We start from the raw sequence: 144,179 nt of genomic DNA, 5'->3' as shown, positions 1-144,179 counted from the left end.
AATTATATACCAAACCAAACCAAACCAAAACAAATTACATATGGAAAATTATATTATATAAAAAATAACATTACAAAATATATAATAGCAATTGGAAAAAAAAAAACCCCAATAATAACAAATATTTTCAAAAATATATAATACTGCATGAAACCAACGTCAAAGAACAATTACCGGAAACATAAAACTAGATGCAAAATGCATTGAACTAATCTCAAATAATATTTAATAGAAAATCGAAATTGGATGCACATGCAAACATTAAACTAATAAACTAATCTTAAAAATTAATTAATGGACAATCAGAATATTGATACAACTGCATTAAACTAACCTCAAAAAATAATTAACGGAAAATCAAAACTTAGATGCAAATACATCAAACTAACACTAACAAATAATTGTCGGGAAATCGGAAACTGGATCCAAATGCATTTAACTAACCCTCAGAGATTAAATTACCGGGAAATCGGAAATTGGATGCAACTGTATTGAACTAACCTAAAAAAAAATAACTAAATTGCAAAAAACAATATTTTCAACCAAAAACGATTTTCCTAAAACCCTTACGCCACAAAGAATAGTTTTCACACTAATCTCAGGTGAAGTTTAACATAACAAAGTTTCTTTCTAGAAAATGATAATAAAACTACGAAAGAACAAATGAAAAAAATGAATTGAGTTGCTTGAACATTTACTTTATGCATTTGTTAACCACACATGTGACTGGGAAAAAAAAAAAAAAAATAAACTAATCATAAAATAAGTAATAGTGTACACCAAAAACAAATAAAATTGTATTGTATGCACTATATATATGGGTTTAACAAATAAAGTTGAATCAATTTGAGGTGTAAAATTTAGTCATAGTTAAGGATTTCAAAAACCACATGCCACAATAATTACGACATATTCTAATTAAATTTATGAATTTTATAATTTCCAATTTTAGCGGAATAACAAGATTCAGTTAAAACGGATGTTGGCTTAAATAAATTATATAACTATTGATTTAGTTAAAGTAGACATTGGGCTTAAATAAATTATATACCAAACCAAACCAAAACAAATTACATATGGAAAATTAAATTATTCAAAAAAGAACATCACAAAATATATAATAGCAGCTTGAAAAAAAACCCCCAATAATAACAAATATTTTCAAATATATATAATACTGCATGAAACTAACGTCAAAGAATAATTAATGAGAAATAGAAAACTAGATACAAATACATCGAACTAACCTCAAATAATATTTAACAGGAAATCGGAAATTGGATGCACATGCAAGCATTAAACTAATCTTAAAAATTAATTAATGGACAATTAGAATATTGATATAACTGTATTAAACTAACCTCAAAGAATAAATAACGAGAAATCAAAAATTGAATGCACATACATCAAACTAACACCAACAAATAATTATCGGGAAATCGGAAACTGGATGCAAATGCATTGAACTAACCCTCAAAGATTAAATTACCGAGAAATCGAAAATTGGATGCAACTGTATTGAACTAACCTAAAAAAATAACTATAAATTGGAAACATAATGCAAATGCGTGAAACTAATTAATCTTTACAAATAATTAACGGGAAATCGGAAATTGGATGCAACTACACTAAACTAATTTCAAAAAATAAATTTGATGCAAATGCATTGAACTAACCTCAAGAAATAATTAACGGAAAATCAGGAATTGGATGCAAATTCATTGAACTAACCTCAAACAATAATTAATGGGAAATCATAAACTATATGCAAATACAACCTCATCGAATAATAAACGAGAAATCGGAAACTGGCCGGATGCAAATGTATTAAACTAATCTAAAAAAATGATTAACGGAAAATCGGAAACTAGATGCAAATGCATTTAACTGAGCTCGAAGAATAATTAGCAGTAAATTAGAAATTGGATGCAAATGCATTAAATTACAGCAAAGAATAATTAACAAGAAATTGGAAACTAGATGCAACTACATTGAATTAACCTCAAAAAATAAATAACAGAAAATCAGAAATTAGATGCAAATGCATTGAACTAACCTCAAAATATAGTTGTGTTATAAGTTGTGGGAATGTCTCGATAAGTATAGTTTTGCATTTAAAACGGAGTTTATCTAATCTTTTTTTGTATAATTGGGAACACCTTAATTGCTATTCAAGTAGCTTCAATATGAACTTTATCTTATTAAACAATTTCATAAAACTTCAATCAAACTTCTATTATTAAACAACAAATGAAGTTGAAGGGTTTTATCAATGGCGAGTTATTTTTTTAATAGAGAGTACGTGAGGTTTTCATGTTATAAGAAATTTGGATGAGTGAGCAATATAATATCTGTATATAATAGTTATGCATATATAGTTGAATATATTTTTCAGAATAATTAATATGACAGGACTCATTCGTAGATAATCTTTGAAGATCCCACATAGTGAGTCAGGTATATAATTTAAATAATAATTAACGGAAAATCAGAAACTGGATAATGTTTGATGATCCAATATAGTAAATCAAGCATAATTTATTTTTATGTCATGTTTGCAAGGACACTACATATGGATAAGTATAAAGTTGGTATTACACACCACATTAGATAATTAAAAGGAAATCGAAAACTGGATTCAAATACATTGAACTGGGCTGAAAGAGTAATTAACAAGAAATTAAAAACTTTATGCAAATGCAATAAACTAAAGTCAAAAAGTAATTAATTAGAAATCGGAAACTGGATGCAACTGTATTAAACTAACGTCAGAGAATAACTAATGGGAAATTAGAAATTGGATGCAAATACTTGAAAAATATTTAACATTAAATCGGAAACGGTATGCAAAAATGCATCAAACAAACCTCAAATAATAATTAACGATGAATCAGAAACTGGATGCAAATGCATTGAACTAACCTCAAAATATAATTAACAAGAAATCAAAAACCAAATGCAACTGCATTGAACTAACCTCATAGAATAATTGACGGAAAATCAGAAACTACATGCAAATACATTAAAATAACCTCAAATAATAGTTAACGGGAAATCAGAAACCGGATGAAATTACATCGAACTAATTAAAATCTCAAAGCATAAATAATCATAAATCATAAACTAGATGCAGATGTATTGAACTAACCTTAAAGAGTTATTAATAAAAAATCGAAAATTGTATGCAAATATAATTAACTAATCTAAAGACTAATTAACGAATATAGAAACATACAAAAATGGATGCAAATGCACTGAACTAACCTCAATGAATAATTAACGGGAAATCATAAATTTGATGCAACTGCATTAAACAAACCTCAAAAAATAATTAACGGGAAATCGAAAACTTACTGCAAATTCATTAAACTAACCTCGAAAAATAATTAATGGAAAATCAGAAATTGGATGCAACTGTATTGAACTAACCTCAAAGAATAATTAACGGAAAATAGAAAACTCGATGTAACTGCATTAAATTAAAATCATATATTAACTAACAGGTCGGGAAATCAGAAATTGGATGCAATATCCTTGATGAATATTTAACGGAAAATCAGAAACTGGATGCAAATGCATTAAAATAACCTTAAAGAATAGTTAACTAGAAATCAAAAATCGGATGTAACTACATCGAACTACCCTCAAAGCATAAATAACCGGAAATTGATTGGAAACTAGATGCTTAACTAACTTCAAAAAGTAATTAACGGAAATCGAATCGGATGCGATGTATTAAACTAACATCAAAGAGTAATTAATGAAAAATTAGAACCTTAATGCAAATGCAATTAACTAATCTCAAAGAGTCATTAACGAAACATTGAAAACTAGATGGAACCGACCAATTAATTTTAATGAATAACTAACGGAAAATCAGAAATTTGGTGCAACTGCACTAAACTAACTTCAAATAATAATTAACGGGAAATCAAAAACTTGATACAACTACATTGAATTAACCTCAAAGAATAATTAATGGAAAATCGGAAACTAGATCCAACTACATACATTGAACTAGCCTCAAAGAATAATTAACATAAAATTAGAAATTTGATGCAAATGCATTGAAATAACCTCGAAATATAGTTGTATTATATATAGGGAGAATATAATATCTCGACAAGTATAGTTTTGCATTTTAAGTAGTGCTTATTATAATTGTTTTATTATGATTGAGAATATCTTGCTATTTAAGTAGCTTCAATATCATCTTCGCCACATTGAGCATTCTCACAAAATTTCAATCAAACTTTTATTATTAAACATAACAACCAAAATAAATCGACGGGTTTTACTAAGATTTAGTGCTTTCGTTTGATAGAGAGTGGTGCAAAAAATTTAAACAAGTGATTAATATAATTTTCATATCTCATAGCTATAAATAGTTGCTAATATTTTTTAGAATAATTTAATATAACGACACCCGTTCGTAGGACGGGTTCGAAAGCTAGTAAAATGATATATATCAATAGAGGTGTTACCGTTTTGGCGGTGATACTTAGACTGATATAATACAAGTACCAAATCAGATAAGGAAAAGTATTTGGTCAACGCGGTGAGAAACAAAAGCTGATCTAGAGGATTTCAAACGGCTACGTTGGTGGCTGAGATTATTTCAAGAGAAAGTTAACGTGGTTCAGATTGAATCCGCACGGAAAGCAGCCTTTCCTTTCCATGGGCAAACAAACAACAAAAAAACTATGGAAAAGGTGGACCACACCTCTTTTCCTTTCCTTTCCCTAGCATTTCCTCCAGAACAAACAGACCCTAAATGTTCAAGCAACTCAATTCATTTTTTCTTTTGTTCTTTCATTGTTTCATTATCATTTTCTAGAAAGAAACTTTGTTATGTTAAACTTCGTCTGAGATTAGTGTGGAAACTATTATTTGTGGCGTAAGGATTTTATGAAAATCGTTTTTGGTTGAAAATATTATTTTTTGCAATTTAGTTTTTTTTTCCCGTAATTAGCTATATGTTTTAGAAAAAGTTGGACATTTTGTGAAACTTTAGATGAGATTGTTTATTTATTTATATTATACTTTTTTATAATTAGTAATAGAGTTTAAAAAAAAATGGAGTCTCTAAAGTGCTCCAAAAAATAGATTTTGTTTTTTTTTTTTTTTTTTTTTTCCGTAATTAGTATTAGAGTTTAGAAAAAGTTGGAGACTCTGTAAAGCCTTGAAAAATAGAATATATCGTAATTATTGTGGCATGTGGTTTTTGAAATCCTTAACTATGACTAAATTTTACACCTCAAATTGATTCAATTTTATTTGTTATGCCCATATATATATTGCATACAATACAATTTTATTTGTTTTGGTGTACATTATTACTTATTTTATGATTAGTTTATTTTTTTCCTTTTTTCCGCTTACATGTGTGGTTAACAAATGCATAAAGTAAATGTTCAAGCAACTCAATTCATTTTTTTCCTTTTGTTCTTTCATTGTTTCATTATCATTTTCTAGAAAGAAACTTTGTTATGTTAAACTTAAATGCGAGATTAGTGTGGAAACTATTATTTGTATGCAGGATTTTATGAAAATCGTTTTTGGTTGAAAATATTATTTTTTGCAATTTAGTTTCTTTTTCCCGTAATTAGCTATATGTTTTAGAAAAAGTTGGACAATCTGTGAAACTTTAGATGAGATTGTTTATTTATTTATATTATACTTTTTTATAATTAGTAATAGAGTTTAGAAAAAATTGGAGCCTCTAAAGTGCTCCAAAAAATAGATTTGGATTTTGTTTTTTGTTTTTTTTTTTTTTTTCCGTAATTAGTATTAGAGTTTAGAAAAAGTTGGAGACTCTGTAAAGCCTTGAAAAATAGAGCCAAGAGGGTATAGCTATAATATATATCTAAGGATTTCTAAATATATAGTAATTTCCGATGGTAAAAAATAACAAGTGTTTGGGATACAGCCAGCAATGTCATGGTTCTGGGCATTGTCACCAAATACGGCGTTTTTTTGAAAAAAACGCGTTTAAAACCCGAGATATTAGCTAGGCGTCTGGTTCCAGTTTAAAACCCGAGTTTTTCAAAAAAACGCGTTTTAAACGTTGAAACCCGCTTTTAAACTTAAAAACGTTTAAAACCCGAGATTTTGAAAATCTCGGTGTAAAAAAACTTTTTTTTTTTTCCTAAAAGAAAACGTTAGAAAAGAAAAAAAAGGTTTTGGAGTTTACCTTTTTTTGAAGAGTGGGCGTTAGATTGACTTATTGAGACAGTTCTATTTTGTTTTGGACTATTAATAATTAATTGAAAATTTTAAAGTTATTAACTTATTTGTGGTACTTAATTATGTCATTATGGTTGGTAATTAGTAGTATCTTATTTTGAGTCGTGTTTTGGCACTGAATCTAAAACTTATAGTATTTGGATGAGTAATGATAATTTGATACTTTCATGTATTTGAATTTTCTTTCATTTGTATTATTATTATTTTTATTTTATGTGTCTATTCTTTTTTCCACTCTTATAAAAAATCAAACTCCTTATATATTATATTATTTATCATCGGTTTTTACCGCTTATTTTACATATTATAATTATTATGCTTTTAAACCCGTTTTACCGTTTTAAACCCATTTTTTATGCCCCACGTTTTTTTACGCTTTTTTTTTTCCGTTTTTTTCCCGAGACATTCCATTTAAAATACGAACTAAGTTTTTTTCAAATACACCGTTTTAAACCCGTACCGTACTTGGTGACAATGGTTTTGGTAATTCGGTAAGCATGAGCACATTAAATCTCTACCAGGACTTGGAACAAATCCACAGCAATGCTTCCAAGAGTTGGTAACTTTTATGGATTGGGGCCTAAGGCATTATGATCTTTGGGCTTTTTCCTTAACAACTAGCCTGCCATTAACCTCCTAAGGATGTTCCATCAAGCCTAACCTGGAAGCTTGTTAGCAAAAGGTTTGTCTTTGTTCCAATATAGATGCACTCAGAGCTAATTCATCCAACAACGGACATGTGGAACACCAAATGAGATCGGAATCTGTTAAAGCATCCATTCCGCGAGCCATGTGGTTAATATGCGTAGAAGAATAGCTCCACTTCCACCCTTGTTCAATCCATTTTCTGGAAATCTCAGTTTGTACGATGGCAGCATAAAAAATGGAAAGCACCCCAGAATTGCATTGCTTGGTTGGTCAGTTGCAGGAAGCATTTAAGAAGATTGACAGTGACTATGTTAGATAACTTCAAGCTGATGATGGTCTTCCAATGGTTTACAAGTCTTTCATAGAGGTGAACGAACAATATGCGAATGGCAAACTGGAACGTTTCACGTTTACTAGTTAGTGCAAGTTTCCTTAATTTTGTTAGTGGATACTAAATGTGGCAATTGAGTAGAAGCATGGGCATCCTTGGTTGTGAAAGACATGGCTAGATTTGAATGTGAGCCTGTATTTTATATATAATTTTAGAAATTTCCTCCATGCGTTGTGTAGGACTGTAGGCTCATGGCAGTACAAGGCTTCTAAGGCTATAAATTACTTTTCATTTATCATGTGCATACAGAAATGAATAACAGGATGTATACCTTGATCACTTTTCAACCTCAACTGTTCTAAAGTGATATTCTGTTTTCAATGGCAAACTTGATTCTGCTAACAAAGTCGTCTATGCTCATGGTTCCAAGTTCGCCACCGAATCTTGATCTAACTGTAACAGAATGGGTATCCACTTCTTTGGGCCCAACGACTGCCATCAATGGAATCTTCAGCTTCTCAGCATTTCTTATGAGCTTTGGTAAGCGCTCTACATGAGAAACTTCTGCTCGAATACCATTATCTTTTAATGTTCTTGTGACTTGGTTGCAGTATTCAAGCTGAAAATGCATAAAGAGAATTGAGTGTCAAGATAAACAAAGGAACTTCAGCGTGAACTCATAAAATCGCAAATCAGAGTGAAATCCAACAAACCTGGGTGTCTGTGACCGGTAAAACACGGGTTTGGATTGGAGAAAGCCACAAGGGAAAGTCACCGGCATAGTGCTCTATGAGGACTCCAAAAAAGCGCTCCAAGGATCCAAGTATCGCTCTATGAATCATAATAGGCCGCTTCTTCTCTGAGTTCGAGTCAATGTACGTAATGTCGAAGCGTTGTGGCAAATTAAAATCAACCTAGTCACATCATGAATTGACATTTGTTAGGCCAATAATCCATACATGATCCTCTTGCAATCAACATAACAAAAGACGAAGACCACAATCCTTGATCAAATCCAATACCCGACTCTTGGCACACCCAAACTTTAGATTCTGAATGGGAGGAAGACCAAACACAGGAAGGAAGGACATGATTGAAAGACTCACTTGCCCTCCCAAACAAGTGAGAAAGTTACCACAATCACTCTTCTCCCCCTGTGGTAATATTTGGCTAGGATATGCTCTGAGGACCCTCACCAGGCAAAGAAAGCAATCTCGGGACTTGTGGGAGGCTTTGCTTTTAGATTGTTCTTGTAGTAGGACTTCTCAGTCCACTGTGATTTATTAATGAAAATTCATCACATTACTTGCTCACTAGCAATAGAGATTTCTGCGCCACGCTTGACTAGAATAGCATACCTGCACAGTTGAGCATTGCCACTTTCTTCCAAGGGCATCCTCTATCTTAAGATCAATCTTGGGACCATAGAAAGCACCCCCACCTTCATCAATTTGGTAGTCCCAACCTTTGTCTTCCAAGGCATCTCTAAGGGCCCTTGTCGCTTTTTCCCATATATCATTACCTCCAACAGATTTCTCTGGTCTTGTGGAAAGGTTGACTTCATACTTGTTGAAACCAAATTGTAGCAAGATTTCTTCTGTTAGATCCAACACACCTCTAATTTCATCTTTGATCTGATCCTCTAAGCAGAATATGTGTGCATCGTCCTGCAATGAGTAAAAGGTGCAAATATGTTTAATTACGTAGCAGTAGCATAAGCCTCTGCTTCTTATCGGTAGCGACTAGCATTATCATATACCAGAAGCAAAACTAATACATGCGTTAGAGAATAATATAGACGATGCACAAGAAAGGATGGGGGAATTACTGAAGCTTCAGTCTAGGGTTCTACGCCTCTGCAGGATGTTACTCACTGATATTTTTGACATTATAGAGAATATATTTACTCAATTTGGCTCTTCAGTCTCCTTAGTGAGACCAGATAAATACTGAGGAGCCTAGACTTAATCACAACCCCTTGCATCTTGTATAGTGGCACTCTAATGATGGAAAATATATTGTTCCAGCATAGCATATCATATGATATCTCTTATGATATGATATGGTATCATATCATATCTTGTCTGCTTTCCTTATTAGTATTATGTCATGAGTTGTAAACAGTATTATAAATACAAGGTGATGGGAGAATGAACACTCAAGTTCTCTCCATCTTTCTCCATCTTCTTCCTCATTTGTCCATAATCTTTTTATTATTCTATTATTAAATAGTGGTGACAAGTTAAGAATTACAACATGGTATCGGAGCAGGGTTGCTCGTCAATCAAAAAGGTTTAGGGTGGGTCATCAAGCCCTATAACCACCACATAAATCTGTCTAGATCTAATGGAAGTCTTGTCAAAGATCTAAAGAAGTCTTATTCAAAGTCGGGTGATTTTTATTTCTTTAAGCAATGCCATCCACTGAGGATTTATCTTTTTCTTCTCCTAATCCACCAACAGACGAGGGTTTGTTGTCACATGGTACCCAAGCAGACCATAACCCACAACTATGTATCACTACGGTGAAGCTTGATGGGTCAACTACCTAGAGTGGAAGACGTCTGCCGAGATGTATATTGGCGGAAGGGGATTTGATGATTACCTCACTGGTGTTCTTTCTAAGCCAGCTCCAACAGATAAGTCATACAAGAAGTGGCACCGAGAAAATCTCATGGTGAGTTCCTGGCTGATCCACTCTATGCAACCTTCAATTAACAAAGGTTTCATGTTTTTGAAATCTGAAAAGGAGATCTGGGATGCATTGAAACAAACTTATTCCCAGGAGGGGAATCGCAAAACTCTATGATTTGGAGCAGGAGTTACTGGATATTCGGCAGGGGGATTTGTCGATAATAGCTTATTATAAGCCTTACGAAGCAAGTGGCAAGAAATAGATCATTATGACGACTATAACCCAGTATGTGCAGAAGATGTAGCCTCTCTACATTCTCAAACTGAGCGGAGTCACATATTCAGATTTATTGCTGGACTTAACTCTCACTTTGAGCATGCAAGAGTGCAGATTTTAGAGAGGCAGCCAAAAACTTTGGCAGAAGTATATTCCTATATACAGGGGAGGATAGTCGACGTTCAGCTATGCGTGTCCGAGAAGAGACTCATGATCGATCTGCTTTTTCCTCCAGCACTACTCAAAAGACACCTTCAGGTTCAAAGAGATTTGGTGATGATAAACAGCCATACAAGAGTCAACGACCTAAATGTGATCATTGTGGTCGAATGGCCACACTCGTGAGGGTTGTTGGGGACCTACATCCTCATCTTTGAGGAACAATTTCCAAACACGGTTCAACCCTAAACGAGGTTCTTCTACACAGTTTGCAAATCCTACATCAAATGTTGGATCACAAGAAATCACAACTCCTCGCCAGATTCCAAGTTTTCTGTTTCAGACTTGGACCGACTTTGTCGAATGATGGCCCAACTTTCTGGACAGTCTTCTACACCCACTTCCACTTCTACATTTGCTCAAATAGGTATACCATCCGCATATAATGTCGCATCCACCTCATCCAACTCCTCCTGGATCATTGATTCAGGGCGCTCTAATCACACGACGGGTATGTCTTATGTGTTTTCTAGTTGCAATATCCTTTCTGGTCGTGGTACAGTAAGGATAGCGGATGGAACTTATTCCTCCATATCTGGGAAAGGCAATGTTAGGGCTTCTCCATCCTTGACCTTGGCCTCAGTCTTGCGTGTTCCAAAATTTGCCACTAATCTCTTGTCTGTTCCCAGTTCTGCAACTCGAATTGGAAAATCTCTGTAAGAATGCTGCTTCCGTTTGTAGATAAGAATATGGTAAGGGCAATTCATAGGCCGAAGTTGATAGAGCTCATCCTCAATCTTCATTTGCTCAAACATATTCTCTCTGTAAAAGTCCAGGTGACCACTGATCTTCCACAGATCCGCCTTTGCCACATGTGGAGTATACAGCAGGCCATAACCATGTTGAGTATGCATTCTTTTCCATGTATCTTCTATAATGTGTCTAACAATCGCCCTTTGGGATGCCAAAATACTAATCCACCACCTGCTTCATCCTGCAAAAGGACATATTCCAATGCCTTGATATCTTGATAAAAGAGATGTTGTTGTTCAGTAGAGATTGCAAATAACTATTGAGAATACTTGGACTGTAGTATTTTTTTTTTTTTGTGAAATATTTAAGGCAGACCCACACCAGTTACATTGAAGGACCCTAGCCCGAAGGCTCATCAACCCCGAAGGCTCTTGCCGATGTGCCATTTTGAGTAGACCAACCATACTGTAGAACTCCAAAGAATCAAATTACCATTACACCAACCATACTGTATTAATACAGGGAAACAAGTAATAAGCCACAATTGCAACAAGAGAACAAGTGCAACTACCTGTATAGAGAACAGATCAAGATCAAGACCAATACGCCTATGATCACGGCTTTTGCCTCCTCTTTAAAGTGAAGGTATGCTCTCAGCTGTTCTTCTGTCTCCCAAGCTGTGCCATATATCCTCTGCAGCATTTGGTTGTTTTCATCCCCTCTCCAGTAGGCCCCAGCAATGGATTCAAGTTCAATAGCTTTCTTGTTTATTTTCCCCGTTGAATCAACATGGGGACCAGCACAAAGATCCCACCATTCATTTCCTAGAAACGCCAAATAGGATAATAAGAGACATGCAGAAAGAATATAAAGGTAACAAAATGGATCGAATAACACGCTTTGATCGCCTGCTTACATAACAATTGTCCAAAACCCAAATCTAATAAAAATCAATTACCTAGCACTTTACAATTATTAAAACACGATAGCAAGAACCCCACACAAATTTAGTATAAGACAACAGAGAAACTGATCCAATCACAATTACAAGAATGCTAAAAACTTGACCTAATAATGTACTCAAACTCAAATCAATTCGGCCCCCAAACTAATTTGGTGAAAGGCTTACAACTCTTTAAATAAAAAGCAACTTCTAAATTGGACTTCTAACTAGACTGAAAACTCTCTAAATCTGATATGAAAAATCCCTAAATCACATCAGAAGCTTCTGACGAATTTTGAAAGAACATAAATTCTATAAGTTATATGTAACAAACAGGATTAGGAATTAGAGTTGTACGACCACAATATCAATATAAGGGGGATGTATGTACCACTGTACTTGTACCCCTACGAACGACAATCATTGGGTACCACTATAAGAGCCGGCCACTAATGAGGCGGGCTTGCTAGCCCGCTACTGTGGCAGCCCCGCTTGTCTACTAATGTGGCATTCGGGCATGCCCTCTATTGAAGCAATGACACTGCCCACTAATATGACACCCAAGTTATATATAGCAGGTCCGGAGATATGTCAAGGGATTTTTTCCATATGAAGCTTTAGGAAAGATTTCATACAAAGAGGGAAATATCTCGTCAAATAAGGAAAGGGTATTTTTAGCAATAAGATTCCTATAAATACCCAACAATCATTTCAAACAAAGAACTACGTGCATTTTTGAGACTTGATTCCAGAGAACAATTTGGATACGTAGGCAGCCATTGGTGGTACAGTCTCTCTCACTCCATATCAACCTCTCCAACAAGATCATTAGTGTGTTTGCGTGAGTTCTCACCCAAACAGGGGACACAACAAATCCCAGTAAAAAAAATTATCAGGTAAAAAATTTGCCTTGAAAAACGAAGTGTGAGCAGAACATAGAATTGTGTCATTTTGACTTTCCCATAGAACTACACAAATCTTTCTGAATTCTCAGAACTTTGCGATGATTCTTGGAGAGCCTCTCTATATTCCTTCTTTTATCTCTCTCTATCTCTTCTCTGTTTCAGAAGTCTAGAAGTCTATCTTCTCTTTCTCTGTCTCTAGAAGTCCAAACATTGAACGGTAGATTTCTATGAAAATTTTACTTCTAAGAAGAATTAATTTCCTTTGCTTTCACTGTTGCCCCCTATAATCCAATCACTGTATGAAAGATCATTCTGACAGCACATTTGATCCTACAATACGATAAGCCTTTGGCAGCCCTTGTGACCAAAAAGATGAACGCTGTTGGCTACCAGTGGTCTTACGCCTATTGTTATCCATGTAAAACTGTCCCACCGTGCTCCAGCTTTTCATAGGTTAAATCTGGCGGCATTCAATATGTTCCGTGACTTCCATAGATTGTTCTTCTTAGTTTCCAAGGGTCCAAGGGGAAGACGACCAAAAGTTCAATTTTAGTGAAGAAACAAATAAAGTGGCTACAGTGTTGAAGTTCACTCGGTTTTATTCACTACCATCATGTTAAGTGATTTTTTTATTATTACTTTATTTTATTTTTTGACCTCTCTCCATTCTACTGTGTTAAATAAGAAACTGAAACTATACAAAACTACTTAACCGGCGAACAGTATAAGAAATAAAATGTTGTTACAAACACACCAAACAAAATGGGATTGCATGAAATTGTGTTAGATCACATACACAGCAATAAACTGAGAGAGAGAGAGAGAGAGAGAGAGAGCTGACCTATATGATAAATGGTAATGGGGTCTTGGTTGATACGATCCAAAATCTCCATTTTGTAAGGTTCATTAATAGCAGATATTCTCTTCTCAGCTTCATCTCTAGAAATTTCTTCTCTAACTAGTGGTAAATTGCGGTTTATAATCCGATCCTACATATTGATGTAAGAAATAAATTCTCTGTACCCTGAAACAATAAGCTAATAAATATACTTCCTCATCAACTTCTTCTATATAATAAAAAAAAAAAAAATAGAAATGAATATAAAATTACTATCTCTTTCTTAATCTTTTTCAAGTCTTTATCCGACAAAGGTTCCATATCAAAATCATAATAAAACCCATTATCTATCCATGGTCCAATAGTCACTTTAGCCTCTGGAAAAAGCTTTTGCACTGCCATAGCCATCACATATGCACACTGCACTCACTCACATCATTAAAAAAACAAACTTTGGGTCACCATATATACATTACACCAACTCATTATAAAACAGTAACTAGTGCCCCATCCCCATAAGTAACAAATATACATTGACAGCTTAAACTTAGTATATACATGAACAAATAAAAGAAAGTGCTTACTGTATGTCGAATACGAAGTAACTCCTCAGAAGAATCATTAGTTGGAAGTACAACTGGTGAGTCATCTGAAGAGTTGTTTTTTCCCACTTGTTTAGTTTCAACTGAAGTTGGGACTGCTACTGAAAGTCCAAGTTTCTTCTTGGTTTGGTTCCTTCTTGAAAAGGGTATGAAGAGAGGGAGAAATGAGAGAGCTTTTTGAGGAAAGCGCTGCCATGAGGATATAATCTTGTTGAAATTTCGTGTTATATTTATTTCGGTGCTTTCTTTTCGGCTTTTCTCGCAATATTGACCAAAATCGAAATTTCAAGTGGCCATTACAAGTTCAAATAGGAAACGGAGACGTACATAATTCTTTTATTTATAGAAACACCAAGTGTCACCAACACAAAACAAAAAACGTTAACTTGGAGCGCAAGGAGAAGGTAGATAGTACCGCAGTTGAGCTCGTATATAGAAATTTGGGGATAGGATTCACGATCAGGGTGAGGAAAAAAAACACATATAGTTTTGAGAGATGGAAGAATTAGAATGGACGAGGGGAAAGAAACTGGGGAGTGGTGGTTTTGCCAGCGTTTACATGGCGACCACCAATCCAAACCAAACAAGTTTCATGCCACCTGTAATGGCTGTGAAGTCAGTTGTACTCACAAAGGCGCGTTCTCTTGAGCGAGAGAGTGACATATACTATCATCTTCAAGGCTCCTGTCCATATATACTTGGCTTTTTTGGCGATGATGTTACTATCGATAACGGGAAGGCATATTTTAATGTGTTTCTTGAGTATGGGCCGTTTGGATCCTTAGGTGATCGAATCCGACAGCAATATGGTAATTATCGTATTGGCTTACATGAATTTGAAGTTAATCGTTATAGTAAGGGGATACTTGAAGGGATTAAGTATGTTCATCAGAAGAACTATGTGCATTGCGACATAAAACCTGACAACATCCTGCTTGTCCCTACTCCATCAGATTCTGCTAGGGTTAACGTTGTGCCAAAGATTGCCGATTTTGGTCTCGCGAAGAGGGTTGGGAAGAAGGTTGAGAATAAGAACGAGGATGGCAGAATTAGCATAAGGGGAACTCCAATTTATATGGCGCCAGAATCAATTCGTTATAATGAGTATGAGCCTCCTTCTGATATATGGGCTTTTGGACTTGTTGTTCTAGAGATGCTAACTGGACAAAAACCGTGGAATTCTGATTGCGACACTCCAGTAAATAGTCTCTTGCAGCGTATTGGTTATAGTGATGAACTGCCGTCAATACCAAGCTATCTTTCAAGTGAAGCGCAAGATTTTCTGAAGAAGTGTTTAGTGAAAGACGTGGCGTTACGGTGGAGTGTTGATAAGTTACTCAGTCATCCATTCGTGACTCGTTGCTGGTGACTACAACAAGGAGGTGGTTAAAAAAAAGAGAAAAAAGGGAAGCATCCGCAACAGAGGTTGTTCTGCCTCCAAGGTATCTTCTGCTTCCTACTTGCCTTTGCCAAAATGGCATTCCTATATTAGTATTCACTGCAGTAGCAGCATACAATGGCACAAAGAGGAGAAGGATAACAGATGAAGTTGAGGTGGTGCTAGTCAGTAGTCATCCATTCCCTGGCTCTGACAACAACAAGGAGGTGCTTAAAGAACAAAGGAAATAGGAATCAACATTGTGGAATGTTGAGTATCCAAGGAGATGAGATGATATGATATGAGTGGAAGAGAGTTGAAATTGAGGAGATGATATGATTTTTTTTTTTTTTTTTGGCATGTAAACGTTCTTTTAAATACGTCAATGCTCAATTGTACTAATTCAACAATTCATTGTAATTTTAACATTAATACAATCAATTGGTCCTCTGTTATTTTTATTACAGGACCTTTTTGTTGCTAACTACTTGTTTTTCCATATTGTTCTTTATATTTAAAATTATGGATGTGTTGTCTGATCGATATTTTTAAAACTTTTCCATATTCAGTTAATAAACTTTTCAGTTTATAGTGAGTAGTGTTGTAGTACCCCTGCTTGATTTACTAGTCATCATCATAGATAACTGAAGTGTTTGAGGGGAGCTTAATACTTTCAGAATACTATCCATTGGCCAAGTCCCAAGAGTGTCTGCTGTGTTCACAGTAGAAACAAAGTTGTTCAGTGTGTTACAACTATTTGGAATTTCCTTTATGCATCTTAATAAGATTAGGATGTTGATGTGCCCACTACATGATATAAGATTCTGAAATATATTCAGAACACTCCCACCCATTCACACCATTTTATGGAATACCACTATGTAGGGTTGCTCTAGACGGAAATAAATTCAGCAGTCACTGAAAGTGGCAAAGTGACTAGATTTCATTCTCTTTATAATGTTGGAATTGAGACATCTAAATTTCATTTTCAATAACATCCCTTGACAGCTTTAATTACATACTCCACAATCAGACTAACTGTTTACGGATCTCCAGTGCAATTAGTAGATAGTCATTTTGTCCAGAGTGGTAATCCAATTATTCTTTAACATAATCCATCAAGTAAATCAAACAGTTTGATTGTATTGTATTTCCATTCACCTTGAACTAATATTTTTGAGGTTGTAGATTGTGGAAATCATGATACATTTCAGGTTCCTGCTGCAATCCCGCTTTTGATGAGTTCATTGCAGTGTTTATTCTCAAAAGGATGTGCTGCAAAATGAGGCTGCAGAGGTACAGAGGCAGAGATCCCGGTAATTCTGTATCTCTTGAGATGGCAAAACTTTCTTGTAGTTGAAGATTAGACTGAGCAACTTTAGGACTATACGTATGCTGCTGAGTTTAAGGAAAATGTAAAGTCATGTTGTTACTTGAATTTACCCCCATGGTTGTTAAAATGGTGGGATGAAGAAATTTAACATCAAATGCTGGAATGATAGTATTTATCAGGTAAAATTCGTGTCTCAGACCATCTTAAGCTCATGCTCTACCAAGAAGAATGTGTTTAGTTATTGTTGGTTCTTATACTTCCATATGAGTCGTCATAATGTCTTAAAGCCATACTTAGCTAGTTAGCTATCGTGAAATTCCTGTTAAGTTGTGGCTAGTATTTTTTTTTATCCCAGTTGGATGAGTTGAAGAGTGTGGTCTCGTTCGTAAATTCAGTTCTGATTTTTGAGATACATTTATAAGTTCAGGATTAAAAAAAAAGGGAGAAAGAATAAACTACTGGCCTTTCTAGTATATTTATCTGATTTGCGTTTTTTTTTTCTTTTGTGAATGACATTCACTGAATGTTAAGTTGTACTTGGTCTCCAGATTTGCTTTGAATTTGAAGTAAGAAAACTAAGATAGCTAATGGAGGGATGCATTAAGAATTTAGTTAAGCTGAAGCCACATGCCACAGTTCATATCTGTTTCCTCCTTAATTATTCGTCTTTTTCCCCTTCATAGCTGTCTTTGATCCATCTTGATCTCCTGTCAATCTCTCCCTCCTCCCTTCTTCTTGCTAAGAGGCCAGCCATACTCCCCATTGGCAAAGTCTCTTGACCCAAACAAATATCTCTACTAAGAGTTGATCAAAACCGCACGACGGGTCATTTTAGTCCGAGGAAACTCTTCAAAGGACTGCTTCTTAGCATTTCACCAGAAAGACAAGTAGAGGATAAAACTGTATCACACATTCACACTATGACACTAGTAAATTCTTTGATCTTAATGTAATAGCCCTGGAAATATCATCTTTGAAATTTTTAGGTGTACCATGAGTTATGGCTCCACAACATCCTACAGCAATTCAGATTCTGCAGGTCCACACATCCACACACAACAACAGCACAACGACGCTAGTAGACTCGAACACACACTTCTTCTCACTAGGGGTGGCCGCATATCTTGATGTTTATTTGTATTATAGGACTGATTGACAAGCATAACAGATATCAAACAGTAGGATTCCCTCCTCGCACAAAGTATGCAATTAATGGCATACAAAGGCACACACGCAAGCGCAATTACTAGTTTCCTAAAACTAAAATTAGGACTTCTCTAAGACTCTACATACAAAATCAGTCTAGCGACCACGTCAACAAAGTAATACACTGTGCCATACTCAAGGTACCTCGAATTGCAAATCAGCTTTACCGTGTGTCAAGCACTCAAGCCTGGTATATTCACAAATTTGTTTGGAAACAACAAGGTTCCAGCCTTGACCTAAAATATTAAAACCCACTTGCCAAGAAAACCAGTTGCCAACTTGGACCCAGAATACCAGCAGCCCGGGAAAACCTATTAATAATAATGTAAAAAAAATAAACATGCAGGCAATATTAAATTTACCGTTAGTTTTCGAAACCAAAAAAAAAAAAAAAAAAAAAAATCTATAATTGGAAGTTTCACGCCAAAGCAAAAGAAAACCAAAATTGCATTCTTGACACAAAGAAAACCTCAATATTCTCTTCTTCAAAATCCCATATCCTCAAATTCATCAAAATATCCATTCTTTCAATCTTTACTTGAACAATGGAAGGTGGGAAAACTTGGGTAAGAATTAAAACCATTGGTAAAGGTAGTTACAGTACTGTTTCTTTGGCAAAATCAAGAACAAGAAAAAAAAACAAGAACTAGTACTACTAATACTAATACTAGTTTCTTTCCTTCTGTAATGGCTGTGAAGTCTGTAGAGATATCTGACTCGTGTACATTACAGAAAGAAAGAGAGATACTTAGAGAACTTGAACAACGCCCGTACATTCTACGTTGCTACGGCGAAGAATTTACGGATGAGAAGAATGGTGATATGGTTTATAATCTTTTATTAGAATATGCTTCTGGAGGAACCTTAGCAGAAGTTGTCAAGAATTCGAACAATGCGGCGTTGTCTGAATTGGAGATTAGGCGTTACACGAAGTCGATTCTACGTGGACTAAATTATATTCATGAGAATGGGTATGTTCATCTTGTCTTGATATAAAACCTCTAGTACCTTGTTTGAATAATAAAAAGAGGAAGAGGAATAGGGGTTTGTGTTTCGATGCGAAGATAGGAGATTTTGGATGTGCTAAGAGGTTGGAGAGGAGTTGGAAGGAAGGGTGGAAAGAGAATGCTTGTTTAATAGGTACTCGCAGTATATGTCGCCAGAGGCTATTACGCTGCCATCTTCCAAGGTGAAGATTCCTACGTCATAAGGCTCATTTGGATGGAGTTCATGTTCTAGAAAAGCATATGCTTCATAATAATCGTCTGTGAAGTATATGGAGTTCGGCTTGCAACCTGGGAATTCTGATGAGGATAGACATATTGGAGAATTTTCACCCAAAAACAATGATCGCCCGCAAAAGCTCTTCACTTCAACCCATTGAGATGCAACCAGATCTAGTTTGAAGTTTCAAACACAGTGGTGAAGTAAACAGATTCGGAATAACCGTCATCTAATATCCTTCTGATTAGCAACAAATCCCCGGATGATTCCACAAGATATGTCTTATTCACAGAGACTGCAGGAATAAGAGAAACAGGTCTTGGCGCTACATAGGATACATGGTATGGTGGGTGATTCACGTCAATGGTGTAAAGCTCTTCGTATTTGTTGACAGCATATAGTCTACCATTATAGTATGTAACATTATGATAGCCGTTCACCTCTACACTGGAAGCCCATCTGTCGTCTCCAGGCTTGAAGATGGCCAATCTACTTAAAGCAAACATTACCACAACTACATAATTGGGGTTAGACAGCGGGTTCGCAGTCAAAACTGCTTTGCATATGAAAAATTCGTCTCTGGTGCATTCATAATCCTCCTCATCCATCTCGATAGAACTCAAAGGTGGGAGCATAATCATATTATTGTCCGGCAAGAAGGGATTGAACAGTACAAGATCGGTACACTTCTTGTCAACCATCATTAGCCATCCATGGCTAGAACCACGGCATATCATATTTTTGGGCAATAATGCAGCTCGGAATTTGCACACTCTATTCTCTAAAACACTGTAAAAGCTTCTAGCGTAAATGTCATTGTGATGCTGACCTTCTTTTTGGTCACGTTCAGTAGTAATCATTAATAATGGAACTTGACTACTGGATGGAAAATAGCGACGCAGATTCTCAATGTAAATTGATTTCCAAGAAGAACAAACAGCACCAAAACGTACATAATCTTGAATGTGGGTCAACTTATTTGCAAACAGACTAGTCACATGGTCCGGAAGGTCCAACCAATTGGTAACCGTCTTTCTCCTTTTGGGAACAGACCCGTCCATGTTTCTTTCTTATATATGCTATAAAGAATTTGGGGTTTTGAGTTTGTTACTAAAATGTCAAGAAAATAGGGTCTAGAAAAGAAGAATTAAATGGGGATAGAAAGAAACGAGTCCGAATTTGTTCACCAGCAGTTATGCTGGTAGATTCTACCAGCACCGTAATTGGTCCACGTGTTACTACTACATCTGCTTTTTGAAGCAATTTAGCTACTTTTTATTAAAATTACTTTTTAATTAATTTTACCGAAAAGGAATATGCTCTGGTTTTCTTTACGAGTATCCTACCAGACCTTTGAGCGACCTCTCTCACTCCTTGTCTTCTTCTCCACCAAAACCCATTGAAATAAAAAAAACAGAAAAAGAAAACAGAGATTGCTATTAAAGATAACCAATCTTTCTGCATATCTCTTGTTGATGTTGGTTTGGACAATTGGACGCTATAGCGGTTCGTGAAGCTGTCCTCAAAGTCATGGAACTCTAACTCGATATATTGATTCTTTATTGATGTAGGATATAGAGAATATAAACTTTAACTTGGATGTTCAGGTTCTATTGCAACCCTTTAAAAAACAAACAGTGGAAATAGCAATAATCAAATATTGTAAAATTTTCTCTTTGGCGGTAAAATTTCTGCTCAAGGGCTGTTGTTTACTCCTTTCTCACTTAGGATTTGAAGATGGCACTTGAACGTGTGGAATTCTCATCCTAAGACCTACGGTCCCGGTTCTCGCAGTTGCTGAGTTTGTGGAAACCACCATGGGTTGATCCGCAAGTATGGTCTCATGTGCTGGTTTTGTCGAGAAGAAGATGGAGGGAGTGACATTTCCTTTTGGGTACCCTCTATTAATTAAATTAGAAAATAATAAAAATGCTTTAATAACCAGCTGTAGTGTTGAACACGTGGACCAATTACGGTGCTGGTAGAATCTACCAGCATAACTGCTGGTGAACAAATTCGGACTCGAAAGAAACATACATTGAGCCATCGGGAAGGCCTTTTTAGTGTCTGAAGAAGAAGCGAGTATCACGCGGACTAGTAGACTACTGAATTCAGGTTGCGACCAGGTGGAATAAACATTGCAATTACTGCCCGTTTGTCTGAAACTGAAAATGACGCCAGACGATAGGGTTTTATAACCCTCTGCTTTAGCCCAGCCCACGTTTTTAACTTTTTCAACACGGCATAATTATACCTGGTGGTGTCAAATGGGCTGGCCCGGCCGGGTCTTGCCAATACTTAAATCTTGAAGTCACTACCCGCCCCTCAACCCTCTCGAGAGGACTTGAAGGGTCCGACTTGAAGGCCAAACGTGAGAGCCGGGTACTATATTATATATTTGATTTAGAAAGATTAGTTAATTGTGAATGCACTTCACAATTAAACTTTCAAACTACTAAAAAAAACTTATTAAAATTGTATTAGTCAATTAAAATCAACTAAATTCATTTCATAAAATATTATAATGAAATTACAAGGTTGACAAACTTAAGATATAAATATTTTTTTAAGTGATTTTTAGCGTATTAATGCTAAAATGAAATATATTATATGAAATTGGGAACCTTCCCTCACGTTTTAGATGTGAAATATTCTGCAACCTCTACTCAGGGTTATCCCAGCCAATTAAATTTTTTTTAATGCCCGCTCTAGAAATGTTGTTAATAATTATCTTATTTTACATTTTTACTATCGATTAGTAGATAACATTATTTGAATTGATCAGTACTAAACCAGTAAACCTTAGTTTGGGAAATTGAGGCGGACAAGATTTTGGGCAGGGGATTACTTTATCATAGACTCATAGCCCCTGTGTTTTGGGCGTGATTAAGATGAATGCCCTCGTACAAAAATTAAGATAATGAGTATTTTATTAGTCTATGACTGTGTAACAACAGTGTTTACAAAAGTGGCTGAGCCACACATTTTTGCAGAAGCATACAGCCAGATTCATGACTATTCCAGTGATCTTAGCTTTCGCGCTGTTCTTCTGTTTCTGGTGAAATTGATCTATGAAGATAATTTACTCATTAAAAGTTCATGCTTTTGAACTCATTTAAAGCTCTTCCAGTTGCACAATTAGAACTATGACGCAAATGGGACGACTGTGGTTGAATTTAAATGAACAAGTTCATAAATGGCAGATAATCATTGCCTGGTTGGGCTTCATATCCATGCCAAGAAACAAGGAACAGTACAATACCTCATCAAAAAGATAAGTTCAAGCATGAATACACACTCCATTAGACATTTGTTTACTGCTAATAGTCCATTAAACCATGCGAGTTAAGGAGTTAATCACTTTTAGTAGATTTTAATGTATATTTCTGGATGTCTGCCAAGTTACCATCATCAAAAAGTAAATTGGTTCCTATATTTTTGGAATTGAAGTCATTGAAATACAGAAATTAGATTCATACAAACAACAGGGAGAAACAAAAAAAACTTACTCGGAACACTTATGGTCAACTGTAATCAGCACCAATGCATGAAAAGACAATTCAATTGCAGTGTTGGCTCGATCCAGATGGGGGGCGCAAACTTCATCTTGTACTGCATTGGGTAATTTCTCTCAACCCTTCCATCTTCCCAGGTGAAGATTCCTATGTCATGAAGTTCAAATGGTTTACTTGCTTCAAATGTTTAACCTTCATGATTATCATCTGTGAAGTATATGGAGTTCGGCTTGCATTCAGGCCTCCAGGGAACTCTGATGAGGGTAGACATATTGAAGAATTTTCACCCAAAAACAACGATTGTCCGCAAAGGCTCTTCACTTCAAGCCATTTAAAGTCGATTAGCTGGATTTAGTTTGTGATTAGCAACAAATCCCCCGATGATTCCAAGAGATACTTCTTCCTCGCGAATATGGAATTTGGATGCTGTGCGACTCTGGACGAGAGATTAATAATTTCGCCATAAGTCCCCTTCAATTTTAATTTCGCCACAAGTATGCACGGTTCGCATACTTGTCTTTTCAAATATTTAAATCTGTCGCTCTCACATCTATCTAACATCTATAGGATACTATGATTTTTTGAATTTTAGTTCTAATCTAAAAAATAATATAAAAACATTTGGAAGGATTGAAAGAGGTTTTCTAATTTATTATAAATAATATGGAGCTAATTCTAATTTCTGTAAAGTGATGGAGTTTTTTGTAAATTGTTTAAAAATGAGAGAGCTGATTAGAATAATTAAAAGAGGTAGTTCTAAAATATTAAAATAGAGAGATTATAAATATACTGTTCCGTTGAAAAGTGTGCCTCCAAAAGACCCGGCTATCATATAGTGTAGAGATAAGTCCAAAACTGGGCAAGCAGTTTTCTTTACTTATGTAAATTATAATTTTCACTATTTACATTATACTTTTATACTTTTACATATATAAAATTACATAGTGAAAATTTAAACTTACATGTTTTCAAACCAATCAAGTTATTTCTCTTGATTCGTTTCTCTCAGTCGACTAGATTCCAGTTCAATTAAGTTATTCTTTTGGTTCGTCTCTCTCAAAAAACTTCACAGGGTTTTGATCGAATTTGTTTATTAAGGTATTTTTCATTTGATGTGATTCATTGATTGTTGTAGATTCGTGGTAATTTAATTTTAACTTGTTAAGAGTATTATTTAAGTTCATTAATTGTTTTTTAATATGAAGAACAATGAGTATTTGTGCAAATATTTTTTTATGTGTTTTTCGATACTATTGAAACTGTGTTTGTGAAAATGTAGGTTTTTATAGAAATAGAAGTAATTTGTTTACTGTAGTAATTTGTTTTCGATAGATTTAGATGGGTTCGAGCAGTGCTCTTTTGGAATTGGAACTTTTTGAGGTAGCTAAATAAGTTGAAGCCGAATGGAACTTATAGCAAGATGGCTACTTTATTGAGTTGTTGAAGGAAAATGTGATTATACCCGGTGTTAAAAGAGTTAATGGTAAGTTCACGAAGAATTAATGGCTCAACTTGAGAAAGAAGTATTATTTAAGATTTGGACTTAAATATTTACCAAAAGCATACAAGAACAAACTCCAAAACATGGAAGACAGGTTTCGAGAATTCAAAGCGCTTGTTGAAATGACTAGTGGGACAGGATTTAATTAAGTATTTGGTACTTTTATTGCGAGTGATTCATGGTGGGATGATTATATAAATGTGATAAACAGTTATCATTTATTAGTATTCATTTTCTTTTAACTATGTTTTTTGAAACTATGTTAATTGTTTTATTAAAAAAAATAGACTCACAAAAAGGCCAAGCATTTAAAGAGGTTGAGAGTTCGAGGTTGCCCCGAGTACAAAGACTTGCAAATAATTTTTGAAGACACAATAGCGACTAGATCTAACAAAGCATCTATGAGCCATAACTTCGACTCAACAGATGAAGAGAACGGTGAGAAAGAAGCAACTACTGAATCTCCTATGCCTCCTCAAGTTCAAATTTCAAATGGTGGCAATAATCGTGAAAATAGTGACTATGGCACTCAAATCACTCAAACCAAAAGTCAAAGCCATTCTCGCAAGCGAGAAAAAAGTAAACATAAAAGACCCAAGCTTACGGAAGCTGTCAAGATGCTAGCTAAAGCATCACAAGCTAGAGTCGAAAAGATGGGCAAATTCAGTATAACATAATGTGTTGACATCATTGAAGCTATGGGTATTGAAATTGGAAGGCAGACTTATGTTAAAGCCATATCCCTATTTCATGACAAATGATGGAGATAAGCTTTTCTACACATGTCAGATGCACATAGAAGAGATGTGTTGTTAAGCATTGAAGAAGGAGATTTGTAGATGATTTAGAAGTGCTACTAAAAGATTAAGAACATCCGCACTTGGTTTTTAATCTTGAGTTATAGGTTACGTTATTTTGTTAGGGTGTAAACGGATTTTCAATAAGGGCAAACAACACCAAAATCTTTACTATCTTTACTACGTATATAATGCGATTTAGAGGAGCTAGCTGGATAAGTAGTCATGGTGTCCGACGCATTTTTCCCCCCTCATGTGGACCTCACCAAATTAAATAAATATTTAAAAAAAAATAAAAAAAACTCTCTGTCTTGACCACACCAAAATCGTATTATGGAATAAAAAACCCATAATTTTTTTTTGGTTATCCAAAGGCCCCACACATCTAGTAAAAACGTGCGTAGCACGTGGTCAATACTAGTATGTATAATGCGGTTTTGTCGCGCAAGCTGTGAAGTTGTCATGGTTATCTTTACTACGTATATAATGCGATTTAGAGGAGCTAGCTGGATAAGTAGTCATGGTGTCCGACGCATTTTTCCCCCCTCACGTGGACCTCACCAAATTAAATAAATATTAAAAAAAAAATAAAAAAAAAACTCTCTGTCTTGACCACACCAAAATCGTATTATGGAATAAAAAACCCATAATTTTTTTTTGGTTATCCAAAGGCCCCACACATCTAGTAAAAACGTGCGTAGCACGTGGTCAATACTAGTATGTATAATGCGGTTTTGTCGCGCAAGCTGTGAAGTTGTCATGGTGTCCGCAACAATTTGTCATTTTTAAAAAATGTTATGTGGGCCCCACCAGTTAAACGAATTTTACAAATAGATAAATTAATAATAATAATAATAAAGTTGATTAGTGGCAACGCCACGTGCTCAGAGCTAGTGTATATAATGTCTAATGTCTTCATCAAGTTAATAATAATAAAAACAGAATAAATTTGTGGACAAGCAACTGTTTGTCATTCCACGGGACCTCGATTTTTGGTTGAGGAGGTTGCCCAAAAAAACTGTGTTAATGCCCAAAAACACTGTGTAACTGACCGAAAATGGATTTAACCAATAGAAATGTGCTGTTTGTGGACAAGTCTGTCCACAAATTCGGACTCTAATAAAAAAATCACATTGTCTCCCCGGATCCGTGTGCTTCTCCAACAAAATCGTGTTGGATCCATTTTCTGCCACAGATAGCATGAGTGCAACTTTTTAAAATTTCAACCAACTTGGGTACCCGTACGTACTAAAATGAGTGAACTTATTCGCAAACGGATAAACAATATCTTCTGGAAGTTCCGACCATATAATCTATAACGTCGGTCAACTTATTTGTAAACAGATAAACAATATCTTCTAGAAGTTTTGACCAATTAGTAACCAACTTTTTTCTTTTTGGCATAAGATTGCTTCCATGTTTTTTTCTTATGGGTTTAAAGATTTGGGGTTTTGAGTTTGTTCCTAGAACGTCAATAAAATATATTCCAACTCACTACTTAGATATATAACACCGTAATTCGAAATTATTGTCTCTAGATATTTCACTAGAACAACATCTATAACATTCAGTACTTTATTTTTAAATGACGTGGTTTCGTCCACTTTATTTGTAACTACTAATTTCCCAAATATTCCATAAAGCATATAATCCCTCCAAAATTCCATTCAATAAATTGGTCCTAAGGCTCATTTTCGAGTGAAAATCATTTTTAAAACCAGTGATCTTTTTTAATCACGCTCAATGACAAATTTCAAATGAAAATAACCCTTGAGGACAAATGACAAATATTTTCTGATTTTACCATTTATGTCATTTTGCTATAAACAATGAGTGTTCATATCTTATGCTAATGTATGAACAATGATTGTTCGTACCCAAATAGGTGAACGTACCCCTCATACAATATATTGATATATAAACAATGATTGTTCGTAGTTCATGTTGAGGTATAAACAATGATTGTTCATACTCCAATAAGTTTTCTTATTGATCATACATAATGTTGAGGTATGGACAATAATTATTTATACCCATACCCCAAATAAGTACGAACAATGAGTGTTCATAGCTCATGTTAAGGTATGATTGTTCATACTATATGCATTGGGTCATTTTAGTTGGGCCGGATCGTTTATTATTTCGTACCAGAGGTATACTTGACCTTTCATCTACCCGAGCCGTTTTTAATTTCGCGTCAAGAGATATTATACTTGATATTTCATCTACTCTCGTGAGTGATTAAAAAAAAAGGTATATCCTCTAAAATTACTTTTTTCCTTGATCTGTCCTAGAGATGGAGAGTAGGAGCTCATAATCTATAGAGAAGAAGTAGAAGTCTGCCGGGCCTTATGTCCATTAATCACTAATTGAACCTAGGCCTTATTACATTACAGCTCATCAGTACCCATTTAGTTGGCCCTTGCTATATAAAAAAAAAAAGGCCTACCTAGAGAACCCGTTTCCCCAACCGCTTTACAGCACACGGTGTAAAACGCCCTAAAAAATATCTAGCCCTCGGTGTATAAAATCTCAACCCTAAACCCCTTTCCTCTTTCTCTTTCTCTCTCTTCCTGCTACTGAGAAACAAAACTAAAACTGCCGCATTCCTTCCTCTTTAGCAGGAGAGAGATCTTATAACTCCTAACCCATATTTATTTTCTCCATCCTTATTATGCCTTCACTTGCTGCTCTCCAAGAAGAAGACATCATTAACAAAAAGATGATTACGAATAATGATACCATAGAAACACCAACTTCAACTGATAAGAAAAAGTCAAAAGAAAAGAAAAACAAGAAAACACCCAAAGCCGCCTCCACTGAAGACCAAATGAACATAGATGACACGTCATCTAAAAAAAAGGAAAAAAAGAAGAAGAGAAAAATTGAGGTGGAAGATGAAAATGAGACCAGTACTGAATCAGAACACCCACTTGTTATTTCTAATAAGAAACAAAAGAAGGAGAAAATAATTAGTGATAACGAAGAAGGAGAAGAAAATGGGGAAGTTGAGGAGAAAGTTGTTGAAGATCCTAATGCGGTATCCAAGTTTAGAATATCGGCACCGTTAAGGGAGATGTTGAAATCAAAGGGTATTGAAGCTTTGTTTCCTATACAGGCTATGACTTTTGATACTGTTCTCGATGGGTCTGATTTGGTCGGTCGGGCTCGTACTGGTCAGGTATATTTTTGGAGGAATTTATGTGTATAGTAATGTTAATTGCTTTATTGTTGAGTTGGAATGTTGCTTATATTATGATATTGAATGATGGGTGTAGTCTAGTTTGTTCATATTTAAGGTGCTAGTTTTTAGTTATTTGTGGAGAAGTTGAATTGGTATATGGTGAATTACACGAATTGGTATGTGGAGAAGTTAAATATGGAATATATGAGCTTCCATATGGTTGAAGGCCACTATGTTGTATTGCCTTTATGCATATAAAATGTGCGGGGAAGCTGTGCGGAATATGTAATGCTTTTGTTTAATGTGTAATTATGAGCTTGGTTGCCCTGTGATTCAGCATTTAGTCTTGAAAAAAGGATAAATTTTTGTCTGTATGATGGAAGTGTTTGGCCAAACTTTTGGAACCTGCTATACGTTGACTTTCATATGGTCCATAAAACTGCTCATATTGTTTTAACTGGGTCCAATAAGTTGAGAACTTTAGGTGGTTGTATAGTTTTAATGTCAGTCTGCAATAAGGGCTGGAGTGATTACAAGGTCCTTTCCATCATGATTGAACTGCTTACCCCCCCAAAGCTATTTTAATGTTGTTTTATACTGAAAAGTTTGTCTTCTAGTTCAAGAGTTGCCTGAAATTCATACCCTGTTTATTTGAACTCCCATTGATATGTTTGCAGGCTTAGGATTTAGAATGGGCTAGTAGCAATTAGAACAAATTAAGAACTTATATATTATCGTGGGAGCATTGATTATGGCCTGGATCCTAAGAGTCGATTATAGATATGATGTTCTTTTTCATGTACTCGGTTCTATCACTGAGATGCCAGTTCCTGGACATAATCTACTCAGAACATCGATCCAATCCTATGCAAGAATTAGAAATGGAGTTACATGTTTAAATTGCGTCATAAATCCTCTAGAATCCTCTAAAATACATGTTTAAGTTACATGTTTTTTTTTTTTTCTATATGCATGTAATGGAGGATATCTCATCCGTATGTACCTATCTTTAATTATATTAATAAAGTTATACTTTACCGATAAAAAAAAAAATCCTCTAGAATTTGTATTTAGCATTTACTGGTAGTATTAAGGAAACTTAGTAGTTTGCAGTACATCCTGTAGACAAATGCCAGGAGGCCTTAAATGCCTTAAGTAAGTGTTCTTGTTTGTATACTTCGTATATCACATTTTGGACTTCACACCCATAGAACATTGTCTCTATTCATTCACTTTTGGCATCACTGTATCTTCTTGCTGTTACACCTGAGTTTTGTTTTTCTACTGTATTCATTTTCGACCAGTTGTTCGGTGTGTGAACATTACTGGCACAGGCGTCTAGCATCATGCATTTCTTTTTTACATGTTTTTCATAGGTATTAGAGTAAAGCTGTGCTGTCACTAATTTTTCTGATCCCTCGCCACCTTCACAGGGTAAAACCTTGGCCTTTGTCTTGCCTATTTTGGAGTCTTTGATCAATGGTCCTGCAAAGGCATCACGAAAAACTGGTTATGGAAGGGCACCAACTGTCCTTGTACTTCTACCAACAAGGGAACTGGCCAACCAGGTATAGTGACTTTATTTTTGCATTCACCAATAGGAGAGAAAAAAAAAACTTATATTTGGAGCTTGTGGAGGTTGTTGTTTCAAGCTCTCTTTTTAACTTCAGGTACATGATGACTTTAAAGTTTATGGTGGGGCAGTGGGATTAAATGCATGTTGCTTATATGGGGGATCTCCATATAATCCCCAGGAGTCCGCTTTGAAAAGGGGTGTTGACGTAGTCATTGGAACCCCTGGGAGGATCAAGGTAAACTTCTTCTTATGCTTGAATTTACCCCGGTGTGAAAGATAGATGTGAACACCTTGTTTTTGTTTTTACATGTATGCTGACTTATTTCGTGTCCTTGTTTTAGGATCACCTTGAAAGAGGCAATCTTGACTTGAGCTCATTAAAATTCAGAGTCCTTGATGAGGCTGATGAAATGTTGAGGATGGGTTTCGTGGACGATGTTGAACTTATTTTAGGTACGTGTAGACCACTATGTTACTGCATTGCGAATTCATTGAAGAGGGAAACCTATTTTGAATAGTTGAGTTGAAAATTTCTATTTGTTTGTAACTGTGTTGTAATTTGGACTTTTAGAGGGATAAACTGTTTTGTTCTCCTTCTTGTAGGTAAGGTTAAAGATCTAACAAAAGTCCAGACACTCCTCTTCAGTGCAACCTTGCCTTCCTGGGTACAGAATGTATGTTTCCCAAATCTTAGCTATTTCTATACCTATTTATACCTAGTCTTTTGTGTCCTCTTTTTATTGGTAAATTATTGTTAGTATTATTATAGTGAGTTATTTTTTTGACAAATCTTTTTATGCATTTCCAGATCTCTAAAAGGTTTCTTAAACCAAACAAAAAAACTGCAGATCTTGTGGGTAATGAGAAAATGAAGGCTAGTACTAATGTTAGGCATATCATTCTTCCCTGCTCTAGTAATGCCATTTCTCAGCTTATTCCGGACATTATTCGCTGTTATAGCAGGTTGGGTTTTCCACTATGTTGTTCATTTGTTCCTTATTTTTGGTGTTATCTGCTGTGTCACTCCTTCATTTTGGGTTTTATCCTCAATGTCATTTTCTGATTTTTATAATGGACATTTTAATTCAGCGGTGGTCGTACCATTATTTTCACGGAGAAGAAGGATTCTGCTTCTGAGCTTTCTGGTTTATTGCCTGATGCACGTGCTTTTCATGGAGATATACAGCAGTCCACACGCGAAGTAAGTTTACCAGCAACATGAGATCACCTGTTTTTATTATTATTTTTGCCTTTTCTTGTTATGATAATGGAAGTTATGGTAGCTTATTACTAAGACTGGTTTGGTCACCAGTATTGGTTGCATCAAGTTTTCTGCTACCGCTGAACTGTGGTATCCCATTTCACTGCATGGCTGCAACATATTTATGTTGTACCTGTGATTGATATTTTCACTTGATAATACCAGTCTGGGTAACGACACTCACGTTGGTAGTGTTATTCAACTTTTAAAATGTGATTTCTTGCAGGTCACGCTTAAAGGATTTAGGTCGGGCAAATTCATGACATTGGTGGCAACAAATGTGGCTGCACGTGGTTTGGACATCAATGATGTGCAGTTGATCATTCAGGTTTGGACACATTCTTTGCACTTTGTGTAATATGTTCGTAGGGATTTGTTACTGGTATTCAATCTTCTTGTTTACATGTTTTAGTGTGAGCCGCCTCGTGATGTGGAAGCGTATATCCATCGATCTGGGAGAACAGGGAGAGCAGGTAATATTTTTTTTCTTTGTAAAGCCATAGCAGTATAAGTTTGCTGGTACGTCATCTTATTATAAGTATTCAATCTGTGACATGTCTGTAGGGAATACTGGGATTGCTGTGATGCTTTATGATCCAAGGAGTTCAAATGTTTCTAGAATAGAAAAGGAGTCAGGAGTAAAATTTGAGCATGTATCTGCTCCTCAGCCGGCTGATGTCGCGAAAGCCGTTGGTTTTGATGCAGCTGAAACAATTACTAATGTCTCAGATAGGTAAAATTTATGGTTTCCTTAGGTCATGGGCATTATTGTTTTTGGCATACTTGCTCATACCAAGTTGTTTTGAAATGCAGTTTAATTCCTATATTCAAATCAGCAGCCGAGGATCTATTGAGTTCATCTAGTTTATCAGCAGTTGAACTACTTGCCAAGGCACTTGCTAAGACAGCTGTAAGTCCCAGTTTAATGTTAGTGCAAGGCAAACGAAGTATATTCATCTGGCATGAACTTACCATCGTTTATGCAGGGGTATACTGAAATAAAGAATAGGTCGCTTTTAACTTCCATGGAGAATTATGTCTCTGTACAACTTGAGGCTGGAAAACCTGTTTTCACGCCATCGTAAGTATTTTAAAGAATTTTCTTATTCTCTTGTACATAGTATGAAAATCATATTGTCCACACATTACTTCGGTCAAGGCATAACCATACTTATAGAAGATGGTACATTTGCGATGGTAACATTTGTATAAAGAGTAGGGGAATGATTAGAGCTGTTATTTGTTGTGTAGTTGAATAGTATGCTTGAAAAATAGGGATTCTAAGAAACCTCCCCCCTCCCCCGCTTCCGGACACATGTAAAAAAAAATCTGTTTACAAATTAGTCTATTCATAATATAAGGTATAGGTGTATAGTTGCGATATGATTGTTCCCAGTCTTAACATGAGATTTCCCTTTTTCACAAGGCATAGAACTATAGACGGTATGTCTTAAGTTTGATTTCCCATTTTCATACTGTGTATCGGTGTATGTCTGAAATTGGTTGCCTGTGTCTGATTTCTTCTTTTGAATTCCAAATTTATTTGCTTAGGTTCGCTTTTAGCATCATGAGGAGATTTTTACCCGAAGAGAAGGTAAACTCTGTGAAGGGTCTCACGCTTACAGCTGATGGAATGGGTGCTGTATTTGACGTGCCAAGTGGAGATGTAGACTCATTTCTTGCAGGTATTCTGCATGTACATTTGTATTTATGTCAAAGTAAAATACATATTTTATGCTTTTGTAGGCAGTAGAAAACTCTTGGTGGTCTTAATTTTTATAGGTTTTGTGAGCAGTATAAGGCCTGGTAAATACTCTAACTAAATAGTTTTTGGCTGAGTCATTGTTCCCGGTGATATGTAGTCGATGATGGGACCTTAGACAACAGTTATGATTTGGTTTATGGCTGGACAAGAATGCACTATTTAGTACTGGGGGTTAATAAAATTTCTACTTCTGTTTCTTCTCGGGATAAACTTTTACACCAGAACTCCCTCGTCTATGGGAAATGTCGCCTATTTGTTTTTCTTTGATGAATAGGATTATCACACTAGATCCCGTTACGCATTGATCTCAGTTCTATCTAGGGTTTTGTGTATGACTAATCTGTTAAAGTTTCTTCATTGATATTCTCTTTTTGTCCCTACAGGTCAGGAAAATGCTGCTGATGTAAGCATGGAGGTGTTGAAAACTTTGCCACCCTTGCAAGAGAGAGCTGACTCGAGAGGTGGAAGATTTGGCGGCGGTGGTGGCTTTGGTGGTAGATTTAGCGGAGGGGGTAGCAGATTTGGTGGAAGAGGTGGTGGTGGTGGTGGTGGTGGCAGATTTGGTGGAAGAGGTGGTGGGAGAGGTCGTGGCAGATGGGGACGGTAAACTCCTTCGTATGATTCTCTCTGAATGGGAGGAAATAATGAACGCATTAAACAATATATGAAAGTGTTTAGAGATGAAATAGGCAAATAGCCATAGGTTAATGTCCTTTGGTAGGGAATATTGTCTGTAAAAAGGCAAAGTTGTCTGTTAGAAGAAAGCATGGTACGTATTTGACAGACTTAACTTTCATTACCTCTGAGTGAAAGTGGCGTCATAGTTTTGATCGTCGTGGCCTTGTTGAGATGCACTAGTGTTATCCTACTGCTACAGAACTTTAACCGGGTTTTGTCCCTTCCGGTAGTGAATTCTCCAAATATTTATTTGTTTGAAATGATATATTATTGTTACAATAATTTAATTTTCTACTGAATCAAAAGAAGTGCATGTTCAAATTAAACTGTGATGGAGGTTTATTGAAGTAATTCGTTGGTTAAAATTATGGCTAAATCTACCGTGCGCGAGATGTATGGTGCGCCATTACATCTCGGCCACTCATCAAGGGGGTGCGTGTGTATTTCGAGGCAGAAGTACTGAATCCAAAGGAGCTGACGACCTGCGCACCTTACGACCTGCGCACTGAAGAAGTGCTCTAAAATTATAATAACTCTATCACACTGTAATATCTAGTGGATTGACTGTCAATCTGATTGTTGAAGTATATTTTGATTTTTCGGAATCTGTGTTATTTGTAAATCTGTTCTAAAAATTGCTGTTAAGAGGCTGGTGGCTAGTTAGTCATCTTCGAAAGCCGTAAATCTTTTTACTAGATTAGTGCCATCAGTTTCGGTACGCTAGTTGCCATGTATGCACAGTTGCACATCCAAAAATCAATAAAATTCTTGTATTCTTCTCCAGAAGAACATGACTTCCTCTAAAATCACATGACAAATCTTTCTAGTTTTATCGCCGGTCTCCAAATTGTGGTCTGCAAGTACAACGCCAAAAGATATTATGGCAGTTGGTAACATAAAAACTCCAAAATCAAAGTATCTTTACTCGCACAAAAAAAGAAAAAAGGCAATGAAAACCCAAACCTTCTTCCTTGAAGAATGGCTAAAAAGTAGCAGTAATAATACTAGTAGTAAAGCAGCTTCTTCATCAGCTAGAGCTATAATTCAAGCATGGGCTGAACTAAGAGACTCTCTGCACCACCAATCTTTCAATTTTCAATCCCTCCAAACACTTTTAAACTCACAAACTTCTCTCCATGTTGCTGACCCTCAAGCCAAACTCCTCCTCTCCATTCTCTCTTCTCCTTCCCTTCCTCCTCCTCCTCCTCAATCCTATCCTCTTTTCTTTAAACTTCTTTACATATGGCTTAGAAAATCCTCCAAACCCTTTGTTTCTCTTGTCGAAACTGCGCTTTCCGTTGTTTCTCGCCTTCTTTCGACTGAGACTGGTTGTTTGTTGGCTTTTTGTGAAGGTCTACTTCTTCTTGGTGCTATTTCTTCAGTGCCCACTTTGTCTGAAAGCTCTAAAAGAGCTTGTGTTGAGCTTATATGTAAGTTGATGGAAGAACAGCGCGATTTCATCGTTTCTCGCGGAGAATCTGTTCTTCCCGAGGTTCTTGCTGGAATTGGGTATGTTTTATCTTCTTCACAACTTGTTTATTTTGGTAGACTTTTGAATTCTCTGTTTGGGATATGGAGTAAAGAAGGTGGGGTTTGTGGTGTTTTGAGTCATGGACTTATGGTTTTGCGTTTGTTCGAATGGGTTGTATCCGGTTTTGTTAATTCTCGTGCTTTTAAAAGCATTGAGTGTGTTTGCCATGAGATTTTAAGAGTTTGTAAGTTGAGTAGTGTACCATTTGCTGTAGTCATGGCTGCAGCTGGATGCTTGAGAGCTTTGAACAGAATTTCGTTTAATAATATCAGACCCGAAAGTAATTTCCAATTAACTACTCCTTTAGAAGACTGTATTGAGAATGTTGCTAAAGGCTTGATTACTAAGTCTGGAAACTTTTGTAATTTAAGTGATGATCGGAATGACCGTCTTGTTCTACAATGCATTGCTATGGGTGTTACTAGGAGTGGTTTGGCATCCTGCCGTGCTCCATTGCTCTTATGCCTTGTTTCGGCATTATTAGTTGAAATTTTCCCTCTAAGGTCCTTATATGTGAGAATTGTTGAACACACAAATGGAAAATTTGTGGGATCAGTACTTCAAGAGGTTAAAGCGCATACTGATAGCATCCTTTTCAAGGAAGCAGGTGCAGTAACCCGGACTTTCTGCAACCAGTATATCTCAGCAGATGAAGAAAACAAGACGATAGTAGAGAATCTTATATGGGGGTACTGCCAAGATCTCTACTCTGGGCATCAACGGATTTCATTGGTGCTTCAAAGTGGTGGGAAGGAGTTGCTCGATGAATTGGAGAAAATTGCTGAAGCGTGTTTCCTTATGATTGTTATATTTGCGTCAGTGGTAACAAAGCACCGGTTAAACTCAAAATGCTCCCCTGAAATGAAATTGGAGATATCAGTTAGGATCTTGATTTCATTCTCATGTGTTGAGTATTTCAGACGTGTAAGGTTACCAGAATATACAGATACGATACGTGGCGTTGTTGTAAGTGTTCAGGAGAATGAATCTTCTTGTGTATCTTTTATTGAGTCAATGCCTTCATATGCTGACTTGACGAAAAACCCAGGTATGAACTTAAATTAAGTTGTGTTTAGTCTTCATTGAATTTGAATTTCTCATAGTTGGTTCTAGGTAACTTGGTATATTGACATTATTCATGGAGTAAGCTCTGAGCGGTCTTCTTGTTCAGTGACAGTGAGGATGAAGTATGTCTGGTCGAAAGATGATGTACAGACTGCACGGATCTTATTTTACCTGCGGGTTGTGCCGACTTGCATTGAACGAGTTCCTAGTCCTGTTTTTAGGAAACTGGTTGCCCCAACCATGTTCTTGTATCCTCACAAAATGATCATGCTTTGGTTTATATACTTTTTATTTTCCTTATAGATCAATGATCAGTCCCCTCTTCAGATCCTGGTTATGTTTGTCGTTCTTTAATTCATATTCGTTCAGATATATGGGACATCCAAATGGGAAAGTAGCACGAGCCTCTCATTCGGTATTTGTGGCTTTTGTAGCCTCTGGAAAGGATTCTAATATGGATGACAGAGTGTTGCTAAAGGAACAATTAGTTTATTACTACATGCAAAGAGCTTTAGAGGTGTCTAAAAATACTGAAACTTCTCTTACTGAAATTGAGCCTGGATGATTTATTATTTATACGATGAAGTCCTGGTTGTGAGTGTAGGGATATCCGGGAATTACCCCTTTTGAAGGTACGGCTTCAGGAGTGGCATCCTTGGTTCGGCATCTTCCTGCAGGAAGCCCAGCCACTTTGTACTGTATCAGCAGTCTTGTAGAAAAAGCTAACATTCTTTGCAGTAGAGCAATGGAAGAAGATGCTGATATGTGGAAAAATTGGCAAGGAGACTCTGAGCCCTGTAAAAAATTGGTCGAGTTGCTTTTGCGGCTGCTTTCACTTGTGGATATTCAGGTACACAGTGATTTCATTATCCCTATTTATCCAATGTTCTTCTGCTATTTGCTGCATGTGTTGTAGAATGTCAAGTCACTGTGTATAATATTGAATTAGAATAAGAAATTGGGAAGATATGTCCTAAACAGTATAAGCTAGAGTGAAGTTTGAAATAACAAAAGACTTGCATTGCATAACAAAATGCTTTTGCACTCCTTCGTGTAGGTACTACCAAACTTGATGAAGTTGTTAGCCCAATTTACTCTTCAATTGCCAAAAGATGGTCAAAACATGGTGCTTGATGAGATTCATACTCTGGTTGCCGAGTCCGATGATGTTACAAGGAAACCCACTTTAGTTTCATGGGTGCAATCACTTTCCTTCCTTTGTTCCCAAACTACTTCGTCTACAATGGCAAGGAAATTTAAAAGGGACGATGTATCTGTAGGGAGTACGGACAACTTAAGCTTAAACAGAATTAGTGCCCGTCTTTAATCTTAAAGGTGCAATATCCAGAATTTTTTTCAAGAATGCAGCTTTTGTATCCTGAGCTATGCGACTGCTAATAAAGAGGTTATTGAAAAGATGGACCGGCACAACTTGGTATAAAGTCTGATGTGTTGCCTATTTTTTGCCAATCCAAGTGCACAAGCAATAAGAAATAATGGATACAATTTGTCAGTAAGGAGATAATGAGAAAGTCATTTGATTCTTAATGTGTTGGTGACTTGGTGGAATAAATGATTGACCTGCTCATATGCAGTCAGGAATGAGTGCCACGAGATCAATATGGGTTGGCACTGTCGCAACTCTTGAGCAATGATTTTTGCTATCTACAGAAAAATGTATGTTTGCAGTACACACTTGCAGGAGTTACAAATGACATAAACATGTAAGGCCACATCTTCTCTCTACTGACGAATTTCTTGTTGCAAATGGGATCCTCGTAAATGTTCTTCAACAGTTGATTGTTGTACGATGAATTTTCCCCTTGATCCTCCTTGTAGGATGTTGTTTTTTTGTCTTTTAATAAGTTATGGGGTTAAGGCAGACCCCTACATGTTGATTAAACTTCAAAGAGTTACAAACCTCCTTAAGAGTATCTTGTGGTTATTTAGCTAATCAGTGGGCCTTGTGCAACTTTTAACATTTGGGTCATATATTCCTTTCCATTAAAAAGTACAGCAACGCTATAGGAAATCAGCAAGCAAATGAAATTTTATGAGCAGCAAGCAGATCAGTTGGTTTTAGTAGTATCTTACAATGAAATTTACAACAAATTTCATTTATTGCTTTCAACAACGCTATAGGAAATTTCGTTTATTCCTTAGTAACGATTTTACGATTGATTCGTTGTAAATTCCATAGTTGCTTGCAAATTTCATTGTAAGACCAGTGATAACTGATAACCTTGCAATTCCTTAGTAACAATTTGTCGGTTAGAAGCATTATATGAAATAGGACTTAGAAAAGTAGGCAGTCCAACACATTTTCAATGCATGCACTGCAGTCCAACACACCGATCGGAATGAAGGTTTAAATCTCAATCTCTTGCTCATCTTACCCTCTACTAGAGAGCATCAGCTTTTGTCGACTTGGCATCACCAGGCCTCTTCCCCGTCTCAAATAAAATTTGCGTGCTGCTAACTTTAGTGAACGGATAAAACGAGCAAAAACCCAACCATACAGTTATATGGTTAAGATCCCACTCAAATGATATTCATTTCATAACAAGTAAGCTACAACTCGGTGGAACTGGTGATAATGCCCTTTATATTGTTACGAGAACTGCTCAGTAGAAATCACTCCGTACGTGTTGTTTTAAAAAACCTAAGGTAAGAACTGAAAATTGCACACATTAGCTGCAAAGCTGTGCAACGTAATTGGCATGCCTTCGAAACTTGGAATAATCCTAATTACAGGTACCATTGGGGTCTGCATTCTGGACAATCCAAGGATGCTCCAGGATCTTTTGAAGGGAGAGCCTCTTTGAAGAATCCTTCACCAGAAGCTGCATTTCATTTTACAACAATGTCAAATTGTTGGCCTCACTGTAATTTGAAAGGAAAGCATGTTAGTCAACTTACTAGACGGATGAGATTTTTGGCTTCCACAGACACAGGGGGAGTAGAAGGGAAGCTCAAATCCACCGCAACGATCCTGTTTGTCAAAAAGATTGTGCTCAACATATAACCATAACCCTGTCAAATGCCTATATCAAGGATATGTAGTATTGAAACCTTCCCTTTACCTCTTAAAGGTATCTATCTGGTTTTCAGCCTCAAATGGCGGAGCCCCATAAAGGAACTCATAACACAGAACACCCAGAGTCCAGTTATCAACAGCGTAGTCATGAGCCCTGTTCTCCACCATTTCGGGTGCTAGGTAATCAAGAGTCCCACACATGGTTTTTCTTTTGCTTGTTGATTGGACTGACCATCCAAAATCAGCAATTTTTAGTCGACCCTGAAAAAATAGAAATGAAGCTCAACTGAGATTTTAGTTGCAACTAAAGCATCTTAAGTCTTAACACGAAACATCTCACGCAACACACTGGCAACAATAATCTTAATATCTTATTCAACAATTGCTTTCTGGCTGGCTGCAGAAATAACAACACCAGTACCTTAGTGAAAAGGAAGCTATGCAAGTACTTTCTTTCATGACCGGGATTACAAATTATAGAATGACAGTATAGAGAACCATAATACTATATAGTGCAGTCGGGATAAGCTATAGAAATGCAAAGAAAACAAAAGAAAATGTAAAAACAATACAAATAAAAATGGTCATCATATACCAAAGATGGATGCCTAATTGCATGCAAGAGTCTCAAACACTCTTTACAGAGTTCTCTCCCCTGCTTACAGCACAGTAACATGAGCCACCTACTGGTGCAAATTAAGTTCTGACACTATCCTCATTTCCTTCAATTGCTTTAATTTCACTTAGAACAAGAGGCACACATCAATGATTCACTTCAGAAGAAAAAAGATACTAAATGCAATGAAGAAACCACATGCAGGAAACATAATTCACTCCCTTGATAAACAAACTCTCCAAATGTTTTTCGTTCACTTTTTTCCTAAGGAATATCAATTGTTTGACAGACAAAACAATGCCATGAAGATCCTTTGCAATTACTTGAAAGTGATACCTAGTAAGCTTGACCTACATGCCTCAAACGAACAAAAGAAAATAGCAGGTGACTCTAGATCCTATTGTCTTAAATGCACCTTTGCATCTACTTTATGCAGTCGAAGGCGCAGGCGCTAACTACGCGCTGGAGGTGAGCCTAGGGGCTAGGCGGTGGGCCTGGCACCAATAGGCACGAGGAGCTAGAGGTTAGTCTAGAGCCTAGATGATGGGCTTACGCGAGCCTTTCATTGCATAACATCTACTTGAAAACAATTCCAGTGTGCTTCAACCAAATGTCTCAAAAAGAAAAAACACATCGCAGGTGACTCTCTAGATCATCTCACTTAAAATAAGTAAAGAACAGTGCAGGGATGGTCAGGAGCTAATAAAAAGATTTATTTTTATGTAAGAACACACCGTAACCTGGAAATGTGAAGGAACAGTCTCATACAATGTGGCCATTACCACAGAAGGCCAGAAGGGTAAGGCATGATTAGAAGACATACACTTAGAGCCATTACTGCCTTCAAATTATCAATATCATAGATACTCTTGGGCAGTGCAAACCAAGCAAAAAAAAAAAAGGTTAAAAGAGGCATTCTTTGAAGCCAAAATCTCAAGCTATGTTCAAGAAGTAAAAAATTCATCAAGTACCTCAAAATCGAGCAATAAGTTTTCAGGCTTAATATCTCTGTGAATCACATTCTTCTGATGACAGTATGCCAAAGCCTTTGTAAGACTTGCTATATACTGCATTATTAACCAAAAATAAAACATCAATATCCAATGTAGTCCATTTAAAAAAACCATTCTAATATCAACATATTTACCGTGGCGGCTTGGTGTTCAGACAAGTGGCCAATCTTGCTAAGCAACTTATAAAGCTCACCACCATGGCAGTATTCAAGAATCAAATAAATATGATGAGCATCATGAAACCATCCGAATAGTCGTAGAACATTCGGGTGATTAAGTTTGCTTTGTATTTCCATTTCTCTACCCAGTTGATTATTCAATTTGTATTTCTCAATCTGGTCCTTGAATATCACCTTCAGTGCAACAATGTACTGGCTCTAAAACCAACACAAAAAATGTTAATGCTAAAAAGAGTTGAGATGAGAAAATGAGTACGTGTAAAATTTATCTTACCTTTTTTTCTCTGGCGAGATAAACTCTTCCGAATTTTCCTTTTCCAAGTGGTTTGCCGATTTCGAAATCGTCTAGTGACCATGGTTTGTCTCGTGGGTATTTTTGTTGGTTTTCTTTATTTCGAGAAGAAGCCATTAATTATTATTGTTATTCTGTGAAAATTGGCCAAAAAACACTTTCATTTCCCCCCCTTCAACTTTCAAACTTAAAAGGCCCATATGAACTTTGAGGCCCAACAAGCTAGTCGTGGCCCATCCACGATATCAAGTCACGCTTCGACACATGTAGCTGCTTAACTCTAGACCTCTTCCACTCGGGCGGGTTGGGTTGGGTTGAGATATAGCTCGAACCCAATCCATGTTTCAAATGTTTTAACCCAAGCCCGGAACCAAATTCTAGTTAGTCCTTAAATTTTCAGCCCAAGTCCTCGCCCGATCAATTCTGGTTGGGTCGAGTTATGTCGGGTTGGTCAAACTTTTCGAATTGTTTTTGGAATTATGAGGTACAAAACACCAAAATTGAAATCTTCAAATGAAATAAAAGAGATTTGATTGTTTAATAGTAAATTAACTTTGTTGATTACATTATCTATATAACAAAATAGGGTGGTGTCGGACCAACCACACCTCCCCCTAACCTTTGGATTAATTTTATGACATGGAGGATCTAAAAGATGATGGGGTGTGTGCAACTTTGTTAAGTCACTCCATAACCATTTGGTCAACAAAGGCTACATGGGCTGGGCTTTTAACATTGGGCCCTTTACACTTTGTGAATGGACACTATAACTATTTGGGATGGGCCTTTTATGTTAGGCCTTTTACACTTTTGGGCTTTTAAGTTGGTGGACTTGGGCTGGGTTTTTTGCCACAGATGCCGTCGGGAAACGGGGCAAAGCGCCGCGATATTTGTGCTTCACGAGGGTGGATGCGCCGGAGGCACCAAAGCGCTAGCGTATCTCATCTGTATTGACCAAGCACGGCAAATACTAGTTCTTTATAAAATAGAGATTCTCAACTTTATTTTTTACAAAAATAGAAGGAATGAAATATATACGTACATATATGTATACGAGCTCGAGTATTTCGGTTTTTTGATATTCTAACTCGAGCCCAACTCAAAACTGAGTCGGGTTTTGATTTTACAAAACCAAGTCCAGACCACGGATTTGATATGTTAGTCCAAGACCAACAAAAATCGGATTTTAGTCCATCGGGCTTGGACTTGGGCTAACCAACCCGACCCAAGTTCCACAGTGTGCCCTGTGGAACCGTGGAGTTGTGGACAGTAAAATTTAATTCAAATTGCCCAAACTACCAAAGCTCTTTCTAGACACTCTTTTCCCCCAAGAAATCTGCACAAAAAAACCTCAGCTCATTTCTCTCTTATATATATTTTATTTTGGTACGAACATAACATTATCATAAAAAAATCATGAGTTGGTACAGAAAATCAAAACTGGCCCTCAACTCCTTGACAAGCCTCACTTCAAAATTCATCACCTCACGTGCTCCAAATCATCAATTCAAACCCAGAACATCCCCCTATACAATTTCCTCATTAATTAAAAAACCTATTTATGAGATTCCCGGATTTAAAAGAAGTTACTATGTTGACCGAAACCAAGTGCACCATTTCAGACCAAGAGGCCCACGACGTTGGTTTCAAAATCCAAGAAAGGTATTAATACTTGTACTTGTTGGTGGTGGTGTTATAATTACTCTAGTGTATGGTAATATAGAAACTGTACCTTACACGAAACGAAAACATTTCGTTCTTTTATCTAGATCATTAGAGAAAGAATTGGGACAAAGGGAATTTGAAAGGTTGAAAAAATCTATGAAAGGGAAAATATTACCTGCTATACATCCAATGAGTATTCGAGTTAGGCTAATTGCCAAAGATCTTATTGAGGCTTTACAAAGAGGGATTAAACAAGAAAATATGTGGAGTGATCCTAGTTACGCGTCCGAGACTAGTGGGTTGTATGATGAGGTTGGTGGGCATACTTGGAGGGCATTGGATGAGGATGTGGATGAATCCATGGAAGGCGGGTGGCGTAGTGACGATGAAGTTCTTGATGATAGATGGGTTCAAAAGAGTCGGAAGAAGGCTGAGGCTCGGGGTGAAGAAGCTGCGACTAAGCATTTAGAGGGGTTGAATTGGGAGGTGTTGGTGGTTGATGAACCTGTTGTTAATGCTTTTTGTCTACCTGCTGGGAAGATTGTGGTTTTTACTGGGTTGCTTCAACATTTCAAGACAGATGCTGAGATCGCGACGATTATCGGACATGAGGTATATTTGGCTACTTTGACTTTTTATACTGGTTGAAACTTGAAAGTTCAAAATAAATGAATATCAATATGAACTGAAATCGTAGGAAATACATTTAGTTCTTAAGCTGGTGGGAAATGATCTGATTTGATGCATACATGTTTGTACCCTTGTGCGAATGTCTCAACCAATGTCAAGCCCTAGCTCCCCATTTAGAAGAATTTGTTTTCACTTAGAAAATATGATTTATTAATTAACAACAAATTCAACTTTATACATTGGGAGGTTGCTGTAATAGGATTGTAGGGGTAGGCAGTTAATGTTTTTAGACTAGGATAATGATCAGTGTTTGTTTCTTCGGGTCAAATTCCATGGACATTTTCTATGGTGTTGTCCTGCTGTGTAATTCGTTTGTGTGATTTTCATTAGGATTGAGTAGTGGTCTTCCTTGACAGTTCATCATATGATTCTATCCTGTTAAAGGCTTCCACACGACAAAGACCATTATATTAATTTTTAGTTGTAGCCAAAGTTAAAATGTCAAATTGGTGATTGTATTGGGTCTATTCATACAAATAGAAAATATTACAATTTTATTTATTATTTCATCTATTTATCAGGTTGCACATGCTGTAGCTCGACATTCGGCCGAAGGGCTAACGAAGAACATGTGGGTTGCTATTGCTCAGTTGGTTCTTCTTCAGTTTGTTTCCATGCCAGATCTCGTGAATGCAATGTCAAATCTTCTTTTAAGGCTTCCTTTCTCACGAAGGTATGTTAGGTGCTTCAAGCATCAAAGTAGTCTTCTGCTTCCGATGTCATCCCTTTTTGTTTCGTAAGAACTCTTTTACTAAAATCATTAATAACTGAAATCTAGTATAATTTTTTTCTGGATACTATTGTCATGTATTGTGTCTTACTCAAGCTTTTGTAGTTAAATTATAATATTAAGCCCATTCCACCTGGGCTATATAGGGTGCCGAGCTATTTTGTTGTTTACTCTTGTTTTTGGTTTCCATGTCAATATTCATTAAACTCTATTTGACACTAAGGTAATTGAGCGAACAACAGATTCAACCATGTAAAATGTCTTGAAAGTTGAAACTATCAATTAGACACTCAACACCCTTATAATCAGTTATATCAGAAAGAGTGAAAGACCTTGTTCCTGTTGAGAGGTCCTGTTAATAATCTGAATAATGATTGACCACATATGGCAGCATTTACTGTCATTTGGGCAAATGGCCGGTTCTTATTAAATTGAATCTGATGATGAAAGACCTGCGAAGCCCTACAGCGTTACAATTCATCGTAATTGCTCATAAGAGCTTGCTCGAATAGTTTTGCTAGTAAAGTTGGAGGATACTCTAAGGGCTCTTCTTCTTACAGTCCTTCCATCAAACTATTTGTATCTCTAAGAAGTTCACTTTCAGAAGTTCCAAATTTTGGTTTCTTTTTCATTATAAATTTTTGGTCAACTGAGTACCATTTTTCTTCTTCTGACCAAACTCTGTTTGGCAGAAGAGATATCTAGTCATAACATATTTTGAAAATAACGAAAATAGGATTAGATCCTCTTTGGACTTGAACATACATAATTTACTCTATAGAACTGCCAAACTTTTATAATTGATACTCTTATTGCCGTGCTTTAAAACACATATCCCATGATTTTTAAGAGCTAACAAGGATTAGTTCTCACGTTAAATTTGGACCATCCCCTGTTATTTAAAACGTTGAGGAGTTAGTTTGGTCGAATCTTGATATGCTTCTATAAGGAGCTCTAAACTACGTGCTAATTACAAAGGTTGTGGAGACACTGCTTTATTATGAACTCCTTTTGCTATTTGTTTGGATTGTGAGACCGTACATCTTCTCTTGTTAGCCCATTATAAACCCCTTTTGCTAATCAATTATTTTGCACAATCTCCTCACCAGGATGGAAATGGAAGCAGATTACATTGGTCTACTGTTGCTTGCTTCGGCAGGGTATGATCCTCAGATTGCACCAAAAGTATATGAGAAGCTGGGGCAGATCACTGGTGGGGACTCTGCCTTGAGAGATTATCTCTCGACCCATCCATCTGGAAAGAAAAGGGCACAGTTGCTGGCTCGAGCTCAAGTCATGGAAGAAGCGCTACGCATATACAACGAAGTTAGAGCAGGTCGTCAGGTACAAGACTTCTTGTACTAAAGTTGTAAAGGTATAATCGTTCTCTGTATCTCTTCATCTGTGCAATGCCTGGCTATTAGACTAGATTTGTTACAATATACCTGACTATGAGATTTTGTTATCTGCATAGAGTTGAGGTACTATTTGTGTGGATATGAAGTCCTGGGGTTGATAATGTTGTAACCATACTGTTTCTCCAACCAACGAGTTCCTTTTTTATAAGAGATTAACCTCTACTAGAGATGTGTGATCCCATGTACAAGACGTCAATATTTTCCTGCTATGACCAGTTTTCTCGATCAGATTTCAATTTTGACCATGGTTTAGTTTCCAACGTTGGGCACTTCTCTGCCTCATGGGTTTAATTATGTGTTTTATAGTTCATAACTAGATTGTGGCAATTTTCTTTTCTGTAATAGTTTGAGTGGATCTCTTTCGCTCTTGCTTGATTTGATAAGTAAATTTTGTCGGTTAAACCACTCCCCGAATTTCCTCCTTTTATGTTGGATGTGGGAAAATATTTGGCTGTCAAGATTTTGGATGTGAAATTCAAGTCTAACTGGAGCCAGACTCTTCGTTCCTTATTTCCAGTTCGCCAGAGGCTTGGTTTCCTGTGGACATGGTCTAATGAGCCAAGCTCGCCTGGCATTTATGGGGACAGTGGCTATACAGTCTGGGGTTGTAGTTGGGCTGTGCTCAGGTAGTCTTGCCGATGTACACAGTACACTCTTAGTGAGCTGCTGGTAATCTCCATAGTTCGCTTAAAACTTATTGTTCATATCAAAAGCATAGCATGAAATGTGAATCCACGTTGGGATTAGCTTGAGAAAAGCGAGAACCTAAGGTAGCTTGACTGGTAAGGAGAGGAACCAATCCCAGCAGTTAGTGATCAGGTCTCCCGACTCCCTGGAACGATCTGTTCATGAGGCGGTATGAATGATATTTCGACACATCTGCAGCTGAGGATGCTAATCGAGTAATCAATATGCGAGTCCATTTGAAGTGAAAATGAAGAGAGGAGAGCTAAGAGTACCGTCAGCTTGGATTTGAGGCCGATAAGATCTATGAGAGGGACCAGCCAGCTGGGTTGGTTCCTTTCTATTAAAAAGCCTAGATACCACTGAAAATTCTTCTAACAACTTGACGTACATCTGGGTAGAAAGGATTGTGCTCCAAGTCTCTCGAGACATATAGAACAACAGATTCGACATCACCGACAAAACCAAATTATGGCCTCCTAAGATGATCAACAACAGAATCAGGTGTTCCCACAAGGCACAATCACGGGCCGATGTAGTCTATCTTCTGGAATGGTGTAGGATCACCTCATCACCCTCACAAGTGAATTTTATGAACCCCATGGAAGCACACATCAAATGCTGTTTTCACATATTGAGCAAGTAGTTTGTTTGAAATTAAAACCAAGGGCAGTGGGGTATGCAATGTAAAAGCACTTTACGTATTAAAATATGTAGGTAAACAATGACCAATTACAACAAATTAATTTCAAATTAAAAATTATGCGCCCTTAGCTTGTAGAGTTGACTCAATCCAAATGGGGGGGGGGGGGGGGATTCCTCTTTGAACTAATTGGGTAGTGCCTCTCAATGCTCCCATCTTCCAAATTGAAGACTCCGGAGTCGTACGGTTCATCCTGGCCCCATGATGTATAACAACCTTGCTTGCCAATCAAAAAGAAATATTCAGAGCTCGTAATCAGATTCATTAGAGGGAGACTTCAATTCTGTCCTAGAATTATGGAAACGAATAAGACAGATGGTTGTTGACGAAATGTGTTTCTGTCTCAGACAACTCTCAAAGATCACATTCACTTTACTAATTCTTTAATGGGATTTTGGAATTTATTGAAATTGAAATCGTTATAAAATTGACTAGCAATATATAAAAGTTTCTTCTATATTTGTTGGTGATTGTTCTGAATTTAAATTATTCTATGTACTAAGAAAATAGATTATAGAAAACCTAGAAAATTTAAGAAATTTGGGGATATCAAAGAAAGTAGAGTCTAAAATTCTAATTCCAAATCCCTTCTCAAAGCAGAAGAACTAATCTCAAAACATATGCAGTAGTACTATTTTCAAAATAATCTATAACAATACAATTTTGCTAATGAAAAAGTAAAGGGGTCAGTCACTACTAGATGAGGGTGAAGTCGGTCCACTTATATCATCCTCATCTAGTGGGGCAGCAGGAGGTGGAGGTTGCACTGGGTCTTCAGCCACGGAAGGTCCAGTGCAACAAAAGAGCCAAACTCCTAGGACAACGGCCACGCAGAGAAGAAAACCGCTGACTGCACCAAACACCGGAATCCAGGGAAAAGGCTTTCCTGGGTGGATGTCCTCGTGCTCTCCAACCACAAACTCAGAGTCTAACCTGGTAACAAATTCAAAAAACAATATATGAGAATTATTCTAATGTGGGAATTTGGTCCTAGTTGACAATATATGAATTAGACATTGAGGACAAAATAATGTGTAATTACCGATATAATCGATATATACAATATATATTATTTGACTTTTTGACTATTTTTTAATATAAATCCGATATTTTCAATATATTTATGATATTTCCAATATATCCAATATTTATGATATTTTAAATAGTTTGGACAAGGGGTGTAATACTGGTGGTCAACCCAAGAGGTCAAATAGTGATGGAAGGCCGAGCGGGTGGTCTAAAGGATACAAATCCAGTGGTCCCCGACGCGCGCGCGGGTAAAAGTTGTCATGTTTAAGATTATCACCCGACTTGTTGGGTCGGCTTATGGGGGGGGTTTTAGGCGGTCATCCGAAGTCGGTGGAAATGATCATTTTAACCCAATTTCACCCAAAAAAACTTTATAATTCTCAAGTAAATATATTTCCAATTCACAACATAGAAAAAAATGGAATCAATCAATAAAAATAAACAAATATAAAAAAACTTGAACTTGAACCCAAAACCATATCTCAAATTTGAAACTTAACTGCCGTGACCATCTGGAATTAAATTATTTTTTTCCATAGCGTGATAAAATAAAGATGGGAACGAGGTTCTATGATACAAAACAATAAAATATAAACTAAAAGAATTCAAAATTAATACAATGATAAATGATTCATCTGCTCCAAAATTCGAAAGTTGAATTTGAACTTTTGATATTTGCCAAATGTTCAAACTTGAATATTTGAAATTAATGTTGAACTCATAAGTTTGTGTTCATATCTCTCAAATTCCTACAAAAGTTAAAACAAAATATAAACAAAATACAAAAATATTAGAGTTAGAGTCTTGAAATTGTACTGGTCAACGGGGTTGAGTCAATGGCTTTTGACATGGTGCGGGTCGGGCGGCTTGACGGGTCGAATTTGAGCACAGAACCTACACCAATAGCCCGACCGCGTAAAAACGGTGGCGGGGCGGGGCGGGTCTATTTTCGGGTCGGTGCGGGTTTGGATGGCGGGTGAAGACCAGGTACCCTACCGGATGATGGGTCAACGGTTTTTTTTTACACTCCTAGTTTGGACTGGTCACAAAAAAAAAAGATATATCTGATATATTCACCGATATGGTCACAAAAAAATAGATTTTTCGGTACACCAATATATTCACCGATATCGATATTTTGGTCCTTATATCAAAGTTCCTTAGCTCGTACGCTGCGCATCGTCGTCATCATATTATCAAGCATTCAAACATAAAAACCCATAAAAACTCAAACAGACTAATAGGAATAAAATCTCTTGAACCACAAATTCGGAATCTCCTTCCCCTCAATCCTCAACCCCAAAAACAAAATAGAGAAAGAGTAGAAGACATACATTGCTCTCCTCAGGCCTTCGTCAGTGTATGTCTGTACATCAGTGGCATAATGCTTCCAAAAGCCCGAGTTCAAGGAGTCAGGTGTGTGAGTGGTATGTAGTTGGAACTTTGTTTCCAGCGTTGCTGATCCGTCCTTCTTTTCCATGCTCTTCAATTCCTCCTCAGTTAACTTCACCGCAAATCCGCTAATCGCATTGTCATACTCATCTGAGCTCGCTATAGTAAGAGGCAAGAATGATCTGTAATACTCATCGTGATTCTCCTTCGTCCAAAAAACAGTGGATTCGTGAACAATGTATGTCTGTGCATCACCCTTAGCGCTCTCACTGCTTAAAGGTGTAATCTTGTGTACTATGGGATCGTAGTGATGTCTAGGGGCAATTGAAGGTGTGAAATTGTACATGGAAATGAGTGTGAAAAGAAAGAAAACTGCCATAGTGTGTAGTAAACCACACTTCTTCGACTCCATGATGAAGGAAAATGCTATGTGTTTGCTGTGAGATGTTTTTCACTGAGAGATCAGTAGGGACTAGGGAGACTTTGTGTTTGTGTTCTGGGCTAGGCAGTTTTGTGTTCTGGGCTAGGCAGTAAGACTTGAATTTTGGTAAGTTTGAAATGACAGTTAACGCAATTTAGAAATGACAACTGTGAGAAATGCCGACCCACCCTTAAAATAAACAGTTTTCTAGCTTTATCTCCCCAGAACTTAAGCCAATTAGCTTTACCCCCTCCAAGTTTTTTCATCTAGAGGTTTACCCTCCAAAATCACACCACATCCAAGTCAATTGTTATCTTTTTAGTCAAAATGCATGTAAAAAGATTTCATTGCCATTTGCCCTTTTAATAGGTCAAGCTTACTATGTATCACTTTCAAGTAGTTGCAAAGGATCTTCATGGCATTGTTTTCTCTGTCAAACAATTGATATTCCTTAGGAAAAAAGTGAACGAAAAACATTTGGAGAGTTTGTTTATCAAGGGAGTGAATTATGTTTCCTGCATGTGGTTTCTTCATTGCATTTAGTATCTTTTTTCTTCTGAAGTGAATCATTGATGTGTGCCTCTTGTTCTGAGTGAAATTAAAGCATTTGAAGGAAATGAGGATAGTGTCAGAACTTAATTTGCACCAGTAGGTGGCTCATGTTACTGTGCTGTAAGCAGGGGAGAGAACTCCGTAAAGAGTGTTTGAGGCTCTTGCATGCAATTAGGCATCCATCTTTGGTATATGATGACCATTTTTATTTGTATTGTTTTTACATTTTCTTTTCTTTTCTTTGCATTTCTATAGCTTATCCCGACTGCACTATATAGTATTATGGTTCTCTATACTGTCATTCTATAATTTGTAATCCCGGTCACGAAAGAAAGTACTTGCATAGCTTCCTTTTCACTAAGGTACTGGTGTTGTTATTCCTGCAGCCACCAGAAAGCAATTGTTGAATAAGATATTAAGATTCCTGTTGCCAGTGTGTTGCGTGAGATGTTTCGTGTTAAGACTTAAGATGCTTTAGTTGCACTAAAATCTTAGTTGGAAATATCTATTTTTTTGTTGACTAGTCAAAATTTTGTTTTGTATGTCAATATATCAGAAATATTGTCGATTATATCAGAAATATTATCAATATATTGGTCAAAGTCAACAATATCTGGTCAAAGTCAACAATATCGGTCAAAGTTAACAATTTATATCATATATATCGATTGATATATATCGTTATATCGGAAATTGTGATATATATCGGGAAAAAAAAGATTCAATATTCAGTTGAGACATATCGAATATATCCATGTCGGTGTACCAAAAAAACGATATATACCGACAATATATCGTATATATCGGTGATATTTTGGGCTTTGATTGATCTTACACCGTTAATTTTGCGTGATAAAAATGTGCATACACGTGTTTTCTTTTCTTTTTACATTTTATTCTTGGTGATCTTGGACATACCCATAAAAATACTCCCGTACCCCATAACTAACTCAGTTTTTGCCATACCCGAATAACCGCTTCAATCCAATAATATCTTCCAAATTAATTTGAGATATTTTCAATAGGGGTAAAGAAAGAGAAAAAACAAAAATACCGAGAGACTCATTCCAAATGGAAACAACAAATAAAAAAAATTGAAAATAATACTCTCGACCTTGAAGAATCTTTGTGTTACTACAGCACACTACACAATAAGAGAACTTCTAATAAAGATAAAAGAATGCCCAAAAAACAAATTGTTTTTTTCCTCTTCTAGAAGTTGCTTCAAATTTGATTTTTTTTTCTTATTGCAATTACTTATTCTTCATCATTGTAGAAGGGTTAAAGGAGTTTAGTAGAAATATATCAAATTGAAAATTTCTCAAGCGGAAAATGAGAAAGACAGCAAGGAGCTGCAATGAGGAAAAAATACATTAATGGCTGATGAGTGAGAGGAGGAGGAAGACTAAATTCTACAATTTTATCTCTTTCTAATTCCTTTCGGAAAGGATAAAAAAAAATGACAGAAAAAAAGGAAAATAAGTGCGAAGGGTTTGTGTTTGCTGGAAGGATAAACACTTGTTTTGTTTTATCTTTGATATACTTAATAAAAGAAAGGGTAATTTAGGAATCTAAATGTGTCTTAAACAATTTTATTTATTTATTTCAAAGTTGGGGTACGGGAGTGTTTTTATGGGTATGTCCAAGATCACCCTTTATTCTTACTATTTTTTTTTAATTAGAAACAATATGCTGATTTGGATTAATTGCTCACTTGGACCAATGAGGTTGTGTTGTCATGTGGACATATTTTATGTGCCTGTCCCATAGTTTGAGATTTCAGAATTTTTGGAATTCCGACAAATTCAAAAACCGAAATTTATTAAATTTCAACTTTTATCACATTCGGAATTTTAAATATTTCGACTATATATTCGGAATTCCAATTTTTTGAAAAACCGAAACATGAGGCACAATTCCGAAGTTTCGTTCGGAATCACGAACACGGGCCTGTCTGGAAATTCGTTCTCAATCAACAATATTTCACCCTGTCCAGTTTAAGCGTTCTCACCCTTAGCAACTCTAAAAACAAAATAGAGAAAGATCGAGTAGAGAACATACATTGATCTCCTCAGGCCTTCGTCATCAATGTATGTCTGTGCATCAGTGGCATCTCCCTTACCGAAATTCAACTGCTTCCAAAAGGCCGAGTTCAAGGAGTCAGGTGTGTGAATAGTATGTAGTTGCAATCACTCCTAATAATGTGACTCAAGCATCAAAATTCATTCCTCACACTGGTCACAAGGTCTAAGAAGAAAATTTCTCAATCTAGCAATCCACCTGACTCATCAATTCACTCAAAGTAAAAAAAATGGGAATTTACAAAAAGAAAGTCTAAACATTGAGTCAACATTTTGCAATGAAAGAAGATCTCAGTGACATCCATTTCTTCTTAGGCATGGAAGTACAGAGGACAGCTAAGGGATTTTTTCTATCTCAATCTAAATATGCATTGGAAGTTGTTCAAAAGGAAAACATGCTAGATGCAAAACTGAAGTAGAAGGACAAGAAAAAATTACCCTGTATTCGAGTTCCTTCGCACAATTCAATTGGTTTCGGAGAGAGTATACGAGAACAGATCTGAAAATTAGCTTCTTTCTCTCTCCAACAAGTGAAACTCATTATTATTGTTTTTTTTCGGTCCAGATTAACCATTTTAGGTTCAAACACTTCTTTGCCTAATATATATATATATATATATATATATATATATATATATATATATATATATATATATATATATATATATATATATATATATATATATTTTGTCGAAGGTCTAAACAATAAAGATCAACATGAGAATTATGCATTTATTTTAATTTACAAAACTAGAAATTGATAAACAATAGAGTGCGTTGACTACTAAGAATTTAATATGGACTGATGAAGTTAACTACTTAAACACTTAAGCCATTAATTGATACTACTATTTCTATATATATCTACATAATCTAGTCTACAAGTCTGCAATAATTTAACAAATTGTTAACTTTCTATAATGTTAGAAGTCTATATAACATTATATAGACTTATTATATAAACTTATAATGTTATATCATTATATATAATGTTATAACATTATAATGTTATCATTATAATATGTTATAATGTTATATATATATATATTATATATAATGTTATAATGTTATATAGACTTATAAAAGATTAACATTGAAAATAAAAAATTACCTTGTTTTGTTTTGTTTTGTTTTTTTTAAGTGGAAATTTTATTGATAATGATAATGAATTTTACAAATAATTAGGACAAACGTGCAACAAGCTGTGACAAGTCCTTTATGAATTTATGTTTTTTTTTTGGTTGAGGTCTGACCGTTTGTTTAAGAATTGAGAGTGAAAGAAAGGATGGAGAGCATATGAGTTTGTTATGGGTGATTAGAATTATACAAACTGACCGGTTGGGCTTTGGGCCTTTGGCTATTTGTTTTAGAGCTCTGATATATGATTGAATCTTATTATAATATTTATATTAAAAAAAAGATAAAAAGGGTAAAAGACTTACAAAGTTTGAAGTAGAAAGAATTTAACTGAGCTAGGGATTGAAACGTTTTGGTTACTAGTAGTATGTGTATCCCCAATAATCACCGATTCTTTTACACACCTGCCATCATAATCCAATCGAAATCGTCAATTAAGAAGTAAAAAAATAGGATGCATCATAATCTAATTGGGACAACTTGATCAATAAACGAACAAAACATCAATTTTAGAACAAACAAGCTATATTATATTAGAACAAAAGATACAAGTGTATATAGTAGTAGGATTAAGAACTGACCCGTCTAATCGAACTGATTCAGCTCCTCCATCTCAACCAGGTTGTACAGGCTCAAGAAACTAAATTTTGTCCAAAACAAAATAAAAGAGAGAGAGAGAGAGAACCCAGTCAATCAAAACAAAAGAGTTGTATAAGATGAAGAAAAAAAAAGAAGAAGAAAAGAGAAGTACCTGATTTTTAGATTTCTCTCTCCATCCCATTGTTGATATATGAGCTGGTGGTGATTAACCATTTCGAATAGAGACTCTCCGGAAAGAGCTAATGTTATAATGTTATATATATTATATATAATATTATAATGTTATATAGACTTATAAAAAATTAACATTGAAAATAAAAAATTACCTTGTTTTGTTTTGTTTTTTTTAAGTGGAAATTTTATTGATAATGATAATGAGTTTTACAAATAATTAGGACAAATATATAGCAAACTGCGCCGCAAGTCCTTTATGAATTTGTGTGTTTTTTTTTTTTTTTTTTTTTTCGGTTGAGGTCTGATCATTTGCTTAAGAATTGAGAGTGCAAGAAAGGAGGGAGAGCATATGAGTTTGTTATGGGTGATTAGAATTATACAAACTGGCCGGTTGGGCTTTGGGTCTTTGCCTATTTGTTTTAGTCTCATCAACCCATCAGACATTCAAAAATATATTTGTCCATTTTTAATGGTTTTGGACTCAAAATAAATTATAAATGATAATTTTGTAAGGGCAAAAAGAGAAGTAAAAAATAAGTTGGTTTATTGAAATGTTTTTTATTAGTTTTTTTTTCATACTATTTTTTTTATTGATTATATTTTTACTATAGTTGTGAAAATTTTGGAGGTGTGGTAATGGAAGTTTGCTAAAAAAATTGGGGGTGCGAGTACTTATAGTTTGAAGATTTTTTTAGGCAATTAGTTATGTGGTAGTGGAGTTTTTCTAATCTCAAGGAGTACGGGCGCCCCCACACGCACCCCTCTATATCCATCTATGACCTGCTCGGAACGGTTTATCTCTTTCCCTAATCTACTGCCCCAATTAGTCTAACCCAAGCCCCAAAATATCTAAAATGCCTTCAATATCGGTTAAATTATCTGGCTTTTTGTGATATCGGCATCGATATCGACATTTTGAGCCTTTACAGTCAAACTAGAGTCAACTTATAGTCAAGCCAACACGTTTTTTATTTGCACCAGGGACCACATTTTGGAATCTCACATGACCCGGAAATCAAGAGTTCAGTTGAGTTGACATATATCTGGTGTATTGAGAGGAACCTGATATTGTCTGATACCCTGATATACTCGCCACCAGGGACTAAATGAGGGTTCAATGTTTTAATTCCACCCTTGGACCAACAAGGTCCAAATGTCCAAGCCAGGTAGGTAACCTTGGGCATTTACAAAGAATAAGCCCAAGTGACTGTTTAGACGCGAAACCCTAACATTCTATTAGACGAAATCATGCCATTTGCTCTATTATAGTTTGCACTTTAAAGAGCACACCCTTAAGTTTTCCTTAAACTGATAAAATGAGATCGAGTCAGAAAATAATGCATAGAGGTTGAAAAACAAGCACCCTACGTCTCAACTCTCAACTATGGGTGACTTACCCTACGTCTCAACTCTCAACTATGGGTGACTTTTTGGTTTAAAAGTTAAATTATTGGTGTGGCCGGTTTAAACGTCAAATTAAGCTGGCGAAATAATAAGCTGCTTAAAGAATACTGGTTACAAATATAAATATAGTCTACAAAAAATTTTACTTTGTAGGATAGTATCGAGCACAACCTACAAAGATGTATGTTCCATCACGGTAGGCACATCTGCACATCTATAGAGATGAACCCTCCAGGCAACTTTTGCTGTCAACATATGATGTGCAAGAAAACACGCACTACCAAGTAAGGCCTAGCGTACATTTTTTTTCAGAAAATCAAAACGAAAAACCTTTGTTTCCAAGCACAATCGGAAAAATCGTGAGATGAACCTTCAGACAGCACACCATCATGGACTGCCAACAATCTCCCCGGCAGCGAATTAGTAGTATGTAGATTACTACAGTTACGAATATATATAGTATCATTCCAAGACAGCATATTTGAAATGGATCACAAGGTATCAAGACTAAATAAAATGACTAACAACCCATGTATAACGATTGCACCATGACACGCTAACAAACTATGAGAAATCTACAAAGCATTGCCCCCACATAGTAACAGCTGCAGTGGACTACTTGCTACTGGAGTACTGGTTCACTGCCCACAAGTCAAAACCAATTTTTAGGATTTAGGATTTTAGGATATCAAGAACCTTACTAGATCTTTCAAACAGATAAAATCTCAAAAAAAGAGAGACCCTAATAACTGAACATGCACAACCAAACTTCAGAGAAACATTATTACAAGTATATAAGAGTCACAAATTTCGAATTGGGAACAAACAAACCCTAATAACTGCCACAAACAACAGTACCTGTAATTAGTTCACCAATTCAAACCTTCAATTGTACAGAACAAACGATCAAACCAGTACAGTGTTCACCAGATGGAAGCACAAGTAAGCAGTCAGAAAAGAGATATCGAAGGAAAATAGCAAAGCCAAACCTGCACGCATCTTAGATCTTTAAGCCACTACTTAAAGCAAGGCCCAAAATATCGATATCGATGAATATATCGGTGTACTAAAAAACCGATATATATCGGATTTTTTTTTTTTTGTGACCAATTCAAACTATTTAAAATATCAAAAATATCAGATATATCGGAAATATAATATCAGAAATAAATCAGAAATATCGTATTTATATTTAAAAATAGTCAAAAAGTCAACCAATATATATAAGATATATTGATTATATCGGTGATATAAAACTTATATAAGAAATTCCGATATATATTGAGAAAAAAGATTCTATATTTAGTGGATATATATCGGAAATATCAATATCGGTGTACCAAAACACCAATATATATCGGCGATATTTTGATCCATGACTTAAAGCATCGCGTTATCATTGGCATCTTTGCATTTATTTGCTGCCACTACTACAATGGCTCAACTCACAAGTAGCCTTTGCTAGATCCATTTTCTTGTTCCCTCACCTGTCTAGGTATTTCCCATCAATATCACAATCAATATTAACAACAAAGAAAGATAATAACTATGTAACCCGACATCAAGATCGTGCAAGATTACATTCATCTCCTAAATTTTGGGTCGATATTCATGCACACAAATTGAAGCTACAACACCAGCAAAACAGTCTTTTGGCCATTCATGTCGATGATTTATTTTCTTCCTGGTTAGCACAAGCAGTAAAACTGTCACTACCATGATAGTTCTAATTTCAACTTAAGACTACTTGTCATTCCAATTATCATGAAAAATAGCAGTCAATCATGACCGAGTACCCGGCAGATCTCAATCTATTTCAGTAACTCTATGTGTTTATTATGAACATCATCCACAATAAAGACCTTTACCAATGCACAAGAAAGATCCTCTGCTTCAGGGTTCAATTTGTAATGGCAATCTAACTCTAGTTTCACCATATGCTAAGAGATTATAGTACTTAATAATGAAGGTTCCTTTAAAAATGCTTTCAAATATGGTCCTAGAATCACTGTCTTGATCAGAAAAAAGGGCAAGATACAGCAAGCTTGATCTCCAACTACAGTGTGCTAGAATGATTCACATCCGAGCTTCTCATTGTCTTTCTTGAACAGCATGAGCGGTCCAAAAAGTGGCTTCTGCTGCCAATTAAGAACGTCTTGGACCAGGCACTCACTTAATCCGTCCACTACTTTCCTGCATTAGAACAATAGTGAACATCTTAACAATACATTTGAATAATCTTTTCTGTTTTGTAAGTGTGTGTATAACACCCCGTGTTTTTTTATACGTATTTTTCTATTTAATTAATTAATTTAATTGTTTATTTTAAAATTTGAGATTGACTCCTGGATCGTGGGCTTGGTTTTGGGCGAAGTCGGTGTTGGGCTTGGGTTTGGACCCAAGATATAAACACATTTTTCTGTAAAAATAGGGTTCGAAAGATAATAAAATATAAAAAATGGAAGCGCAGAAAGAAGGTTTTCTTTGGAGAGGTGGAGCCTGACGACGATTCGGCTAGAAAATTGCCGAGTCGTTAGTTAAGGTGAGTAGCTATTTTGCTATTTCAATCAACTTATGGTTTTATGTGTATTGATAATCGCTTTATTATCCGTTGTATTGGACTTCGTACCATCCGTTTTTATTAAACTTTATTGAATTTCGGATTTGAATTTAACTGTTAAACCGTTGAAACTCGAAACCGAGATGAAACCGCTAAAGTTTGATTTGGGCCCGCGATGGGCGTGAGCCCAAACAAACGATGGTCGCCCATGGCTTGAATGCCGCTAACGCTTGAATCTTTGTTAAACCGGTTGGGTATGTTGTTATGGGATTGATGGAGGGGGATATCGATTTAAGCTTGTGTTGTCCGGTCCGTTGAGGTTTGAATCCTAAGATCAATGGCATCGCATGAAATGCTTTTTATTGAACCGCTATGTTTTGATGTGTTAACCGCTTTTATGGGTTGATTTGTGTGGTGGATGGATGATTGGTTGTTGGGGTATTGGTGGACTCGGATGAGGGCCGCCGGATTGAAGCTTCGAAGCTCCATCAATGGTGGCCGAAATTTATTTTAGATCTAGATTTGGAGGAGATGGTGGAGTTAAGAGTTGGGATTTTGGCTTTGTTAATGTTGGTGGGTTTTCGATTTGGCATAACCGATTTGATGAAGTGAGGAGTGGTGGCCGATTGTGGTGGTCGGTTTGGTCTCGGGTGGTGGAGGAGAGAAACTTGAGGGAAGGAGATGACACCTGCTCAATCGATTTGGGCCCTGGCTTGGGCCTGGACCAGTTCAACTAAGTTGGACCAATTTGGTTTAAGTCCTTTGGGCCATTTTGTATTTCTTTGTTTTAGTTTTGGGCCCGATTTTGGTTGTTTAGTTCGGGCCCAGCTTAACTTAAGTTTTGGGACCGATTTAATATTAGTCTACGGGCCCGTTTCATTTGTATTTTGGACCGAACCACTTAACGCTTTTTGGCCCGCTTCTAATATTATTTCTTAGACCCATGGGGACTTAATATAGATCCCAATCGGGTCGTGGAATAAATAAGTTCGGTTTTAGACTTCGGGTTTTAAGGTTTGGGCTTGGCTATTGGTCCGAACCATGACCTTAGTCACGAGCCATGAGCCATGCATTGACCTTGGCCATGAACCATGGCTATGACCCTGAACCTGTTGAATATAGAAATGACAGTTTGACTTTGACCATGATGGGTTGACTTTGACTTTGACCATGATGTGTTGACTTTGAGCCATGCACTTTTGACTTTGACTTTGACCATGATGGTTGACTTTGACTTCGACCAGAGTTGACTGTTGACTAGGGTTGACTTTGACCAGTTGACCCAATTTGACCTTTTAACTCGGATTATGATTTGGGTTATTAAGATAGGTCTAGGACTATTAGCATACTTGACTTTAAAGCTAAGACCCTCTATATATACGCCAGTGTATGTGTATTAACTACTATGTGATTTTCTTTGTATTTTATGATATCTGGCGCTATGACACTAAGACATCCCCGAAATTAATAATGCGTAAATAAAGTTACCGCGACTCTTTTAGAACTCCACGATTCAAGTTTTGGAATTTTAGTTTATGACCGCTGATGTCATATGTTAGGTGGGCATTTATTGAATGTGTCATAAATGGCCCGCTAAGCTATATAGGGGTATTCATTGAATGTGCTTATGAATGAATTCCCGTATTCATGAATGTCTTATGAATGACCGATTGTTTGGACTACCCTGAGAGGAACTAAGGTATTCGGGCCGTTGGGTTAGTTGTATTCCTTGAGTGTACAGAATGTAAGGTTGGGTATTCCTTAAATGTGGCGAATGACCTAAGGTACATAGGTTGGAAATATGTGTATAAGAAAAGTAATTGATTAATTAATAAGAGAAATTAATTTGATTATGTGAGTGTTTGGGTTTTCTTTTTGAATACCTAATATAATATCTACATATGATATATAGAAGTTCTAACTTTCTTTGGGAGGGTAGACTTAATAACATTTTGTCTTGAGGACGCCGGTCCCTACCCTTATCTGAAGGATATCGGTAAAGTGTAATTCAATTATTTAGATATTAAAAGGAGTTATTAGAATGAGTTAATAAGATGGAAGTTAATAAGATGGAAGTTAATAAAATGGAAGTTTTTTTGGGGAAGAAATTATGCTTTAAAATGACTTAAACTACCGCCTTCCAAGTTTTGGAATGATTGAGTTATGGGATAAAATAAAGGGATTGTTTGAATAATTAAAGTATGATAATGGTTATATGTGTTTAGTCTACTTCATACCAAAATAATTCAATTTGATGACCCATGTTTGCTTTGTTTTGGCAACGGGTGTGTTCTTGGGAACATAGGTGGAAGCGCAAATGGAACCGCGGCGCAGGATTTGATTCTCGCTGAGCGGTCCTGGAGTTTAAATTATTAGGTCCGATCTTTTGGAATGATGTAATAACGTGAGTTACATTTTTTATATGACATGAGAATACGATGTTGGAAATTGTTATTCTTAAAGTTTGTTTATGTTTGTATTGGGATGGAAGAAAGTTTTTAATAAAGTGATAGTTGAGGAATTTGGAGTTTTGTTGTTAAGTTGATCCCGCTGTGATGTGGTTTTAGGTTTTGACATGTGTTGTATCACCCGCCATAGCTTTGGTTTTTAGACAATTGAATATAGTGATGTTTGATATATTTATATTTCAAATATTCATTATTTTAATTGTTTAGAAAATCGGGCTGTGACAGTGTGGCAGATTACACGCATATGACAATATGACATACCTCGTCAAGTAACAGCACCGTTCTGGCAGTGGCAACTCTATGCAATATTTGAAAGGGTTAACTAGTATTACCCCTACTAGATGGATGAGCTAATTAGGATTGCTCCCAACTAGATGGGGAAATTAGGATTTCCCCCTTAAGTACAAAAAAAAAAAAAAAAAAAAAAAAATTACCGTATTTCTAAAATATATGAGGTTCGTTAATTGCAAGTCTTTAATTCTTAATATGCTAGTGTAGATTTTTGTTGCTAACCCTAATCTTTGGTCTTTTTATCCCTAATTATTTATGGCATCTCTACCAACTAATAATTTGTATGTGAGGCAATTGAAACACATTCTCATGGTGAATTAACTACTTTCTAGAGTGGAATATCTTACTATAACTATTCTATACTAACACATTTCCATAGGAAGTTTAGTTATTAATCATGAGACTATCATAAACATAATAATAAATAGAAGAAAACATAATGAAAAACTACTTTATTAAAGATAACTTGACTTGAATTAATGGTGACTAGGCTAATAAAACATAAAACTAGGTTTATACTAAATTAAATAACTAATGGGAGAGAGATTTAGAGTTTTGTCTTAGTTCTCTTTATATATGAGAGAGCTAGGTTTACAATTTCGTGCATGGGCTTTAGAGCTATGTTTTGGGCCATTAAATCAAGCCTAAAACCTAATTACTTAAGTCCAAAAAGGGTTTCTCTATTGGAAATTACTGCAACAGCTTTTTCGTCCACTTTTACTCATCTAATTGGATCAAAGCCTAGACCATTAGAAATCTCTTTCTGAGCCGGTTGTTTTGACATATGGTATGCCCAATTCCGAGGTCTGATCCAAAGATACGGCCTACGGAAGTTCTGTTGACTTTTATGTTCTATTTTTACCCGCATTGACTTTAACTTTTCAGCTTTGACTGTGCTTTAAAAATGTTTTTTCTCCTTAAAACTTGGTCTTTAATCACAAAACTTCTTAGCAACCAACATTTGCTCCTTTCTCTTGCAAAAGTGATATATTTCTTCACATATTTGACTCCAAGACCTGAAATACACAAAAGTATGTAAACAGTACTAACTCTTATTTATTATAAACATAATTGCTCTAAATGTAATATTATTAAGGGGTTAAAACTACAGTTTTGGGCTCTTATCAGGGAGTAATATTTACATCCAATGAATATCACACACGTGTTCAGCATTGTCACAGCCCGAATTTCTAAACAATAACAAAGTGAATATTTGAAATATAAATATCTCAAACATCACTATGTTCACTTGTTTAAAAACCCAGACTATGACGGGGGATACTACACATACCAAACCCTAACAGCTATATCATAAAAGAATCAACTTAAACTGCACAATCCCCATAATTTGTCCACCATCACTTTATTAAACTATCTTCCGTCCAAATAAAACATCAAATAAACTCTCAGAATAAAAATTTCCTCACTACCATGTTCTCATGCCATGCAAAAAGTAACCTACGTTATTACATCCTTTCAATAAGAATCAGACCTAATAAAAGAACTAACGGACTGCTCCAAGCAAGAATCCAAATCACACGCCGCGGTTCCACTGCCTTCCACCTATGTTCCCAAGAACACACTCACGTTGCCAAAACAAAGCAAACATGGGTCAGCAAAATAGAATTTGCTAGTATGAGTAGACTAACCACATATAAGCATTTCCAATCTTTACTTATCCAACTAACACTTTAAATCTATCATAACCTAATCATTCTCAGCTTGGAAGACAGGTAGTTCCATCATCTCAACCGGCATAGTTTCTTCCCAAGCAAAACTTCCATTATATTAACTCATTTTAATAACTCATTTTACTATCTAAATAATTGAATTAATATGTTTTGGGCCATTAAATCAAGCACAAAACCTAATTACTTAAAGAAAAGGGTTTCTCTATTGGAAATTCAACTGACTTTTAGATCCACTTTTACTCATCTAATTGGATCAAAGCCTAGACCGTTAGAAATCTCTTTACGAGCGGTTGTTTTGACATATGGTATGCTTGATTCAGGAGTCGATCGAAGATCACCTCGGAAGTTACATTGACTTTTATGTTCTATTTTTACCCAGATTGACTTTAACTTTTCAGCTTTGGCTGTGCTTTAAAAATGTTTTTTCTCCTTAAAACTTGGTCTTTAATCACAAAACTTCTTAGCAACCAACATTTGCTCCTTTCTCTTGCAAAAGTGATATATTTCTTCACATATTTGACTCCAAGACACGAAATACACAAAAAGTATGTAAACAATGATCTAACTCTTATTTATTATAAACATAATTTACTCTAAATGTAATATTATTAAGGGGTTAAAACTACAGTTTTGGGCTCTTATCAGGGAGTAATATTTACATCCAATGAATATCACACACGTGTTGAGCATTGTCACAGCCCGAATTTCTAAACAATAACAAAGTGAATATTTGAAATATAAATATCTCAAACATCACTATGTTCACTTGTTTAAAACCAACTATGACGGGGATACTACACATACCAAACCCCAACGGTATATCATAAAAAGAATCAACTTAAAGCTGCCTGATCCCATGAATTTGTCCACCATCACTTTATTAAACTATCTTCCGTCCAAATAAAACATCAAATAAACTCTCCGGAATAAAATTTCCTCCTTTACCATGTTCTCATGCCATGCAAAAAGTAACCCTCGTTATTACATCCTTTCAATAAGAATCAGGACCTAATAAAAGAACTAGCAATTTGCTCCAAGCAGAATCCAAATCACACGCCCGCTTCCACTTTGCCTTCCACCTATGTTCCCAAGAACACACTCCGTTACCAAAACAAAGCAAACATGGATTGACAAAATAGAATTTGCTAGTATGAGTAGACTAACCACATATAAGCATTTCCAATCTTTACTTATCCAACTAACACTTTAAATCTATCATAACCTAATCATTCTCAGCTTGGAAGACAGGTAGTTCCATCATCTCAACCGGCATAGTTTCTTCCCAAGCAAAACTTCCATTATATTAACTCATTTTAATAACTCATTTTACTATCTAAATAATTGAATTAAAACTTACCGATATCCACTGCTGTATAAGGGTAGGATCGCGTCCCTGCACAAAATATTATTAAGTCCTATCCTCCTGTAAAAGAAAGTTAGAAATTTTATATAACATATGTAGATATCCTATAGGTATTCAAATGTAAGCCCAAACACACTCGCATAAACAAATCAATTTCTCTTATCACTTAATCAATTACTTTTCTTATACACTGATAAAACATAAAATGCTAGTTTACCTACGAAATGAACGATGAAACTTCATTTCGTAAGTAAACTAAAACTTTACTGGTCTATATTTATCAAGTTTTCTACTCTGATTCTATCGAAATAGAGTGGAGTAACAAGTTCGTTCCACTCCCGAGTTCTCTAGCATGGAATGATTTCATAGTTAACTAATGGGTTTTAAGTCTAATGAGAGGTTTCACGAGAGGAATTCTATCTTCTGAGGTGGATTCGATTAACAAGTTCTGAATAACTAAAAATGAGGCGGACTAAGGGTTTTTAATCTAGGTAAAGAATTAAAGGGAATTGAATCCACCTAAACTTCGACTTAATCCTACTAACAAAGACTCGTTAAGTGATCCAATTGAATGCTTAGCATATCAAAATAGTAATTCTAATCCCTAATTATACGACATTTCTACCAATTCATAACTAGCATGTGGCGATTAAACCCATCTCATTGGTGAATTAATGCGTTTCTAGAGTGGAATAATTATCCACGACGATTTCTAAGTTTAACAAAGATCAAGCGTCATCAAGGCTTCTTCAACCCCTCTAATGGAGGTTTAGCCTTGATTCATACCACTATCCTTTCCCATTGATTTAAAACTAAACATCATACCAAAATTCTAACTTGCCTAATTTAACTAACAATACTTCAATCTAATTTTAACAATTCAGAAATGATACTCAACAAGGATTAGAATTAGATCTATAAATTGAAATGATAAAAATCGAAATTAACAAACTAGCTATTTTATTTATCAAACTAATTAAGAACAATGATTCTAAGAGTTTAATCTAAAACAAGAATTGAATTTAAACTAAACTTAATTTTATTTAATGAAAAACTAGATCTAGAATTATCTCTTGTTTTAGGTCTAACTAGCTACCATTAACAAAGAGCTAAGCTTTGGTTTTTATATGTTCAGATCCAAAAATCGTGCATGGGCTTGGATCCATGTTTTCAGAGAATCAGGCCCAAAACCCAATTCTTTCAGTCCAAAAAGGCCTCTTCAACTGCAGTTGGCTTCAACAGACTTTTCGTCCACTTTTGTTCCTCTGATTGGGTCAAGGCTTAGACCATTGGAAAGATCTTTCCGAGCCGGTCGTTTTGACATAAGGTAGGCCCAATTCCGAGGTCTGAGTCCAAAGATATGGCCTTCGGAAGTTCTGCTGACTTTGAGTGTTGTTCCTGCCATCGTCGACTTTTCAGCTTTTGACCGGGCTTTAGAAAGGCTTTGTCTTCTTGAATCTTGGTCTTTAATCACGTAACTCCTTAGCAACCGACCTTTTTGCTCCTTTATCTCGCTAAAGTGGCATATTTACGCACATAATGGACTTTGAAGCACGAAATGCATAAAAACAAATGTCGATTATTAACTCTTAATTATTACTCACATGATTGGTCTAAAACTACAGTTTTGGGCTCTTATCAAACCACCCCAAACAGCATTTTGCTTGTCCTCAAGCAAAGATGAGAAATTAGAATAAGTGACCAAAATGGAGTTATCTACTCTCGTTTATTTGAGTGTGATTGCATTGACCATATCACAACAAGGCGCTTAAACCACTAGGAATTCCCTAGTGGGCCGAGTTATAACCTCGTGAGAGTTTTCGGGAAGGTACTCACAAACTTCATCTATACTTCTGGCGACTAAGAAATAAAACTATTATTTCCTCATTCATGTCTCAACTATCTATACATCTCACTAGCAAATGAATAAGAATAACCAAGTAAAAACCTAAGCTAATATATGCATAATAATCAATCATCTATGATACAAATATATATACTATGAGTAATACTATGAAATTCCTAGCGGGTTAGTTTTAAAACTTCGGAATAAGCGTCCTTAAATAGGTCCTCACATAAATGTCAAGGCGAAAACCACTCTGATTTTTCCGCTCAAGTTTATTTACTCCGATTAATGCGTGGGCACACTTTACCTTACAATCTCAATGACAAACAAAGGAAGTCGAGTCAATCAAACACATCGCCACTTACTATCACACTAACCTATTCCTAATTGAGCTAGAGGTCTTTATTAGGTGTTGCGGGGATAGGAGATGGTTTAAGAAGGAAGGAAATGGATATTCAAAGGACAAGTCACGAGATAATAGAGTCTTCATATTATGTAACTTAGAAAACCTTGTTATTTTCTTTTTGGCTTCTATACTTTGTTCCCATCCTTAGCCATATTTTTTCTTTTTATTTTCTTTAGCTTTTGACTCCTTTTATTCTATTTTTTGGAGTTTTTATTTATTTCTATTTTTTTTTTTCCTTGGATGGAAACTTCTTTTCTTTTAAAAGCAACTAACTAATTTTTGTTTACACGGTTTTTTCTCTTCTTATTTCTTCACTCATTCTATTCTCGGACTTATTCTAGATTGGGTAAGTTGAATTTTTTATTTTGTTTTGTTTTTTTGTAGCGGGGTAAAGGAATTGTGGTTTATGGAAGGCTAAGGAAAGGCTCGAAAGGCGACTAGCGGAAAATAATTCATAGGTTTGAATTTAAGCTATATATAGATCCAAAGGGGCTAAATTCTAAACTTAGGATATGACATAGTGATCAAGTAAGTGGGCGTGTGATTTCTCTATCCGGTTTTACTTCTCCTCTTGTGTCATTTCTCAAATGTTTCACTCATATAAGGCTTTAGGCTATATTCTCACAGAGATTTGTAGAATAAGTACTCTTAGCCTAGATTTGAAAAACTTACTTGCTAACAATCATAGATATTCATGCAATAAATTTATAGATAGATGCAAAGATTATTACCTACATATTAACCTAAGTTTCTAACAATTATTACGATGCAAAAGCTACATTGAGACTTTTAGATTGTTAAGAGCATAGAGAAAGAAAACAATACCAATATTCCTAAGTGTATAGCATAAACTTATTTATTTATATTTTTGAAATTTTTAACTTGAAAACAAATGCATGTTATACATATCTATATCCTAACAGATGCCTTAATTACACGTGTTTCTATGCCCCCCCAAACATGAAGCATGCTTTGTCCTCAAAACATTTAAATAAAGAGGGTAGAAAAATACCATGGGAATGCGTGAAATTCTGGAACATTTGCAAAACAAGGTTAGAACATACTAATATAGGAAATAAAAATACTGACGCAACTCTATAAGAGTTCCACCCATTATGGGGCTAACAGAATTAAATTGCTTGGGACCTAAAAGCGGACAATAACAAAACTAAAACTTACCTTATCTCCCCGCTTAAGCATCCTTCTCCTCATCAAAGAGATGAGGTTCCTTCGCATCTGCCGGGCCATTATAATTTGCCAAGCTTGCGCCATTTATCATCTACTAATGCTAACTTTGTTAAGTGTTATTATGTGCGATGGGATATGCAGGCGACCAATTGAGGCTTTGCCATCTGGCCAAGTCATAATTATGATATGGCGAACCACCCAATTGGTGGGTCTCGTGACTTCACCCCTTTTCCAATCGTGAATTGGGCCGCGAATCTGAGGTAAACAACTACGCGTGATCGCGGCTTACCAAAACAGGCATAAGAAAATGCTTCGCCTCATGCTTTGGGCTCTCTTAAGACTAGCGACTAAAACTTCGGGGAATGTCATATCGGCGTCCACCGGTAAAAGCGAGGAAAATGTCACCAGCGATCTTGTTTGCATAAATGAACCGCCATTCCCCAAAATATTCATCGGGATGAATAACATGGTGGTGCCTACGTTTAGGGATAGGCTACCAGGGCAATGCTATATCGCCCACGGTCCATTACTTTCGAAATACCCTCCTCTATAATACTCATGGAAATATGTATAATCATAAAGGTATGCATTATCGGTCATATAGGCCCATGTGTGAACGGGGATCGGTATTGGTAATCCACGAAACTAAAGCGACCACATTTTTTATTGAATTCTAGTGTCGTGTCATCGACTCGACGGAGAATTCTTGTTCTCCATCCCGATTACAATAGAATCTAACGTGGTCGTAGAAATAAGCGATAGGATGTCTTTGAATATGAATCGTCGTCACTTACCGTGGATGGCGCCATCCTAACTGCGGGGGATCCTGTGGTCGGAACCAATGTCCATAGGTCTCGATTCCCAACCGTCTTGAAAGACTGTTCGTATGACTATAGGAGATGTCATCTCAACTACTCTTTTTGAACAGCTCCAAAATCCTAGAAACGACCCTCGAGAAAATTGGAAATTTTCGTGTGTAATGCGGAAGGCGGTAGCTGAGTGCGCTCCACTTGCGTAATTAAGCTCGGTGTTTTGGAATTACAGTGTTTGGGCACGAGTCACGCTCAACTTGGGCGCGGGTCGCGCTCTAAGTAAAATTTCTGGAAGTGTACAGGGCGCAGGTGCACTTTGTTGAGGCGCAAGTGCACTCGTAAGTGCTGAAGCAGAAGTTTAAGAGGAAAAAGAAGGAAAAGCTTGGAGTGAAAGGTGAGAGATGATGGTGGGGTGTAGTGTGGTTTGTGAGTGTAGAATGGAGGGAGTTTAAATAGGTTATGAGCTTCCAAAATGAATCGGCAAGTTGCCAAATTGTTTTAAGGCAATTTTCGGAAATAGAAAAATTCCAAACCCGAAAACGGAAACAAACCATATTCTTGATTTTCTAACAACCCTGGTATCTTTTATACTGGATTTAGATAGTAACTTCTAAACTCTCCTAGGTTTCATGCTACCACCACACATTCATAGATATGCCGATATCGGCCAAATTCTCAACCTTTACTCCAAGACAACCTTACAGAAGATGATCATATAACGAATTATGCTTGGTATAAATATTACCACCTTCAAACAATTTGGGAAGGTGGGATTAATGATAAAAACACGTACAATTCGAAAATAACCATTTATATTAAAAATTTAAATCCAAACAACATAAAACAAACACATTAATATTTAAATTTAACAACTGAATTAAAATCCAACTAATAAAACAATCAAAACAATGAAATAACATCGAACACAAACTGCTGGTGAACACCTAGCCATGTGATGAAGATGAACCCTGAGATGAAGATTGGTCCTGGGATGAAGAATGGCTTGAGCCATCTGTCCTTCGGCGATGACGCTCATGCCTCTCGGACTTCGGCTAAAAAACAGAATCCTCCACGGGTGGCATCGTCGTCGTAGCATCTCTATTCTAACGGCCCGTGCTTTCATCTCGATCCCGAAAGTACTACATACTTGGGCTTGGTGATCTTTGGTGGATAGTCTCCAAGTTAGACAAGATATCGTCCCCGACCCCTTTCGAGCATTTCAAGTCTCGCGAAGGTTCGTTTGCTTTATTTCGAACTTCTGATCATGTCTATCTCGGATATTTTCACAAATACCATAAACGCAACGCAAGCCAGTTTGCAACACTTGCATGCGTTCTAAATTAGAACTACAACTACCTAATGCATCGTCATCTAGACATGTCATATCCTCCCTTTCATCCTCCGACTCAACCACATTTCCTTCGGACAACGACCAAGTCTCTTGGATGCAATCCGTATAGATAATTGCATTAGAATGCAATTTGATCTTAATAGGAGCAAATTTTGTGACAACTCTAAATGAGAGCATGATCTTAGTGATCAATACGGGAAGAGGCGCCATGCTCTTTCCCACTCCTCTAATGACATTAAAAATTAAATCGAGGATGCAGAAATTATACTTATTCGTTTGCAAAATCCGAGAACGTCACGGACATTGCGGAGGCCGATATCACGGTGACTTTGTCTTTCGGGGCGTTCCTACCAATCCACCGAGCTGACCCGGTTGATTGGTTCTCGAGGTTGATTGGCGAACGAATGAGAACTTCGTATTGTATTCACCCTCCACGACAATATCTTTCATCAAAGCGGGAACTCCGGTATCTTTGGGATTCCCGAATGGTCGTTCTAGGTTGCTTTTCGGTAATTCCTAACAAATTCGACCAACAACCGTCTCGTTACTTCCCTCCTCGTTCCTGCTACCTTAATGAAAATCATATCCCCTCGATTCTCGCTTCTTATAAAACTGTTCTACCAAATCGTAGTGATAGAACTCCTCGATCGAAAGTACCACATCCATTCCAATTTCTCTAATCATCTCCGCGTCGTAAAAATGGCGAAACGGTAGGAAACAACGCATAAGCGTGCTCGAGACAATTCTTCGTCGTAAGCGCCATTGAAGTTTTGAAACAACCAATGGTTTTGTAGGCGGTGAAGGAGGCGAGTTTGATGTAAAACAACTAAAAACTACGGTGGTGGCGATGGTGGGTGCGGTGGCGGTTGAAGTTTGAATTGGTGGTCATTTTGAGTTTTAAAATTGTTGGGGTTGGTGGTAGTAATGGTTTGGAGAAGATGTCGGTTTGGTTTAATTGCTTGGCGTGGGTTTAGTTAGGTTTCCTTCCTTTTTTTTTTTTTTTTTATTAGTTTATTATAGGAAAAAACGAAAAACAATAAATACATAATTCACCCCATAGAGAACATGACTCAAAACCGAGAAAACATGTAAAAGTGGAAAACGTGAATTATGTTAACCATGGACTTAGGATCCGGTACTTACAGCCACACTCCATAGGGAGGGCCGGTTACTGAATGGTGCACTTACCACTATATGGAAGTGAAAGGAAGTACACCAAGTGACAAAGGTCAATCCTCATAGGCGAGGTCCCGGTAAAAGGACTTCCTACATCGGGGGGCGAAGTTAGTGAAAATGTTTTAGCCGTTGACCATTAACTTGAAAGGTACTGTTGTCCTTTGGATTTACCAAGGTAATTGCCCGTAAGGGGTGACTTGATAACGAGAAAAGGACCGGACCAACGGGTTTTAGTTTCCACGGGAAAATATGTAGGCGGGAGTTGTAAAGCAAAACCTTTTGACCAACCACAAACTCTTTCGCCAAGATTTGCTTATCATGAGCACGTTTCATGTTAGCTTTATAATCCTTCAGCGAGATCGTAAGAATCGCTACGGATTTCTTCAAGCTCATTCAATTGCAACTTGCGTTTGACACCGCCTCATCAATATTGAAGTTAAGGTTTTATAGCCCACAAAGCACGGTGCTCTAATTCAATCGCAAATGACATGGTTTCCCAAATACAAGTCTAAAGGGAGACATACCTATAGGAGTTTTGAAAGCCGCCCTATATCGCCCATAAGGCATCCGATAGATGCTTCGACCCGATCTTTCCTATCGGGGTTCTGATTGTTTCTAAAATCTTTTTGATTTCCCTATTAGAAACTTCTACTTGTCCGCTAGTTTGTGGATGATAAGGAGTTGCTACTTTGTGTGTAACTCCATACTTTTTTCACTAGGGATGCAACAACTCTGTTGCAAAAATGTGTTCCACCATCACTAATGATGGCTTTAGAAATGCCAAACCCGACCCACGAAAATATACTCCTTAATAAAAAATACAACTGTCTTATGGTCATTTGCTACGGCAAGCCATGACCTCTATCCATTTAGACACGTAGTGCACGGCAACTAGAATATAAATGAAACCGTGGAAAACAGGGAAGGGACCCATGAAATCAATGCCCCAAACGTCAAAAATTTCTACTATCAAGATTGGATTTAATGGCATCATATTAAACCGTGATTAAGCCCGAGTTGTTGGCAACGAATACACGTCTTGCAATGCACTTGGGCATCCTTAAAAATGGTAGGCCAATAAAATCCACATTGAAGAACTTTAGCGGCTATTTTCATTCCACTAAAATGGCCACCACACTCTTTGTCATGGCAGAACGATAGAACTTCATTATATTCTCACCGGGAATCTGCAACGACGAATAATCGATCCGCCTGATACTTAAAAAGGTAGGGCTCATCCAAGTAGTATAACTTAACTCTGGCCAAGAACTTCTTACGTTCATTTCTTGACCAATTATAAGGTATAACATCCGCCGCTAAATAATTTACAATGTCAGCATACCATGGTGCTGAAAAAATAGCATACAGATGCTTATCACGAAAGGAGTCCCAGATGGACTCGGAATCACTATTATCGTCGTCGTTTGTAAGTCTAGATAAGTGGTCGGCAACTCGTTTTCAACCCCTTTTTGTCCTTTATTTCTAATGTGAACTCTTGCGGAGAAGGATCCATCGGATTAATCTACGCTTAGCATCCTTCTTTGCAAGAAGATGCTTAAGAGGCGGTCACAGAAAGAAGAACTAGCGAGGCGGGGGATATCATCACTACCCCCCCCAATTATTATTATGCGTTTAGTTTGATCTTCTAAAATTTGTAAGCCTCCCAGGCTCCTTTTTACTTAGGAAACTACCCCATTCATTATGTCAAGGACTTCTTTATGGTGGTGTAGAAGTTCTTTGAAAAGGCACGAACTAACGTGTCTTTCGCTAGGTTATGATGTGGACATTCTATAAGGAGATCGGTGAAACGATTCCAAGCCTCTGAAAATAATTCATGAGGATTTTGTCGAAAAGAAATGAATCTTGGATAGCATCTCATCTCTGTCTTTTGGGGTGGGTAAAATGTTCCATAAATAGTTTGAACAAATTTAGCCCACGAGTCCACAGAGTTAGTTAAGCAGCGGCGCCAAGACAAGACGCCGCCTTTATCGGCTAAGGTGAAGGGAAATACCCTCGGTTTAATTTGTTCTGGCACCCAACCGGATGATGGAATGTTGTAAGGACTTGTTCAATCCTACGAGCGTGTGTTGATAAGGTTTTTCATGGTCTAACCCATGGAAAGCGGGTAACAAATTAAATATGTTTGGGGGTATTCAAAATCTCCCAATTTATTACTACGCTAGAACGATGCAAGATTTAGGGCTATCACTCGAGGCTTTGTAAAAAGTCGGGAGAGAGAGTCTCTTTCTTCACCATTATGTCGGGTGTGGTGGGTGGGATAATAGCTAGAGGTGTAGTGATTGGTATGTCAGCCAAAATTCTAACTTGCCTAATTTAACTAACAATACTTCAATCTAATTTTAACAATTCAGAAATGATACTCAACAAGGATTAGAATTAGATCTATAAATTGAAATGACAAAAATCGAAATTAACAAACTAGCTATTTTATTTATCAAACTAATTAAGAACAATGATTCTAAGAGTTTAATCTAAAACAAGAATTGAATTTAAACTAAACTAAACTTAATTTTATTTAATGAAAAACTAGATTTAGAATTATCTATTGTTTTAGGTCTAACTAGCTACCATTAACAAAGAGCTAAGCTTTGGTTTTTATATGTTCAGATCCAAAAATCATGCATGGGCTTGGATCCATGTTTTGGGCCAGAGAATCAGGCCCAAAACCCAATTCTTTCAGTCCAAAAAGGCCTCTTCAGCTGCAGTTGGCTTCAACAGACTTTTCGTCTACTTTTGTTCCTTTGATTGGGTCAAGGCTTAGACCATTGGAAAGCTATTTCCGAGCGGTCGTTTTGACATAAGGTAGGCCCAATTCGAGTCCGAGTCCAAAGATACTGACCCGGAAGTTCTGCGACTTTGAGTGTTGTTCTGCCAGCGTCGACTTTTCAGCTTTGGCCCGGCTTTAGAAAAGGCTTTGTCTTCTTGAATCTTGGTCTTTAATCACAGAACTCCTTAGAACCGACCTTTGCTCCTTTATCTCGCTTAAGTGACACATTTCTGCACATAATGGACTTTGAAGCTGAAATGCATAAAACACGTGTCGATATTAACTCTTAATTATTACTCACATGATTGGTCTAAAAGTATGACTGTTACAGGGTTAAAACTACAATTTTGGGCTCTTATCATACACCCACCCTTTAGTACCTACTCCACGATTTGCACTCCACACATTTGCCAAATCACACATTCCTGTGTGCCTCTCTCCCACAGAATACCACAATATCATAACCACCTCTGAGATTTCATACACATATTTCACAATCTCTTTGGGCACAAAAACTCAGGTCATTCATGACACATTCAATTAATACCTTAGGTCATTCCCGCCACATTCAAGGAATACCTATCATATTACTAACGGGTCATTCATGACACATTCAATGAATGCCCTGGGTCATTCCCGCCACATTCAAGGAATACCCAACCCTACATTCCCGTACACTCAAGGAATACAACTAACCCGCAAGGCGAATACCTTAGTTCCTCTTTAGGGCAGTCCAAACAATCTGGTCATTCATGGCACATTTAATGAATACCCGGTCATTTATGGCACATTCAATGAATACCCATATATAACGCTAATGGGCCATTTATGGCACATTCAATAAATACCCACGTAATATATGACATCATCAGTCATAAAACTCAATTCCAAAACTTGAGGCGTGGAGAGTTCTAAAAGGGTGCGGTAAATTTTGTTTACGCATTATTGAACTTTATTGCATATATTATTTCAGAGAATGAAGGAATATCTTAATTAATGTATTTTTGGTTTACGCGTTATTAATTTCACGGATGTATAAGTGTCATAACGTTGTGTATCATAAAAGACTAAAATATCACAGAGTAGTAAATACACGTACACAAGTATATTTAGAAAGGTCTTAGCCTAAAGTCAAGCATGCTAATAGTCCTAGACCTATCCTAATAAACAGAATCATAATCCGAGTTAAAAGTCAACTCTGGTCAACAGTCAAAGTCAACCAGCCCCAAACTCCTCTAACCCAAAAGCCCAAAGTCAAAAACTTAAGTCCAAAAATGAAAATCTGAAATTTAAAACACATAAGCCCACCCACGATTTGGCCCAAGCCCAAATCGAAATTCACTGTTCATCTCCTTCCTCACAACACCTTCCACCGATCAGCCACCACCACCAACCAACCTATCTCCACTATGAACCCCACGGTTTTACTCTCCTTCAAACCCCCAATTTGCCGATACCCAAAATCCCAATTCCCTTATACTGCGAAAATCCCAAATCGACTTCATTAATGGTCTGCTAAAGCTTCACTCGCCGGACCACCACTCACCTCTCCAACTAATCGAAGTTAACCTACAACAAAATCCCTACTACTTTAATTCCTTCCAAAAACCCAAATCATTGTTTATCAATTTCGTCCCTCACACTGGATCGACATTGACCTCCATTAATGCGCCGGTTCCAAAGCTTCCCCTCACGCTCTCCAGCACCCACTCTATTCTTCACCATCCAACGACTAACAACCAAGTAAAACCCACCACAACCACCATTCAATTCAATTATAACCACAACAGTTAACATCACCACACAATCAAACAAAACACATTATTCAAACACAACCAAAATATATATAGCGATTTGGTTACGATGGGCGCGCCATTAACAACCGGTGTCAAGGCTTCGACAGTTTTAAATTCTCAAATTCATCAGAGTTTTACATACTGTAGTACTGCTAAATTTTGTATTTAACAGCCGACACCATTAACAGGGTTTACAATATCTCAAAATATGGAAACAGTATTACTGATATGATTAGCATAAACAAATATAATATATATATATATATATATATATATATATATATATATATATATCTTCAGACTACTCACTGTTTATAAACCGAACAGCGAGAAAAATCTCGAAAGACCGAAGTCGACTGTTGCGCGAAAGGACGATCTTCCTCGTTCAAAACATTTTCTTCTTTCAGTACAACTCCCTTTTTTTCCCCTGAAAACTCTACGTGAGAAACTTTTTTTTTTTTTTTTTTTTTTTTTTTTTTTAAACCTCCCCGAAAAACAAGGATAACACTTATCTAGTTACTTACGAGACTTTTATCCCTAAGCTGATAGTTATCATATATCTGTTTTATCTATTTCATTATTATTATTATTATTATTAATACTACTATTATTATAGGAAAAACAAATAAAAGACGAGGTGTTATAACCATATACAGAACTATTAACCGACTTCATGTCCTCGTCCTCCGAGCTCACTCTATAGAGACTTGACTTAGGCAAGTGACTTATGCAACTCGCGCCCAGAGCGATGTCACCACCAACCGATCTCATGTACTCGTCCTGCGAGCTCGCTTCAAAATGACTCGAGTAGAGTAAACGATCTCGCCCAAAAGTGATCTCCTCAATGCTCGTTCTCCCTATCCCACAACGGCTAATAACGTATGTCTTTATGACTGCTATCAAAACTGAAACTTCAGGCACGCATCACAATAAATGTCCATTACTCGCCATCATGGCTCGCAAGTGACCTGAAGACCTGACATGACGCGGGAGATCAAGAGGTGCAAATACCTTGCCTATATAAAAAGGATGAGAAACTACGTATGATCTGATTCAAATTCCCCCTGATAGAGCTTGATACGTAAACAGTTCGTCCATACGAACTCGGTAAAACTCAATCAATCAACCCTTTCTCCCCCAAATTGCCTACATCTGTAAGGAATATCCAAATCCAACCTTTACATACTTGTATAACAATGGTACATGTGTTAATATCTAAGAACTTTTTATTTGGGAACAATTAACATAAAATCACGAACTGACTAACCAGAATTTTTTTTATTTCGAAAAAAACATTTAATTAATAAAAACTACATCAACAAAGAACGTGGACGTGCTCCTTGCTTCCCCTATCAAGTTTACTGTGCTCTACAACCATGAAAATGTTAGGACCTGGGTACACCCGCCAGGCCTGGGCCTCCGCGCCCATGGGATAACTAGTACCGATATTGTCCCCCACTTAACCACCCATTGAGCTTGGGCCACATCTTGGCCATGGGTGTGGGGTTTTATCTTAAAAGGCCTCGGTACTAGTTAGTGATCTTCCCACTTTATCAACCCATGATGAACTCCTTTCTTGTTCAATGTGGGACTATTCCTTCGGTCCACACACTCTAACAATCTCCACCTTGGACCCGAACTCCAAAGGAGTATCTCCACCTTAGACCAACTCCAGGAGGAGTACATTCGCTCATCGTCGAGCACGATCCATGCGAGCTCACGGGTGTTGCGGCGGGCCTCGAGGGAGGGGATTTTTCTCAACCTCGAGCTTACTCCACCTCGAACATCATTCCATGTTGCTAGATCCAACTCGAGTTACACCCTCTCGAATCTCTACAACATCCAGGGGCACCAATCTTGATTAATCGGGCACGCCGTTAAGCAACTCCACTGAAGTTCATGGCTTCACCGGGCCTCCAAAATTTTGAATGATTTCATCTCGATTACGCATGATCGGTTGCCTTTGTCCCTGCCGAACCATCGGCTCGATACCGATTGTTAGGACACGGGTACACCATGCTGGGCCTCCTCCTCTCGCGCCCATGGGATAACTAGTACCGATATTGTCCCCCACTTAACCACCCATTGAGCTTGGGCCACATCTTGGCCATGGGTGTGGGGTTTTATCTTAAAGGCACCGATGCTTAGTTAGTGATCTTCCCACTTTATCAACCCATGATGAACTCCTTTCTTGTTCAATGTGGGACTATTCCTTTCGGTCCACACACTCTAACAGAAAATTATGTCAAACTCTACTGCAATTTCCTCCGGGACCTCCGTACATGAATGTATATCCATCTATTTTTCCGAGACCATAAGTTTTCACGTCATAGCAGTTTCTCACATCTGAATATGTTTCCACGAAAAAACTATCGGGGTCTGTCGCAACATAAGACGTGTCGGTTACTTTGACACGTACAAAATAGCCTGTATGCTTAAATACACCATCAGGGAAATATCCGCTTCCCATTTCTGGACTTAATTGATTTACATCTCCTTTTGTGACTCCTCCCCAGGCAACGGAAAGAGCACCTCCTGTCAATTGAGGGAGCAATTCCATTGGCCAATAACCATAACTTATGGATTTGTTATCCAGATTAACCAGCCACCAATCCTTAGTACTTTTGTCCTTGTAAAAAAAAATTAGATACAAGTAAGATTAGTGAACCTTCCACAAAAATGACACGTCGTCATTAGTTTGGAATGGACAATATCGCCTTTATAAGAGGCCCTGAATAATCTAATAGAAAAAGTGTGTGTGTGTTTTTCTTCCACAGTAAAATCTATTGGACCTAGCTTTGATTCTGAATTGTATAAAATGAATATCTCACTTTACCTGATGAATAAGAAGTGGAATCTCAGTGGGCGTTTGATCATATACAGTGGTTGGAAGAACTCTGCCAATGGGATGGTCTTTGTCGACTTGTACGAAACCCGCGCAATTGAAGTTGTAGCACCCTTTGTTGTTTCCCTTTCCCTAATATAAATAAATAAAGAATCAGATAAAATCACCATGCATATATAGCAATACAATAATTCTACACTGACATAGAGAATTTGACACAGTTGACCGACACAATGATGTGGCATTGCAATATTAATGTTGTACTATGAAAAATCACCACTGCAATATCAATGTTGTATCGAGAAATATCACTACAACATCAATATTGTACTATGAAAATCCCAGCAACGTGAATGTTGTACCAAAAAATATCACTACAACATCAATGTTGCACCATGAAAACCACTGCAACGTGATTGTTGCACCGAGAAATATCACTTCAATATCAATGTTGCACTATAAAAACCACTGCAACATCAATATTGTACCATGAAAAATCAATGGAATAGATAGTTTACTATGAAAAAAAAGATGAAAATGGAAAAATAAAAATGAAAAAATGATAATGGAAAGAGAAGAAGTGTTTTGAGTGAGAGAAAGAGATTTTTTACTCTTATTTTCACCACTACAACATTGATGTTGTAACATGTTACGTCATTGTGTCTTCACTGTGTCATTTTTCCCATGTTATTGTAGTATTACTCTATAGCAATATAGCATGTCGTTTCATAATATATATAAGGGTTAACGAGTACATGGCCCAAAATATCGCCGAGATATCCGATATCTCGCCGATATATCTCGGTAAATTGGTACACCGATATCGATATTTCCGACATATATCCATCGAATATTGAACCCCTTTTTTTCCGAGATATATCGGAATTTCCGATATGAAAGTTTATATCGCCGATATAATCGATATTTCCGAGATAATCGATATATATCAGTTGACTTTTTGACCAATTGTTAATAACTTAATATTGAAATTTCCGAAATATCCGATATATCCGAGATATATCGGCGAGATATCCGAGATATATCGGTGAGATATTCGATATTTTAGAAACTTTAGACTGGTCACCAAAAAAACCGAGATATCCGATATATCCGATATATCCGATATATCTCAGTTTTTGGGTACACCGATATATTAACCAATATCGAAATTTTGGGCCTTGAACGAGTATTACCACCCCCACCCCCCTAGATGGGAAATTAGGATCCCCCCCCAAAAAAAAAAAAAAAAAAAAAAATTGAATTGACCGTGTTTTATTTGTTTGTAGAGAGAGAAAGTGGGAGAACCTAATTTCCCATCTAGTGGGGTGTGTGTGTGTGTTTAATACTCATTAACCCTATGTATAATTCAAACGATCAATGAAATGATAGAGAAAATTACTCACTTTCCAATATGTAAACAATCGAGTCTTATTATCTCCAAATACTCCTGTTGATACCTGTTAATTCCAGCACGTCCAAAATTTATAGAAATAACTTTGTAAAAAGGTGATTGATAATATAAATTCACATAGGGTGTGTTTGGCAACTAGGATTTTAGGTGGAATTCAGAATATATTTCCGAAAATTAAAAATCACTCTGTTTGGCAACCTTTTCTACACCGGAATGGAAACTTCAAATCCCCAAAATCAAGGAATTATAAGTTTCTATAAGAGGCAGAAACTTTAGATTTCCATACATTCAAAAAATTTAACTACTTAAAATTGCAAGTCTTGAAATTATATTTCCAATTCTATAGGAAAACTTTCAAACAGACCCATATGCTTTAATCTTGGAACTTCTAAGAACAAAATTATGATTAGCGTGATCAGCTTGACTCACCGCCCACCCAACATGAATAGAGTTAAAGTCATCCGGTGGTCCATTTTCAATCGACATTTGGCTTGAACTCCATTGTTGATTACCTTGAAGAGTTGGATTTAGTATGTTAAAATATCCTTCGACTCCAGTATATAATTTTGCCCACGTCGGATCTGATCTTACAACTGCATACTAAGAAAAAATAAAATAAAATAAAAAAATTTGACATTGTTTCTAACCAATTGACAGGGGCCTTACATAATGATTTTAACATATATCACATAATCTGTCTACTAGTCCAAATCCAAACCCATACATGAGCAAATTAATTGAGACAGTTTGTTTATCGAAATTTTTTTTTTTTGAGACAATTTAGGAACGAAATAAATTCAAATATTTATACCATGTCACAAGAAAATAGATAAAGAGAGAATGACCATATATAAGCAACTTACGTGTTTACCCGGAATCTCAGTTGTGAGTGGACCAAAAGTATCGTTATGTAGTTCTAAGAAAGATTGAGCTCTAATTAAATCTTCTTTTTGAGTCCTCCGAATTGGCACGGTTCCTTCATGACATCCTATAGGTTTTAACAGTGCAGCCGACTTTCTGTAGGTTGATGTAGTTTCTTTGTTCGATTGTCTTGGATATGAGGGCCTCATCTAGCTCCAAAAGGAAAAAGTAAAAATAAATGGAGAAACAATTCTGTTCATGAAATTACTATACACCGACCCACTTATTTACTTATTTGATCTACTATTTGGACCTACGTATGTGTCAAAAATCATAATTATTGATTTACATAAAAGTATGTGTCTGTATATATTGCACTGCAAACTAATATTATCCAAATAGTGAGTCACAATAGTAAGTCTAAAAAATAAATCCGTGTAGCCAGGGCCGGCTCTAAGATAGTTGGGGCCCAAGACGAATTCTTAAAAAGTGGCCTAAGTAACCTATTGTTTATGCTACAAAAGTATTTTAAATGCCTAATAAGCATCCAAAATTAATTAGTGTAGTTGGTTGCTATTCTAATTTCTCTACAATTACCCCAGGTTTGACTCTCTTTATGAATATTTTTGTATCCAGATCATTTGATAATAGTAGACAAACTCCAGACCTAAACATTGAATGGGGGCCTTATTATTGGGCTTTGACTCGGGGGCCCTAGGCGGCCGCCTAGTTGGCCTTGCCCCAGAGCCGGCCCTGCGTGTAGCACTACTCATTATTACATGACTACAACAAGCTTACAATAAGTTATACAACAAGTTAGGGGTGGGCAATGGGCCGGGTCAGGCTAGCCCGACCCTAAACATTTAAAGCCTTTCAGTTATTAGGGCCGGGTCGGGCCAGGTCATAAGTCTAAATTTCAAGCCCTGACCCTACCCTAAACCCTCTTTAACAGTTTAGGGGGCGGGTCGGGCCGGCCTATATATTTTTTCTTTTTTCGCGATCGGTTTTAAACTCATTTATATTACAAAAAATTTCAAAGATTTGCAAACTCAAAGTCCCACCACTTTGAAATTTGAATAACAACCAATCTAGTAATAATTCTTGATAAGTCCAACAATTTAAAATGCATATCCATAATCTAATAAACCGGAAGTATAGAGACTCATATTTATATTTCAAAATTACAGTTAAAATGCACAAGACACATTTTGGAATGAGCTTTCACTGACATAAATCCGTTATTTCTTATACTCAAATCTCACTAAAATTACATTTAACATTGAAGAACACAAATACAAATAAGAGTATGGAATGAGTTTTTACTGATGTCAACCTATTTTTCATTAGGCTAGTGCCCAATGCTCATTATTGTTCTTGGCGACTAGGTTAGACGGGGAGTTGTGAGATGTACATGAGTTGTCAGATAGAAACAATTAGGTTTACAAGTTTTTATGATATAAGACAAGTTATTAGAAGTACCAATACGGTAAGTGATAAATTACAAAGGACAGTGCTATTTTAATTGAAAATATGTAACAAGGAGTTGGATAGTTTTAGTTGTGTATTTTATAGTGAAATTATAACTAGAGCTTAGTTAGGGCTTGGTTAGGGTCGGGCCTATGTTTCAGAACCTTAGCCCTGACCCTGCCTTAGAAGGCATTAGGGCCGGGTCGGCCCTGCCCTAAACTCTGTGAGGGATTTAGTTGTGAGGGCTTTATAGGGCTTAGGGTCGGGTCGGTCAGGGCCGGGTTAGGGTCGTTAGGGCCAAATTCCCACCCCTACAACAAGTCATGCAACATTAAAAATAAATTGGCCAGTCCATGGGTATACCATGAAGTTACAAAGGTTGTACCATTCACATAAAAACTAATTTTTGGTAAACTAACTTATGTTATAGGAATCCTTCCTCCATAACGGTACATGGCAAAGGCATTAAAATTGCGAGGCATGATTGTATAAGTAGAAAATTAGCAACATACAAAACTTATTTAAAATGAGGATTTTATGATTTTACGAGAAAAGAAAGAACATTGTAAGAATGAATGTCTTTGGCGCATAGATCTATAGAAATGAGAGAACTTATCATTGGAATCTCAAGTCCGCAAATTTAGAAATGGTTTTCCACCAATAATCACAACTCGGTTGTAATTTATTTATTTTTATGTACCATTACTCCAAAAGAGAAAGGAAATAAATTTTTCTCCTTTTACTCTAGCAGTAGCGTTACTTATTTTCTAGTTTCCACCGTCTCTTATAACTAAGGCCCAAAATATCACCGAGATAGTTGACTTTGATCGATATATTGATGATATTTATGATATAATTATCGATATTTTTAATATATCGACATACAAAATAAAATTTTGATTGGTCAACAAAAAAATAGATATCTCTGATATTTCCGATACATGGGTACATCGAGATATTCACCGAATTTGATATTTTGGTCTTTGCTTATAACCATATATACCACCAAAATGATTACAATCGAATTATACACTTTAACTTATTATATATAGTTGGAATTTAATTAGTATTTCTAATGCTCACCAACCAAATAACTAACATCTTAATTAGTATTTCTAATGATTAGTATTTAGCATAATGTGTATAAATTATCATATCTCCTGTGTATAAATTATCATATCTTCTATGAACACACAAGCTATAAGAGGTGCATACCTTAATTTTATGATTTCGAAGTAAAGGATGATCAAATGCTGGTTGCTTCTCTATCTCAACACAATCAAATATGTCACCTGCTTCATCCTAAATAAAATATTGAAACAATTAATTGGTAATTTGTGCAATTTTGTTTTAATATACTCAAAACATATGGTACGTTTAACCAAGGCCCAAAATATCACCGATATATTCTATATATCGCCGATATATATCGTTTTTTTGGTACACCGACATGAATATATTCGATATATCTCAACCGAATATTGAATTTTTTTTCCGATATATATCGCAATTTTCAATATAACGATATATATCGACCGATATATATACGATATATCCGATATAAATTGTTGACTTTGATCGATATTGTTGACTTTGACTAAATATTGTTGATTTTGATCGATATATTGATGATATTTCTGATATAATTGATGATATTTTCAATAAGAGGGTCTTATAAGATGGTCTTATAAAGTGGTTTGTTTTTCATTTTAAATTCCTCTTATAAGCACTTGTAAAAATAGAAAAAACAAATACATGACATCTTATAGATGTTTATTTGACAAATATAACCCTACTTTACATCACATTTAACTTGAATAGATTAATTTGAAACAAACGTATAGTTTGATTTTCGGTTTCAAATCAATTTTGATAATTAGAATATCGATTTTAAAAAACTATCTTAATTGGCGGTGGTGGTAGTAGTAGTGCAGGTGATGATATTGGTTTTAATAGCTCGGTGGTGGTGGTAGTAGTAGAAGTGGTGGATGTCTTAATAGCACGGTGGTGGTGGTGGTGATAGTCTTAATAGTACGATGGTAGTGGTAGTAGTAGTGGAGGTGATGATATTGGTCTTAATAACACGATCGTAGTGATGGTGGTAGTGGAAGTGGTGGTAATTTTAATAACACGGTGGTTGGTGGTGATGGTGTTGGTGGTGGTAGTGGCGGCAGTGGTGGTGGTGGTGGTAGCCGGTGGTGGCTAGGGCAATGAAGTTATTTGGAGAATAAGATAATGGAAAGGGAAGAAGAGAGAAATGAGGCTAGGGGTATATGGACGGGGGTGTTTGAGTCATTTTTCAAGTTATAAGACTTATAGAATTTGAGTAGATCCAATTTTGGTACTTATAGAATTAGAGCCTCTTATAAGACATTTCTAGTAGAATGCCTCTTATAATAGGCAAAAAACAAACCAAAAAAATGTCCAAAATCACTGGGCCACATCTTTATAAGAGGCAAAAACAAATGACCCCTAGTCTACCAACCATATTATGAAAACAAGCTGTCTACTAAAGTCTACCACTTGAAACTCAACTATGTAATATTTTTTTTCTTTTATACCACTTTGACTGAAATTCTAAGTCTACCACCTAACCACCCCCACCCCACTAGATAAGCCAATTAAGATCATCCCCCTGCCTCATCTTTGGGGAGGTCGTTAATCATTTTTTTTTTTTTGGCTTTCAAAGTGTAATTCAATTAGCTAGCGGGTTACAGAACATACAGCATACAGTCATGACAGCCCCCATTGCCTCATCTAGTGGGGGGAGGTCGTTAACCCTTTTTTTTTTTTTGCTTTCAAAGTGTAATTCAATTAGCTAGTGGGTTACAAAACATACAACATACAGTCATGACAGGTCAGGTCTCGATCTTGAGTCTTGATACGGAACAGGTCCTTAGAATAGAGAGTTAAATTCGTTATTCTTTCAACAAAAACGCACATGAGATTTATAGAAGGGGTGCTTATTTGCCAGTGTACTTTATTAGAACGGAGACTAAACCAATAGTAATGTTCTAAAGTAAAAAAAGCAAAACTAGGTGTAGTCCTAGTTGCGACAATACCTTCATGGTTTTGATGAATGGTTTGTTGAGGATCTTGATTTGTTTTTCAAGCTCCAAATCTTCTTCTTTTGAAAATTTTCTCCTCCCATCAACTCCACAGTAGCTCATGCCGATTAACAAGAGTGCTAAGGAGAAAATGAAACCTATTAGAGCCATTTTAAGTCGATACCTAGCACGTAGGATTAGAGCTTCTAGTGAGGTCTTTATAATGACGATTAGGCCAATAAAAGAAAGATATCTTGCTCATAATGACGATTATATTGCATTATTCGTATGGAAATTGGAAAGTAACTTCAATTTCAGTGTCAAATCAATAGAAGTTTCCAAAGGAGGAATAAAATCGAAGAAATATAAGGAGAGAATCAAAAAATCTATTTGAACACCTTACGGACTCCCTAAATATGGAGAACTAAAAACGGAAAAATCTGGACAGAATTTTATTGGACTAACCAGATAAAATAGCCAAAAACATAGGAAACAAAGTAAGAATATAACGAAATATAGATCAACGAAAATATAAAATAGCCAAAAACATAGGAAACAAAGTAAGAATATAACCAAATATAGATCAACCAAAAAAAATGATATTTGGTCTAATAGAGCGCTTCTACTCAGACTCCCGTCTATAACTCTTTTGGGATTCCATTTCCTAGGTGTCATCCAAATCCTACTTTCTCTTTCCAAAAATCAAAAACCAAACATAGAAACAAAATAATAACAAATAACATACTGTTAGAATTAAACCGACTTGAAGAGAACACTGTTAGAATTAAACCAACTTAGAGAGAACACCACACTAACTTAACATGTATTGAATCATTGAGAGAATGAGATAGAAAAAATTCTTATTCATTGAGGTAAGTCTTAATGGGAGGAGGTTACCTTTATATACAACTAGGTAATCTCCTTTCCAAGATAAATGATTATCAGGATAAACACCAAGATATAAGATTATCAAGATAAACACATATCAATGGTGGACATCCATATAAGCCCACGGATTTAATAACACTCCCTATTGGATGTCCACCATTCATGTGGAAATTATGGTGGATGCATCTTTTGTAGCATTCTTCTGGATGCTCTATAACTATCCAATAACAGTTGCCTCATTAAAACCTTGCTAAGAAAAACCCAGTGGGAAAAAACCAAAGCGAAGGAAAAAGAGTACAACATTACTCAGAATCATTGTGACTTGTTTAATACTGCCTCATTAAAACCTTTACTAGGAAAACCCAGTGGGATAAATCCTAGATAAGGGAAAAGAGTATAGTGCATATTTCCTGGGACACATTCTTCAAGATGCTCCCCCTGTTCTATTACTCCCCCTGATAAAGACAAGTTTTTATATGGCTTGGTGGTGAACTCGATCTGCGCATGCCGATCCCATATACAAGCTTTTGAAATGTATGCTTCGATAGTGATTTAGTGAAGAGATCAGCAAGGTTGTCACTAGAACGAACTTGCTCGACCTTAATCTGCTTCTTCTTTTGAAGCTGGTGAGTGTAAAACAATTTTGGCGAAATGTGTTTTGTCCTATCTCCTTTTATAAATCATTTTTGAATCTGGGTTATACAAGCTGCATTATTCTCATAGATAACCAAAGACTGCATAGCCAAATAGATCAGTCATTAGTGGAACCATAAAAATAAAATAGTTTCATACCAGTTATTCTATAAAAATATCTCAATATGTCTTTGAGATCATTCCAGTGTCTAAGTGTATGTGCACAATTATATCTTGATAAGAAACTAATAGAAAATCCAATGTTTAATCTTGTGCACGTATTGTGCTAGATACATTAATGCGTCAACATCACTCAAGTAGAATATTTTCAAGACCAAGAACTTCCTCATGTTCTTCCTTTGATTGAAATGGATCATCATCCAAATCCAAGTTCCGCACAACCATGTGCTTTGTCCATTTCATTTCAAAAAAAATCTATAGTCAGCAGTTTTCTCTAATTCCTTAAGAGTCCCAATCAAGTTTATACCAACCAAACTTGCTGCTACTATATTGAATCCAACTTCGGATTGTACTATAGGTCCACACCACGTTTTTCAAAGAGTTTAATTATGCTTTAATAGCAAATTCTAGATTTGGCCAATCTTTCCTTTGTCGACAAAACATGTGGTTCATTTATTTTTCATCATTGTCCTTTGATGTTCCAATAGTTATACCATAGCTAAATATGTCATCCATGACAAGTGCTTTCCTATCCCACAATTCACCTGAACATGCATGGAATATTGAGATCGATCTCTTCATTTTCAGGTACCTGTGCCTCTCCATGGGCAACCATATATAGGCATTTCAGTGAATTTGGATATTTGCACATTTTCATTATTTGTTTATGGAGCTTCAGCCATTACCTGGCTATTATTTGGACAAGATGGTTCCTCAGTTCTCCACTCCTAGGAGCACTCTCTTTGGATCCTATAGGTCTACCACGTTTTTAGCGTATAGTAGATTCATTTGTCGCCATGTTTGGACCCCGTCCAAATGGAACATCAATTCTGGCTGGCACATTCATGGTTACTTTTACCATATCATTAAATGCTTAGGCATTTTCTCTGCAACCGCTTGCAAGTGTATCATTCTCCTTATCTCATGTAGTCACATTCATTATCCTTATTAAGACAGAGGACGTGATCCAAGTTGCTTCACGTCGTTTCTTAGAGCAACCATTGCTTTTCTCCCCCTAACGACGGGAAGACTGTCTCATTAAATTGACAATTATATAATACAGACTGTCTAAGTGAGTTTTTGCTCCCAACGTTAGATATGATACACAATGTCTTTCTCATTTATGGGTATAGTCTACCGGACATATATCCATAATAATTTTCTCCATTTATATATCCATACATTTTAACATAAAACAAAATAAATTTGTAAAGATTGATACTAGCACAAGTGTGAAGAAAAATAAAACTTGAGATTCAAAATAAGGAAATTCAAAATATTAACGACAATCAAGGCCTAGACTTTCCATGAAGAGAACACAATATTAACTGTAAACGTCCATGAACTGGTAATAAAAATATAATTAACTAAATAAATCATTCCAAGGATGAAACTTGCCCATTGCTATTTGGATCCTCATAATAAACCTCAAGGAAATCGGAACAATCCAAATGAGTACCATCATTAAAGTGGTCACTCTTCCAATTCTCTATCACATTTGTTTCCATTTTCCTAGAGACTCTATACTTTTCAACCTCTTCTATAGGAGCTCAGCAGTATTTTGCCCAATGTCCATCATTACCACCACATCAGCAAGCAAATATCACTGCTCTCCTTTTGTTTGTTATGAGGATTTGAGTCCCCTTTATGCGGTGGAGCTGTCCACTTGTTCCAATTTCCCTTTTGTTGGTCATTAGTATTCCAATAATCCTTTTTTCTATTACCATTGCCATCTCCATAAGGATGATAACCTCGACCACCTCTCCCAGTATTTCTGCCTCTTCCATGCCCTCTCCCATGTCCTTTACCCGCTACCACTAACTTCGAAAAGTCGGCATTTGCTTCTGGAATTGCCATTGACCAGTTGGTTTGGAGTTGTGGTTCTTGATTAAATGGTTACTATTTTGCTCCGCAACAAGGAGACATGTTATAAGATCAGAATATTTGGAGAATCGTCTCTCTCGATACTGCTGTTGCAAGAGCACATTCGAGACATGAAAGGTAGAAAGAGTTTTCTCTAACATCTGCTCATCAATTACATTTTCACCACACAATTTCAACCGAGAAACTATATTAAACAAAGTAGAGTTGTATTCAAAAACTGTCTTATAGTCTTGGAACCTCAGGTTTAGCCATTCACTTTGAGCATTTGGTAGTATGACCATCTTCTGGTGATCATACCTATCCTTCAGGGATTTCCAAAGACCTGCTGGGTCTTCCTCTGTTAGGTACTCATTCTTTAAGTCATCATGAATATGATGACGTAGGAGTATGAGAGCTGTGGCCTTTTCCTCTGGGCTCATTTTGTTTCCTTCTTTAATAGCATCACCAAGTTTTTTAGATTGTAAATGGATCTTGGCATCCAACTACCATGATAAATAATTGTCGGCTCTAATTGAAAGAGCTTGAAAATCGAGTTTAGTAAGGTTTGACATCTTTCAAGTAACTGTAACAGATTAAACATATATGGAGTTAAAAAAATTGATGGCATCAAATATTCACGTTCATGATTTTAGAACTTCGAGTCTTTATTTATGTTAGAACTTCAAGTTCTTGAAAACAAAATAGCTATAAAAATGAATTGGGCCTACATAAATGACCACTGTAATGGGCCAAAACCGGACCAGTCCTTATGGATTGGACCTGACCAAGTCGATATAGTCAATCAGACCTAGTCCTTAAGTGTCAAAATGGCTCGATCCAAACTGGTCAGACCCAAGTCAGTTTATAAGAAGTTAGGTCCGAAACAAACAAATGATAGAAGCCTATAACAGTAACATTAACTTTTGAAGCCCAGGTAAAACATAGACTTAAAGCCCAAGGAGATCTTTAATGAGTGATAATGTCCTGATGACATCATCGTCTTCTACCTACCTCTCATCTTAGGGCACGAAACAAAACTATCAAAGGGTTAGATCAATTAAACAAAAACACTTCAATCTTTGGTTTCATCATAAAATTAAACAAACCAACCCATCCAATATAAATGGTCAGGCCTAGTTCATCGAATTCAACGGCCTATACAAGTACCTATGACGACATCAAACACCACCAATTCCAGTGGTCGAAACAGTACCGATTCCGGCACCAAAAAGCAATTTATACCCCTTAGAATCCGGTAAAACAATTTCGCCGTAGCCAAACATTCATAAACACAATAATCTTTCTTACGACATATCAACTTGTTTTCTTAAACAATGCTAGCAAAAGGCACGTGCTGCACACGTATTCAACTGTGGGCAGCCGTTGTTTAACTTTCTCACGTGATGAGGAGACCCACCAATAAAGACAAATGGCAAAGTTTTGATATTTAAAAAGAACGGAAAGTTACAATTATACCCTTATAACATATGGAAAAAAGACTATTTTACCCCTATTTGTTTGACTTTTTCAAATATAAGGACATCTCTTATGGGGGGTGTAAACCGTATAGAGTGAAAATTTTACACTCCAAATATCAAAAAACTCTTTCCAATGGGGGTGTTATACCGTAGATAATAGAATATTAGTTGATAGAGAGGGTGAGAAATTCTCCCTCTCATTATTAGCTAATAAAAAGTCTAGGCGACACTCAAACAGACGTCTGAGTAAAAAAAAATCGGATGTTACTTGAAGTGTCATCCCTATTTATTTCTAAAGTCACAATTTGAAAATTTTAAACTTGGACGACACTTGAAATGACGTCCTCTTTAAATGAAGTGTCATCCGAATTTAAAATTGAACTTTTTTACACTTTTTCATTGGGAACAATAGAGAGTGGATATTTATAGACTCTACAATAATTTACAATTGGAGTTGTAAAATCCTAGTGACGCCTATGTAGAGTTGTAATTTTACACCCCCATTGGAGATGCCCTAAGGCCTATTATGATTAGAAATTAATTTAAAAAACTATAAAACTACAATTTTGCCCCTACAAAATGACAAAAAAAAGTAAAAAATAAAAGAGGATGTGAAATTACCAAATTGCCCCTGTGACGTACGTGAAAACACTATTCATCATACCCCATATTTTTCTATATAGTAAGATAACTAAAAATAAAAATATATATATAACCACAACAATTTCATCATTGGCTTTATGTTACACCTGTTTTATATTTAGCAAACAAGCTTTTTCTTGAACTTCAATAATTAGATCAAAAGGTTTGTTAAATATCACTTGGACTAGTAACCAGCGTATCAGCATGCGTGAGTTTCTGTATTGAGCTTTTTATTTCGTGGTGTGCAGTGTACACTGCTAATTCCATGATTTCTCATTCAAAATTAAAAGAGAAATTGCAATACACTAATATCTCGTAATAACATACATATACATATGTTATTCTACAGTAAAGTCAAATCCGACAGTAACGAATTTAATATGGTATCAATAAGTTTGAATACGATTTAATCACAAGTTAAACACACATACCTTTAATCCAAAGCTAGAGACTATCGTGCTGATAACGTGTTAGAATTAAACCGACTTGGAGAGAACACTGTTAGAATTAAACCGACTTAGAGAGAACACCACACTAACTTAACATGTATTGAATCAATTAGAGAATGAGATAGAGAGAATTCTTATTCATTGAGGTAAGTCTTAATGGGAGGAGGTTACCTTTATATACAACTAGGTAACCTCATTTCCAAGATAAAGGATTATCAGGATAAACACCAAGATAAAAGATTATCAGGAGATAAACACCAAGATATAAGATTATCAGGATAAACACATATCAATGGTGGGCATCCATATAAGCCCACGGATTTCATAACAAATACCTAATTAAATACTAAAACTAAAAATAGTAATAAATAAATCAACAAACTTACTAATATTTCCACAGCCAAAAAAAGAAAGAAAATAAAGAAAGAAAAAATTAAAAAGTTGAATGGGGTGTGGCAAACAAATCATCCTATTTTACTATCTTCATCTTCAGTCACACCATTTTGATATTCAAACCATTTATTATTTTCCATGTCTAGTTCATCTACATATTTGTTTAAGTCAATAGAATCGTATGATTTTTTGTTCTCCATTCAAGAGGGGTATGGCGTGTGTGTGTGTGTGTTTTTTTTTTGGGTTTTGGTTTTTTAGGGGCGTTTTTGACAAAGAAAGAAAGAGGGAGTGAGAATTTTTTGTTATTATTTCTTACTATTTTGGGTTTTGTTATTTAATTGGGCAAGTTATTATTTATTTATTTGTTTCTATTTTTGTTTTTTTATTTTTGGAAATAGAAATATAATTTGGGTACCATGTAAGATAAAAAGTCGCTAGGGAGTTATGAAGGGAGTCTAAATAGATTTTTTGGGTCTAATATATGTAATTGGCATGATGGTATGTGGTATCGAGTTATCAAGTTAGTTCTATCTTTATTCTCTAAGGCTAAGTCCAATGGTGCGGCAAAACACCAAATATCACGCATATTTTGATCCAATGGTGCGTCAAAAGCCTAACCCATGGCATTATGTCGGTATAAGTTTACTTATATATAGCGTCGATTTTAACGGGATAAGCGTCAAAGTCTACACGCCACTCAAAGTGGCGGGTAAAAGAAATCTAAACCACACGCCTTTGGGAATGGGCTAGAGAAAAAAAAAAAAAAAAAAATATATATATATATATATATATATATATATATATTTTTTTTTTTTTTTTTTGTGGGAATGGCGGTTGGAGAGTCTCAAAAAAAATCCTACCGCCATAGCCACTGGCGGTTGAGAGTCCTATTTTCTTTTCTTTTTTTCTTTTTTTTTTTTTTTTTTTTTTTTTCTTCCACCGCATGTTGGAATGGCGGTTGGAGAGTCAAAAAAAAAAAAAAAAAATCCGCCATAGGCAATCTGGCGGTTGAGAGTCCTAAAAAATCTTTTTTTCCACACGCCTGTGGAATGGCGGTTGAAGAGTCCCAAAAAAAAAATAACCATTGGGTTGGGAAACGCTAAGCTGCTAACTGTATACACTATGCTATTGTGGTTTGGCGGGATGGCGCACCAAACCATTGGACTTAGCCTAATGAGCAATTATTTATGTCTACAAAAACTGCTCACTTGAGTTTTTCCGATGGATTGATAATCTATCACGAAAGTATTCTTGAAAATCTAAAAAAACAATTGTAGATTTAAAGCCAAAGAGAAATTAAGTTGAACTTTCAACGTACAATACAATGTCAAATTGGTTAGGTTTTAAAGGAAAAAAATGTCAAATTTTTTTTTTTTGCTTGGTAAGGTTAAAGATATATTTAAAAAAGGAAGAATGTATAGTGGTTTTGAGGAGAGTTACCTTACATTACATCCCTCCTCAAAAGTTCATACTGTTACAACCATCGGAACAGTGGAACATCCTACAAGCAATTTAAGGAAACCTATAATAGTACCCAAACGGAGACTCCCACTTGTGTAACCATGTAGGCCGGCCCTCATATATTATGTTTTGATTGTCCAAAAGACTCACGCCATTTTTTGCTACCAAATCCGCAGAAAAATTTGCTTCCCTCCAAATCGAGATAAGTTTGGGTGACTGGAAGTTGTGTACACAGTTATTCCATCCCGCCTTGAGCTGCCAAGGGACATTTCCCGTACCAAAAGCACCTACGGCTAATGTAGAGTCTGACTCAATCCATATGTGATTCCATCCCCTTGCAAGAGCAAGTTCTGCACCCATCACAATAGCATTGCATTCGGCTCGAAAGCTTGTGCATATCAAGTTGCTACTGAGCACAAGTTCGAATGCACCCTCGTTGTCTCTATAAGTAACTCCAATGCCCAACGGTCTTGGGTTCCCAAAACTAGCATCATCAGCATTAAACTAGCACCAAAACACCATCAGCATTAAACTAGCACCAAAACCCATTGACATTCTTGTATATTGGGAGCAAGTCTAGGTCTCAGAAATATTCCATGATCTCAAGATGCTCAGATCATCAATTGAGTTAAACATATGGGTTTTGGTGAGGCCGACAGAACACCTGATTTGGTATTTGATAAAGATTTTGGAGGACCTCAAATCAAGTGTGACATCTTCGGAATAGAGCTTATTCCTCTGTTTCATGGTAACCATGTCCACCACCAAACTTGTGTTCCATATCTGTTTAAGAGTAGGACTCCAGTACTTAGTTAGTTTAATTCCTTCCATGAAGTTAGCAAAGGGTCTTGTGACTTTGAACATATCAGCCAACCATTTCCAGAGTTCGCAAACAAAGGGGCATTGCCACAGAAGATGAGGAGAGACTCACAATTTCCATGACACATTCTGCACAGAGGCTAATATGACACATTCAATCGCGCAATAAACTTGTTTCTCCTCTCATCATATGTCAACTTCTTCAAGTTGAACCTCTTGTGCGCCTTTGGAGCCTTTTTCTCAGATTTCTTTGCTGTTGGATCAGCACGAATAGCAGCATGTACCTTTCTGTACAGTTCTTCTATGCCTTCAGGTTCAATGTCTTTCTTAATATACTCAGAGAAATGGGTCTAGTACTTCTCTAGCTCATCCTCTATTAGTGTCCTCATATAAGCAGCAATATGGCCACCATAGACATATTTCCGGTAACCTCTGCATCCAACTGCTTCTCCTCTTTCTTAATCCAGTAAACCTCTTGTCACTGTGAGAAATGTCAAGCCCACCATCCAATGCACCCTTAAGGGCACCAAAGACGCGGTTGCCAGTGGTCGTTCTAATAAGGCCTACATCAAGCAATGCACGGAAGGCCTCCTGGTATCTGTGGGCTCAATAATTCACAGTTACTACAAGTTTCTTTACATTTTTATTTCAAAAAGTTACATCAATCCCTTCCTTTGATGTATGGACTATGGACTGAAAACAGGAATATAAAGCCTCGCCTCGCATGGGAAGTCGGGAATACATAAGATCATGGGGCCTCAACCCCAATTCCAAAGAGTTCTTCATGATACATCAAATAGAAGTTCAATTCTTTAAAATGAAATAATAAATAAATAAATAACTACCACTACTAGTCTACTACTGCTAAAAATGTCAAAATAAAGGGCTAGTAAGTTGTTTTATTTATTATTTTTTAGTGTTGCCTTAAAGCAGGTGTTCACGGTTCTCACAATCTCACCTCAGGTTTCTATCACCTAACTGATAGATTTTAGGCAGATGCAAAAGTTACCTATGTTACATGATTGGATGACACCTTTTCCTCCTCTAGTGTGAAATTCATACAACATAAGTGCACAACTACGCAGTATGCTTAACTTAGCAACCTGCAAAACCAGAGGAGACAATCAAGCAACATACTGGGGACCAGAGACACGTAAACATATCTCAACATTGACCATGTCCTATTAATCTATTATAAGCTTTTAAGATTTAGACCAAAGTACACAAACTCAAACGCGGACATAGGGAAAACCGTTAAGTCGCATAACTGAAGCATTAATTCAAACACATAATATTAACGAACTAACAGTTACTCTCAGGTCTCACTAACAATTCTCCAAGTAAACTGGACGAGTCTAATTAATTGACTACTCATAGAACTCTTAAGTAGTGATTTTGATAAATAAAAGAACAATAAAAGTAGAATTGAAATAAATAACAAGGATAAGTACATCTAGACTCTAAAGGCCACCGACATAATACACGCAAGCTCACCTGTGTCCTTCAAATATCTGGCAAATCATCGGGAGATGTGATACATCGGGATTTTCACACGACTCTCAAATATTCAATAGGTATGTGATGTTCCACATAGGTGACCAGATGCAAGTTTCTTCAGGCTAACATATTTGAATCATCATTCTATCAAGGATGTGCCCTAACAAAAACCTATCTAGATTCTATAATGCAAATGACCTAGATGACTTTTCCAAACAAAAGAATGAATACGAAAATCAGTCAGTAAAAATCATAGTCCTAAATACAATTGACCCAACTAACCAAAACTTGAATTTACTGACCTTAAAATTTTGTATATGATCATTATAGGGACAGCAAACCAAGTGGGTGACAATATGAATTACTCCACAAAATTAATAAAACTAAAAGCGAAAAGATAAAAAGGAAATCAAAACAAAGTTGCAACTTGCAACAACATAGACCATAAAAGTAAATAAAACAAAAACAAATTGGGTACGTGAAAGAACACATTAAAGAGGTCATGGTAAACTCAAACGCTGACAAAATAGCGGTAACCTTACTTCTATAGGAACCAGGCACAAGCCATAAGTACATCATCCGAGGAAATGGCCAGAATCACAAGGTCTGAAGAAGTCACCATGGTAAAATACTAAAACGTCTTGGGAACCCATAGATGAGACAATTATACCTTACCTTTTGGGTCCTTGAACTCTCTTGACTCTTAAGCGACTTTCCCTTCTTCAAGCAGTGTTCTAAATCTTCCCCCACCCAAGAATTGTGAGACCTTTATATAAACGACTTGTAATAAGTCCATACAACCTTCCCAAAAAAGAAGTTAATCACGTTAACCATCTACTATAAAGGTTTTAAAATGAAAGCAAGGATAGCAAAGCAAGCATGTTGAACTTTGCAAAATTCCAGACAACAAAGACAACTCAAAGCAACAGAGAAAATCAGATCAAGTAAACATGTAAAACTCAGAAACTCCAAAACGGGTAATGGGCCAAAAAAACATGGAAGAGGATTAATCCAAATAAAATATGTAGGAGATGTCAAATATACAAAAAAAGTTAGAATAAAGTAAACCTAGAAGAACGTATAGAAAATATAGTAAGTACAAGATCTGTGTAATATAACTGGACTGATACATCCTTGTGATCACAAGCTCTGCAAGGCAGTAATACTAATAAATCTTCCATAAGTTTGAACAAAAACTTACCTGTTGTTTCAATCGGGAGATTTCAATGGCAGCTATACTAAACCAGTATCTAGGTGTTCGTTACGAATGTTTAAAGCAGACCTAAGATGTTTTCTAATCTAAGAGTTGAGCAATATCAGTAAGCATTTCATATACCTCAGTTATTCATTCAATGAGGATAGCCCTCATCTTTGCATTTAAATCAAATTTCCAACCCATTTGGCTGGGCACGGCCAGAACTCTGCAATCATAGGCTTTGGCGATATAGCTCAAGTTTAAATGGGTGGCATATTCAACCATATCTGCCAGCTTTAGAATAACAACTTAACTAATTATTTTACACAATTTACCAAAACACCCAATCTGCATATCAGACAGTGAGATTAGAAAATTCCTGTAAGTGCGAGTAAGACATTCCAAACCATATTGTTTCCTATGTCAATAGAAGTTCTCCAAACAGTTGCAGCCATCCATAACTAGTAGAAGACCAGAATTAAGGACTATAAAATGTGGAGATTGTGTTTCTTTGTATTTTAGTAGGCTTGCACTAATTTAGGCATAGTTGGGCCGTTCAAATTGAGAAGGGATAAAATACATAATGTTAGAATAGTTGTATGAACACAAAGAACTAAAGTAGAAACGAAAGAATAGAAGAATAAAGAAAAAGGGCGAAACAAGGACAAGAATAACCAAATAAATCCAAGGCGCTAAATTGCTCGCCCTTAAGGAAAGATTTCGCCCCACTTCCAATGGTGCGAGAAAGGCAAAGTTGGCGCCTTCCTCACAGGATTCAATGGTTAACAAAGACGACTTTGCACTAGAAACGGTACCCTCTAGAACGAAGAATATAACTCTCTCGGTGGCCGAAGAAGAGAAGAAGAAAAGAAAAGGTTTTAGTTTTTCGTTTCTCTCGAGTTGAAGTTTCCCGATCAAGTCTATTTTCTATGGACTCACAAATCCTATTTATAGAGGTTAGGAGAAAGAGAGAGACCAACTCCTAATAGAACATTTGAAACTTGCTACTCAAGAAAAAGGCAAAACAAGTTTAGGCTATTAGTGGTTCACCACTACCCACAACAAGAAGCCCAAACCCAAGCCCGAACCCTATCCGATGTGGTGGATAACCAATGTGGGACTATCTACTATGCACTAAAGTGGAGAGAACACATATGGTTCATCTCCTCCACTTTGCACACATTCACAAGTATTTCGAAATACACTTAGAGATTCCAACAATCCCCCACTATTTCAAAATACTAATAGTCCCCCACTATTTTGGAATAGGATATTACAAAAGAAAAGGGTTAACGAAATGCCAGAGAGAATCGAAAAAACAATGCATAAGATCTTGGTGCTTTTCGGGCTTGAACCGACCATAGGGTAACATGTCTTATAATAATGCGTGAAAGTGGTGGATTAAAAATCTTTGAACCAACATTCCCTTGTAGTAAAATAGAGGACATGCACCCACATTGCTCTTTCATTATATGCCCGTTTCAAGGTGTTTATGCTTTTTGGCCCTCCTTACATTTTGCACGTGCTATGTGAATGCTCTACAGAAGTACTTGCACGAATACTCATAAGAACCGACCCAGTTCTACATTCACGTGAGGTGGATATCCATCAAGTGTACATAGCGGTTAGAATACACTATCTCATAAAAAATAATGGACTATGGATTCCATTAAGAGTAAAATAACTTCGACCTTTTCTCATTGCTATTCAAGTTATACAAAGTATACAATAATGCTATCTAGTCATAGGGTGGGGCGCCTCAAAGAAAGACAATAGCATACCGGGCGGCGGAGGTGACTTGTTTTTCCCTTTGAACCTAATTCATGGAATCTCCAATCACATAGGTGGGGTTGCGTCGGTGTAAGCCCTCTATCTAAGGCAAAAGTCCCATCCCCTCGACGATAAACCACTTGCCTCCAAAGAAGTGGTGCGAGTTAGACATGTGGCCAAACTAAGTCCAACCTAACATAATCTCTAGCGGTTTGCTTGATTAAGTTATATCTCAACTTACATGTATTCTTTTCCCATTGCACATAAGATAACATGTCTTAGCTATTCAATGAGAGGCGGTTAAGCATATATACATCGAGGTCGCTTAGAGCCAATGGGAAGATTTGCCAAGAGGTTGCTAACCCACTCGGCATCATCACATGCCTTTTCTAAAGGCGATTAAAAAGGATGATATCCAAGACACTCAATTTCCACCAAAGGTAAACACATAAACATTAATTTTGATCCGGTTTATAACATATTACCCTTCTAACAATGATGGAAATCTACTAAATATCGGTCCATAATCAATGGCTCACTTATAATACTTGGATAATCGACAATATACATCAAAGTTCCTTATAAGGACACAATGGGTTATCAACTCGGTATGCCATTAATGTAGGCAATGTCATGTCTCACATACATTATCCATCAAGTACAATTGGCTACCAATGATATTGACTTATTTAGTATGAGAAAACTGATGAGATTATTTTTTCATAAGATGGATATTTGCCACAAAAGGTGTTAACACATGCTTACTATCATAATATCCATACTTTTCAATGAAAAATATTTCTACTAAGTGCTATAACAATATAATGAGACCAACATGAGTTTTAATTCCTATATTCACCCGGTCATTCAATTAATCAGAAGGTGAAAATTCCCTATACCATCCGGTAGGTGCGGTTTAAAGGTACGGCTGTGGCCTTCAACCATATTCAAACGTCAACATCTTGATAACCTAATATAGCGATTCTGAAATGAGTTTAACAACATAATAAACTATCATTTTCAATGGCCGGTTTATGATGTGTTTCAAATAGAATTTCTCCTCATCATACACATTCTCAATGCTAGCACTCATGATATTAAATCATCTAAACAAAGAGAGATTAACACATATGTCTTGCTTTGCTCTAAAGAAAGTACATATTTTTATCAACAACGGTGCTTTGACATCCATATGACACTAATATGTTGTTGAATTGCTCATGCCATTTATAGGCTTGAATCAACTCATACAAAGATTTAACTAAATTGTATATACCTTGACTCATCACGGGTACTACTTGGTATTGTAGTTCCGCCTGACTACTCAACTAGAGTCTTTAGAATTCAGTAGAAGAAATTCTAGTTATATGAGCAAGGTTTCAAAATAGTATAAATCTTGTCTCCTCGATTGAAACCCCTTGGCTATTATTATTAGCATTGTATTTTGCAATACAACTATCACGTTTTAGTTTTCTTTTGAAGATCCAATTCAACCTATAGATCCCCCAATAAATCAAGAGTCCAGTTTTAGAGGAGTTGTATCCTTCAAAAGGACACTTCTCATAGACAGACAACTTCCTTATAGGTTAATGAATCTTCCTCAAAAACATATAAACATCATCACCGTGAATGGTGGAAATACTCATTGATAGTCTTCCAAATTTCTTGTGCAGAAATAATGAGATTATCTTATGTAGTTCATTATGCCAATTTCTCGAAGCACAACCTCAAATAAAATTAGCATATAAGACATTCAATAATAGTGTGGTATCTACAAAATTGTTATCACTCATGACAACCTAAAACAAACATCACTATTATGAGTTTCACCAATGAATATCTACTAGATAATTCTAGGTCTCAAAAAGACTTCTTTTAGATTCATTCACAATAGCCTTGGCAAGACACCCCCACATTTTGAAGCATTTTTTGATAGGCCCAAGACCTTTCCATACTTTGTAGTTCAGTTGTCTTTCCAATTATCTTGTGAGATGAACTATGGTAAAACAAATGTTATGCATATGGGTCACTACCCCCACAGCCAGTTCAATGGTTACTCAACCTAATCAAACTTACATGCAAAACACATTATACCGCTACAAACACTAAAAAGAAACAACAACAATAAAATGCACTCTTATGACAAGAATATACTTTACTCAAGTCTATGATTCTAGATCATATTAAACATAGTCATATTATGTTCATGCTATCTATATGAAAGGAAATCCACAAGTGATTCAAATGAATTTTAAAGAATAGAAGAATTAGATGAAAAAGGTTTTACCCGAGATAATATCATTATCATCCTTCTTTTCATCATTCAACATTCCAATTTGTCATAGGGGAGACAATCCACGACTTGTACATCACCTTGGCTATTTATCCATAGTCATAGGAGGATAATGCCTAATAAGACAATCTACAAGCGTTACATCTCCTTGTCTAAAATTGTCACTGGAGGATATTGTCTAAGAAGACAAACCATTACCTTACACTCCTTGACTAAATTAGGTTTAAGAAGATATTGATTGTTTCCCATATTGTTTCCTCCCGTAGACAACGATGCTCATTACTTAATAATATATGACATGGTTAAACTTCATGTCAATGTTAAATAATGCATTCATACCAAACATGGTAAATATCATATCATAGGTTCAGGAAAAGTAAACTTTAACTGTACCCCTCACAACAAAAAGTATACAATATTTAAGCAAATCTAGCCACCGAATATGCAAAACAACCGAGGACTCCACCTCCTCTTTTTATATGAGCTCAAGTAAGATAGAATAATTCTATCAACAAGACCTCAAGTACTACCACAACATCTAATGGCTCAATCCATTAATGTCTTCTTTAACTAGAAAAATTTTACCAATAAACTATTATCAAGTTTAAAGTAAATTCCGGCGATGATTAATATCCAAAACTAGCATGCTACACAACTTTAACATATGCTATATTGGATATAAGCTACAAGTTACTTCATCTAACATGTATTTTCACAACAAGACAATTATAACCATCGCCTAACAACACGCGTTCACTAATAAAGATAAGTAATTATGCATTGAATACATTATAATTACTATCCAAGATTTGAGTGTGGTTGATATTAACTATCTTAAGGTCTCTCTTAGACCATCTACATACATCTACATATGTACAAAGAAAATTAATATCAACTACTTCTAGTCAACCCAATTAATTCCTCGATTGATAAACACGATAATTTGTTGACTAGGTTATTAAAGTTTAAGCTTAGGGATTTCTCTCCTAAGAAAACTAGCATGCAACTCAAGGCAAGAATATCACTATATAATCAAACCAAAAGAATTGCAAATAGTGAAAGAATACGATACCTAACCGATTGAAAAACCGGATTACCATATTTTCTTCCTTCCAGAAAAACAGTTCAAAAGAACTGTAACTCTGAACCAGCTCAGGACGAATTGGGTATCAAGCCTTATACCACTGGAAAGCTCTTTGAATCAGCTATCCAACACAAGAAGCGGATTGCAAAACCGAGCTCTGAGCTGAAAGTTATAGCAGTTTCCGTAACGAGTGACGCAGCTGTCAAAAAGACGAACTTTGACGTGTTTCTTGATAGAAATCTCATATTTGACTCCCACAAACATAGGAGAAAAGTCTACAACCATATAGGGTCTGATAAACCACAAAAGATCAATAAATATTCAATCTTTAATTGGTTTCCCTATCAAAAACGAAATTATTAGAAAATTTCTAAAGTCATAACCCAATAACACAAACAATAACTCAAAGTAAAAGACTTATCTTTGATTGTCAGATAAAAGCACTCTCCTTTGTTCTACTACAAACTCTTTCCTTAAGATTGTTAGAATAGTTGTATGAACACAGACAACTAAAGTAGAAACGGAAGAACAAGAAGCAATAAAGAAACAAGGACGATAGAATCGGGAATAACCAAGGCGCGGATTAAGTCGTCCTTAAGGAAAGATTTCGCCCAATTCCAATGGTGCGGCAAAAACAGCATGCCCTTCCTCACAGATTCAATGGTTAACAAAGCACTTTGACTTTGCACTAGAACGGACTACCCTCTGTAAACGCGACAATATAACTCTCTCAAGGCCGGTGAAGAAGAAGAGAAGAAGAAAAGGATCGGTTTTAGTTTTACGCTTTCTCACGAGAAGCTTCGATCAAGTCTATTTTTTCTATGGACTCACAAATCTATTTATAGAGGTTAGGAGAAAGAGAGACCAACTCTAATAAACACCTAAAACTTGCTACTCAAGAAAAAAAGCAAAACAAGTTTAGGCTATCGGGTCTAACCACTACCCACAACAGTAAGCCCAAGCCCAAGCCCGAACCCTATCCGATGTGGTGGATAACCAATGTGGGACTATCTACTATGCACTAAAGTGGAGAGAACACATATGGTTCATCTCCTCCACTTTGCACACATTCACAAGTATTTCGAAATACACTTAGAGATTCCAACACATAATGCAACAAAGCAGGAAAGGCACTTATGTATGTGAGATCGAAATATTTGTGTGTTTCCAACAAAGAAGGCAACATAATAGTTAACAGTTTCAGGTTACCTCATTTTTCCAGTAGTTAGAGTACATCTCTTCAATACATTCAGCAGTGGCAAGTGGATAGTTGCAACTGTCTATATATATAAGCACACACATCCTCCATACTGACCTCCTGCAAGAAAGAGAACATATCAACATGGAGTGAAATCGCCATTTCCCAAAAATTGTGCTCACTTAACCAGTGACAGAAGTTTATGCATATCATGTAATCCATTTCAAACATACTCCCTATGACTCCTGAGGACCGCATGCGAGCTTGAACTATCAAGTAGGCACTGGAACAAGTGAAGAGTTCAACCAAGATCCGACACAAGAACATTGCATGCAAGGGTATGGTGGAGGAGAGAGATCTGCAGCGAAAAAACAGCTAACTATGTAGTATAGCCTGCTGCCTGCAGCCAAAATCCGGGAAGGAAAATCCACCAGAAGAAAACACTTGATAAAAAGAACAAGCATTGTTTTTGTTTGGAAAACCACGAGAAACCCCCCCCCCCCCCAAACTAGATGAGCCAATTAGGATTTTCCCCTCACTAGATGGGGAAATTAGAGTCTCCCCCCCATGTACACACACACAAAAAAAAATACCAAAGATATCGACTTGCTGCCTAACTTATCAATTGCAAACCGAATGGGCATGTAGCAACTTCAAGTTCCGATTTTGCTCCTTACCATCGTAACACCACAGTACAAATATAACCTCAATAAAAGTGTATAGCATAAGGGTGTGATAGGACAAACACTATCACTTAAAAATTGCTTAAGGTCCATTTCGTACAATTTGCCAACTAGAGAGAATACAATAAACAGAAAATATAATAACTAGAAGAGAACGCAAAAGCATTTTATAAAAACAAATAATAATCAGTTATAAAATTTTGTGTATTAGATTGCAAGGGAGAATTTTCATGAGAATGCTCCACTTTGTAATTATAAAAATTTCGTAAGGCAATCCCCTCTTTATTTTTCACGCTACATGTGAAATTTCTCCATGCCCCTCCCCCTATTAAGTTTCCCACCAAATTTGTAGAGGGTGGAGAATATATTTGCAAAATACTTCCGACAAAACAAAATATCTGAAATACAAAATTGAGACAAAGACATTAGTATTCTCCCTTACTAACCAATCACACCCTTCGTTCCGAAACAATAATAATTAACAGTTTTGATAAAATTCTGTCTTGAAAACCATGTGATGATACCCTTTCCCCACTCCCCCAAACTCACGAAATATATTTTAAAACAAACAACTCTAGTTTTGAAAATTAAAATATAGAATGAAAAATGTATGATTGTAACAATGTTAAGGTCATACAGAAGAAAAACAATGCGTGCAAAGAATTTGGGTATGTTAGATTCCAGGGAGAATTTTTGTGAATAACCCCCATTTTGAAGTAAGAAATTCTTTTTATGTGGTAATACAATCCATCTTAATATTTCACCTGCCCCATGAAATTCCTCAATGGTGGAGATATTCGAATAAATTTCACTGTGACATGAAGTTTAGCAGACAATAAATTAAGAAGCAGCAGCAATTAATATTCTCCACACACAATCAAACACAACCTTCATTTTAAAGTAAAAATAAGCACCAGTTTTTCGTAATTCAGATAAAGGAAAATTTTGAGGTGTACCATGAGAAACCCCTTAAACTATCAAAACAAAATAGTTTAAAATCACGAGATCGATAGAAAGATTCGTGAAAATTAATAAATAAATGGGGGATTGTGTAAAACAAAAACAGACATGAAAAGATCCAATATTATGAAACAAAGATATCAGTAGGAAATCTAGTATTTAAAACAGTTTTGAAATTTTCGCGAGTAAGTCCCACTCTATGCTTGTAAGATTTTCATAAGGTAGTAATAAGTTCCCTCTTTATTTTTCACTTTACACGTGAAATTTCTCCATGCCCAGAATTTGTAGAGGGTGGAGAATATATCTGCAAACTACTTCCTACCAAATGAAATATGTTGAATTACAAAAGTGAGACGTAGTCGCTAATATTTCCCATACTAACAATCACACCCTTCATTCTGGAACAAAAATAATTAACAACTTTTGGAAATCCTGTTTTGTGATTCCCCCATTCCAGAAATATATGTGTTAAAACAAACAACTCTAGTTTTGAACTTTTGCGAACAATCCCCACTTTGAATCCATCTTTATATTTCACATGCCCTCTAATGAAATTTCACAAAGTGAGAATCAGCCATTAATATTCTCCCCAACAAACTCTTCTTTTTTTTACAAAATTGCAAACTTCGTCTTCTCCGTCTCTCTCTTCGCTCACGTATTAAGAGAAAACTTAGGGGCTATTTGTTTTTTTGGGTTAAGTTATAAGAGGGTCTTATAAGACCATGTGTTATAAGAGGGTCTTATAAGATGGTCTTATAAAGTGGTTTGTTTTTAATTTTAAGTTTATCTTATAAGCACTTGTAAAAATAGAAAAAACAAATACATGACATCTTATAGATGGTTATTTGACAAATATAACCCTACTTTACATCACATTTAACTTGAATATATTAATTTGAAATAAACGTATAGTTTGATTTTCGGTTTCAAATCAATTTTGATAATTAGAATATCAATTTTAGGAAACTACCTTAATTGGCGGTGGTAGTGGTAGTGGCAGTGGTCTTAATAGCACGGTGGTGGTGGTAGTGGATGTGATGATATTGGTTTTAATAGCATGGTGATGGTGATGGTAGTAGAAGTGGTGGATGTCTTAATAGCACGGTGGTGGTGGTGGTGGTGATAGTTTTAATAGTACGGTGGTGGTGGTAGTGGAGGTGATGATATTGGTCTTAATAGTACGGGTGGTAGTGGTGGTGGTGGTGGTGGTTTTAATAAAGATGGTGGTGGTGATAGTCTTAATAGTTCATGGTAGTGGTGGTGGAGGTAATGATGGTGGTGGTAGTGGTGGTGGTGATGGTGGTGGTGACAATAGCGGCAGTGGTGGTGGTGGTGGTGGTAGTCGGTGGTGGTTAGGGTAATGGAGTTATTTGGAAAATAAGATAATGAAAATGGAAGAAAGAGATAAATGAGGCTTTGGGTATATGGATCGAGGTGTTTTGAGTCATTTTCCAAGTTATAAGACTTATAGAATTGGCCCAGATCTAATTTTGGTACTTATAGAATCGAGCCTCTTATAAGACATTTCTAGAATCATTTTATAAGAGGCAAAAACAAACCAAATAAATGTCCAAAATCACTGGGCCACATCTTATAAGAGGTTATAAGACCTCAAGGTCTTATAAGAGGCAAAAACAAATGGCCCCTTACCTCTTCGAGTCCACTTGAGAATTGTCTTTTTTAAAAAATAAATCACCCGCACACTGCCAAAGAAAGATATTTGCTATGCTGGTCCTGATTGTAGGGTATTTATAGACATACGGTTTGGCTTAGCTCTTACGCGTGGTGGAATGCTTAGGCTTCACATGGTCTTAATATATTAAAATAGTATTAATAATGACGTGGACTGCTCAAAATTAAAATAGAAAGTACCTAAGTTAGGGCTCAATTCTTAACCCACTTTTAGATACTAGAAATTGGGCTCTAGACACTTTCTTTAGTGTGTTTTTTGTCTAGAGAAAGACCAATATTATCTTTTGATTCTACTCCAATTTTAACAACATGTCACTTTTTAGGTGTATTAACTGTTTTTAAAACTTCTTATTTCTCCTTTTTACCCTTTCATTTGTAACTGCCAATTTCTTCCACAAATAAATAATACGAAAATCTAATGTGCGCAAGCTGTAGGTGTGTGTGTCAATCGAGGCCACTCATCAGGCAAGGATGCGTGTGTATTGCTCCAAGATGTACTGCAATCAAATAATACAATTGTCTTATAAAAAAAACCCATTTGTCCTTTCACAATTTCACAATTTGAATTACATCAAACAAAGCTTAAACATGATATTCAAAATTATCAGAGATGCATTTTAAATTGGTAAAGCTATATTGAAATTAGTTGTAATCAACATACATTTTTTCCGTTTTTGAAGTTGATGTTTTCCATATTGTTTTGGTCTCTCTAGAAATTCATCTCACTTTTAATTGGAAATTTGTAGATTTTGGATGAATTTTAGTTATTTTGATTAACCCACTACTCTTTTGTAATCGATTTTAGTTAAGTAGTTTTTTTTGTTGGTAGTTGGCTTCTTTAGTTGGGACTAATAAAAGAGGTCAAAATTGTAAAAGTCAGCCTCAAATTTGAGACAGATGTCAAATTTCAGTTTCTATGGAGGAAAAACAAAAAAAAAGTTTGTTATTTCCTCTGAACATAAGAAATTTGCGTCTGTGTACCTATACCCAATTTTGCGCTTTTAGATAGTGGTTAAATAATTTGGGAATGCACACATTATTTTTTTTAGTAACTCTACAGCCGCAAATTTATTAAGTTAAAAGGAAATAGCAAAAAAAAAAAAATTCGTTTTTCCTCTATAAAATTTCAGACTGAAATTTACAATTTTGACCTCTTTTATTAGTCCCAACTAAATAAGCAACTACCAACTAAAAAAAGACTACGAACTAAATCAGTTACCAAAAAGTAGTGAGTTAATCAAAATAACTAAAATTCATCCGAAATCTACAAAATTTCAATTAAAAGTGAGATGAATTTTTGAGAAACCAAAACAATGTGGAAAACATCAACTTCAAAAATGGGAAAAATATATGTTGATTACAACTAATTTCAATACAACTTTAGCAATTTAAAATGCATGTATGATAATTTTGAATAACATGTTTAAGTTTTATTTGATGTAATTCAAATTGTGAAATTGTGAAAGGACAAATGGTTTTTTTTTTAATAAGACAATTGTATATATTATTTGATTGCAGTACATTTTGGAGCAATACACATGCACCCTTGCCTGATGAGTGGCCTCAATTGACGCACACATCTAGCCTGCGCACAATAGATTTTCGTATTATTTATTTGTGGAAGAAATTGACAGTTACAAATGAAAGGGTAAAAAGGAGAAATAAGAAGTTTTAAAAACAACTAATACGCCTAAAAAGTGGCGTGTTGCTAAAATTGGAGTAGAATCAAAAGATAATATTGGTCTTTCTCTAGACAAAAAACACACTAAAGAAAGTGTCTGGAGCTCAATTTATTGCAAAAATATTTTGGGCTTTTTGCCCATTGGCAATTTCGACCTTTGCCTATGCGCCACCAAGTGGTATTTAAATTTCGAACAAGTCTCGAGAGAAGTTTTTAATTCAATAGGAAGTCTTTCAATCTCAATAAGGTGAGTGCCTAAGTGTGGGGATTTTTGAATTTTGCAAAGTGTTAGGGCATCACCAATGCAGGCCCTCAAAATAGAGGGCCACATCAGCCTTTTCATGGTGTGTTTAGAGGAGACAAGGGACATAGAGGACCCTTATATTTTAGTTTATACAATGCAAACATTTATATTGAATGGTAAATCTTGCTTAAGCTTTCAGCTGATGTGAAACTGGTATAGTGGAAGTGTATTTAACTTGTGAATTGCATGTTCTAGGTTCCAGTCCAGTGGCTTCTAAAATTCATTTTCCCTTTTTTGGTCTAAAAAAACTTGAAATACTGAAAAAGTTGTTGATGTGGGGGACTACTTCAACTGAAATCTTTATGGGCCTTATTTGCGAAATGGACCGGATCCTTTAAAATTGTGATAGAAATAAAGATATCTTTTCAGAATGGTTACTATAAAGGCCCATATAGGGGCTGTATTGGAAGCCCAGTTTAGCATTGGTCCCTCAAATTTAAAGATAGAGAGACTTATAAAAGCCCATTGGTGATGCCCTTACCGCATGAAATTTTTGGTAAAATGGTATTCGCCTGATATTTTATCCAGCTCTCTCACGAATACGTGTGCCACTTACATGCATAGTCATGTGAGATTGCGTGTGACATTGAGACTTGAGAGTAGGGGTGATAAAAGGGCCGGGCCGGGCTAGCCCGCCCCTCAAACCATAAAATCCCTCATGATTGAGGGCCGGGTCAGCCTGCCCCTATTTGATATTGAGGGCCGGGTCGAGTAGGGTCAAGCATGCAAACTCAAGCCCTTAACCCGCCCCTCGACCCTCATTTTTTAGGGCCAAATGAGGGCCAGGTCGGGCCCGGTCTAATTATACTTCACTAGTTTACTATTTTTTTTGTGATTTTTTTTTTTTTTTTTTTTTTTTTTTTTTTTTAATTGATTTAATAATATGTATATAAGTATACAAAACTAATTCTTATATATTTAGAAAAAAATAGATTGAGATGGTGGAAGAGATGATATTATTAAAACATCTACATTTTTCATACTTAACTATGTTGTTAGGTTGGATTTGCTTTATATATGACTTATATACATATCACTAAATCAATTACAAAAGTGCATATATTATATTATGTTATAATTTATCCCCTATTGAAAACTAATTTAATAATTTTTTTATACAATTTAGATAATTATAGTATAATACATAAATATAATGTAAAATAATAAAAAAAATGTGGTTTTCTTTTAGGGTTTACACAAATATATGGTATAATACATAAATTATCACCCCTATTTTGGATTTACACAAAATAATCATAGTTCACTTTTCTTTTTATATTTGACCTCTTTTACTCAAATTACAAAATACCCCATATGATATGTGGTAAACTACTATTATTAAACATCATTTGTAGTGAAAATATTAGGTCAAATAGGGATAATTGTGGTACCCTAGATATATAATGTAAAAAAATAAAATATATCTTATAAAAAAAATAAAAAATACTGAGGGCCAAGTGAGGGGCTCGGAGGCCAAATTGGGCCGGGCCTATGCTCCCGCATCCTAGACCCTAGCCTTACCTAACAAGCATGAGGGTAGGCCGGTAATTGCCTGAATCAAACTGTGGAGGGCCAACTTTTGAGGGTTTTGACGCGCATTTTTGAGGGCCGGATCGGGCTGGGTTGAGGGCCTGAGGGCCAAATTATCACCCCTACTTGAGAGTGATACTGGGGCATGAGTGAATTGGACTAATTTTTAGAAAGCAAAACTATAAATTGTAGTTAAAAATTAAAAGCATCTTGGTTCGTGAATGTGGAATAAAAGCGAGTTTAATTGTGAAAGAGAATGGTCTCAGTCCGCAAGGTTTGACCACGAGATCGAGCACCAAATTCAAACTATGTGGACATAGAATAAGTGCGACCACACATTATATGGAGAATTCTCTTATATGGACTTGAATGCAGAGGACCGACATCTTTGATGATAGATGAGCTCTATTATTAATAAAAGATTAACCAATATTACCCCACTAGATGAGCCAATTAGAGTCTTTCTAAATCAGAAAATTAGTTTATAGGAGTTAGTTATAAATATTTAGTAGTCCTAAGACTCCTCTTAAATTTGTTTAGAATTTAATACCCCGATTTGACCAGAATATGGAACTAACCACTTGTTATCCAACTTTACCAGGAATAGACGAAAATATCATCACTTGGAAACAAACATAACCGACTATTTACCCAGTAACATAGTGGGAGACAAAACAAAAAATTGAATTTCACACAAAAAATTCACTTATAACTACTTGCCTTCACATTTAAAAATGCATATAATGAAAAGAGGACATCTATGGTGCATCATAGTGTATGAGTGCGCAGGAATGAGAGCCCTTGGACAATACTTCTTTGATGCAATACACCAGTACTTGTGCCTATATGAGTGGCCCAGATGTTATACGCTGAGTACACCCTGCGCACACTAGCTTTTCGGTAATGAAAAAACAAAAAAATATTATGCCTCCAATATTTTGTGGAGGCATTTGACACTAGTCGTTAAGTCTAAACTCCAAACTACTAGACACTAAACTCAAAATCTTTATAAACTAGACTCTAAGTCTAAACCCTAAACCTTAAGACACTAAACCCTAACCCCTATAAACTAGACCCTAAGCCTAAAGCCTAAACCTTAAGACACTAAACCTTAATCCCTATATCCTAAATTTATAAACATTAAACTCTAAACCAATCCGTTTCATTTAATAGTAGTTAATCAAGCCCACAAAATAAATAATCAAATACATTTTGTATCTGCATTTTAAAATGCGTGGTGTGTATGCATTTTAAAATGTATAATTTATAACGTGGTGCGTCTGCATTTTAAAATATATAATTTATAACATGGTGCATCTGCATTTTGAAATGTATAAGTTTATAACTCCACATTCTTCGATGAAAAACAGATAGTGTCAAATTTAACTTTTGGAGCAATACACGTACTTTTTTGCTAAATTCTATTCAAACCCAAAATCTACTCTTTTTGTTCTATTAGTTATCTTATCTAAAAGTAGTTATCTTATTCAATTTTTATTCCTTGTAGTTATCTTATCTACAAGTAGTTATTTTGGAAGGGTGAAAAGAGAATAATTTATATTAAAAATAACATGTGGCACTGGTCTCGAGTCAAAAGCTTAGATTCTAAAGATTTTCTATAAAAAAACTTATGGCGAATAAAAAACAATGTAGGGTATTAAAACCCAAAAAATTATGGATAGGGCTTTAGAGTTGTTTTTTTTTTTTTTAATGAGACTCTCTAGCCCAATTTCTTGCTTTCTAAATACAAAAAAAAAAATTGGGGGACCGAATTTTTTTTGTGTGTGTATTTTTTTTATGTGTATTTAGAGAAGAAATACCTTAATTTCCCATTTAGTAGGGCGGTGGTGGAATCCTAATTGGCTCATCTAGTGGGATAACAATCATAACACTAGTTCACCCTTAATAAAAATATTATCACTGTTGTTCCACTCAGTTGCTTATAAGAGTTGTAAAAAGATGGTGCTTGGGTGATCGATCAAAAGAAGAAGTAAGATTGGAGTTGTCATGTTTCAATTGCTTCAGTTCCTCACTTTCGTCCTAGTTATCATCGGCCTGAATGGAATTCTTCTAGTGACTTCCGATGTTTGTCCGATTGGGCTTAGTATTAGATACCCAGTTCGATTTGAATATCCTAACGGGACTATTGATGATGATGGATATCCAGGATTAGAGATTAAGTGTTTAGACTCTGATATGGTCATTAATATCTCCAACCATCTCTATCTTGTGCGAGAAATAAATTACGATGGGAAAGTTGTAACAATAGTGGATTTGGATATAGTAGACCAAGATTGTCCTCAACCACGAACAAATGTCTCGTTACAATCCACACCGTATTTACACTTCATTGCTGATTCTACTGCCAATTCGATCATCTTCTACAATTGTATTGATACCCAAAATGGGGAGCAGTCTCTCCCTTGTCTAGACAAATACTACAACAATACCAATCTACGTTCTTATTCTTTCTTTGACGTTGTTCCAAATGGTTTTGACGGGTACAGAACATGTTTGGAGAGTGTGGTGGTACCGTTTTCTTACGATAAGTACTATGATGGTTTTAATGGTATCGATCCAAACTTAACAAAGGAATTAAGACTAGGGTTTGAGCTTGGCTGGTCTACACCTATTAAATGTCAGGTCTGCGAGAGTTCAGGAGGTCTGTGCCGATATAACAGTACTGGTTTTCTTAGTTGCAACTGCCAAAATGGAGAGTTTGCGCAAAGAATTTGTCCACGTATGCTCCTAATTTCTTCAATTCTCCGCTTACTCTCTTGTTTCAACTTAATCCTGATTTTGACAACTTGTGTGTTTACAGCAACTCCTTACTATGGTGGAGTATAATTCTTACTTGTGTGTATACATCATGTTATGCTGGGTTTGCTACTGCATTATTGTTTGTCTATTACTTTTGTTCGAATTATTTTGTTCCTTAGCGATTATGGTTGGTGTATTTTGGCATTTGTTCTAGTAAATATATTATTGTCTCAAGTTCTCAACTCTCAAGTAGAGAGATTGAATTTTATATAGAAGAGAACGGTCGTTTGTTCTATACTTCTACTATAATATTTTAGAATGGGCAAACGAAAAAAAAAATACATTTGATGGAAAGTCGTTACTGCCAAACACAAAATAGTTTATGAATACATCATAGCTACCACATACTCAAACAATGTTGATACTATTCTCACTTATGTCACCCAAAGACCAAGGTCCAAAGTCTACCTAACCATTGGTATGAGGTTTTAACTCAAAAGGCCTCGATATGATTAGTAAGTGGTAGTCGATCCAATATAATCGGGATCCTAACTAGACGACTTCCTAACCGATGTGGGACTAAGCCCAATCCAGAGTGTCACAACCCATTTCCTAATTCTTATAATCGATGTAAATTGTTCTTTCCTGTCAAGTACATTTTTTATATATTTTCTGCCCGAGACGCAGTTAGGTGTCTTAATTACTTTGTCACATTAATAACGATGTTGTAGGAAACAAACAAAGTTTACATGCCAAAATGAATCTAGCTAGACTTATAAACCTTTATTATATTTTTAAGGAAGGGTACAACAAAGTTTAGAAAAAATTATAACGTTAGTTGTTTGCTATGTATTACTAATGATAATCTCATGTTTGCATTGTAGGCAACTCTACAGGACAACTCATGCCAAAAGGTAAACCCAACATCCATACTTCTAAATAAATAAATAAAAAAAATAACAGACAGATTGAAAAAAAAAAAAAAAAAAAAAATAGATACATTTGATGGAAAGTCATTATTGCCAAGCACCAAATAGCTTATGAATACACCACAACTCGTTTCCTGATTCTAGCTTAATTGTGATCAACTTCAATTGTTCTTTCCTGTCAAGTAGATTTTTGTGTATTTTCTGCCTGAGACGTGATTAGGTGGCTTACTTTGTCACATTACGACAATGTTGTAGGAAACAAGCAAAACTTACATGCCAAAATTAACCTAGCTAGCTAGACATCTGGGCATTTATTATCTTTTGGGTTAATTTGTCTAAACCCCCCATATTTGTCACCAGTTTATAATAAACCCCCCATATTTGTAAACATCACGATTCTCCCCGCGTCGTTTGACTTTCATCCCAGTTCTGTTAGTATTCTAAAATTACTCTTAAAAAAGAGCCGTTTTTATATTTGGTTTTTTTCTTCTTTGCACTTGATAAAGAGTTGTTGTTAAATACCCGTTATATCCTTGGTTTACGGGTAATTTTGATATTTTTACGGGTAATTTTGATATTAGGTGGAATACAAACATAATTGGGATGGAAGTCATTCCAAAATTACTCCTAAAAAAGAGTCGTTATTACATTTGGTCTTTTTCTTCTTTATACTTGATAAAGAGCTGTTGTTAAATACCTGTTATACCCTTGGTTTAGAGGTAATTTTGGTATTAGATTGAATACAAACATAATTGGGTGGAAGTCAGACCGCGCGGGAGAAATCGTGATGTTTACAAATGTAGGCGGTTTATTATAAACTGGTGACAAATGTGGGTGGATTTAGACAAATTAACCATTATCTTTTCATTAGGAAAAATAGAACAAATTTTCAAAGAAAAATATTATGTGGGATGCTAATTGTGTCATGTTGTTTTCTTGTAGTACTAATAACAATCTCATGCTTGCATTGTAGGCAACTCTAGTGAACGGCCAATGCCAAAAGGTAACCCAACATTCATATTTATACTAGCTAGATTATCATCCAAAGGAGCTTTTTTTTTTTCATCGTAAAAATAACATGATGATAGAGTGGTTATCAAAACAATAAGAATCAAATTTTTATAGTGGTGGAGTTTGTATTAAAGCTTGCCATGAGCATAGAAACACGTAAGCCACAACTTTTATTTTTGGTAAAGATAGTTTTTCATTGATTAATATTGCAGAACTCAACACCGTTAAAATGAAAAATGTATTTTGGCATCCATTGTTTTGTTTCGTCTTTGTTGATAATTGTTTAGCTATTGGTGAATCCATTGGCAAATATTTGATAAGATGTATAAAGGCCTTCATAAGGCCCAACTGAATTTGTTGTTTTCTAACAAATACTCTTGAAGTCTTGGATGGTCAAGAAACATTTTAGATATGTGGATAGTTGTTTTCCATCTTAAATCGTTTAAATCACGTGTCTAGGGTCGGGAGTCAACCAACAAGTATTTCTTGGTCTTCAAAGACTATACTTGAAGATGTAATAAAAGAGCTTGTTACTTTTGATAATGTAAATATTAAGTGGATCAATAGATCTGCTAATTCTGTAGCCCACAAGTTGGCATCTGTTGGGCATAATTTACTTCCTAGTTCTGAGTAGTTGTCAATGCCACCTAGTTGGTTGATTCACTATTTGGAAGATGATAGACTGTCTGTAACCTCTACACTTTCAGTTTTTTAAATATATATACATATATCTGTTGACTATCAAAAAAAAAAAGAGTCGGGGTCATAGCAACCTTTTATAGCTTTTCGTGTTAGGAAACATAGTAGGGTCACACCATTTGTGTCTTCCTTTTTGTTTTCTTAAATTTTGGTATTGAAGTAAATCGACTGAAACTACAAATCTACGACCCTTGTGATCGGCACATGCATTGTTAACTTGGGTAGATTTTATAGAGTAGTTAGATGATGTGAGCTATTGAGTTGTTGAGATATTAGAATAGTCCCGAATGAGATTTTAATGACGATAAGCTCATGCTTGCAGGCAAAACTAGTGGATTAAAAAAGGTCAAAATTGGTGAGCTTACCATAAACTTCACATAATTCTACTCTTTTAAAAACTTAAATGATATAGCTTAGTTTGTTTTCTCTTTTTTTATAGGTGCATCTACTGGTGGAGTTGGAGTATTATGTCTTATCTTACTCTTTATTTATAGAAGGAATATTTATTCATTATTAAACTTAGTGACCTATCAGAATCAAAAGTCCAACAAATGTGGAAGTGTTCTTGGAGAACTATAAATGTCTTGGTCTACAAAGGTACAAGTATTCAGAAGTCCAGAAGATGACCAATTCCTTCAAAAATACATTAGGCAAATGAGGATATGGCTGTGTGTTCAAAGGACAGCTTCGTGATGGCCGTTTAGTGGCAGTTAAGGTATTGAATGAATCCAAGGGTAATGGAGAAGATTTTATCAATGAAGTTACTACCATTGGCAGGACTAACCATGTCAATGTGGTAAACCTTCTCGGCTTTTGTACTGAGAAAACTAAACGAGCTCTTGTGTATGAGTTCATGCCGAATGGATCACTCGAACGATTTATTTACAAAGACAAGGAATCAAGTATCATGCCTCCTCTAGGATGGGAAAAGCTTTACCAAATAGCACTTGGTATTGCTAGAGGGTTGGAATACTTGCATCGTGGTTGTAACACCCGCATTTTGCATTTCGATATAAAACCTCACAACATCCTTCTAGACGAAAACTTCTGCCCAAAAATCTCAGATTTTGGGATGGCTAAACATTGTCCAACAAGAGATATCAGTATTTTGTCCTGGGTTGGAGCTCGAGGAACTCCAGGTTACATTGCACCTGAAGTCTCGTTTAGAAACTTTGGAGGTGTGTCTCACAAGTCAGATGTTTATAGTTATGGAATGATGGTGTTAGAAATGATTGGTGGGAGAAAGAACATTGATGTAACAGTGCAGAACATGAGTGAGATTTACTTTCCGCAGTGGATATATAATCATCTTAAACCAGATTTCAATATAAAAGGATCCTCTGAGATTTTTGAAGAGGAGAAGACCAAAAAGATGATCATAGTGGCTCTTTGGTGCATACAAACACACCCAACAAATAGGCCTTCAATGAGCAAGGTGGTGGAGATGTTAGAAGGAAACAATGAAGAGTTGCAAATGCCTCCAAATCCTTTGCAATCTTCTTCCTCATCGTCATAAGAGTTGCTCTACAACCGAATTGGGATTTGTGTTACAACGTTGCTCTTTAAATTTAATTAGATGGGGAAGGTTCTCATTGTACAAATTTTCAGCAACTACAAAACATATATTATAGATCATATTTTTTACTATTATCCTCTAATGGCAAGATCGATCTTCAAGCTCAATATAACTCTTTGGTGCTACATGGCTTTGTTTAAACTGTCCAATGATCAGCAGCTGAAAGATAGCTTTATGCCGTAGTGTAAATCCAATTAATTTGCATTTATTACACACATAATTAACCAATATGTAATGTCTCTACGGGGTTTATATTACAGTTTTGGGTGCTTACCACTTATCAACTTTTAGTACAGAGAGAGAACGTCTTAAGGACATAGTGATCATCACTAGGCTCGAATTTAATCATTGGTAAATTAAGTTCATTCGTTGAACTAAAGGATTTTTTTTTTTTTTATCGAAAGCTAAGATCTTATTTATTTATAATTCTATATTTACAAAAGCCCCAAGCATCAAAAGCAAGGACTGAAGCGACAGAACGGTGGTGGCGATGTAACCAAACCGGAAGAGAAAGGAGGTAAAAACTTAAGTCATCTAAAGACCAAGAAGTGTTTTCTGCAATCGGGTGTGCTCTCCACGATCGGCGATGCCAAACTAGCGAAGATGAGAAGCAAAACAGATCGCGACTTGAATTTCCCTCCACAGTAGCACCAAAGAATTCTGAATTCCTCAAAATTTTGTAACAAAGACATGATTTCCCTGTTTATTTTCGCCAACAGCCAATTTGTATCGACCGTTGTAGCGATCATGTATTTGTACGATGGTGAGAATCGGTTTCGGTTCAATCTTGCGGATCGCGGAGTCTCATGACCAAATGGATACCATATAACATAGCCAAAAACTCAGCCAAATTGTTGGAGGTGTGAAGTATTGGGATCGCAACACCCATGATAAACCCGACCATTAGCCATTAAGTAAAAACACAACCCGGCACCTCCGAATCCCGGATTCGCAAAAGGGCAGCTCCGTCGTGTTGAGTTTTGCCCATCCTTCAATAGGTGGATGCCACTTAATATATATAGTGATAAAGCTCCTTGTGTTCTTTTTCATCAAGGATGTCTTTAAGAATTTGCAAATATCCATAAATCTTTCGATGTAAAAAATAGGATCTCGACTGTTGCGGTTGAAACGTGAGTCATTCCTTGCAAGCCAAATGAACCACAAACCCAGTCCTAGCAGGCAAACTTGAATATCCCCTTCAGGCCGCTTCCTTACTGTATTAAACATCTGGAAAATTCTTTGTTTAAAATCCTGAGCAGAAGAGTAGAGGACGTCGTCGATCATTGTCAAGCAATTTGTGCCTCACCATACAGCCTTTGCAAAGCTGCATTCGAAAAAAACATGAAATGGAGTCTCTGAAGTAGTCTCACATAGAGTACACTGCGCATAAACTTGAAAATGAAGAGATGCCAAATGATCCAATCGCGGGGATGACACCACAAAACATTGCCACAAGAAAAATCTAATTGAAAAGGTAACTTGAGTCTCCATACAAATTTGAACAAAACCTTTGTTAAGCACACCAAACTACTTTCGAATTCACCAAATGTAGACATCCATTATATCTTTGACTTGAGAAAAACATCCCAACTAGTCCACTTCCATTCAAGTTTATCACTATCGGTCGTGTGGAACAAAGGAATGGAAGTGATTTTATGAACAAAATCGGTCGGCCCAAAATTATGTGAAGCAATTCCAAATTCCATGTGTTATTAGAATGGTTTATAAAATCGACAACTAACTCCAAATCACATGCCTGTGGTTTTGGAGGCATCGGCGAAGGTTCGTTAGCATTTAAAATCCAAGCATCCTCCCATGCTTTAATTGATGAACCGGTCGCAATGTTCCAAAACAACTAGCTCTAATCACCTTTTTGCACGCAGAGTTGCTTCCACATGATGGAGTCATTGCTCGGATTTTGCATTGAGAAAACTTGTTGAATGGAAGTACTTGCCCTTCATCTGTATAAGCCCACATGGAATTTTCTTTGTAGCAAATCCCAAGCTTTTTGGCAAAGCGATTGCATAATTTTTGAAGCTGTGGGTCTTTGATGCCAAGTCCTCCATTACCCTTGGCGATTACAAGCAAGCCTCCAAAAAAATAATGCATCTTAGCGCTCGGAAGGAGAGTGCCCCGGAGAAAAGACCTTCTTATGACATCCATAGTGTCAACAATCTTTGCCGGTAGTAAAGTGCAAGACATAGTGTGAGTCGGTATTGAAGATAAAACAGAATTTACCAAGGTCAAACGGCTGCTTTAGATAGAATCTTCGACTTCCGGCCCGACAAGCTTATTTTGAAAACGGCAGATAATCGAACAAATTTATGAATCGCGCCTCTACCCGTAAGATTTGGTATTCCCAAATAGGTCGGCATATAGTTGGTGGAAGGCATTCAAAGGATTTCGCGGAGAAAATAAACAAGCCTCTGTGGAGCTTTGGATGATGAAGAATCGAGACTTGTCTCTACGTTAATTGTCACGGCGGATACTCTGCGGTATTCGATAACAAGTTGTTCAAGTGATATTGCTCCGCCGACCACATTTCCCAAATACAAAGAGATCATCGGCATACATAAGGTGGGAAACAGCAGCCTGATGTCTTGCAAGGCGGCGGACCATGAATTAGACCTTGTCTTTGTAACTTCGAGAAAATTCAAAGATAGAATCTCGGTGCATATAATGAATAGATCACGGAGATAAAGGGTCTCCTTGCACGAGACCCCTTGTTGGTTTGAAGAAACCATGAGCAGCTCCATTTAAAGAGAATAGAGTAAGAAACTTTCTCCACACAAAACATAATCGGTTAATCCGGTCAATAGGAAATCCAAATTTGGAAAGAACAATTCTAAGGAAAGACCATTCAAGTTTATCAAAAGCTTTTTGCATGTCAATCTTTAAAGCAAAGAACTTGGATTTCCTATTTCCACGACCTCTAATTTTATGATAAAACTCATTGGCTAGAAGAGCATTGTCATGGATACTTCTATGTGGAAGAAAAGCGGTTTGATAAGGGCTGATTATTTTCCTCGAAATAGAGGCGTAACCTATTTACAATAATTTTTAGATTAATTTGTACACTACATTAGTTAAAGGTGATTGATCGATAATGTTGGGGGATGTAGGATGTGAAATTTTTGGGATTAAAGCAATGAAAGAATGATTGAGTTGTAGTGAAAAAGATCCTTGGGTAAAAATCTGTTTACCGCATCACACACCGTGGTCCGGCGAGGTGCGAAAATGATGGAAGAAAATTGCTTGAAAACCGTCGGGGCCACGGAGCTTTGAAAGGGTGCATTTGTTTTAAAGCAAACAAAATCTCCTTATTGTCAATTGGCCAGCGAGACAAAGAAGATCCTCGATGGACAAAGCTGTGTCTCTACATTTAGAATCTCGAATCAAAAGAAGGTTCAGAAGTTGTCATTAAAGTTGCAAAGAATTCCGTCAATCTATCTCCAATCTGGCGCCTTTCAGTGAGTATTGCCCCTGTAGGGTCACTAATCCGGTGAATGAAAGATCTTTGCCGACGACATTTGACTAGAGCATGAAAATACTTGGTATTCAGGTCACCGAACTTGTACTAGTCAGAGCAAGATTTCTGACCCCAGTGAGTAGCCTGTTGGACAAGAAGATCATTGTATCTTTGAATTTGAGTGTGCTTTCGGCCGCCAAACAAATCATCCCGAGGTCGGTTTGAGAAAGGATTTCATATTGAATCTGCTCAAGTCTATGCTGTGCGTCTTGCATTTTGGTGTCTAAGAGACCGAAAATATTCTTATTCCACCATTTGAGGTTCTGCTGGCATTGCTTTAGCTTATTACACAAGGTAAAAGAGGGAGAGCCCGCAGTGTCAATTTCAAAGGCCAGCTGAACTTGTTGATCACAGCTCTATCTTGTAACCACATGGCTTCAAAGCGGAAGGTCTTGGAAGGTGATTTGATTCATTACAAACTTTGATGACCAAGAGCTTATGATCGGAAGTCATAGACATATGATGGTAAACCTTTGTGTTAACAAAATGAAGAATCCAAGCGGCATTAACCGAGTTCTATCAAGTCATTCCCCATATTAGATGCGTCGTCCAACTTGTTTATTTGTCCATGTGAAAATGTTCCCAATGAAGCCCAAGTCGATCAATTCACGGGCAGCAATCATATCGAAATGGTATGGCTTGTACAAAGTGGAAAGGTCGACCACCCTCTTTTCGATCCGGGTTGTTACTTCATTAAAATCCCCATCACAATCCATTTTTCATCATTTTGTGGCTTTAGCGAGGTAAAACAGCCCATTGCATCTTCGAATTGCCGGTTTGGATTTCCATATACACAAGACAAAACAAAACTCTCTTCCTTTCCATTCATAAATAAATAAGTCGACATTACAATGGATAAACCAAACTGTCGACTCCCAACACTTCAACCTTCACAAAACTTTCCCCACAACAACCACATACCACGACAAACCCATACTTGGCACCATATAAGAACGATAGTCACCCAATCTATTATCATACTAGTAGCTTTATTTAGATTACTACATTTTAGTTTCCATTACAAAAATCAACAAAGGCCTAAAAACAAAATCTTCTTTTTAAAGCTCCTCCAAAGTCGAGGAACGGCCACATCCTCGGCCGGTTCAATTGATGCAATTCATTGCTTGGGGTGGAGTGCGCTTCGGCCATTTGCCCTTCACCGTCGGCTTCTCTTACGCTGCTAGATAGGCACAAAGTATTTACTATTTGAAGACATGGAGTTTTCCGCGATCCTCCATAATTACATGAAGAGGAGTCTTGCGTCGGCTCTCTGTCCATGTTAAAGCTATCCACCACTTCGATCACGGACATGGGTAAAGTTTTCATCGATGTCGGCGGCTTTGCCTTGACTAATTTCTTGCCTTTTGAATTGATTCATCTGTTTTAGCATTCTCCATCCAAGCTGCGTAGTAAGATCAACCAAAGGAACCACATTAGGATTAGATGGTTAAATGCGTGATGCTTTGCATAGAAAGTCCGTTGTGGAAGTGGATTAAAGCCCGAATGGCGGGGAGTTGATGGTTAAAAAAAGTTGATCGGGGGAAAAATGACTTGAGTTGGCGGGGTTGTCATTGATCATCCGATCTTCATTAAAATCTTGACACATTGCCCCGAGATTAGAGTCGGGGTGTTTAATTCCATAATCATCGGTCCTTTACCTTTACCTTTACCTGATGGTCCTGGGTTGTAATCATCGCCATTTGGTCCTTTCATTGATGTATACAGCCCTTCTACATTAAAAGAGTTCCTGGTGAGAAAAGGGTAATGTCCTCGAGGTGGTTCAATTGGTGATATCACTTGAGATTCTTGGAGGGGGCGCTCAGCAATTGGTTTTGGGAAAATGCGGTTCTTGGCATTGTAGAGTTCAAACTTCAAACCAGTTGAGGTGAATTGAGGTTCAGCACAGAAATCAGCATTATTGTAATTGCAAGAGGCCTGAATATGTCCAATGAAACTACACCGAAAGCAGAAAATTGGTAGATACTCATAGGCAAATTGGATCCATTCCGCCCCATTAATCGATTCTGGAAGCTTGAAACCAGGTGGAATGGGGTCGTTGACATCAAGCAACACCTTGACTCTAGTTAGTTCAGCCATTTCTTTATGCTTTGGGTATAGTTCTAAGTGCATCAGTTGGGTTGGTCCAAAACAACCAGATTCAAGTAGATTATTCTCAACTATTTCCTTGTCCTGAAAAATCTCAGGAAAGTTTAGTAATTGAACCCATATAAAGAACTTATTGAAATCAAGTTCCTTGTTTTCCTTCACATCTATCCAAGGTTCAATCTGCAAGATATCTTTGCGACACAATCCAAGGTTGCCTTTGGAGGATCAGTTCGATTGGTGTTGGTTCTCAAGCCGGACACGAAAGACTTCATTTCTATAAAGCTCCATCTTAACAATCTTGAAAGGCCAAAGTTTTTCGGACCGGCCGACGCATTTCCGGCTACTATTTTTCCATCCAAGACCGCGAATAAAAATGCTTAGTTTATTATGATCCAACAATTTTGATTTCATACGGTCTGAGTAAACAATAGTAGGGGCTGATTTATAAGGCAAACGAACTTTTTGAGCAAAATCAGAAGAAAGGTTTTCCATGTTGTTTGAGTGGTCTTGGGTAAAAATGTTTTGATCTTTGGAACTGGGCATGGTTATTTTGATAGATAGTGCAAAAATGGGGTTGAGATGATGAAGAAACAGTGAAAGATTGTTTATATAGAAACTCCATTGTCTCATCAGCTTCCGACTCCAGCTCGCGTGGTAAAAACTCATCATACAAAAAAACCCAGAAAACCCCTGCAAGGAAAAAAACACCAGAAAACTTAGAGTTCCAACACAAAACGCATCAAAAGAAAAACGATCTTCCATGGTTACGCTATGCTCTTGCTTTACTAGGCTAATCATGATTAAGCGTCCGGTCCCTATTAGTTTAAACTCAAAACCAATGAAAAACAAACACTTGTATCAAGCAAATCTAAACTAAGCATCTTTAAAACAAGTCCCCGGACAAAGAAAAACGATGAACTGGCTCTTTGGGCTGGATCTGGGCTTAGATGTTTGGGTATGGGCTTAGGGAGAGGGTTGGTGGGAGGTGGAGAGGTGGGTGGAGGTGGGAGCAGAGTTAAGAGTCTCCGCTGAACTCAGATTTTTTCCTTTGTTGAACAAACAAAACAGTGAGTGTAGGTATTAGTATGTGACTAAGTAAAAGGAGAAGAATTGGTATTTGTTATATCAATTTGATTTTCTTGTTCACTTAACAATAAATATATTTTTGGAATAAGTTTCATACATAACTTATTGTTAACAATGAATCTCCTCCTCAAACACAGCATAAAAGCATTCCCTACAAATCTTTCATATAAAAATTGGCAATACGCCTTGTTAAAATATTGAGTTGGTCTAATTGTGAAGCTAAACTGAAAGCAATAGGAATAGAAGAAGCACAACTTCTAGTTATAGAAAGCAACAACTAATCAATCGTCAGTGTAATATAATGTAGAGTTGAGTGGATCGGACGTGTAACAATAGACCAAGGAGAGGATGATTTGGAGTAGAAACAGTCCGTGATATGGAAAGATTAATGTAGGATAGAAACGTAATTTCAGCAATAAAGCGAAGGCAACAAAAGAAATGAAAATTAATGACTTTATGAGTTTAAAGTTATGTCTAGTTTTCCTTCTTCATCTTTTTTTTTACATTCATTTTGTACGTGTACTTACTAGCACAAAAAGTAGTGGTACGCTGTGGTGACGGAGAGGATCACCAGTAGCATAAACTAGACAAAGGAACAAAGAACTAAAGTACCTAGCTAGGGGTGTAGTCCAACCTAAAAGGACCATGTACCACCGATTACATTGAACTATTTATGATCCCTTGTCAGTTAAGCACCACGTCCCGGAACATGTAAGTCTTCCTTTCTAGAGTTGCCGAAGACCAATACCATAAGAATGCCTTGACTTCCACACAAGCTCTTTCAGCAGTAGTCTTTAGATATATATTATAGCTATACCCTCTTGGCTCTATTTTTCAATGTTTCATAGAGTCTCTAATTTTTCGTAAACTCTAAAAAAAAAAAAAAAAAAAAAAAAAAAAAAGTATTTCAAATCCTTAGATATATATTATAGATATACTTGATCTTACCAATCATTTTTTGGAGCACTGACAGAGACTCAAGTTTTTTTTAAACTCTATTACTAATTACGAAAAAGTAGGATATAAATAAAAAAACAATCTCATCTAAAGTTTCACAGAGTCTCCAACTTTTTCTAAACAATATCTAATTACGAAAAAAAAAATAGACAAATAACTAAATTGCGAAAAATAATAGTTTCAACCAAAAACGATTTTCCTACAACCTTTACGCCACAAAGAATAGTTTCCACACTAATCAGGTGAAGTTTAACATAACAAAGTTTCTTTCTAGAAAATGACAATGAAACTTTGAAAGAACAAAAAAAAAAATGAATTGAGTTGCTTTAACATTTGTTAACCACACATGTGACTGGAAAAAAAGAAAAAAACAGTAAACTAATCATAAAATAAGTAACAGTGTACACCAAAAACAAATAAAATCGTATTGTATGCACTATATATATGGGTTAACAAATAAAGTTGAATCAATTTGATGTGTCATCCACTATGAGATTTAGACATTTAGTCATAGTTAAGGATTTCAAAAACCATAATTTCAGCCACAATAATTACGACATATTCCAATTAAATTTTTGAATTTTAAAATTTCCAATTTTAGCGGAATAACGAGATTCAGTTAAAATGGACGTTGACTTAAATAAATTATATAACTATTGATTTAGTTAAAATGGATGTTGGGCTTAAATAAATTATATACCAAACCAAAACAAAACAAATTACACGTGAAAAATTAAATTATACAAAAAATAACATCACAAAATATATAATAGAAAATGAAAAAAAAAAAATATATATATATATATATATATATTGGTATTTTCATTTTAAAACCGGAAGTTTGTTTTGATGTTATAGATATTGGTATTTGATTTGGGCTACCACGAGAATATCCCTATAGGGATGAGTGTTTCAAGACCGTTGGATCCGAGATCCAACGGTCCGAAAATCAAAAACAAAAAGGAAGAGAGAGAATATGGGTTTGTTTTTTATTTTCGGACCGTTAGATCTCGGATCCAACGGTCTCGGCTGGCGTCCCTATAGGGATATCCTCGTGGTAGACGAACTCTTGGTATTTTCATGCTTTTAGGTATTGTTTTTGGCCTTTACTTGTTGAAGGTAATATTTCTTTTTGGCACGGTGGATTAGGACTAGTGGACATAGCACACTGCACACCCATAGAGGGTGGTAGAATTAGAACATAGCTGAAAGAATGGTAAGGCCCCGAAGAAAGGCCAAGTAACAAAAATAGAAGGGAACTTATGAATTCAGACCTTGTTTTATTAGAGCCACCTCTTTCTGGGCCTTTTGTTTGTGGCAACTTCCTTGTTAGTCGTTTCCTGTATTTAGAACTTGATTTAGTTGGTGCCAAGTGTTATACCACATAGAATTACTTGGTTTTATGCTATCTTGCTCTTTATATTAAGATATTCTATTTTTGTTCTGTCTTTGGCTTTTTTGTCTTTTTTAATTTTTTTCCCTATTTTTTATGCGTAGAGTTGATTCCCTTACTCATATCATATAGCTTATTGTTTTTCTCAGTTTCCTTTGTGTTTTGTGTTTTAAAAAGTCTGGCTGCTGGAATAGTTTGATTTGTTTTAACTTTTAACTGTTATTTTGGTATTTTATAATCTACGTCTCTTTCTGGGGTTATTTCAATGTTATCGCCTCTATAGCTCTATCCCATATTCCCCTTTCATTTTGAGTTTTCATGAGCTATAACTTGGTTTAGTGCGTTGTTTTTTCTTTTAAGTTTTCACAAGTTCCCTAATTTGTTTAGGAACCCTCATTCTATTTGATACTTGTACTCTGGTTATTTTGTATAGTAAATTTCTTCTTATTTATTTGAGGTAATAAAGCCCCTTTTGGGAACTCTTGATATGGACTTACGGAACACATGGCGGTGGAGTGATTAAGAACACGCCTCAAGGAAGAGAAAGACTCTGGAATAGAGAATATGGGGGTGGAACAGGATGGGGATCATTGATATCCTTGTGATTCCTCTAACTATATTGATGGCCACTTCCAAACCTTGTGTTTGTTGATACTATCTTCGACGCTGTGTTTATGGCTTGGACCTGACACCGAAAGATGGTATGTCACTCTAATTCGGTTCCACCCATACCTCCAGCGCACGTGGTCTGGCATCACCCTCCTAGTGTGTTCTTAGCCATAAATGTCCCAGCTGTCCTTTTTACTTATTTTCCTTTTGCATTTCATAGGTTTCCTTTCGAGTAATCATTGAGTATTTTTTTGTGCAAGTGCTATCATTATACTTTTCTTTTAGCTTATTATATTTCCAAATATGGATGTATTTTTTTTATTATTTCCATTTTTACCAATAACCGATTTCTTTTGTTTTCCCATTTGTTAAACTGTATCTAAAATTTGCTTTATTGGCTTTGGTTTTTTATATTATTTTGTTTTTCAGTAAGGCTAGATGTTAAAAGATATATTTTGTTTAGATATTTTTCATGTCGTCATGTTCATTTCGTTATTTTATTTGATAGTGTCAATGGTGGGTGCCCTGAGAGGTTGAATTTAAGAAGTCCATAATTGACCTTGCGTTGTATTCAAGTTTTTGGTTGCACCTGTTTTCTACTCGTTGAACTGGCGCCACTCCATCTAAAACGCCATTTCACAACTGATTAGTAAATTGACCTTGCAAATGTGGGCAAGACACTGAAATCAATTAGTTTTGTACTACCGTTTCATGACACAATTAGATTGTCATTGGTTACCAAACAATTAGATTCTACTTTCGAAGATGAAGTTTAGGTTGGAATGAACTGGTTGTGTTGGAACTTGGTCACTTGGAACACAGGAATAGTGACGGGTTTAGGCTTTGCCTTTGTGATTTGTTATCTGTTCTTGTTGCTTTTCTGTTTTTGAGGTTCTTCTGGGTTTTTTGGTTTTCTCTTTTCATTACTTTCATGGTGTATTACTGATGTTGGGGTTTGGTATTGCTCTTGAAGAATCAGCTTCTGGCCAATAATTCAAGTTGTTTGATGTATTCCTTTGATGATGCTATATATATGAGTGCTTCTTCAATGTGCATCACATTGAGTAGACTCAATGAGCACAATTTGTTGCCTTTGATTTGGCATCTTTTTCATTGAGATTTGGGTTTTTGTGAAAATTTTCACTCAAAAAAATTTGCCTTTTGTGCAATACATCCTCAACCCTTGGTTTGAGTGGATGAGGGGTGTGGATTGGTGCACATTGAGTGCATTTGGCGCATTGAAGAAAATGCCATTATATATTACTTCCCTGTATCAACGGAAAAAAATAGTTTGGAAGTCCATTAGAGGTGGCCCAGTGTGGAGCTGGAAAAGTGATTGCCACGTGTTTTGCATCAGAGTTAACCTGCTCAAATAATAGAGGACTCTTTACTTGTCCCTCTTTTTTTTTGCTAGCTTACAAGGTTTTCACTTTTCAGTTCTTGTTTTAGAAGGTAATGCACGATGTGTTTCACTGGATCTATATGGAATACTTGCCATGCAAAGTAAGTAGTTTGAATGTGTTTCTCAATCTTTTGTCATAGTAGTCAACGTGCGGAGTGTTTTTTATAGGTGGGGCCGTGGTCAAGAACTTCATTGTCATGTCAGGCTACTTCTAACTGATCAATATACAACGGCTTACCACATAGCTGTGTGTGAGCGCAGAGGACAAGTAACAGGTGATGTCTCGCTTATTATGCTATATGTTTTCTGAAGTGTGACATCTCCCTCCTAAATAGAGACTCAGGGACAGCAACGTGGATTTATTGACACAATGATGGCAAGAGATTGTGGCATATGGAAATTACAAAAATGTCTAGACTAAATAATCCTCTGGGTCAGTGGTTCTCATTGTCGTTAGGGAAACTGGGTGGAGAATAGTTCAAAACCCAGTAGCATTAAGCTTTAACTTCCAGAAGCATTGTGTACTGTACTATTTTGTATTATGCAGTATCATTGTGAGCTAATAATGTCGATCCGCTTGCATGTCTTTAATGCTCTTTCCTTTCACCTTTGAAATTCTAGTCTCTTGTTGCTCTGAAAGGCACAGACAACTGCTTGAGTTCAGACCCACCTATATGTGCTTCCGGCCCAATTCCACTACCTTCGTAGTGCCCTCCAAGATCGCCTGACATTCAGGCATATAGCAAGTTTCTACGCTTATGCCTCCAACGCTAGTTCCTCAAATTGCACCACTATGGTCTCCTAGTATAGCACCCCAACCAGCAATTCCAAGATTTCCTCTTGATGATCGATGTGTGTTGACTTTGATGGAACCTGATGGCGGCAGTGACTACTCTTAAGAATTTTTTGTGCGTTTGGGAATTTCAGTCCAGATTTAAGTGTTGCACTGCAACTTTATCTTGAGTTGTCCTGTGACTCCTGTCCATGTGTTCCTTGGGCCACCTCTGTGACAGACTAACCCCATATGTGCAGGCTTGTTATCATAGAGCATGGAGTTTCTGTTCTTCCAGATGTCCACCAAACATGAAATGGCTGGAGTAGCATGGAAGTAATGATATGACTATATGAGAGAGCTTTTTTGGTGGAACTGTTCAATTATACATTCAAACTATGATTACAGGAAAACAAGTAAAGTTATAGCTCCAAAAACGATGGAGCTGAGAAGCATTTTAGCTCCTAGAAAAACGACATGCCAAGTTGCCAACTAGGATAAAACAATGCCGAATGGATGGTGCATCGAAGACAGAACACATCCACTGAGATGAGTAATTAAACTCAGCCAGGTTGAAGAACATGAAATCCAGTCAAAGCCCAATCTGCAGTCTGCACATCACTCCTAGTGCTCATTGATCAGATTTCTCGTTTGCTCAACTGAAAGAGCAGCACTCTCCAAGAACCATCAAAAGCACAATCCATCCACATACCCCTTTCTAACAATTTTAATGCAGAAATGGCTTTTGGCTGTATTCTTACCTTTGTCCAATCCACCCTCACCATAGTTAGCGTACTTGAATCAGCATTTGAAGACAGATAACGAAAATGTTGAAAAAAATTATATAAATAAGAAAAAACATGCAGTACACAAAATCAAGAAGCTCCCATGATTAGGTAAATTCCAAGATGAACCTGGCTTTCTTTTGATCCCAATCTTGTGCGATACTAGCCAACCGTGAAAAACATGGACATGCTTGTTCATATCGAGGCTTTGGTACATAGAATAGCCATCAAATTTGAGTAATATTTTTAGTGAAGAAGCTAATATTTACACGAGGTATAACATCTTCGACTTCAGAATTCAGTATTTCATTGATAAAGTATTGCAGTTCACTTTTTGTATACATCTATATTATGTAAACCATCCAATTGGCATTTGAATTCTTCAAAGGTACTATTTCTTCAAAGTTACTATCTTCTTTCGGCTGGATGCCCATAAACTATTTGGCTGTCTAGATGTCCAAATGTGATTTTGTAGACTCTTCTATCAGAAATCTAACTGGAGCCGAACTCTTGATTCCACTTTTCAAGTTCATCCCACTTGCTTTTCTGCAAACTGGGTCTAATGACGGTCATTGCTATCTGGAAATCTGCGTACCTCAATGGCCGGACCTGAAACCATGGAGCAGGAGGGTGACATGAGTTGATGCAAATATATTTTCTAATATATCCAACAATGGGCAGTTTATGTTCTTTCTGAATAGATTCATGTTCCCAATCCAGACACGGTTATGCAGTCTATATGAGTTATAATCATGCATATAGGATGCAGTCTATATGAATTATAATCATGCATATAGGCAGCACAAGGACCATACTATAAAGAATTAAACTTAAAGGCTAGATCTATAGTCGTCATTCCTAAGATCTAGTTTTACCAATGAGGTAAATAATTCTCATTGTTAGTTTGAGACGCATTACTATAAATATTGGAGTTCCTTTGCATATGGCTGTTCGTATATCTCCACATTAAAGGTTGCCAAAAAGACACCAAATTCATTCTAGTTGCCTGGTCAGGCTTTTGACAATTCGAGTTTAGTAGAATAATGTACTGCATAGCGATCCTATACCTGATTTGCATTAACGGTGAGAATATTACTACCAAGTTCTCTAATCGGCATCATCGCTGCCTCTTCGCACAAAGCTTGCAGATCACTTCCAGAATACCCTTTGTAATTTAAAAACAAGAGAATAGGATTCAAAGTCAGCAAGACGAGCAAAATACTAAAGGAAAAATGAAATACTTAAAATTTATTACCTTCTGTCTCCTTTACTAGACTCTCCAGATCTCTACCTGTTGTAAGAACAAGAATACATATTATCTTGAGATCCTTCTGGGAATCAGCACAGCATATCTAAGTGACTGCTAATAGGATATATAGGGAGATATGATATATTGGTAGATTTAGCACATGAGTGAAACTGGGGTACTTCGGAAGCAACGAGGCATGCAGACAAGCCAAAGTAAATAATTAAAGGGTGAGGTGAAGCATGGTGCTTCTCTTTTTGTCAGACACTTCATGCACATCATACATATGAGAATGAGAGAACAAAGTGACACTCTATTACCACTACTGCAAGTCACCATTCAAATGCCGCCACACTAGTTCATATTCGGTTTCAACTAAATCCAACGAATACCCATGTTTAGTATCAACTAAATCCAACTTCAAACAATGTACTTGTTTTGCTTGAGCATTGTGGTTTGCAAGAGTTTGATAGGATCTGTCTTGGTGGAAACAGAAAAAAAGAATATCAACACTTGATGGTAAAGATGAGGATGGAAGCAATAGTGGCTTTGGGCCAAATTTGATTCCTGAAAATAGGACGAAGGATTACATTGCGACACAGTCACAAAAATGACGTTGGTGGCAGTGGTGTTTGTCAGGAGGGCCGAGTTTTTGAATGTCAGAAATGTGCAAGAGAGTGAGATCTCAGAAATAAAAACTACTGACACACTTTTATACTTCAAGTTTGGACATGAAGATGTAGAAGATTGGGGTGCTAACTCAGGCACTTTTTACATCAAGAAAGCATGCCACATTCCCAAAACTTCAGAAAATGGGCAAACTATTAAGCTTCATCAGAACCATGAATAAAAATTACATACAAATCTGAGCGCGCTCTTACCTGGTAAAGAAAATGCTTGACCCTTGAGTTTATTTTTGAGAAGAAGTCTCCTCACATTTTCATCTGGTAGGGGTACATATATTCTTTTCACCTGATCAAGGTGACAAATGAAATTAAGTATCACTAAGTATTACTAAAATGTTAGATTGTAGAGTTCTGGCATGTTCGGTACAGTATAGAAGACCATCAAGCATAGAATGTTTACATTAGCCAAGACGATCTGCACATAATTCTTTGAACTATGGTACAGCTCCAACTTACTCACTAATGTATTCATAACTACTATCAACTAGTGAATTCTCCACATGAACTCTTGTAAAAGAATATCGATATATGCACAAACATAATGGTACAATTTTGATATTCAGAGAAAGAAAGTAACAGTGAAACCGAGAACCATGTCAATGAATGCTAACCAATCTTCGAAGGACTGCATCATCCAATTCTTGCGGCTTATTAGTTGCCCCTGCATTAAAATTAAAAGTACTAAATAAATCATAAAAAGATTCTGAGATATAACTCGAAATTCGGAAACAAAATAACCATCAGTCTATACATTACCAATGACAATTACTAGATCGTCAGGATTAGAGGAGACTCCATCAAACTGAACTAGGAACTCTGACTTCAACCTCCTGCTTGCGTCATTCTCGTTAGCTAACCTTGTTGACATAATACTATCAATCTGTGAACAACAACTTATAAACTTCTTGCAGAAAACAAAAAAGCATTCAACAGGCATCAAACTATCGCATCAGGTTGATATCACAGTTAAACAAGAGAATTTTTGTACTAGAGCTATTACAGAGAAACTAGTGTCTTGTTGAAGCTGGTAATAGACACTAATAGACATGTGCAAAACATGTAGAGAGCAATACCAGATTACAAGCCAAAAATAGAAAGACATCTCATGATTTTACAAATTCTAACCAGAAATCCTATGCATCAAGCACGTATATGTATATCCTACACAAGCTTAGGTGTGCCCAAACCGTGACTCTTATTTACTTATATATAATTTATTATTTACTTAATATGAAGACTAATGAAGTACTGATGTTACACAAGAAAGACGGAAAATCGAACACTTGGATATACACCTATCACAGAAATAAAGAATCCTATATGTGCGGATGATAAGACAAAATAGACAGTAATGCCACACTATTTCTCTGGGAAAAAAAAACAGAGTGACGTACTTCGTCCATGAAGATTACAGATGGCTGTCTTGAAATAGCAACCATGAAAAGAGTCCGGACAAGTTTTTCAGCCTCTCCAACCTGTTTCAGCGCATATAAGCTGATTAGAACTCTTCTTTTATTGAAACAATCTAACATGTCATTTTTACAAGCCAATACGGCAGTCAAATGGGAGAAAATTGGGACAGAGCCTCACCCACTTGGATGTTAGAGAAGAGGCAGAAACATTAAAAAATGTTGCCTCTGATTCAGAAGCAACTGCTTTGGCGAGCATGGTCTTCCCATTACCTGGAGGACCAAAGAGGAGCAAACCTAACAAAAGAGAGGGTGCAAATATTTGAATAAATAAGGATGTCCAGCTAATTATCACTGGAAATATAGTATTTAGGGTACCACAAAACATCTTGTATGAAGTAGATAGACTTTGTGACAATACCTCTTGCTGGTCTCCGAAGTCCTGTGAATAGGTCTTTTCTTTTAGTGGGTAATATTACCATTTCCAATAAAGACTGCTTTGCCTTCTCTAGACCAGCTGCACGAGAAGTTGGAGATAGGCCTTAGTACTGTTAAGTGTGAACAATTATTCCAACAAAACGGAATAGAAAGTACAGAAGAGAAAAACAAGCTAAAAAAATTCTTACCAACGTCGTCCCATTTAACAGAAGGACTTCTATCTACAATTGCAGTATTAATCATTTCCACCAATTTTGTATCATAAGCACTAGTATTTTCTTGATTAGCCTTATTAGGGCTTCCAGCAACGTTCATCTGATTCCTCGCCGTTACATTGTTTCTATCAGAAACAGAAGGTTTCTGAACCAAATCTTTACGCGCGGTAGACACTTTCACACTCTTTGGTTGTTGGGCAATTGTGGTCTAGTGAAAACACAATAGTAAATGTCAACTACATTACCAATGTGTGAATAAATAATACAAAGTCAGTTATACTAGTCCTCACTCTTTACCTTGCTCGTTGAAGACGTGCCAAGTGTACGCTGAGATAAAACTTGCAATCTTTCAGAAACTTGGCCTTGCCATTTAGTTATCTTTTGATAATATGACTTCACCTTCTCTTGTTCACTATAATATATCACATAAACAAATAAATAAATTAAAAATTGTTCCTTTTAACTTACAAATTTAAAGAAATTACCTGGGGGAAATACATGAAGGGGGTCTAGTATCTTTAGCTTCAATTAAAATACGTTGGGCGTTTTTATAATGAGAAACAGCGTCTTCGGCCAAGCCCCATTCTTCGGCCCGAACGGCTTTGGCTATTTCTTCTTTAGCCAATTCGAAGTAGCCTTTGAGTTTGTAAGCAGTTCTTTCGTTTGAAACTGGAGTGCCAATACCAACTGGTGAATTCTCCATCGTTGATTTAATATTTTGGGAAGGAGGAGCAGCAAATATATCAGATAAAGAATCAAAGAAGCCTTTAAACAAGCTCATACTCTTTTATTATTAGAACTCAGATTGATTCATTGATTGTGTTTCTGAACAACTGACTTTTACCAAGGCCCAATAGTTTCATATGCCGGTATATTTTGATATTTCATATATATATATAGCCGGACCCCAATTTGTGTTGGGCGGACTCCCAAAAAAAAACAATTATTACAAAGATGTCGTTGGTTTGAAAAATCTAAAAACAATTATTCTGGAGTATGTCGTTTGCCAAAAATTGAATCGAACCCCTCAACTTAAACGACCTTTAGGTCGTTTGACTTTAGTCCCAAATGATTGGCCACACCGTTTGGGACTTATTCCAAAACGACCCTCTACACACCTAGGCCAAGAGTCCAAAAAGCGTAATTTTGAATTTTTTTTCAAAGTTCAAATCCCAAACGACATGTTTCCATTGTTTTGAACTAAGTCTAAACGGTGTGACCATATTGTTAGAGAGACTTAGTCAAAAATCCATATCGTTGGGGATTTTTCTAAATCAAAACGGTGTAACCATTTTTTATAAGTCCGAATCCCAACGATATGACCACATCGTTTTGGACTCACCCGCACGGTGTGGCCATGTATGCGTTTGGGATTTGAACTTCAAAAAAAAAAATAAAGTTCATTTTTGGGCTCTTGACCCGGTGTGGGTAAGTCGTTTGGAATAAGTCCCAAAAGTCCCAAATAAGTAGATTCTAACTTTCAAACGACTCCAAAAATCGTTTAAGTTTAGGTTTCGAATTCAATTTTTGGGAATCAATGACATACTTGTAATAATTGTTTTTTTTTTTTGGATTTTTTGAACCTAATGACACACTTGTAATAATCGTTTTTTTTAGTCCGCCCACCACAAATTGGGTCCGGCAGTAACAAATACCTATATTAATTACCAGAAATAACTGGCAAGTAAAAGAAATATGCATGAACCGCCACCACTTCATTATAGTCTGAAAAACTCTCTGAAACGTTTAATTCACGAATGCAAGTCCATAAAACAGTTAAAACAAATCCACACACAAATCTTAACATCTCACAATCTCTCCAAACACGACCATTACTTCCTCATAACTCGTCTCCTCTTTTCTTGTTGCTTCTCTAACTCACCTTCTGTTACTTACGCAACCCATGTTTTTCGACAAATTGAGCACCCCAATATCTTTGTATACAATGCCATGATTAGAACTTACACTTCTACTTCTTCTTATGGCTCACTTCTTCTTTATAAGCAAATGCTTAGAGAAGGAATTAGACCCGACCACCTTACGTTGCCTTTTCTTGTAAAGGAATGCTCGCAACGGGTTGATGTTGGTTTGGGTACAAGTGTACATGCCCACATTGTTGAGATTGGGTTGGATAAGGATTTATTTGTTCAGAATGCTGTTGTAAATATGTATGCAATGTATGGGGATTTGGAATCTTCTCGGCGGATTTTTGATGAAATGTGTGTGAGGGATATTGTTTCTTGGAATTCGTTGCTTATTGGGTATTTGAGATTGGGTGCACTTGACGCAGCGTTGGATATGTTTATGAAGATGGAAGAGAGAAATGTTATTACTTGGAACTCGATTATAACTGGGTTTGTTCAAGGGGGTCGTCCTAAGGAGGCTTTAGATTTCTTTTATGAAATGCTGATGCTGGGTGATTGTAATGCTAGGCCGGATAAGATAACGATAGCTAGTGTTGTATCGGCTTGTGCTTCTCTTGGTGCACTTGATCAGGGGAAATGGGTGCATAGTTACTTGAAGAGACATGGGTTGGAATGTGATATGGTGATTAAAACTGCACTTGTGGACATGTATGGGAAGTGCGGGTGTGTGGAAAGAGCGGTAGAGGTCTTTAAGGAGTTAGATAACAAGGATGTTTTAGCATGGACGGCTATGATATCAGTGTTTGCTCTCCATGGGCTTGGAAGAGAAGCTTTTGAGCTATTTGAAGAGATGAAAATGCAAGGGACAAAACCTAACCACGTGACATTTGTTGGATTATTGTCTGCCTGTGCTCATTCAGGTCTTGTAGAGAAGGGTCGTTGGTGTTTCAATAAAATGAAACAGGTTTACTCAATTAAGCCACAGGTTCAGCACTATGCATGCATGGTTGATTTACTTGGTCGGGCTGAACTCTTTGAAGAAGCTGAAGCACTAATTAGAAGTATGCCTATGGAGCCAGATGTCTTTGTTTGGGGCGCGTTGCTGGGAAGCTGTAGGATGCATGGAAATGTAGAGTTGGGAGAAAGAGTTGCACGTCATCTGATCGAGATCGAACCTGTGAACCATGCATTCTTTGTGATCTTGTCTGATATATATGCCAAAGCTAATAGGTTTGATGATGCAAAGAAAATAAGGGCATCTATGGATAAAAGAGGGATAAAGAAGTCAGTACCAGGCTGTAGTATGATTGAAGTTGATGGCATTGTTCATGAATTTTCAGTGCAGGGATCTCCTGAAGCTAAGATGAAGGAAGTAGAATGGATTTTAACTAGCATCAGTGGTGAGATAAAGAGAGGAGGTGATACTCTTAGTGGTAATCTGGAGCTCATCGATACGGTTACGTGAAGAGCTATGCATCTCTCTGTTTTGCTGTTTTTGATCTGTGTACATACCAAAATTAGCTACGAACTCTGAGACTAGTACAAGGACCTCTATTAACCTATCTCAACCCGTCTCTCGGTGGAAGAAGCTATTGAGATCTGGTAAGATTTCTGAGTGTCTGTATTCACACAGGAACTGAATTGAGTATGTAAATTGAGTATTGCATGTATGTAAATGGAGTGTTGCATGCTTTAATACTGTTATTGGTGTCATTTATTTATCAATAATACATCACTTATTTATCAATTGCACGTCGCTAGCAACATCGATTTATGAGTTCAACTGATTTGAGGTTTCTTACGAGTTGAAAATAAATAAGCCTCTTAATATGCATATCCACCGTAATTCAGTAAACGGGACATTCAAAAGTTTTCATTCTGAAGAGAAGTATAGTCAGGAGTTAAGACTTGTGATTTTTGGACTGAATAAATTCTATGATTCTATGCTCTGCTGCTCATTGGAAAAGATCCAGGCTAACGAAATATGAGCATGCGCTTTTGAGGGTCCTTGCTGAATCTTGGGAAAGGGCCGCACAAGAAGCTGAATGCAAAATGTCGTCAATTTTTTCAGTCATTGAGCTACGGCAAAAGTTGCGAGATTATTGCATCTCTATTTCAATTTCTAATGCGTATGTACTGGTCCACCCAACGGCATCCCTCTCACATTTGCAGCCTGCAGTCTATAAGATGACTCAAGCAGGTTAGTGTTGTTCACTTGTTCATAGTTTGCATAGTCTGGATTGCTTCTTCAAGAAGTCTCTTCTACGTCCATCTTTTGTCAAGCAATAAGAAAATGGGTTAACTAGTATGGGAAAAGATGGCCGTACGAACCCCCCCCCCCCCCAAATACACTGAAAAAAAACACACGCCAATTTGACTTTGTGTGTGTGTGTGTTTTGTTGGGGGGTTGGGGGGGGGGGGGGCTAAGAAAAAACGGTTCTGTTAAATTTATTTGACTCTGTAAAACGAAAGTTCCTTCTTGACTCTATTCATCAGGGCACAGTCTGATGTTATCATTACACTTTTCTCACCAGAGAGGCAGAGACCATACATTCTTCAGAAAATGATAGACTCTAGGCACACTAATATAATATCACGATCTAGTACAATGTCAGACAAAATAGTATGTACCATTCAGATGACCAGAGACATAGACTTATTACTGTCACTCAGTCAGGAGTTAATATTTTTAGTTAGCCTGAGTGGTGAACCACATTAATCAATTTACCTTGCACATTTTGTGGATTATATATATATTTTTTTTCTACTACCATATATTTAGACATTTAGTGAAGCCTTTATAAGAATTTCTAGGACATATATTTGCTGAATCCTTTGTAAGAAAAATTTCTTATCTCCCTCCCGCTCTGCTGATTCATTTTTCTCGTAAACAGGAGTGCCCATGAGCTATTTTATACATGTAACTCCTTTTCATATCATCTCTACGCTCTTACAGAGTATCTCATGTACCATTCAGATGACCAGAGACATAGACTTATTACTGTCACTCAGTCAGGAGTTAATATTTTTAGTTAGCCTGAGTGGTGAACCACATTAATCAATTTACCTTGCACATTTTGTGGATTATATATATATATTTTTTCTACTACCATATATTTAGACATTTAGTGAAGCCTTTATAAGAATTTCTAGGACATATATTTGCTGAATCCTTTGTAAGAAAAATTTCTTATCTCCCTCCCGCTCTGCTGATTCATTTTTCTCGTAAACAGGAGTGCCCATGAGCTATTTTATACATGTAACTCCTTTTCATATCATCTCTACGCTCTTACAGAGTATCTCATGTACCATTCAGATGACCAGAGACATAGACTTATTACTGTCACTCAGTCAGGAGTTAATATTTTTAGTTAGCCTGAGTGGTGAACCACATTAATCAATTTACCTTGCACATTTTGTGGATTATATATATTTTTTTTTTCTACTACCATATATTTAGACATTTAGTGAAGCCTTTATAAGAATTTCTAGGACATATATTTGCTGAATCCTTTGTAAGAAAAATTTCTTATCTCCCTCCCGCTCTGCTGATTCATTTTTCTCGTAAACAGGAGTGCCCATGAGCTATTTTATACATGTAACTCCTTTTCATATCATCTCTACGCTCTTACAGAGTATCTCATGTAGTAACGACAACTATGGGTCATTTACCAGGCCAAGATGCTCCAAGTTTGTTTCCATTGATTGGAGCCACTTCTAGAAGATAAGGAAAGCTTGGCACTAGCACTCCAAACTGCAACTGAGGTTTTAAAGAAGGCTCAGAGCATCTTTATTGTGGGTGGAGGTGGGGGTGTTGAAACCTTGGTTGTTCAACTGGCCAAGCACTTTTGTTGGTGCCTCTGAACTCTGAAGTGGTAGCAGCAAGTAGTACTCCAAAGGTGGAGTTTGTCAAGAAGGTGGGTGCCGATAAGGTTAATGACTGCAAAATTAAGATGGTTCTGGAATTTCTAACTCAGCAACACTGTTTAACACATCTAATTATCCCAGTGCTCCTTTTCCCTTCCTGTTTAATATGTTTTGACTCTCAAATAAACAAAAATGCTGTGTACTCTATTGGGGAGGAAAAAAAATGTTTTTCTTTTTTTATTTACCACCTGATAAAACTACCTCAACTACCTTCCGGTAGTCTGTTACTTCTTTAACTTTGGGCAGATATTCTATGATATTCATTGTAATTAGTGCATTAATTAGCTTGAAACATGTTTGGAGTGTATACTTGATTACTTGATATGATAGTAGGTGAAAAAGAAGTATTTGATAATCACGTACGCGGAATGCCATAAATATGTTGTACCATAGCTTACTTTATTACATGATGACAGGACACATTATTCATATTTTGGGGATGCGCCGAGTTTTTGATACTGAAGACTGTAAATGATTACAGATACATCTCAGTATTTGATAACCGTGGTGTAGGACTAGCAACAAGGGGAATTTTTTTCCTCAAAACAATTCCATTTGTTGCTGTTAAATCAATATCAACACCTTCTGCTGGCTTCCACTCAAATGAGTGCAAAAGTGATGCTATTGCATATGGAACTGTTCTTTCAGCAAGAGAAAATCCTGCACATATCCTTCTTCCTGAACCAAAAGGAATAAAATTGACATTGTTACCACTGTAATCGCAGTTATTTGTATTTTGCAAAAACCTTTCTGGTTCAAATTTTAAGGGATTTTCCCAAGCTTCTGGATCCCTGTGAAGTGCCATTGTGTTCACCAAGATTTGTGCGTCTTTTGGAATTTTGTATCCACCGATGGTGCAAGATTCACTTGGACGTCGAGGGACTAAAAAAGGTACAACTGGATGCAAACGGTGCGTTTCTTTTATTACAGCGTCCAGATACTGCAATTTTGGTACATGGGACTCTTCTACCATGTTATTTTCTCCCACAACTTCTCCTAATTCTTCTCGAATTCTTTTCATGACTTTTGGATTAGCCATTGCTTCAGCCATTGCCCATTCCACTGCTGTTGACGTAGTGTCAGTAGCAGCTAACACTAGATCCTGTTGATTAGAACTCATTATTTCATATGGTATATAACAAGGAGTCTTGCAACAAGCGAAGGAAAAAACAAGGTTTAACATGAGAATTCAAAGGGTAACTCACACGGACAAATTTTCACCTCCAAAGAGAATTCAAATGCTCTTATAAAAGTGGATATAAGAGCATTCCCAATTCCCAATGCAGATGAATATCAAGGGGATGTGACAATATTCACCTCCAAATGGTCAAAAACCTTTGCCCAATGGAAAGGTGAATATCAAGGTGACTATTTTCCCAAATTAAAACAAGAGTGAAACCTTCAACCGAGATAGTAGCTGAGTTGGAAACTTCGGACGGGATGTTTTATTTGTCTTGTGTGTTTTAAAAAAAAAATGCGGTTTTTTTTCGGACAGCATGTTTCATTCCGTCTCGCGTGTTTTTTCGGTTTTTTTTTTAAACTTCAGACGGGATGTTTCATTCCGTCCGGGCACATTTCTTCGATTTTTACAATCAGACGGAATCAAACATCCTATCCGAGAATAATAGTCACTTTTGCATTTGGCAGTCTCACCTTGTTTTTCACCAAAATGGTGGAAAATAGGAGAAATAGAGCTAACGTGGAGGCGAATAAGAGTTGTTTGCATTGGGAATGCTCTAAAAGACGGATAAAAGACCTGCGCACTTAACATTTCAAGCATCTACTAAGAAATGTAAATTAAGATTAAACATGTTGACTTTAAAGCTAAATACCTGAAGCAACGCCTTGACGTTTATAATTGTGATGGGCGTTTTGGAATGTCCATCGTCCATATGTTGTAGTAGGATGTCCAGAAAATCACTGCCTTTATTTATCCCTTCTGCTTGATTGAATTTAATACGATGGTTGATGATGGATTCTAAAATGCAATCATACCACAAGAACACTCTCCTCATTCGACGTACTACACCTTGTATATCAAATCTAGATAGGATAGGAAAAAAATCAGTCATATTTGTTTCCCACATCAGTTCAACAGCTTCTCGGGTCGCTTTTTGAAACTCTAAGCCAGTACAGCTCATTTCCACAGTTTTTAGAGTGCCTCCCCACAACATGCTCAAAATCACATTAAGACTTGTAAGGTGCATCTGCTCGGCAATATTTATAGGAGTATCAATCCTGGAGTAGAAAAAGTTAACCATCCGATGAATCTCCCTTCTGCGTAGTAGTATATTAAGTGAATCAAGGTTTTTCTTACAAAAAATCTCTTGTGCACATATCAAACGTAGTGTGCGCCAATGAGATCCATAAGCAGACCACACCAAGTCGGAAGCGCCATAAGTGAGGGTTACTACGGATGAGGGAGTGTTACGGTTTGCAAAGATGGTGTCCTTGTCCTTGAGGACCTCTTTAGCAGTGGATGCAGAACCTATGACAACACAAAGCTTACTGCCTAATTTTAGCTTAAAAATTGGGCCATATATGGTGGTTAATTTGGCAAAATAATTGTGCAGCTCAGGATCAAGAAAGGGGAGATTTCCTACCAATGGCAAACCACGTGGACCAGGCGGCAGTTGGCATTTCATCGCCGCAGCTGAGTACTTTGTCATCCATATAAACAAGGTGATAACAACAAACAGTATAGCCATAGCTACGGTTACTTGTTTGCTGTGATTGCTTCCCTCCCAACACCATGAGCACGTTGTGGGAATCATCCTACTAAGGTATTCTGAAGCAATGTATGAACCCATATTATTCTTCATTGCTGCATATATGTTGAGGTGACTAATTGTAGACAGACTTTTGGTTGAAGATTTTAATTATCATTTCACTCAATATATAGGAAGAAACCAATTATTGGTGTACGTACACTTCAACAATTATTAGAGCATTACAATGACTGTCATGTCGAGAAACTGTACATTGAATGACTCACGTACACCAGTTGTTGGCATATCACCTTCTGATTATATTCCTCGATTTATAACATCCAAGAGCAATTCCGGATTGACAATTTGACAGTTAGTGGAGAAATCTTAGAGAAGGTTAGGCCATATATAGAAGATAGGAAGCTCAAGGCTGTTATTTTATCAAACAGGCCCTTACAACTTTATTGGTGTGATAAAACTTAACAACTCAAATAATTCATTACCCAGCCCAAAAAAATAAAATAAAAATAAAAACTCAATAATTCATCAGAAGACTTTCGATTACTGATTGACATAGACTATGGAATTGTGATAACCAATGTATGCTCACTGGCTGAGCATTTCGTCTTGCATACACTACCATTGTGTTTCTGATTCATTCTTAGTAGTTAATAAATTTCAAGATTATACACAAGTATTCCCCTGAAAGAAAAGGTGACGATGTCGATCTGTTTTGTTTCTAAAAGATTTTCGTGGCCCAATTTAATTTTCAATTTAGCTCAGAGCATACTTATAAGCTTAATGCATGGCCTGATCTTTGGTTCAACTATAAATGACTAAATGTCTGCTGAAACTTTGCGTTATAATGCATGGGATTGCTTAAAAGGAAAATAAAAATAAAAATAGTTGGCTTGCTCTTATCATGCTTGCAAACATTTTTCACAGCCTTCCTCCTTCCGGTGACTTGGTGTTGGTGTTGATATACCATGTGTAAAGACTGATTTTGGATTTGACTGAACTCCGTTCCGAGCTGCCTATTGAGTTCTCTAGCGAACTCAAATCAAGTCGGACGTAGTTCATCGAGATCGATTTTGGAGATGGGGAATGTGACATTGAGAAGATGGAGAGGGGAGAAGAAACATATAATTCTCCCCCCTTGATTAGTCCTTCCCTCCTCATTTATATCCCATGAACTTTGGTCATCCGTCAAATCCCTTTAATGTGGGACTTGAATGAGTTTAAATGAGTGCATGGCTGTTGTACGTTACAAAATTGTTATAATTGTCTGTTTTTACTTCTCTGACCGTTATATAAGACTTGGCTAAGGTCTGATATGAGCGACCTGGCTGAGGTCTTGATATAGTTATGTGATGAGTTGTGTTGGACATGTGTATAATATATATTGGTTGTATATATTAGTCCCCCACGCAGCCCCCTCTCATTAGGTTTGTTCTTATTCTATGCGACGATCTAATGAGAGATTAATTCCGCATGGGGAAACACATGGGGTGCGTAATAATTGAAGATGAAAGTGATGCACATTGCCAGATCGTCTTGTGGTCTGGTATATTATAGCTGCAACAGATCGTTCTGTGATCTAGAGAGTTGTTAGATCGTTCTGTGATCTAAATGGTTTTTTTTCGATAAGCAAAATTTGTATTGATAAAGGTGGTTGTGCATGGGGAGAGGAGTTACTTACAGTCTACTCACACAGTAGCACTATAAGAACTTAACAAAACCTATAATAAACATGTTCGAACCTCCCATTTGGTTATCCATTGGGGTTTTACAATAAAACAACTTGATCATTGTCTTGCAAACTGACCGAGTACTTTGCCAATTGAT

General features: G+C 36.4%; 9 protein-coding genes, 2 long non-coding RNA genes and 5 pseudogenes across 22 annotated transcripts; 8 read left to right on the top strand and 8 right to left on the bottom strand.

Moving 5' to 3' along the window:
• Positions 1 to 7,494: 7,494 nt before the first annotated feature.
• LOC147513908 (threonine--tRNA ligase, chloroplastic/mitochondrial 2-like) lies at positions 7,495 to 14,447 on the bottom strand (annotated as a pseudogene). Its single transcript, XR_015215744.1, has 7 exons — positions 14,318 to 14,447; positions 14,007 to 14,153; positions 13,737 to 13,884; positions 11,619 to 11,871; positions 8,584 to 8,892; positions 7,939 to 8,139; positions 7,495 to 7,844 (listed from the first exon to the last, which is right to left on the bottom strand). The product of XR_015215744.1 is annotated as a threonine--tRNA ligase, chloroplastic/mitochondrial 2-like (transcript).
• A 384-nt stretch (positions 14,448 to 14,831) lies between these two features.
• On the top strand, positions 14,832 to 15,704 carry LOC147513907 (mitogen-activated protein kinase kinase kinase 20 pseudogene; annotated as a pseudogene).
• Positions 15,705 to 19,649: 3,945 nt separating this feature from the next.
• LOC147513906 (F-box/kelch-repeat protein At1g57790-like) lies at positions 19,650 to 20,537 on the bottom strand. Its single transcript, XM_086598978.1, has one exon. It carries the CDS (start codon positions 20,535 to 20,537, stop codon positions 19,650 to 19,652), a length of 888 nt encoding a protein of 295 aa, XP_086455104.1.
• Positions 20,538 to 27,782: 7,245 nt separating this feature from the next.
• Positions 27,783 to 34,079, top strand: PRH75 (DEAD box RNA helicase (PRH75)). Its single transcript, XM_086597227.1, has 14 exons — positions 27,783 to 28,470; positions 29,907 to 30,041; positions 30,144 to 30,284; positions 30,391 to 30,502; positions 30,653 to 30,723; positions 30,858 to 31,012; positions 31,139 to 31,250; positions 31,537 to 31,638; positions 31,723 to 31,783; positions 31,875 to 32,043; positions 32,124 to 32,220; positions 32,297 to 32,391; positions 32,862 to 32,995; positions 33,459 to 34,079. The coding sequence occupies exons 1-14, from the start codon at positions 27,964 to 27,966 to the stop codon at positions 33,680 to 33,682; spliced, it is 2,115 nt and encodes a 704-aa protein (XP_086453353.1). The 5' UTR covers positions 27,783 to 27,963; the 3' UTR covers positions 33,683 to 34,079.
• A 391-nt stretch (positions 34,080 to 34,470) lies between these two features.
• Positions 34,471 to 38,274, top strand: LOC147513904 (obscurin-like protein). The gene is made up of 5 exons (XM_086597226.1): positions 34,471 to 36,332; positions 36,456 to 36,597; positions 36,719 to 36,866; positions 36,954 to 37,199; positions 37,407 to 38,274. Exons 1-5 carry the CDS (start codon positions 34,634 to 34,636, stop codon positions 37,674 to 37,676), a joined length of 2,505 nt encoding a protein of 834 aa, XP_086453352.1. The 5' UTR covers positions 34,471 to 34,633; the 3' UTR covers positions 37,677 to 38,274.
• Positions 38,275 to 38,834: 560 nt separating this feature from the next.
• On the bottom strand, positions 38,835 to 41,652 carry AUR3 (ataurora3). The gene is made up of 6 exons (XM_086597230.1): positions 41,469 to 41,652; positions 41,150 to 41,392; positions 40,974 to 41,069; positions 39,433 to 39,647; positions 39,269 to 39,341; positions 38,835 to 39,192 (listed from the first exon to the last, which is right to left on the bottom strand). Exons 1-6 carry the CDS (start codon positions 41,601 to 41,603, stop codon positions 39,094 to 39,096), a joined length of 861 nt encoding a protein of 286 aa, XP_086453356.1. The 5' UTR covers positions 41,604 to 41,652; the 3' UTR covers positions 38,835 to 39,093.
• A 1,112-nt stretch (positions 41,653 to 42,764) lies between these two features.
• LOC147513902 (Peptidase family M48 family protein) lies at positions 42,765 to 46,217 on the top strand. 2 transcript variants are annotated; one of them, XM_086597228.1, is made up of 4 exons: positions 42,783 to 43,763; positions 44,363 to 44,514; positions 45,681 to 45,946; positions 46,046 to 46,217. In XM_086597228.1, the coding sequence occupies exons 1-3, from the start codon at positions 42,903 to 42,905 to the stop codon at positions 45,934 to 45,936; spliced, it is 1,269 nt and encodes a 422-aa protein (XP_086453354.1). In that variant the 5' UTR covers positions 42,783 to 42,902; the 3' UTR covers positions 45,937 to 45,946; positions 46,046 to 46,217. The 2 variants fall into 2 exon arrangements, with proteins under 2 accessions (XP_086453355.1, XP_086453354.1); XM_086597229.1 differs by having other exon boundaries at positions 42,765 to 43,763; positions 45,681 to 46,156.
• A 26,870-nt stretch (positions 46,218 to 73,087) lies between these two features.
• Positions 73,088 to 73,182, top strand: LOC147513901 (small nucleolar RNA R71; annotated as a pseudogene).
• A 3,865-nt stretch (positions 73,183 to 77,047) lies between these two features.
• Positions 77,048 to 81,272, bottom strand: LOC147513900 (protein neprosin-like). The gene is made up of 6 exons (XM_086599578.1): positions 81,022 to 81,272; positions 80,588 to 80,758; positions 80,151 to 80,204; positions 78,739 to 78,879; positions 78,144 to 78,531; positions 77,048 to 77,286 (listed from the first exon to the last, which is right to left on the bottom strand). Exons 1-5 carry the CDS (start codon positions 81,226 to 81,228, stop codon positions 78,148 to 78,150), a joined length of 957 nt encoding a protein of 318 aa, XP_086455704.1. The 5' UTR covers positions 81,229 to 81,272; the 3' UTR covers positions 77,048 to 77,286; positions 78,144 to 78,147.
• A 7,779-nt stretch (positions 81,273 to 89,051) lies between these two features.
• Positions 89,052 to 89,537, bottom strand: LOC147513899 (uncharacterized). The gene has a single exon (XM_086598977.1). It carries the CDS (start codon positions 89,535 to 89,537, stop codon positions 89,052 to 89,054), a length of 486 nt encoding a protein of 161 aa, XP_086455103.1.
• Positions 89,538 to 93,413: 3,876 nt separating this feature from the next.
• Positions 93,414 to 105,687, bottom strand: LOC147513898 (uncharacterized). 3 transcript variants are annotated; one of them, XR_015215743.1, is made up of 4 exons: positions 103,610 to 105,687; positions 103,388 to 103,496; positions 95,834 to 96,637; positions 93,415 to 95,442 (listed from the first exon to the last, which is right to left on the bottom strand). It is a non-coding gene; the product is annotated as an uncharacterized LOC147513898 (long non-coding RNA). The 3 variants fall into 3 exon arrangements; XR_015215741.1 differs by having other exon boundaries at positions 93,414 to 96,637; XR_015215742.1 differs by having other exon boundaries at positions 93,414 to 96,637; positions 104,824 to 105,687.
• A 6,430-nt stretch (positions 105,688 to 112,117) lies between these two features.
• LOC147513897 (LEAF RUST 10 DISEASE-RESISTANCE LOCUS RECEPTOR-LIKE PROTEIN KINASE-like 2.4) lies at positions 112,118 to 117,211 on the top strand (annotated as a pseudogene). Its single transcript, XR_015215740.1, has 5 exons — positions 112,118 to 112,966; positions 113,871 to 113,900; positions 114,889 to 114,918; positions 115,948 to 115,980; positions 116,065 to 117,211. The product of XR_015215740.1 is annotated as an LEAF RUST 10 DISEASE-RESISTANCE LOCUS RECEPTOR-LIKE PROTEIN KINASE-like 2.4 (transcript).
• Positions 117,212 to 126,838: 9,627 nt separating this feature from the next.
• LOC147513896 (uncharacterized) lies at positions 126,839 to 129,041 on the top strand. Its single transcript, XR_015215739.1, has 3 exons — positions 126,839 to 126,973; positions 128,452 to 128,558; positions 128,905 to 129,041. It is a non-coding gene; the product is annotated as an uncharacterized LOC147513896 (long non-coding RNA).
• Positions 129,042 to 130,063: 1,022 nt separating this feature from the next.
• Positions 130,064 to 134,692, bottom strand: LOC147513895 (AAA-type ATPase family protein). 2 transcript variants are annotated; one of them, XM_086597220.1, is made up of 12 exons: positions 134,320 to 134,692; positions 134,132 to 134,246; positions 133,808 to 134,042; positions 133,603 to 133,698; positions 133,363 to 133,454; positions 133,167 to 133,247; positions 132,529 to 132,652; positions 132,384 to 132,433; positions 131,968 to 132,058; positions 131,096 to 131,131; positions 130,908 to 131,005; positions 130,064 to 130,449 (listed from the first exon to the last, which is right to left on the bottom strand). In XM_086597220.1, the coding sequence occupies exons 1-12, from the start codon at positions 134,613 to 134,615 to the stop codon at positions 130,333 to 130,335; spliced, it is 1,431 nt and encodes a 476-aa protein (XP_086453346.1). In that variant the 5' UTR covers positions 134,616 to 134,692; the 3' UTR covers positions 130,064 to 130,332. The 2 variants fall into 2 exon arrangements, with proteins under 2 accessions (XP_086453346.1, XP_086453345.1); XM_086597219.1 differs by having other exon boundaries at positions 133,363 to 133,478; positions 134,320 to 134,679.
• An 818-nt stretch (positions 134,693 to 135,510) lies between these two features.
• On the top strand, positions 135,511 to 139,933 carry LOC147513894 (pentatricopeptide repeat-containing protein At5g66520 pseudogene; annotated as a pseudogene). 5 transcript variants are annotated; one of them, XR_015215735.1, is made up of 3 exons: positions 135,511 to 137,301; positions 137,667 to 137,899; positions 139,375 to 139,933. The product of XR_015215735.1 is annotated as a pentatricopeptide repeat-containing protein At5g66520 pseudogene, transcript variant X2 (transcript). The 5 variants fall into 5 exon arrangements; XR_015215737.1 differs by having other exon boundaries at positions 139,334 to 139,933; XR_015215734.1 differs by having other exon boundaries at positions 139,272 to 139,933.
• Positions 139,934 to 139,995: 62 nt separating this feature from the next.
• LOC147513893 (flavonoid 3'-monooxygenase CYP75B137-like) lies at positions 139,996 to 142,635 on the bottom strand. Its single transcript, XM_086597218.1, has 2 exons — positions 141,459 to 142,635; positions 139,996 to 140,728 (listed from the first exon to the last, which is right to left on the bottom strand). Exons 1-2 carry the CDS (start codon positions 142,446 to 142,448, stop codon positions 140,102 to 140,104), a joined length of 1,617 nt encoding a protein of 538 aa, XP_086453344.1. The 5' UTR covers positions 142,449 to 142,635; the 3' UTR covers positions 139,996 to 140,101.
• Positions 142,636 to 144,179: the final 1,544 nt, after the last annotated feature.

Source organism: Coptis chinensis, chromosome 3, assembly GCF_015680905.1.
Source record: "Coptis chinensis isolate HL-2020 chromosome 3, ASM1568090v1, whole genome shotgun sequence".
Taxonomy (NCBI): domain Eukaryota; kingdom Viridiplantae; phylum Streptophyta; class Magnoliopsida; order Ranunculales; family Ranunculaceae; genus Coptis; species Coptis chinensis.
This window is presented reverse-complemented; position numbering and strand designations above follow the sequence as displayed.

Bases quoted from the DNA above. Each gene is read 5' to 3' on its own strand.
- LOC147513906 (XM_086598978.1), bottom strand. From the start codon at position 20,537: ATGGACGGGTCTGTTCCCAAAAGGAGAAAGACGGTTACCAATTGGTTG.
- PRH75 (XM_086597227.1), top strand. From the start codon at position 27,964: ATGCCTTCACTTGCTGCTCTCCAAGAAGAAGACATCATTAACAAAAAG. The intron at 31,251-31,536 runs GTAAGTTTACCA...GATTTCTTGCAG, and splicing joins TACAGCAGTCCACACGCGAA to GTCACGCTTAAAGGATTTAG. The intron at 32,996-33,458 runs GTATTCTGCATG...TTGTCCCTACAG, and splicing joins TGTAGACTCATTTCTTGCAG to GTCAGGAAAATGCTGCTGAT.
- LOC147513904 (XM_086597226.1), top strand. From the start codon at position 34,634: ATGGCAGTTGGTAACATAAAAACTCCAAAATCAAAGTATCTTTACTCG. The intron at 36,598-36,718 runs GTATCCTCACAA...ATATTCGTTCAG, and splicing joins GTTGCCCCAACCATGTTCTT to ATATATGGGACATCCAAATG. The intron at 37,200-37,406 runs GTACACAGTGAT...TCCTTCGTGTAG, and splicing joins TTTCACTTGTGGATATTCAG to GTACTACCAAACTTGATGAA.
- AUR3 (XM_086597230.1), bottom strand. From the start codon at position 41,603: ATGGCTTCTTCTCGAAATAAAGAAAACCAACAAAAATACCCACGAGAC. The intron at 41,070-41,149 runs GTAAATATGTTG...TTAATAATGCAG, and splicing joins CTGAACACCAAGCCGCCACG to TATATAGCAAGTCTTACAAA. The intron at 39,193-39,268 runs GTAAGTTGACTA...AATGAAATGCAG, and splicing joins CCAAAAATCTCATCCGTCTA to CTTCTGGTGAAGGATTCTTC.
- LOC147513902 (XM_086597228.1), top strand. From the start codon at position 42,903: ATGAGTTGGTACAGAAAATCAAAACTGGCCCTCAACTCCTTGACAAGC. The intron at 43,764-44,362 runs GTATATTTGGCT...TCTATTTATCAG, and splicing joins CGACGATTATCGGACATGAG to GTTGCACATGCTGTAGCTCG. The intron at 44,515-45,680 runs GTATGTTAGGTG...TCTCCTCACCAG, and splicing joins AGGCTTCCTTTCTCACGAAG to GATGGAAATGGAAGCAGATT.
- LOC147513900 (XM_086599578.1), bottom strand. From the start codon at position 81,228: ATGAGGCCCTCATATCCAAGACAATCGAACAAAGAAACTACATCAACC. The intron at 80,759-81,021 runs GTAAGTTGCTTA...ATTTTTTCTTAG, and splicing joins CTGAGATTCCGGGTAAACAC to TATGCAGTTGTAAGATCAGA. The intron at 80,205-80,587 runs GTGAGTCAAGCT...TGGAATTAACAG, and splicing joins CTATTCATGTTGGGTGGGCG to GTATCAACAGGAGTATTTGG.
- LOC147513899 (XM_086598977.1), bottom strand. From the start codon at position 89,537: ATGAGCCCAGAGGAAAAGGCCACAGCTCTCATACTCCTACGTCATCAT.
- LOC147513895 (XM_086597219.1), bottom strand. From the start codon at position 134,615: ATGAGCTTGTTTAAAGGCTTCTTTGATTCTTTATCTGATATATTTGCT. The intron at 134,247-134,319 runs GTAATTTCTTTA...GATATATTATAG, and splicing joins CCTTCATGTATTTCCCCCAG to TGAACAAGAGAAGGTGAAGT. The intron at 131,006-131,095 runs GTAATAAATTTT...TAAATTACAAAG, and splicing joins TCTAGTAAAGGAGACAGAAG to GGTATTCTGGAAGTGATCTG.
- LOC147513893 (XM_086597218.1), bottom strand. From the start codon at position 142,448: ATGAAGAATAATATGGGTTCATACATTGCTTCAGAATACCTTAGTAGG. The intron at 140,729-141,458 runs GTATTTAGCTTT...TCTAATCAACAG, and splicing joins ACGTCAAGGCGTTGCTTCAG to GATCTAGTGTTAGCTGCTAC.